Consider the following 144,179-nt stretch of genomic DNA (forward strand, 5'->3'; position numbering starts at 1 on the left):
CCTCCTCCAACAAGGCTGCACCTACTCAACAAGGCCACACTGCTAATAGTGCCACTCTCTGGGCCAAGTGTTTATTTATTTGCTTTTTTTTTTTTTTTTCTTTTTAGATAGGGTCTCTCTACATATCGCTGTCTGTTCTAGAACTCACTGTATAGACCAGACAGGCCTTGAACTCAGAAATCTACCAACCTCTGCTTTCTGAGTACTGGGATCAAAGGCATATGCCACTACACCCAACATCTACCTTAATTTTTGAGGCCAAGTTTCTCACTGAGCCTTGACCTCACTAATATTGAAAAATTAGTTGTCAATAGAGCCCTAAGGACCCTCCCACCTCAGTGCTGAGACTGAATTCTAGGTGTGTGTCACCACACCCAGCTGGGGCTCTTAGCCCAAGTTCTTAGTACTTTACCCTTTACCAGCCGAGCCATCTCCCCAGCCCAGCAGCTACACTTGTAAAAAGACACCTTAGAGAGTGGGCCAGGCTTGGGGAAATAACAACTGACAAGCTCAAAGCAAGAAAGACTCGGGCATCACCAGCACAAGTCCTTCAGACTCCATTCCCCACACCTGCTCCCACCCTCTTTTGGTACCAGCAAGGCACTGCTGCTGGGAGACAGAGGAACAAATCACAGCTGGATGCTTGTAACATCTCCCATCTGCTCTGGGGTTTAGATCAATTCTGAGACAAAGTGATGGTGATACACAATCCCATTTTCCAGAGCTTCATGTCTCATGGGAAAATGCATCATTGCAAAATCCGACCACTCAGCTTTCACAGGAGTAACCTCATGGCCATTACTGGGATTCTTGTTGGTGAGCTGTCCTGTGCCAGAGACCATTACTTTCCAAGACAGAAAACTAGGCACCATACTGATACGGGCCTGAGATTCACTGAGTGCTCACATGCAGCAGAATGGAGCTTCTGCTCAAAGGTCTTGAGTGTGTTATTGGCAAAGAAAGGCAAGTGTGGCGCACAGAGCCAGCATTTCCTTGCATTTCCCACAGCTCACAGACCCCAAGTTTCTCAAAGGAGCCTATTTTCCAGAGGCCTCTGTGCTTGGCTGATTGTAAACACAGAGAAGGTGGCATCAGGGGCTGAGGCTGAGCTTCCTAGGGCTCTGAGCTGACTCCTTTGAAAACCACTCAGCCAGAACTTGACAAATACACCCATTCCTTAGGATGACTTGTGTCCTAAGGTGAGAAGGTAAGATCCTCAATCCTAAAACTACTACTACTCACACAGACACAGACACACAGACACACAGACACACAGACACACAGACACACAGACACACACACATACACACAGAAACAGAGAGACCGAGTTGATGTTTGTACTTGGGTTTGTTTGTTTGTTTGTTTGTTTGGTGTTTTTTTTGTTTTGTTTAAGTTCTATATTGTTTGATAATTTTATACATGAATATAATCTGTTCAGATCACATCTACTCTTAACTACCTTCCCCTTACTACTCCAACCTAGCTGTCAACCGATGAATGGGTAATGAAAATGTGGTACTTATATACAATACAATTTTATTGAGCCATAAAAAAATAAAATAATAAAATTTGCAAGTAAGTGGATGGATGGAACTAGAGAAGTTATACTGACCAATGGAACACAGACCCAGAAAGACAAACACTGTGTGTTCTTTATCAAGTATAGATCCCGCCTTCAAATCCTTACATTTGTGTGTTTAACTTGGAGCACCAGTTGAGGACAAGAAATTGGAAAAGGGCTACTGCATGGAGGGGGACATTGAGGAGAGAGGATGACAAACACAGATGGAGGGGATGGGTGGGAAGGTTTAAGTGAGAAGGAGGTGGGAGAAGAGGACAGAGGAGAGTGTAGGCAAGGAATAACTAAACAAAAAAAATGTTCGAAAAAAAATCATATGGAAACTGACTATTTCATGTTTCCTGAAATAAGGTTTAATTGGAGTTATCATCGCTGAGGGACAATTCTCCCTTCCAGAAGTTGGGAGGTTGACTAACAAAAAGTCCAGGGTCGGATGTGAGATACCCATCTTCAAGGGGTCAGGGGATCCCAAATACTCCCCCCCCCCCCGCCCCCAGAATAATACAGGCTGCTAAGACAGCTCATATTCACCCATCAATATTCGATGGTGAGGCCCTACTGCCAAAGACAAACGGTTTCGTCACAGATATGAAAAGATGAAGCTGTTACTGGCCTGACACTGGACCGAATGGGAATGTCTCCCACACTGATGTGTTTAAATGCTTAAAGTGAGCTCTGGGGTGTCTTAGTCCAGCTCTGTTCCCTGTCTGTTCTCTTTCTAACTGTGCTTGCTATGTCGAAAGCTGCTTCTCACTCCCGGGGCCAGGTCTTTCCCACTGTGATCCCCTCGAAATGCAAGCCCAAAATATCCCCTTGCGGCCTTAAGTGGCTTCTTGTCCTCTGATTGGTTAGGTCAATAAGAAAAGTTACTAGCGTCCTATGCAAGCAAGGTCTTCATGTTCCCTTTTAGTGTCCCCTGCCACCCCGGGTGTTAGGAATGTTTCAGAAGCAACATTGAGGATCTCTCTGGTGTTGACAGAAACCAGACATGTTAGGAAACATCTGCAATCCCTATCTGCCTCTTCTTAGACCAGACAGTTTTTCTGGAGCTCCCTGTTTGGCCATCTCACCTGCCACTGCTATTTATCCCCAACTTTAAGCCACAAGCCCCCAACTTCTCAGGCCCTGTTGTTTCTGACAGAACTGTGTGGACACCTCTGCCTCCACCTAGAATCCTCTAAAGCATAGGGAAGCCAGAGCACTAAAACCAACCATGGAAGGCTTTGAGGAAAATGATCTTCAGGGACCCAGCTCCCAAGTTTGTTGAGTTCGGAATGTCTGTAGGGGTGGAAAGAACCACACATGCGCAGGCGTAACCTCTTCGCACAATTTTCAAGGACCTGCAATGAAAACCTTTTCACGGGCAAAGCATGAGGCGCTGCAGCTTTGTGGGTGGGATCGTGGAAAAAGCTTTGGGCTAGAGGAGGGAGATGCTTTCCCCCTTGTTTCTGCCTTAAGCAAGTTGCTTGCTTTTCTAGTTTCTATAAAAGGAGGATTTGGGTTTACCCACAATTCTTTCCGATTCAAAAATTCTATAAGCCCGTGGCTGTATTTCATCATCTGTATAATCTTCCACATAAGGACCATGTGAGGCAAGACCTTGACTCTAGGATATGACTGTGGCTCTTGCTTGCGTTCACCTTTGCTCTGTCTGCTCAAGGCATTATTAGATATCCCATAGGCTCTGTGGGTCGGGAAGGCCACCAGCCCTTGCTAGCAATGTAGTTAGTTAGAAATCCTTGTTCCTTCTTCCTGCTTATTCCTGTCTTCAGTAAGTCCCACAGCACAGGCTGGCACAGCACAGCACAGCCTGGCACATCACAGGCTGGCATAGCACAGCCTGGCACACCATGTCAAGCAAACAGGAATGGATGGGGAAGCGCAAAAGGCCTGGAAAAATCATGACCAGAAAGACTCTCTGTGGAGTTGGTGCTTTAGCTGTAAGCTTCCCGAAAGCCTGAGAGAAGGAAGCTTGGGAGATAGTCCATTAGCACCTTGGGATGGAAAAATACTCTAATACATAGACTAGAATGGCCAGAGACATGCAGCTTCTTGCTATGCAATTTCCAAAAGCCATGACTCTTTCTACTGGTGAAAGAACAAACAGCGTGCTCCTTGGCATTTCCAGAGTGTGCCTGATGGGAGAAGACATCTGGCTGATTTTTTTATTCTATCATTTCTCAGAAAGGCCTATAGTAAAGTTTAGTCAATTATTCTGTGTATCTGTCTGTGGGTATAAAGTCAGGTGACAGTGCCAGGCGGAGAGGTGTGGAAAGTAAAAAGACATGGGTGATGGTGGTGGTAGTCACTGTGGGTGGCACCATTCCCTACGTAGGTAGCCCTAGACTATATAAGTTAAATACATAATCGAGCCAGTAAACAGCATTCCTCCGTGGTCTCTGCTTTCAGTTCCTACTTCAGGCTTGTGCATTGAGTTCCTGCCATGACTTCCCTCAATGACAGACGGCATCAGGGTTTCTATCCTCAATCTTCTTTTCCCCCATTCAAATTGAAAGCTCTTTGTGTGTACCTTGCCACAGTGCGTCCTGAGTTCTAGTGGACCATGAATACTGAGAAGTGTTAACCCAGAGTCTGTGCAGGGTTCCTTAGCAAACAGGGGGCAGTCTCCAGTGGATCTTGCTCCCATAGGAAGTAAGTACAATGAGCATCATGCACATCATCTTGCATAGTACCAGGGTCCTAGGCCTGCACAGCCACACCTGGCTTTTTATGTAGAGGCTCTCTGACCTCAGGGCCCATGCTTATTCAGCAAGCTCTCTTACATACGGAGCTGTCTCCCCAGCAACTACACTGCTTATTGATTTATTAGTTTTATTTTTTATATTTGTTTACCTTATCATTTTATTTTTGCCTGCATGTATGTGTGAGTCTGGTGCCCATGGAATTCAGAAGAGGGCATCAGATTCCTTAGGGCTGGAAATACAGACTTTGAGCTATCGTGTGTGTGTGTGTGTGTGTGTGTGTGTGTGTGTGTGCGTGTGTTGGGAATAGGACCCTGATTGTCTGCAACAGCAAACAGTGCTCTTAGCTGCTAAGCCAACTCTCTGGCTCATAAGTATCTTTTAAATAACTTTTAACTGGATGTTAGTGTTTTACCTCAACCATACACAGAGTCTTATTGGTTTTCTTACAGGAGGATCAAACGTTCTAGACTTGCCTGAACTATATGGCAATGTGTTATTGAAAAAGAAAAAGAAAAAGGAAGAGGAAAAGAAAATGAAAAAGACCCTAGCTTTTCATGGTGGTGCACGCCTGTAATCCCAGCACTGGGATGGTAGAAGCAGGAGAGTTAGGCATTCAAGATCCTCATTGCCCACACAGAGAGCAAGCTGCAGACCAACCTGGACTACATACATGACAGCCCATCTCAAAACAAGATACACTTAAAGAGATGTTGCCGTCCAAACGTCTGAGACTATGCCTACATACATTTAATCGAATCCCTAGTTAAAGTGAAAAGAATAGCAAATACGAGATCTGGAATTCCTGCTGTAAAGGAAAACTGTATGTCGACTACAACCACTCCTAAACAATTAGCCTTTGGCTCTCCTGTGTTGATTAAGAAAAGGCCAATTTTAGATTCGGTTACTTAGAGGTATCTTGTCTTACAGTAAAATTCCTCGTTGGGGTGGGGGGTGGGGTTTCAGAAATGGCATCTTATTAAGCACACAGATCTAAGTCCAGCATCCATAATGCAAATTCTCTGCTCACTGTCAAGGAGATATCTTACACAGGCTTCCCTGAAGAAGGATTTGAAGGCAAGTTGTTGGGATGGCAAAGCAGCTGATACAGAAGTCATCTATGTACATAACTGGACTGATCTAGATCGGGGCACCAAGCACAAAGCAGGAGCCAGAATGTCTATAGGAAACAGAAGGGTTTGGAGGGCTTTTAGAAGTCATTTCAGTACTACATCCTTTGGCCCAGTGGTTCTTAACCTTCCTAATGTCGTGACCCTTTAAATGCAGTTTTTCAAGTTGTAGTGACCCCCAATCATAAAACTATTTCATTGCTACTTCAGAACTGTAATTTTTCTACTGTAATGAGTCATAATGTAACCATCTGATATGTGACCACCCCCAAAGGGGTCAAGACCCACAAGTTGAGAATCACTGCTCCAACCTGTGTGGGGGAGTCAGAAAAGAAGAAGAAGAACCCTGGGCGGGGAAAGAAACATAGATGCTAACAGCTAGAAGCCAGTCCTGTATTCTGTAAGGCAGTAGAGGGAAGAGCCCTACCACCCACATTCACATCTACTGCCCCCGACATGAGATATTCAAAAATAACTCCACTTACTGGATTCTGGATGTGTGCGTGGTACATTTCTGTTTATTATTCCCTTCACCAAGTTATAACAAGTCTCTGAGAAAGCTATTATTTTTAGGACTTTATAGTAAAAATGTGAGAGTGGTAACTTCTCCCAGGCCATGTACTAGTAGTGCAAAACAAAATCCATCTGTTTCCCAAGAGTCCCTTCTGGACCTTGCCCCTGTACCAAACTAGTTCTCTCTGCCCCTTGGTAAATACACAGACCACCCATCCCACACACAGCAGTGCTCACGGACAACCAATGTCTCCTTCCTGGCTCCTGGGCACCGCAGTTCTTGCCTTCCCTGTTTCTTTCGGGTTGGCATTGAAAGTGGTGCCAATTATTCAACAGTCAGTTGGCCAAATACAGGACAACTTTGTGCCTAGAAGCGAAGCTCTGAGGGCTTTTGACTGAACTTCCAAATGAACAGTGCCTGTGGCCAGGGCTCAGTGAGAATGGAGGTTTAATGAATCTGCACAGAGTCTGACTAAGGCAGGCCTGAACCATCCGAGCTTAAATGCAATTAGAAGAGGGTTGTCCCAGTGCTATGGGGCACAAAGTATGTGCTATCTGGAGTCAGAAAGGAATTTCCTGAAATAGCTGAGTTTTGCACAATGAATCCCAGCATAAATGTTTGCTAGTCTCTCCTGCATAGCCCTGTGGACCAGTGAGAGCATTGTGTTAGACCCTGAGATTATTAAATAACTTCTCTGTACTAGATTGGCAAGAAAGGGCTTTTTTTAATGAAATCACCGGGTATACTGTTGGAATTTAGACCAACCTAAAACTGAGGATGCTGCCAGTAATCTCCTATATTTACACACAAATCTGTCACAGATTTCTCTTTAGAATTTTAGTGTTTTGGGAGGGCTTGTGGGTGGGTGTGTGGAGGTTGAAGGCTAATTGGGGGTAAACCAAGGCAGAAACGTCAAACAGCTAGTCATGTTACATTGGCAATGAAAAGCAGAGCGCGATGAATGCATACTTGCTTCTTTTGCTCAGCCCATTTTCTCCACTCAAACAGTTCAGGACCCTGCCTAGGGAATGGTGCTACCCACTGTGGTCTGGGGCTTCTCACATTGATTAACTTAAATGAGACAATCCCCTACATACATCACCAGCTAATCCAGTACAGACTCTCCCTCATGAAGGCTCTCTTTCTAGGTTTGTCAAATGGACAATCAAAGCTACCATCACACAATATATCTAACTTAACAGCTCACTTTCTCAGGCTGAGAACTAGGAATGGATACGAAAGCCATTCCAGCCTTTGAGATGTAAGCAGAAGTCCTCCAGGGCTGCTGTATTCATCCCGCATCACCTGTCAGTAGGTTTAGGACAAAATAAATAGAAATCCTTTACCTTGGTTACTACTGTTGGGGTTTTGTCAATGTGTACAGAATCTTACCTAGTGCAGGTCATGTCAACAAGGGAAGAAGTTTAAGAGTCTAATGATGGATGCTCCTGAATTTACAATGAACTTGGCCCTAATGGATGTGTGGGACTTTGAAGATGCTTTCTGGATCTCACTTGCCTACATCCCTGCATGTGGTGGACATCTGGATATGGATTTTGAAACTCAGGGAAGAGAGAATATAGAGAACACTTTCCTGTTGTTTCAAGACATCTACTATGTGGCACTTTGCCATTTTAGCCCTGGAGAACACAGAAATACAGAGATCTATTTATTTTACCAAAAGGCATGTTACTTTTTCAGTTAGATTTCTAGTGTAGCCCAGCTTAGACTGGCCATGGCTAAGGTAGACCCTTGATTTCTGACCTTCTTGCTTCTTCCTCCCCCAGGACTGGGATTAAAAATGTGCTTTATCATATGTATGTATGCATGTATGTATGTATATATGTATGTGTGTATATATGTATGTATGTGTGTATGTATGTATTCATGAACAAAACCCTGAGTTTGATCCTCAACATATTGCCAATTTGACACAACAAAGAAACATCTTAGAAGAGGGAAGTCAACTGAAGGATTGCCTTCATCAGACTGGCTTTCTGGGCTTGTCTGTGAGGCATTTTCTTGATTGCTAATGATGTAGGAGCTGCAGCCCACTGTGGATGGTGACATTACTAGGCAGATGAGACTGGGCAGTATAAACAATCAGGTGGAGGATTAGCTAGTAAGAGCCCAGGAAGCAGCATTTGTCCATGGTTTTTGTGAAAGGTTTATTGCTCGGGTTTCTGCCTGGACATTTCTTGGTGAGGGACTAACTTCTGGAGGTGGGAGTGGAAGTGTGGGAAGTATCCTTTCTTTCCCAAGTTGCTTTTTGCTAAGGTATTCAAATCATCAAGGCAAAAAGTACCTAACCCAGCAGGTAAGGGCTCCACCAATGACACTAACTCTCTGGCACCAACTTATTTCCATATGATATTTGTCAAGTCATACTTGAGACTATGTATAAGCCATTTCCAGCACCAAAACTAACATTTTTTAAAAATTAAAGAACTCAAAATGTTTTTCCTTGGAAGTTTTATAGAAAGTTTTCATTTTAATAAGGTTTCTAATGACTTTTAAAACAAACAAACAAACAAAAACAAAATACAGGGTCTCTTATAATGTGGTTCTAGCTGTTCTGGAGCTCCCTATGTAGACCAGGCTGGCCTTGAATCACCTGTCTCTGCCTCCCCAGTTCACCACCACACCACACTCAGCTCTTTTTAGTGTTTTTATATGTAAATTTACAATATTAAAAATGTAAATGTTACACACATTCCCCCAACATAGGTGCCTTCAACCTGTTCAATTCTACTGCAGTGAGATATAACAGTATTATCTTTTATTCTACAAGTACTACAACTTAAAAAGTTAGGAAGTCCTGGGGGGCTGGAGAGATGGCTCCATGGTTAAGAGTATGGGCTACTCTTGCAGAGAACCTGGGTTCAATTCCCATCACCCAGATGGTAGTTCATGACCATTTATAACTTTAGTTCCAGGTGATCCAACACCTGACTCTGGTCTCTACGGACACTAACCACACACAACACATACAGACATTCAGGAAAAAACATCCATGCTCATAAGATAAAAAATTTTATATCTTAGTTACTTTTCTATTATTATGATAAGACACCATGACAAAAAAAAAAAAAAAAAAGGAAGCCAGGCGTGGTGGTGCACACCTTTAATCCCAGCACTCGGGAGGCAGAGGCAGGCAGATTTCTGAGTTCGAGGCCAGCCTGGTCTACAAAGTGAGTTCCAGGCCAGGCCAGGGCTATACAGAGAAACCCTGTCTCAAAAAACAAAAAACCAAACAACAACAAAAAAGACACATGATCATGACAAGTTACAAAAGAAGACATTTAATTTGGGCTATTGTTTGTGATGACATATACTAAAGACCAACTGAGACATCCAGTCTTGTAGACTGAGCAAATACTGGATTTTTGGACTTGCGGTTCACAGACAGACATTGTTGGATTAGCTGGACTATAACCTGTAAGTCATTACAATAAATCACCTTCATATATATATATATACACACACACATATATATACACACACATATATGAGTATCAATAAATCCCCATATATATGAGAGTATCAATAAATCCCCATATATATACATATATATATATATATATACACACACACACACACACATATATATATATATATATATATATATATGAGAAAGAGTGAGAGAGAGAGATTCATTCTATAAGTTCTGTTACTTTAGAGAATCCTAATACATGATTTCAGAAGGTCCATATTAGCTGAGCAAGGGCATTGTCTTAGTTAGAGTTCTATTGCTGTGAAGAGACACCATGACTGTGGCAACTCTTATAAAGGAAAATGTTTAATTGGGGCTGGCTTACAGTTCAGAGGTTTAGTTCATTATCATCATGGCAGGAAGCACGGCCATGTGCAGGCAGACGTGGTGCTAGAGAAGGAGCTGAGAGTTCTACATCTTGATATATAGACAGCAGAAGGAAACCGTGAGCCACACTGGGGTGTAGCTTCAGCACTTGAGACCTCGAAGTCTGTCCCCACAGTGACACAGCTCCTCCAAGAAGGCCATATCTTCTAATAGTGCCACTCCCTATGGGCGAAGTATTCAAACACATGAGTCTATGGGGAGCATTCCTACTCAAACCACCACAGGCACAGTAACAGGAACAGCAGGAATTGCACGGATCATTTCAAACCTAAAAGTTTTACATTCTCCAGCGAAGAGGTCATCTGTCACTGAGGATTGCTAAAGCAATCTCTTTGTCTTACCCTCCATAGCTAAATGAAATCATCAATGTGAACAATGAGGCTAAGGACATGACTTCATGGATTTTTTAAAATTATGTCTCATATTTATAACACCAAGCAGAGTGGTCAACAAATAAAAATCACTGACTTACACAAGACCACTGATGTGATGTAATGTGATGACCAAAAGATGACTCCACTGATAGGCTGACTTCTGTAGCTCACACTTCTGACCACACTGATAGGCTGCCTTCTGCAGCTCATACTTCTTAGCCCTCCAGTGTGGATATATATATATATGTATGTATACATATATATATGCACATTATTGCTTATATATCATATTGCACATTTCTCGTATCCTTTAGTTTGGTCACCAGTCCTCCATTCCTCTTCCCAGTATGCCTCTCAGTCTACGACAGTACAGGAGATGGGGCTTAAGCACATTGTTCTCTGCTCCTGTGGCAATATCTGTGCTCCTTAGCTCCTGCACTCCTCTTATTCCGCTACAGTCTCATGTTGACACCTGACTAGATCTTGCTTTGATCTAGGAAGGAAAGGAGGGAGAAGAGAAAATGGGGAGGATAACTTTTATTATGAAATAGATCACACCAAATTATTATTGCCAATTTATGCTTTTTACTTATTATTTCTTTCTTTACTTATTCACTTTTTGATTGATTGATATGGTCTTGCTGTGCTGCTCAGGCAGGCCTTGAACTCACACTCTCATGCCCTTTGGGATTTCAGATGTGCACACACTAAGCCCACCTCACACTTTAAAACAAACTGCTTTTAAAGTCAGGAGTGATGAGAGGTGTCTCTAATCCTAGTGCTCAGAACAGTGAAATGAGAAGACTGGACCAAGACTGAAGCCAGTCTGGGCTACAGTAGCAAGTTCCAAGCCAGCTTGAGCACTGTCTCAAAACATCAAATAGATAATTGATAAATAAAAAAATTTATTTACTTTTGATATTCCACAAAAACACTTCCAGGGCTAATAGCTTTCCCAAATGAGTTCTGATTCCTCTGCTTCTCTTTAGAAGTCTTACGCAATGGAATTTATACACGCCTCTCCAAGGGAGATACAATGGCCACTCTTGGTTGACTACATCTGGAATTAACTAAAACCCAAGCTGCTGGGCACTCCTGGTGAGGGATTTTCTTAATTAGATCATTTGAAGCAGGAAGATTCACCCTACATCTTAGCCCCACCTTCTGAAGGCAGCCCATATAATAGGACATGGAAGAAGGAAGCTTTGCCTTTTGTCCATCTACCCCCACTCTTGTTGGTGAATTTGTCTATGTTGTTACTGTGGCCAAGGTGAAATCCAGGTCTTCAGGATTCCAAGGAAGACTGAACACTAGCAGCTCTCCAGGAATCCTCCAGAACTTCAGCACCAGATTGGGACTGCAGAGACATCCAATCTCTGGGACTGAACGGCTACCAGATTCTCATCGTTTTGGTCGTGAGACAGCCACTGTTGACTAGCCAGAACTCACTCCGCAAACCCATAGGATAAGTCCCATATATGAACGTGTGAGTGCACCGAGAGTGGTGTGAACGTGCATGTGTGCGAGCATGCACGCATGTGTGTGTGTTGGTGATTGCACGTGTTCATATCCTATTCATTCTGTCATCTCTGGTCCTTCAGGGAGCGCTGATTAATACAGGAGACTTGCTCTTGACCCCACTTTTTTTCTTACTGTGCTCACGCTCCTGAAGTTTGTCCTGTGCTCTCAAAGGAAAGCTGGAACCTGCTTTCTAGCTCTCTATGGAATTCTATCGTGTGTCCCCATAATCTATTTCTCTACTTACACAGACATTCAAATTCTGTCCCGTTTGTGTTTTTACAGTCCTTTCTACTGACTTGCTCCTATTGATAGAAGCCAGGATCTCAATTTTGATAATCTGCTTAAGAAAAAAAAAAGTATTTCTTATGGTTTTAAAGAAAGATGCCTTTCCATTGCCCCCACATTCCAAGCCTCTAATAGAAGACTCTGCATATGACAGAAGTCCACCAGTGTTTTCTTTTTTGTTTTTTTTTTAAGCTACTTACCTATTTATTTATTTACTGTGTGTGTGTTGGGTATGCACATGTAGAGGTAACAGAACTGTAAGCCAGAGTCACCTGTCTCCTTACACTATGTGGAATTCTAGACTCAAGCTCTGGCCATCAGGCATGGCGGTAAGCACCAAAAAATAAATCTTTCCTTCAATGACTGAGTAACATCAGGACAGTGTGGCAATGACTGAGTAACATCAGGACAGCATGGCAATGACTGAGTAACATCAGGCAGTGTGGCAATGACTGAGTAACATCAGGACAGTATGGCAATGGCTGAGTAACATCAGGACAGTGTGGCAATGACTGAGTAACATCAGGCAGTGTGGCAATGACTGAGTAACATCAGGACAGCGTGGCAATGACTGAGTAACATCAGGACAGCGTGGCAATGACTGAGTAACATCAGGACAGTATGGCAATGGCTGAGTAACATCAGGCAGTGTGGCAATGACTGAGTAGCATCAGGACAGTGTGGCAATGACTGAGTAACATCAGGACAGCGTGGCAATGACTGATTAACATCAGGCAGTGTGGCAATGACTGAGTAACATCAGGACAGTATGGCAATGGCTGAGTAACATCAGGACAGTGTGGCAATGACTGAGTAGCATCAGGACAGTGTGGCAATGGCTGAGTAACATCAGGACAGTGTAGCAATGACTGAGTAACATCAGTACAGTGTAGCAATGACTGAGTAACATCAGTACAGTGTGGCAATGACTGAGTAACATCAGTACAGTGTAGCAATGACTGAGTAACATCAGTACAGTGTAGCAATGACTGAGTAACATCAGTACAGTGTGGCAATGACTGAGTAACATCAGTACAGTGTGGCAATGACTGAGTAACATCAGGACAGAGTGGCAATTGACTGAGTAACATCAGGACAGTGTGGCAATGGCTGAGTAACATCAGTACAGTGTGGCAATGACTGAGTAACATCAGTACAGTGTAGCAATGACTGAGTAACATCAGTACAGTGTGGCAATGACTGAGTAACATCAGTACAGTGTGGCAATGACTGAGTAACATCAGGACAGAGTGGCAATGACTGAGTAACATCAGGACAGAGTGGCAATGACTGAGTAACATCAGGACAGAGTGGCAGGTCTAGAGTAGCTGACAGCATGACAGGAATGGCTGAATCATCTGAAGGAGCCTCTTACCTTCATGCTGCTGTTCTTTTATGAAAAGTCTCAAACATACTCAGAGGTGTAATCGTTTTACTATGAGCAACATGTATACCTCACCTAGCTTCTCCCATCGTCATTTCCCTATGTAATTGCTTTAGAGGAAATTAAAACAACAATAACAACAACAACAACAATGCTTATGCCCAGGTCTGAGATTCTGCTCTACATTCCTAGGATGTGGAGGGCAATGGTGAATAGTTGATTTTTTTGTCTTTTTTTTTTTTTCTTAAACTTCTCGGGTGGTTTGTTTGATGAGCAACCAGCTTTGAAAGCCACTTAGTACTTAGTTAAAGAACTTACTGAAATCAATAAAGATGATAGATTCATTACAAGACTTGGAGTGTTTGCTGGGCAATGGTAGTGCAAGCCTTCAATCCCAGCACTTGGGAGGCAGAGGCAGGTGGATTTCTGAGTTCGAGGCCAAACTGGTCTACAGAGTGAGTTCCAGGACAGCCAAGGCTACACAGAGAAACCCTGTCTCGAAAAACCAAACAAACAAACAAGCAAACAAATGACTTGGAGTATTATTCTTTCTGAGTTAAAAAAAAAAAAAAAAAAAAAAAAAGCTCTGCTGAATGGCTAAAGCCTAAATTTTCTTAAACAACCAGCATTCCTAGGGAATGTGTCAGCTTTGTGGAAGCATGGATGGTTTTCAGAGAGATGGTGGACCAGTTCTTCAGCACTACATATCAAGCAGGGCCCAACTGTGGTCTGTTCCAACTCCTCCCTCCAAATGATCTTGTCCTTCAGACCCCATTTTATGTTCTGCTATGGGCTGAATTCTTTCTCTCAAAGGCACATGAAGTCTTAACTATCATTAATTTGGCAGAATGTACTTTTAAAGATGGGGACTTTGGAAAGGTCAAGTCAAAATGAAACCATTAGTTTATCCCTTATGGTATCCTTTTAAGAAGGACACACACAGGATGGGCGTGGTGGCACACGCCTTTAATCCTAGCACTTGGGAGGCAGAGGCAGGCGGATTTCTGAGTTTGAGGCCAGCCTGGTCTACAGAGTGAGTTCCAGGACAGCCAGGGCTACCAAGAACCCCTGTCAAAAAACCAAAAAAAAAAAGAAGAAGAAGAAGAAGAAGAAGAAGAAGGAGAAGGAGAAGGAGAAGGAGAAGGAGAAGGAGAAGGAGAAGGAGAAGGAGAAGGAGAAGGAGAAGGAGAAGGAGAAGGAGAAGGAGAAGGAGAAGAAGAAGAAGAAGAAGAAGAAGAAGAAGAAGAAGAAGAAGAAGAAGAAGAAGAAGAAGAAGAAGAAGAAGAAGAAGAAGAAAAAGAAGAAGAAGAACACACACACACACACACATCCCACTGGAGGACACAGGACCAGATACCATGCTTAGATATTCTTTTTCTTTCTGAGATAGGCTCTCTTGTATTTTGGGCTTTTCTTGAACTCTTTATGTATTAGAGGATGACCCTGAACCACTACTGATCCTCCTGCCCCTGGAATTACAAGCGTGTGTCACTAGACTCAGTTGATGCTGTACTGTAGATCAGACCGAGGCTTTGAGCACACTAGGCAAGCAAGCACCCACCACACTCTACTAAGCCACATCCCAGCCAGACTAGCTTCTTCTTGCTGAAATCACCATGGATTTTTTTTGGGGGGTGGGGGGTTGTTTGGTTGCACACTGCAGACATCTCTTCAGCTTTCTCTTCCTCAGCACTGAGGTTCCCTGGAGCCTTTGGTTTATGGCACCCCAGGATCTGCTCTGCTCCTCCCCTCCTTTCCAAGCTGTTTGTCTTGTTTTTTCCATTTCTATTCACACCACACCATTGCTTTGTCTGTTGGAAATCTTACTTCCCTTCTTTTTGTTCTTGCTGTTTAAACAATTCTCTTGATTCTTTTCAATGCATCTTTTGGTAATTCGGTTGGTCATTTCCTCTGACTCAGTGTTGTCACAAACACATTCACCTCTGAACATTCCTTATCTACCCCTTTGGTCCTCAAAGCCTTCATTCTACCCATTGGCTTAGCTGCTTGTGACTATCTTTTTCACAGGGGAGAGGCTGCTCTGAGGGTTGGGGGAAGTCACTGTAGAGTTGGGATCTGTGCATAGAGCAAGAATGCTTCCCAGAAAGCTTGTGACAACCTGTCTGATGAATCAAAGGATGGCCTCACCCAAACTGTGGCCAGTATGGTACACTTGCCAACTCTGGGCAAGAGTGGCATCTATCCTGATGTAGGAAAGTGTCCACTTTAGGAGCATGTTATTCACCTGAAAGCTTTCCAGGTGTTAAAGCATGGATGACCAAGGGATACAAGTGCTTAGGCCACAAGGGCATGTGCACGTGTGCACATGTGGATGTGTGTGTGTATAGGACAGCAACGTCTCAATTAGCCAAAATATTCAGAAAGACAGGCAGAGGTTTGATCATGCCTCTGTGTGGTCTGTTTCTATACCTGCTTCAAAAGCCTTTCTTCTCCAATGCCTTCAGTCTTCATCTGGCCCCTCCCTAGGATCTCCACTTTGGGAGTTATTCTTTCTGGGTATGTTCTAACAAACGAAGTTAACCTGTACAGCCTAGTAGCTCATCAGCCATTAACGCCCCCATGCCAGTTGCTTATCAGTCCAGACAAGACAGAGTTTAGTTGAGCTGAGCTGAGCTGGCTGGTAGCTGTCAGTCATTAACACTTCCATCCCAAATGGGTTGCCAGACTGGGTGGCCCCGAGGTTGGCTTTCTGGAAGGGATAGGACCTAAGCAATGATAGAATTCTGAAGTAGTCACTTGAGGAGAAAGGCCCCTTTGCTGGGGTCTCAGGGAACACCAAAAGTGAACTCAAAGGGAAGAGCAGGGCAGGTAGCTCTAGAAGGGGCTGTTTGTGGGTTGATCTACCCCTTCCCTAGTTTTTTCTTCCAACACCAAAGGCTTGCTTCTTCCTGTTTTGCTATGTTATTCTTGCCCATGTTCCAGTATTTGCACTGAAAACAGTTTCCCCCAATTTTAAGGTAGGAGACTCAAATGGGAACATATAGGTTTCAGTTATATGGATGATGGACTTGTGTTTTCCCCAAGGCCACAAACTCTGTGTGGCTGTGTCTTGCCTTCCACTCCCAGTGGAGATGCTTTGTTGGAAGGTCAGGAGTGTCCCTCAGTGCCCAGGCCTCTTCCAACTCCCTGTGCTGAATTCTGTATTTGGAAATTGAGCTCCAAAGAAGCCTCCAGCATCATACAAAGCACACTCGAGTGTTTGTTCTTAAGCCTTAAGCAAACCTAAAAGGAGCAAGCATCCAGAAGCGTTACAAGTGAGGGTCTTCATTTTCACACACCCCCAGAAACACCAGCTGCATTTCCCCCCCTCCCCCCGCCGCAGAATTGTTCCACCAAGCTAGTAGAGCTGACAGCTTTGTACTAGGGCCATCCAAAGGTCCCTTGGCATAGCTCTTTATTTTTCTTACCTCCTTTTTCTTTCATATTCTAGATACTTCTATTTGGAGATGTAGCTATTTCTTCTGCAGTCCACTAGCTTGCAGACGAAGAGGGAGAAGCTTAGATATCTTGTGGAGGAAGGGTTCCTCCCCACCCCCCCGTTTCTTTTTTCTTCCTTGCTCCCTTCCTTCCTTTCGGAGCCCCCATTTGACTCCTTTCTCTCCTCCTTCTTTTTCTTTCCCTCCCCCTCTCTTTCTTCCCTCTCCCACCTTTCCTTCCTTTTTCCTCTAATTTGTTTTCAGTCTCCCCTTTTCTTTTTTTTCCTTCTTCCTTCCCTCTCCCCCTTTCTTCTCTCTCTCTGTCCCCCTCTGTCTCCCTGTCTGCCTCCCTCCCTTCCCCACTCCCTTTCATTCTTTCTTTTCTTCAGTTATGACTCAGAATCCAGTGTTTGGCTAACACTCATTTTAGTAGTTCATTTTGACTAAAGCCGGTTGGCATGAAACCTATTCCTAGACCAACCTAATTCACAGGTTTGTCCAGCATTCCGAAGCTTAATTACTCAAAGCTCTTCAAGTGCAAACATTCCGGGAACTCAAATGACCCTATTAAAAATATCATCTCGTGGGGAGGGATAAATGGTAACTCCCGGGATTATTATTATTATTTAATAATTTGTGGGCTTGGGCATGTCCCCACACACACCTAATCAGTCAGCTTGAATGAAGAGCCCACAGGCTGGTTTTGGGGGCTGGGGTGTGGCTAAATGGTGGAGGTTTGCCTAACTAACATACAAAGGTTGGCCAGGTGGCTCTGCTGGAAGACCAGCTAGTGAATTCTTGATAAGTTGTCACCTTGACCCCTTCCCTTCCCTTGATCTCCTTGCCTTCCCATCTATACAAACATCTCCTTGCCTTCCCATCTATACAAACGCTATCTTCCAGCTGTATGTGAAACACAGTGTACCGAGTAGTTTAATAGATACATGCTGCTCTAACCTGAACTGGCCCTTGTAATTCAAGGGTAGAGTCCTAGCAAGACCCACCAGCACCTCCACCCCAAACCAATCACCGGAGGTTGCCTGGTACAGGAAGGCAGCGTGGGTGGGATCATTTGGGTGGTATCCCCCAAAAACCACAGTAATTGGAGGGGAAAGGAAGCAAATATCAATTATGATCCCTCAGCCAGTTTCCCAGTTTGGATTCCAAGGAGCCCCACCTTCGTGTCTTCAGAAGAAGTGGCTTCCCTGGACAGACAACAACAACAACAATAACAACAAAACAACAACAACAAAACAACAAAATCCCCACTCCCAAACCCAGTACTCAAATAGGTCTCCTATCCAAGGAACCCTCTATGATGATAAGCCCACGACCCTGCTGTGGGCCTGGAGATTATTAACTGGACCACTGATAGCCTCTCCTGGCAACGTGAGCTGGGGAAGAGTAAGGTGCTGTCTTTTTGGAAGCCCTGGGGGCGCCCCCACCTCCTTTGAAGCTGTGGAAGATGCTAAAATACACTTCCTCACTCGCTCAGCACATCCTCCTCCCCAAACCAGGGTTCTGGAACCACCGCCAAAAGGAAGGCAGCTACTCTGAGAGGGGAGCGCCGGCTGGCGACCGAAGAGGGCCCCAGGGACCCCCCGTACTGCAGCCGCGGGGGGCGCTCAGGGGGCGGCCAGAGCTCGCTAGGGCTCGCCAGGCCGGGCGCCTCCCAGGACCGCTGGGAGGGCAGCCTGTTTACCCAGGAGGGCTGCGCTGATAGCACGTTCCTCCAGTTTACTTTGCCTTCCTTGGGTTTATTGTAAAGGGGTAAAGTTTTCGGATCCGTCACGTGACCCTGACAGGTCCTGCCTATGGCGCGGCAGACCACCCACGCCGAGGGCCATGGACCTGCTTAATAGAAACAGGCTTGTAATTGTGAGTCCGCGCCGCACTCCGCCGAAAGCCTGCGGCGGCCCCGCGCGCCGGGGTTTTTACACTTTCCGTTCCTTTTGTAAAGACGGAGGAGGAGGAGAAGACGAAGACGAAGACGGGGGGTGGGGGGGGGAAAGAGAAGGCGACAGGGCAGACAAAGAGACCCGCGGCGACAGGGCCTGGGGGAGAAGAAGAGAGACAGGGAGAAGAGAGAGCCACGCAGCACCAGCCAAGGGGGGCCCCGGGAAATTAATAAAAGGAATTGATGTGAACCTCACGGTCAGCGTCCGCGCCATCGGCAGCTGCGCTCCGGCCAGGGGCTGAGGCCGGCTATGGTGAGTGCGCCGTGTCTCCGGGGACGCCCCTCGCCTAGCCCCGACCCAACGCCCGGGCTGGTGAGAAGGGCGGGCGGCAGGGTGGATGCGGCTCCGGGGTGCAGAATAGGGGACCGTGATAACAGGCTCTCCTGCAGCTCGCACGCCGGGACCCCTGCCCCCAGGCCAACTCGGCAGGGAGGAAAGCCGGCTGCGGCGCGCTGGGGGAACAGCTCCGGGGGGGATTTCCCACGGAGGGGGTCGCCTGGGATTCCATTTGCACGCTTGAAAGGGTCGCCACCTTGGCTTCCGCTCTTTGGGCCGGGTGGTGGCTACTGCCTGGCGGGCACAGGCAGCGCGGTTGATGGAAAGGCTAGTGGCGAGAATGACAGCGCCGGGGGGAGGGCAGGGGGCTGCTCAAGGGTGCGCGCGCGCGCCACAGACGCTTTTCTGGGCGCAGGGGACGCCAGCTGGAGGGGACCCACGGACCCACACACAGAGCTGGCAGCGGCATGCGCAGACACCTGGCTGAACGCAACACCTAGATTGGAGAGATGCGCCTTCTCAAAGGCGTGGACTCCTCCCTGCTGCGGTTGGTAGGGAGAAAAGAGGCCAAGGGCGCTTTGAGTTCACCGCCCGGCTTGGGTAGAGGAGAGGGGTGTGTGCTGACTCTTGCGCCTACGGAATCGGGCACTCTGGTGCCTGCCACCCATTAAAGAGGTGGGCGGGTGGAGCAATGCCCAGAGCGCTGTGTGCGGCCTCAGGGGAACCTCGAAGTGGGTCTCACTGACCCAGACCCTCATGGAATGAGTTGGTCCCAACTCAGGGACCCCCCTGTTCCCAAATACTGCTTTCGGTGACACGTGGTATGTCTGTCTTCATGTATGGAAGTCCACGTTTAAAATGCCTAGTGTGTTTCTGATGTATTTGTCACATAAGAACCACCATAAGGAGTCTTGTCGGGGAATGACACCAGAGACTTGAGTTGTCTTGGACCAGGGTGAGACGATTATCTTTCCTTTTTATCCTTCCTCTCTTGGCACTAAGCAGAAATAATGACGACCCTTACTGGGTGCCTCTAAATAGTTAATAATTGGACTACTGAGGTCTTGTGGGTGCCTCTAAATAGTTAATAATTGGACCACTGAGGTCTTGTACTACAATAGTCATTTTTCATCCTTCTGTGTGTGTTCAGATTTTTTTTTTTCTTTTTCTTGGCTCCAGTACTTCAACATGCAATTAGTTGCCTTCACAAAGCAAGACAATGCTTTTTGGTGTCATCCTTTGTTACTGTAACTTATTATTTCTGGGTGGTTCTTCAGAATACATTGTTGCCTCAGGTGCATTGTGTCCTGTGTTGTAAAACAAGGGCCCTTCCATTGTGAATGTGTGTGTTCCAGTTGTCACCCAGCTTCCTTCTACCAGGCAATAAAATGCCTTTGAATCCATGGTCTTTTAAAATTAAAATGTTGAACTAAGGTGACACCAATAGACTTTGCCATCTTAATACACCAATTCTCATTTTGAGCATTGGCCTTATTTTTAAACTCATTGTGCAAAGTGTATTTAATTTCTGGTTATAGATTTTTGTCATAATCTGACAAGCTGTTTGAACGGGAGTTAGCACCATTTGGAACTGTTTTGTGAAAAGAGACCGTTTAACAGATTTCTTTGGATTGTCTACAGATAAGGAATTTGTAAGATAAATATGGATTAAAATGCCCACCTTCCCTGTTCTGCCCCCTCCCCATACACATACCTTTTATTTTCTATAGCCTCTGCCACAGTGTATAATGCCCCATTGAGACATGTAGGCGTGATGTGTAAACCGGATTAGGAGTATGAAAGAAAGACACACAATGAGCTGGAATTGTTTTACTTCCCTTTCATTTCTCATGCCTATATCTCTAATAAATTTGCTCCAGCAGTGGGTCAAAGGGATCATGTTGCTCAGATTCTTTTTCACCCAGGACCAAAGACAGGGAAAGACAGGGAACATTGAAATGCACTGTGTGTGTGTGTGGGGGGTTTGTTTGTTTGTTTTGTTTTGTTTTTTGTTTTTTTGCCAGAGTCAGAGCAGGGTACAGATATAATAGACACAGAGAGGTATGGAAGGGAGAAATGCCTGGGATCTGAGTGTCTCAAGAACACATCTCTATCCATTAGAGTGGGACAATGTAGCAAAGGAGATATTTAGAGAAGAGGGGCGGGGACTCGGTATAGGGGTCCATACTGATCTTTCTGACAAGTTCATTGAGGGCTCTGCAGTTTGATGACATTCTTAGCAAAAGAATATCAGTAGCTTTTGGTACTGCATAAAGCTAATTCTTCAAGTATTTAAACCTGCAGAGATTGACTCAGGCATTTCTGGGACCTTCTGCAGGGCACCTCCTCTTGGCTGCCCTCCCCACCCCCCAGCTCACTGTAAGCTCCTGGGTCTGTGCTGTGGACCTCTCATTTACTCCTTTGTGGAGTTGGGAGCAGCTTCCCATTAAAGGAGATCAGAGGTAATTAGCAGCATTATTTTGACAAGTTGGCTAGGGCAGTTCCCCTTCCTTCAGCCTGGGGGGGGTGTAGTGATGTTGGGGGGGGGTTAGTAAGGACAGGAAACTGGAGGTGGAGAGACGTGAAGAGAGTCAAGCCCAGTGGTTTTACATGCTTGAGTTTCTGAATCTTTCTTTACCTCTTCCCTGAAAACTTTTTAGGCTCATTTTTTTTTTTTTTTTTTTTTTTTTTTTTGCTATCTCCTTGCACAGTCTGTATAAATCACAGGCTGCCAGTGAGCAAATAAGACATTGGTCTCTACGAAGGAAATGGGGGTAAGATGGTGGCAGATTGGCTTAAGATTTAACTCTTATCCAAGCTGCCTTAGAGTTGCCCAGGCCCTATCCTATCTCTCCTGTCCTGTATCCTGGGCTACCCATCCATATGTAGAACACTACATCCGCACCTCCACCCTCTTTGTAACATCCATACACAAAGCATCACACCCACTTCCTCTCTATATCCCCTCCTTGCAATAAGAATGCTGTAGGACTTAGTATCATATTTGCAATTCTTTGAATTTCTGAAAGGCCGCTGAACTTAATGGTGGGGGGGGGGCGGGGAATTTGTGACTAAGCCTAGTGTCAAATGGCTGGAACATCTTTACCTCTTTATGCTGCAGAAATGAGCTACGTGATAAAGGATCTTAAAGACTCTTAAAGTTCTGAGAAGTCAGTGAAAAGTTAAACCTCAACAAGTTTGGCACTAATAATTTCAAACCATTGGAACATCCTAACTCAAAGGACAGATGTTTTATCTCAAATGTCATCCTAGCACTTGGACAATCTGATGTCATTTTTGAGTTGTGTGTGGTAGGGCTATGGATATCTGAAGCACTGAACAGAGAGAAGAGGAGACAGTGAGGGAATCCAGAACATTGAAGGAATCTGTCCTGGGTCATGATGAGAAGAAAAATGACAGTTTATATTTTCTATTGAACTTCAGTTGGAAGAGTGGATGGTCACTCAGCTCTGGCTTCACAGAGACTGGCAGCTCCTGCTGGTCAAGACCCTAAGCTCTCCGTTATTCGGGGAGCCACCAGGCAGAAAGACCCTCAAAGGGACTGTATTGCCAGACACCTTAGCAGGCCTGTCTCCTCCACTCTGCCTCTCAGGTCTGTGGAATCCTTGCAGTTAGCTTGAAGTTAACAAACCCGGTGTGGCTCAGCGGTCCCCTGCACAGGGCATGCATATTAAAGCCGACAAAGCTTACAAATGTAAATAAGGGTAGATTGATTAGGAACAACATTATCGCTGGGAATGTCACACTCATATGCATCAGCAATGAGGCAAATTGGGGGCAGCCTCAGCCCTGACCACCCAAGTCGAGCAGTCTTTTTAGACTGGCTCCTCTTCCCTTTCTTAAAACGTTACAGAAACAAGGCCAATTAGATCCCCAAAGTAATTCATCTCTATGAAAAAAGCAGACCACAGGGGAAGCGGCGGGTGGGGGCTGGGGAGATTAAGATAGCGCTTGTTAGAGAGAGCCTGGGGATTGCGTCCTGAAACCTACGGGTAGAGTTTACAGGTCAGGACCATTGTCTGGGATGCTGAAAAGTTAACCTATCAAACAGCGGGCGAGGGGTCGCAGAGCGCTGCAAACCTCGGGGTTCCATGTTCAAAACGTTTAAGAATTAAGTCAAACCAAGGGAAAAGCGCCCGAGTGGAAGAGGCTTTGCATAGCTGGGCTAAAGTTTCATTCTAGAATCCAAACAGCTATACTGCAACCCAAGAAGTAAAAAGCTGGAAGAGGGAAACAGTACACGCTTAGGAGTAAAATACTGTAAGGAATTTGAAAAGACAACGTCTATAGAGCGATGCCATACACACAGCCAGCTTCAAATTAAAAGCAAAACAAAACAAAAACCAGGGTGACCTTTGAACTCGGGATATCACCCTCAACTTTGGAAAAAACAGCCCAATTTCCAAGAGCATGAAATGTGAAAGCTTAAATAATAGTAGATTACCCCCTTTCTACCTTATGTTGACAACCAACTATCTTAACAGTCCTGCTTCCACCACGTTACTCGACGTTAAGGTAGTTAGTGTCTTTCCCCTCCCCTGCATGCCTTTTCAGGATTTTTCAGTTCTTCGGAAAGTCAGTCTTTCGAAAAATCACGTGCTCCCTGGTGTTAGAAGTTTTGAATTTCCGCGCTGGCCCAACACCCAGGTCCTCTTCCTTATCCCGTGAACACCCCCAAATGCTTCTACTTGGTCTCTGTTCGCTCAGATTTAGGAACCCCACTTTAGGAACCCCACGAATTCTGCGGGTTTGGGATTCAGGATGGCAAGGCATCCTAGGGTAGCCCGGAAGGAGACGAGGCTAGAGGGGAGGCTGGGCAGCGATGAAGGACTGCAACACGATGGGGGTGGGGGAGACCTCAACCCTCCACCGCCGGCCCCAGGAGCCGTGTGCTCCGCCGGTGGCCGCGCGCCCCTGCGCGGCCCCTGTCTAACCGCAGCCGGCGCCGCTGAATGGAAGGGCCGGAACGAAGCCATTGGCCGGCAGCTGAGAGGCCGCGCGTTCATTGGGCAACGCGAGGGGGCCGGGCCGCCTTCAGGAATGTACTACGGCGTGTCCGGCACGTCTGTCCGCGGCGGTAGGGCGCGCACACTGCCCTGGGCCCAGGAAGGTTGTGCGCACTGTGATGAGGGCTGGGGCGTGCTGGCCTCGCGCGCGGACCCTGTTACCTGTGCGCCCGCATCACGAGCAGGCCGAATACAGGAACGCGCGGGCGCGGACGCGCACTAACGCGGGCGCGCGCATGGGCCTCTCGGTCCAGGTCACGTGGTGGAGTAGGCTCCGCCTTCTCCCCACTCCTCCCCCTTTCCCTCCATCTGGGTTTCTTTCTTTCCTTTTCTTTCTTTCTTTTTTTTTTTTTCTTCAATGAACACACACCGTGTGCATCTTAAAGCCACACTGCCCCATTTCACGGGTTCATTTGACTCCTCACTACTCCGGTTCCTTCTGCAGTTCAAGGCGGAAAAGAAAAATAATAGGACGTAGCAGAATCCCGTGTTTCTGGGTCTGGTGTCTACTGCGGGGAGGAGGAACTTCAAAACTTATTGGAGAATGGAATGTGCTTTCTTAAGTGTTATTTTTTTCTTAAAGAGCGTAGTTGTGTAGACAGTTTAATTTGTTGCTGGCTCCAACACTCACTCCCCTCCCCACGACGCATTTTTCTTCTTGTTGTTTGTTGTTGTGAATCCCCTGAATGTCTTGGTGACACTGGACACAATATCAGGACAAATCGTAGCGCTCTATGAACAATTTGTTTAAAATGAATTCCACATCAAAGCCTTTATTCTCTTCTACGTCACGCTATTAAATGTTACAGGGTGCGTATCGAGCTTTATTTTTTTTTTTAAAGTTTAAAACTGAATGTGATTAATTAATGAGGATCCAGACGAATTCCAAATATCAGGAAATCTCTCATTTCCATTTTTCTGGCCTGCTGAAAAGATTTGCTTTTTATATATTAAAAATTCAAATAAAATAGCAGACTTGTCTGGCTTCTCCTTATAGACGTTTTCATATTGGACTGTATTGTGTATTTGGGGGGGGGTGATAGGGGAGTGAGAGGGGTTTTTAAAAGGGGTGGCTTTTCCCAACATCCTTGCTCGCCTCTTTAACTTTCCATTTTGTTTATCTTAATACGAGGCGTTGTTCCCTGCGAGAGTCTAAGTCTTGCCTTTGGTTATAAAAGAAAAGAGGAGAAAAAAAATTGGCACACACTGGCGCACTATCCACCACCCTGTCATTATTGGTGCAGGCCTGGGAATTCAAGCCGGACCTCCCAGTATTTGCTGCAGCTTGAGGCCAAAGTGCCTCTAAAAGGGTTTTCTTTGAGGAATCTCAGAAATTGTTTAAGCGCTTAAAAAAATATTACATATCCCCCATGTCTATTGCGAGGCAAATGCTTCTGTACGTGTGAGTGTGTGCGTATGTATGTGTGTGTCTGTGTGTGTGTGCGCGCGCGCTCGCAAAAGGCGTCTTAAAAAAGAAGACACTGTTGAAAAGAAAAGAAATAAGAAAGAAAGGAGGGGGGAGCATTCCTTAATGGAAGTATTGCATGCGAGAAGGTTGGCGCTGAGCGAGCGCCCCCCCCACCCCCAAGCCTGGGATGCACACACGGGGGTTGCCTACCTGGGTGGTCTCTCTACTTTGGTGAGCTGTTGCTAAGCAGCTAATAATAGTCATGTTTGCTGAGTAATTTCTGCCCTCCAAGAGCCAATCGCGTTGCAGAAACCCAAGCCATCTGACAGCCCCGGGGGCGGGAGTTCCAGCCTTTTTCTCTTTCGCTCGCTCTTTCCCCCTCCACCCCCTCCCCTCCTCCTCCTCTTTCTCCAAATGGAGAGAGTTCTTTTTTTTCTTCTTCCATCTCATCTATTGAGTCAAGGAGCTGCTGCGGCCGCTGCCCGCTGCACACACACAGAGCGGAGTCCCCAGGTCCCGGTAGCGAAAGAAGCGCGCGGCGCGGGGGCAGAATGGTCCAGCGGGTCGGTGAGGAGAACAAGAAAGCAAAGTCCGGGACCGAGCAGCCACCGCGAACCCAGCAGCCCGAGAGCGAGCAGCCGCTTCAGAAGCCGCCACCGCCAACTCCAGCCGCAGCCGCAGCAGCACCAGCACCAGCAGCAGCAGCGGCAGCCCCGGCCCGGCATCGTTGAGACTCGCCGGGTACCGTCGCGTCGCCCGCAGCGGGCGCCGAGGGAGCCGGCGCGAGCGGCGGGGGTCTGCGCGCGCCTTCTGCCGTGAAGGGGTCGCGGCGCGGGGCGGGGACGTCTGGGGGGGACTTGGGGACCGCGAGGCGCGCCCTGGAAGCGCCGGCTCTCGCCTTCCCGCGAGCTGGATGTGGGCAGCGGCGGCCGCAAAGACCTCGGGACTCACGCGCAATGTGGCAATGGAAGGCGCAGGGTCTGAGTCCCCGGCAGCGGCCACGGCCGCAGCACCCGCAGCGCCCGCCGTGTGAGCGGCAGCAGCGGGTCTGTCACCCGGAGCCGGAGTCCCCGGCGGCCAGCAGCGTCCTCGCGAGCCGAGCGCCCAGGCGCGCCCGGAGCCCGCGGCGGCGGCGGCAACATGGCCTCGGCTGGTAACGCCGCCGGGGCCCTGGGCAGGCAGGCCGGCGGCGGGAGGCGCAGACGGACCGGGGGACCGCACCGCGCCGCGCCGGACCGGGACTATCTGCACCGGCCCAGCTACTGCGACGCCGCCTTCGCTCTGGAGCAGATTTCCAAGGTGCACTTCTGTCCCCTCCTCCCTCTTCACTTTTCCCTCTTCTTCCTCCTTGGGATCCCTGCCACACAGACACACACACACTCCTGAGAAAGCAGCAGACAAGTGAAGGTTGAAAAATTCAAACCCTCCCTCCGGACTTTGGAGGAAAGGGCTGTCTGAGGTCCGCAGGGGGTGGAGGGGTGCCTGTGTGTGTGCGTGCGTGTGTGTGGTGTGTGCGCGCGCACACGCCCTCCCTGGTGTGCCTTTTCCGGAGCTTTGGAAACCGTCCTGAGTGGACCACCTCCAGGGCGGCCGCAGTGCGGCACTGCCCTCGGCCCCAGCGCCTTTCTCCCGCGCCCCTGCCCACGGTTGCAGCCTAAAGTTCGGCGTTGCCACATTTCTTAACCTCTTTGAGGGGGAGGCGGAGTGGAGAGAGGCGGAGAGAGACAGAGGGGAGGGAGCCAAAGTAAAGGTGGTTTCCTTTTTTGGCAGCCGGTTTTGCTTTCGTTGAGCTTGAAATCTCTGCTCCCTTAAAAATTATTCTCGGGAGAGGACGTCCCCTCTCTTCCAGGTCTTGGGCCGCCTCTTCTCCCAGCCTGCCGGGGAGAGGGGCAGTTGTAAACAAGTTGCCACCTTAAATCTTCGGTACGGGTGTGCGGAACGGCCGGGTTCATTGTGTTTACGAGGCTGGCTGAAATGTGTGGAATCCGGGGAAGGCAAGCACCTAGCCTGGGGCCCGCAGGGGCCCTGGCCAGCACCCCGGGCTCCGCCGCCCGGAGAGCAGCCTGCGCCCAGCCAGGACCCCCGCCGGCGCCGGCCTGGGCCTTTTCCCTGTGCACTCGGCTATTTTAAAGAGTTCATCAGGAGGGAATGGGAGAGGAGGGAAAGATCCTTGTGGCCGCCCTCTTCCGAGCACAAATAGTGTAAGTTGTAGATGGCTGCCGCATTTCCTAACTGAGCTCCCGCGGTGTCTCCTAAGGCTGTGGAAAAGACTGTGGACCGAGCTCTGGCTGCGGGGCTCACCACGTGGACCTCGCGTACAGCCACACCAGGCCGGGGCCAGATGGACCACGGTTGCTGTAGATTGTCCCTAAGTGCGCTTGCGCCCTTCACTCGGCCTCCGGGGCACTGGAGGAGGCCTCAGGCTGGAGCAGGACTTAGGGAAGGGGGGACGTTTCCTGGGGGTTCTTTAGTGTTGGGCTTCTCGGCTAGGATCACTCAGGCCCTCCCTCCAGGTCCCCGGTACTAAACCATGGCTGCTGGTGGTGGCTTCTCTGTTAGCCTCTCTCCCCAGCACCCCAAGTCTCATTCAGGATTGGCGCTCAGGCCACGCGTGGGGGCACCCCCTGGTCCCTAGAGTACAGTTCCCACGCTGCAGTCTCACTGATTTACAACCAAGGCCTCCACGCCCCCAGGGCTCCCTCTGGATGGTCCTGGTTCAAGTCCGAGGGAGAGGCATTGCGCCGCGGGCGCCCACGCCCCACACTGCTGTCCAGAGGGGATCCCCGGGCGGTTGTGCGGGGGACAGCGATTCCCCGGCGTTCACTCCTCCCTTCTGCTTCGTCCCCAGGGGAAGGCTACTGGCCGGAAAGCGCCGCTGTGGCTGAGAGCGAAGTTTCAGAGACTCTTATTTAAACTGGGTTGTTACATTCAAAAGAACTGCGGCAAGTTTTTGGTTGTGGGTCTCCTCATATTTGGGGCCTTCGCTGTGGGATTAAAGGCAGCTAATCTCGAGACCAACGTGGAGGAGCTGTGGGTGGAAGGTAAGCGACCAGGCGCCGCTAGCGCGTCCTTCGTCTTCCTTCCTTTTACTGCGTTTGATGAAGATATTTGCCAGCATGCACCTAGAGCCTCCTTGTAGCCAACGAGAAGCCCTTGCCCGCACCAGGGGCGACTGTTTATTGTTTGCATGGCTGGCCAGCAGCCAGGCCCGCCCGACAAAGGCCGCGCTGTAATCTACTCGGGGCGCTGCGCTTTGCTAGGTGTGGTGGGAGAGAGTGGCGGGGGCGCAGAGGCCCTGCGCGGGACGGACCACTCCGCAGGGCCGTGGGGGTGGTCCCCAAAGCTCGCCACAGCTGCCTGCCTGGCTTTGGCCCGGGAGCCGCGGCCCGGGAAAGGCCTCTCTGATCCGGGCGCCTGGGCTCGGCTTCTTTACCCCCACCCCCCACCCACCCACTGTGTCTGCGGTGAAAGGAGAGGGGGGTGGAGGGCAAGGCCACCCCTCTGGCTGCAGGGAGTGTGCGCGCCCCCGGGGCGCGCAGGGGGCGGGCGCCGCGCGGGCCTGCGGAGGCGGCCGCGTGTGTGGTCCTGTTTTTGGACTGCTTTCAACTCTGGGGGAAAAAAACATTTGTCTCAAGGTACCAAGGGGAGGGGGGGTAGTTGAAAAAAATAGTAAAGCACAAACTGGAACGCATGTTTGCAAAGTAGATTAATGTTTTCTCTCGGGTGGGGGGCTTTTTAAATGGAATTATTCTTGGGGGTGGTTGCATTTGTTAGGCTTGCAAGTGTGTGTGTATTTTAAAAGAAAGCAAGTTTGATGGGAGGGGCCACGGGAGCTTCCCTCGGGGTGTGTGTGTGTGTCTTTTATCCAAGTGCCTCGATTTGGAAGGGGAGGGGTTGGGGACCTGCTTTATAAAAGGACTTGTAAATTGAAAATAGGTTTTCCATTTTCCCCCACCCCACCACCGTGGAATCTTTTCCCTCTTTGTGATTTTAGGCTTTCTTTTTTCCTTCGTTCTTTGTTAGTTTCTAAGTTATCTCTTTGAAAAGTTTCAACCCCAAATATTTGGTGCATGCCTACTGCAAGCCACCTAGGACTGAATTTTGAAACCAGAGTTAATGAGTAATTCCTTAGGTAACCAGTTTCAGGATGCTCTTGGAAACTAACCTTCCAGAATATTCTGTTACCTTAACTTTCAGTGTTTTTGCAAAACTAGTGGTGGAGTAAATGGATGTAAATGGAGTAAACTAGATGGAAAGTAACAAAATAATAATCCTAATCGTTAAGACCAGAACGCATTCCTGCCTTGAGTAGCTTGGTTAATGAATACAAGTGTCTTTTGGATTGATTCCATTAGGTAATTTACCCCACTTTGCTTCCTTGTCATTGGTAGTTCAGAGAATAGTTTTATTGAGCACTGACTATGTCCCTAGCAACAAATTTCCTTAGTATCTATAGTGTTCCTGACCCTGTGCTAGGCACTGTGATGGAGACATTGCACAGTGCCCCGTGCTTCAGACTACAGGAATTCAATGCATTTTCACTGAGTATGGGCTCCCACTTGAACTGGTTCATGAAAGTTAAATTAGGAGAAAAAAAGGCCTTAGTAGATGTCTTGAGGTAGGCAGGGGTACTGGAGAGACAGGAAGCAAGAGAGTATTGGCGGGAACAGGCCACCCCCTGCAAGGTCCTGGAAAGTTAAGTTAAACAGCAGAACGTAAGGTCCTAGGCACAGAAACTGACCAGCAAAGCTATAGAGTGGAAGTTAAGCTAATGGCTCCACATTTGGCTTTTTCCAGGCTGATGAGCACCATGGCCCTGCAACAGTTTGGTTTTTAGTAGTTGGCTATGCTGTTTCCATAGGTTTTAACAAGCTTACAGAGGTAGTAGAGTTTTCTTAACATTGTTTCAAGAATGACAAAAGACTTAGGTAGAGAGACTCACCTGCCTAAGTGGAAGATGTTCAGTAAGGAGGACACACCTGAGGCAGACACCCGCCCCCACCTCCTCCCCCTCCTGCTTTTGGCATCTTGATAGTTTGTTTGTTTGTTTTCTGCTAATACAGCTATGGAACCTAGGGCGCCACCATGCTGGGCAAATCCTCCTTCTCTGAGCTACACCCCAACTCTGGCTAGGCTTAGAGGCTTTAGCTCCCTTCTGCATTGCCATTTTAGTGTGGCTCATTGGTTCTCGGGCCTAACACTTTACCTTACAAGTCAATAAAATATCCATGACTTTATTTTTAGGACATGATCGTATATGAATGTAATAATTTCATATAACAGGTGTCTCTCTGTTCCAATGAGAATCAGATGATAACTAAGAGTGCGGCCTGCAGGTCCCTTCATGATCATTTTGCTTTCCATTGATTTAGGTCATTTAGTCTGACACTGCCTTGGCCTCATTCATTCATTCATTCATTCTTGCCTTTGCAAGGAGCAAGTTTCATAAATGTAGCTAAGCGCACCAAGGAGAGCATTTGATATGCTATCAAAGTTAGTGTTCATGTCCGCAGTCAGAACACTGCGAGCCCTTGCTTGGAGGAGTACATGTCTGATGGTTGTGGTGGTGGTCATTGAATTCAAATGAGCAGCAGGCCCAAGCTTAGGTTCCTGCTTCCTCTTTGCTTCGGTCTCTTAGATAAATTCTTTATCACTGTCATCTGTTGCAGGATGCTCTCTTCTGATTCAGGGTGTGATTCCAGGAGCACACACAGACCAGGCAAGGGGAGTCTTACATGTCCCCAGCTAAGCAACAGAAGAAAGGAAAGACTTCGGGTTTAAGGGAAAAAGGGAAGCTGGGAAACTGAGGGACAGTTTGGAAAGTTTGATATTCCTCCTGTCAGTCATTTAAAAAAAAAAAAAAAAAACAACCTGTGATGAGTTGCCTCTGTGCTTGTGTGTATGTGTCTGCACACAAGCTTACTGGGTGTGTTTTATCTTCCAAAATATTTTTAATATAGCCAGGAACATTAAGGGACCTCCTGACATCCATATCCTGGCCTTGCCTTTCCACAGTTTAACATCCTGAAGAAATGTAGCTTATGAATCCATTCATTCACCACAGGGAGAATCCATTTCGCTTGCTCCCCTCGTCACAAATACACACCATACATGCATGCATAAGTGATAACTTTTTGTTCTGTTAAGATGTTGGTATAATGATTGCCTTTCAAGAAACTGACCATTATATGTGAAGTACCACCACCCTGAGTCTTAGGATGTTTTGTTTTGTTTTGTTTTTGCACGACACAGATGTCAACAGAAGGTTACTTGTGAAGGGACAAAAAAAAAGGTTTGATAAAGACCCTGGTGTAGTTGGGCACCTACTGTCAACAAAAACCCATGGTGGCACCAGAAACATAAAAACATGAGTGGTTATTTCCAAGTGGAAGTATTTGGTCAGTGTGGGTTCTCTGTGCCCTCTCTGCACTAGGTCCTGCCTAAACTCCTGAGAAACGTTGATGACATCGGTCTGTCTGTCTGTAGACAAGTCTGTAGGCAGGTAGTTGCCAGGATGTTGGAAATCAGTGAAAGCTTCCAGGATGGCCCCAGGCTTGAGAAGGTGGAGGTGAGGCAGAAAAAGGAGGATGGGTGAAGGCTCAATAGATAATTTGTGGGTGGCCTTCAGTGTCCACTTTCCAGAGATAGGGTGAATGAAGTGAGGGGTAGGCATCTGGTAGCCCGAAGGTCTCCAGGGGTGGGTCCATGGAGAGTGGCTGGGGCCTGCAGGCTATTTCAAGATGCTGTCCTGGGTCTGTGGTTCTGGTACCCTTCCTGATACCAGAAGCACTTGCATTTGCTTCTCAGGGAACTGATTTATTTATTTACTTTTTTAAACCTTGCCTATTTTTTTTTCCCCAGTGGTGTTTCTTTTGGCAGATCGGTCCTCCTAGTCTCCTCAGTTGGTTTTTCTTTCGTATTCCACACCCCACCCCCCTCCAGCTTTCTGTCACAAGTTTGTTGTCAAGGTACTCCTGTGACAGAATCTTCATTTATCTCCCCGAGATAAAAGCTTAGGCGGCCTCTGGCCTCCTTCTCTGAAAAGGGCAACAACCTTGAAATGACTCCATATTGCCTTGGTGTTTGGTTTGTTAAGGGCTTTAAGGCAGTATCAGGGAGGAGGATGAAAATTTATTAAAGAGAAATGGAGGGTTCTACTTAAAAAAAAAAACAAAAAAACTCTTTTGATGGGCAGTCACACCCTCAGGTCTGCATGTGTGTTTTCTGCATACTTTGCACAGTTAGAACCACCATCCTTCATTTGCTCAGCCTTGGCACTCTTGCCATTTGCATCTGGATGATCCTCCACTGTCAGAGGCTATGCACCCTAGAAGGTGCACATCAGAGCCCTTGGACTCTACTAACAAGGTGCCAGCAGCAAGAATAACCTTCCCAACCTTCCCACAGTCATTGCTAGATGCTCCAGTTGAGAACCACTGAGTTGAATGATGAGTGTCTGGGTAGAAGACCTGGGCTTTGCAGGTCTAATTGGGCCTGCAAAGGGGCTACTCTTATGTGTGTCTCTGCACAGTTTGATGAACAAGAGGAGGTCATTCCAAGAGCAAATGCACACACAGGAGAGGAGCGAGCAAATTGTTGGTATTCCCTTTGTACTTAGAGAAAAATAAGTGACAATTGGAAACTATCAATTGGAAAAAAAAATAGCAGGTGGTTCAGGTATCCCACACACAAGGGCAGTTGGTGGGCTCTGAGCCTATCCCTATGTGCCCACCATTCTTGATCTCTCATAAGCCAATTTGGACCATGGACTGTTTCAGATACATCCAGCGCCGCTTGGAGCTTCCAGGAGATGACAGCTTCCAGATGTATGGGCTGCCTGGTCCGTGTGTTTAGGTTATACACCACAGCTGATGCTAAGATTAATGCTGGCTGGAGAGCTAGGGAGATTGGTCTGCCTTTCCACAATACCATGTTTATATTTCATTTGGATTTCTCCTTCAATGCTGACCTGCCTGTGACCCCTGGGTCCCCATCCTCTAGGGATGAGGTGGTACTTATTTGCTCTTGCTTAACTTCTAGCTGGAGGGTAAAGAGGGGGTTCCAAGTTCTGAAGAGAGGCTTGTGCTTGCAGAGAGGGGCTTCTTGTGGCTGCCTCCCACACAGTGAGTGCCTGAGTGTAAGCCCCTGAGACTGTGCTTTGCTCAGGAGGTGATGTGCCAGGGCTTTTAAATAAAATGATGTTTTACAATTATTTTGAAGGAAACCAGATTTTTGTGGAAGCCATTTTGCATGAAAGTCTTTCAAACTCTTGGCAACATTGTTTTGACAATTTGGGGGGGGGGGGTGGGGAGTGAGGAGATTACCTGTAAAAATCGCTATATCCCTAGTATTCTCATATTGTGCTATTGTTTCCAGTGTCTACAGGCTCTTGACAGATTGCTTCCTCTTCCCTCCTATCTTTTGTTGCCCACCCTTAACCCCCTTGCTTCTACCCACTCACTCCTAAACTGCTCAAGTTCATTTCCTCCCAAGTGGGTCAAATCTGAAAAGGTCTTCTGTCTGGTCCATTAGGAAGGAATTAGTAGATGTGTTCTTTTTGCGCAGTGGGGTGAGAGACGTTAACTGCAGAACCATCATATACTCTGGTTATGGTGGGCTCCGTGGAGCATTCTGTTAGGTTTTGATCATTAGAAGCATTGCTTTTCCTGTTGAGGATTCCTGACATTTTTACAGACTTCTAAGTAACTTCAGGGCCTATGGACATGTTTTTCCTGTGTGTGTAAAATGGGCAGAGTATATGAAGTAAGTCTTAACCCCTGTCCTTCTTGTGGCATAGGATGTTAGGGAGAATTGGGCCCTGTAGCATCCCTGAGCTGCTAAGTGAGACACAGGGTGACATCCCCCCAGGCTCCTCACTTTCGCCTTTCCCTGAGTGGAACACCCACCAGAACTAGTGGGAACGGGAACTTGGATAGAGACAGGAGAGGACTGATTTTTTTATCCAAATTTTGGCTGACCCCATAGCCTTAGATGTTTCATCCTCATGAGGTCTCTGTTGACACCCCAGAGGTCAAAGGGCCTTCTGGGGAAGCCAGTTCAGTATGGACAGGAGGAGGAAGCTCTTGGAATAGTCTCAGTGGGAACCTTTTTTTAATTTAAGCACAGATACAATTAAGATTGCCCTGTAAATAAACACAAACCCTTCCTGTTGTTTTGTTGCTGCTGCTGCTGCTGTTTCCTGCCAGCCTCTAGATTTGGGCGCCTTACAGGGGTTTCTCGCTTTCAAATCAGATTTGGATCCTTTTATATTAGGCTGATATTCCCTTTGTGTTACATAGTATTAATTTTTTTTCTGTGTATCAGCATCTAAGTAGATGTAGCAGAAAAAAAAAAAAAAGCCTTCCTAGATAGTAAATGTTGATATTGAGAGACTGCCTGAATGTTGGCAGGTGTGCAGGAGCCTATTGTCCAGAAAGTTGCATACCATCCCTTTCCCCTGGGAGGGGAGGTGTCGGGATTTAATTGGAGTTTAGAGCATAGTTGGCAAAACAGTTGCCTTGTGTTAGGGAAACCATTTCTTGGTTGACAGTCAGGTACCTGCTAATGAAAGACGACTTTGTTGGAGGGATTTAATATGAGAAGGCAGGACCTTACTTGTAATCCTGAAGTCCAGGTGTGAATTGACTTGAATAGTCCCAATGTGGATAGAGGTGGGTCCCACATGGGGGACCACATACCTGTGGGTCCCCACATAGAAGTGAGGCCAGTGAAGAAGTGGGACCCTGTGCAAATCACAATATGTGCTTTATAATCCTCTTGTTGGGATAAATGAAAAGAAGCAGCTGTAAATGTACTCTGTTTAGCAGCCGAGATGCTTTCCAGCTCTTGATGAGACATGGACAGAAGAAAGCAAAAGAAACTGGAAATGGGCTTTCAGTCAGTGTGCTTAAGGGCTTCTGGCTACTAGCTCAGGGATCCTGCCCAAAAATGCCAGATGTATTACATAGTCAAGGATTGCAATGTAAACACTGCTCTGTGCCACAAGGCAGGGTGGTCCATCTCCTACTTAAGAAAGCAGGAGACCCAGAGGAGCAGAGCAGCCCTTGGCTAGCTGACCACTGAGCACAGTGGTTCTGCTTGAGTTAGGGGCTGCACAATCAAGATTTAGAAGTCTAAAACCCAGATAAATTAACACCTTGAAAGGCAACTAACAGCCACCTGTTGATGCCATATAGAAGCAACTTGCCTCTTGAGCAGGAGGTTGGAGATGTGGCTCAGTAGTTCAGTACTTGCTAGCATTCCCAAAGCTATGAGTTCAAGTCTCACCAGTGTTCTAAAAAAAAAAAAAAGTTGAGTATGGGGGTTGGTTGGGAATGAGTAGAAAGAAAGCTATGTCCTCCAAGAAGCATCTTTAAGTTGTGGACATCATTTTTGCCATCTGCTCTTAAATTGAAAGGTGAGAGGAAGCTAGGCCAAGGGAGGCCAGTTCTCTTCCGGACCTCCTACAGTGTCAGAGAAAGCCTGCTGGGTTGGTTCATCTTGGTTTAAGCTCAAGATTTATCACAAGGCTGCTGTGATGTAGCAATGGGAGGTGGCTTAAGATACCTTGTCAGATGCATGGCTTACCAGTCTGCTGTGCTTTCTAGAGGGAAGTCAGGATACTGCAAAAGGCCAAGAGGGGAGGTAACCGGGCACCTCCAGCCCCTGTCCACTAAGGTGTGTTTTTACAGTGTGGCCGACAGTTAAAGATTGGAAGGTCTAGAGAGACCTCAGAACTTGTCCTCAGCAGTCCTCAGAAGAACCAGACTCCCGGTTAAGGGGGGTTAAAAAAAAAAAAAAAAAAAAAAAGGAACATGTTTTGTGAGTTAGGAGGAAATCGGATTTTGGCGATTGTTAAAATAACTGCTCTAATATTTTCCTGATTTAAGAAATCCATCCGTAGCATGCTCGGGAAGTGCTCCTTTAAGAAATGGTAATAGTAAAAACAGGAAATTTGAGATTACAGAAAATAGAGGCTTCTTGACTCCCTGCCTTTCCCTCCCCCATCAGACCTCACCCCCCCCCCTAGTCTTCCCCACCCCCACCTCTCCCTCCCACACTCCTCAGTTTCTTTTCTCCTTTAGTGGGAAACAAGAAACCTTCACAGAATAGAGGTAAACATCCCGCATGCCTCCTTTTAAATACTCTAAGGAAGAAAATGCCAAAATACTTGCTGCCTACGAGGTTATTTCATCTCACCTGCTTCTTGGTGTGTTCTTGAAACAGTATTAAGTTAAAAAGATGTCAAGTGTGCTTCATCATTTTTAATCTATATGTGGTCCAGGGAAAAGCATGTCTGATACCTTGTTCAATTGCAACCCTCACTTGCCAATTCGAGAGGCTCTGAATTAGGAGTAAATATCTGTTAGTTGCTCTCTCTCTAGAGATTTGGGGGATAGGATGACCCCTTTTTTTTCCTTCTTTTTTTTTCTTCTTCTTTTTTTTAAATAGGCTACAGTTTCACATGGGCTCCCCAAAGAAATCTCTCTCCCTTTTTGTTCCCCATACCAATTGATTTATCATTTTGCTTGCAAGCAGATCCAGAATGTTAGGGCAAGAACACACTCACTTTTTTCTCGTAACTTTTTTGTTGCGGGCCGAAACCAGTTGACTTGAATAAATTTTTCTGAGCCCTGAATGTAGCCAGCAACGTGGAAAAATCTTGCCATTCAGGGCCGTCTGAATGTACATTTCAGCCACACAGTAAGCTGCATTGGTAAGCACTGGACTGCTAAATACAACCATTTTTCGCAGCAGCGAGTTAGACAGGTGATTAGCATAATTAGCACGGAGCAGCTATACATATGGTAATGTTGAGTGTGTAAGTGCCAGCTGCGGAGTAAAATTTATGTCAGGGGTCGGCAGGGCTGTGCGAAAGTATTGTGTCCCAGCTGCAGGTCAGGGCCGCCAAAGCTTACCTCCTTTTCTGTCCTTGGTGAATACGCCAAACAGAAGAGAAAGACAGAAATATAACAGATAGTGCTTTGATGGAACAGCTCGGTTCTGTGCGAGAGGGACGGTCCTGTAACATTGCACACGCACGCACATGCTTGCACACACTAGCAGACATCCCATGATACTGAGTTCTCCACAAATGATATTTACCTCAAGCAGGTCTTCATAAGTGGCTATGGACACAGGTTTAGGTGGGGAGATAGACCAGCGGTCGTTTCCTGGAAGAATTTTAGGTGCTGAGCTCAGCTATAAAAGGAGCTACAAGTTGTGATTTTGTGCTTGTTTCTTCATTCCCTGCTCTACCTTCTTACCCACATTGTTTTCCTTCACCTTAAATGTGGGGAGAATTCCCTGCAGGTTGGGGTACTGCTTTCATCTTTAGGAAAAGAGGACTGCCTTAAACTTTTGAGCTTTGACCAAAGGACAAGTTTTCATTGGTGGGACTCTGCCCAAACTTGTCTGGTTAGAGGGAAAGGTGTGTGTGTGTGTATGTATGTGTATACCCTCCTGTGGGCAGTATAGCATTTCCTTTTCTATCTGTAATCACTGTTAGACCCACTAAATTTTTCATTGACAAAATAGAAAAAAAAAACCCAAAAAAAACAAACAGGTTCCTTGTTTGAAAGGACAGCCTTGAACCGGCTCACACTTTGAAATCTGTTGGGGAGTGCAGTGGGGTGTTTATACATTACCCACTCAAAGCATTTTTTTCCTCTGTTCTCCCCTCCCACACTTTTTTGGTTGGTGGCTGAAAGCAGTGGTAGTGTTGACAGAATATAGTTCACACACCACGCTGACCCGGTGATGAAACTTCCTCCTGGCACCAGGGGGTCCTTATGTCCTGGCCCCTAATCCAGCTAATCCTGACGGCAACAAAATCATGAAAGTGGCCCCCAGTGCTGCATGTGTCCCTGCACGGATGCACAGGGATGCACAGGGAAGGCCAGTGTGGGGATTCCCAGAGGCCAGGGAGTTTGCCTGCTCATGGGAAAGTGGCTAGATAGGGGCTTTCAGAGGCCTGGCTGACACACACGATGCCAGCATCACTAAGAAGGGACTTGGAGTTGGTGTCATGCCACAGCCATGGCTAGCCAGCAAATACTCGGGGGTTTGTTGCTTTCTGTTTTTATTTCATTGAGACAGAGTCTCATGCAGCTGAGGGTGGCTTTGAACTTCCTACTCACAGGAGCCACCAGGCTTATGGTTGTGTATGCTAGGTAGTCACAAGCCCCTTTTTATTATTTACTTAGGTGTTTTGTTTTGTTTTGAGACAAGTGTCACACTGTGTGCCTTGAGTGACCTGGAACTTGCTTTGTAGACCCAGGCTAGCCTTATACTTTCAGAGATTTGCCTGCCTCTGCCTCCCAAGTGCCGGTGTTTAAAGGCATGTGCCACCGTGCCAGGCAGCCCTTTTTATTTTTTTAAAATTAAGCCCTCAGACCTTAATGTAATTACTTGTGTTGGTTTCTGGTTCTACTGCCTGGAGCAGTTGGACCTCCTTCCTTAGCGTCTGCTTTTCTACAGAATGATCAGACTTGATTTGTAGTGCATTCAGGTGAGGTGGTGGTCTTCCTAGCTTGGGGCACTTCAGAGACTGGTAAGCATGCAGTAAGGAAAACAGGATGTATCTGGCTGGGCCATTTAGGAAGTCTGGAAAACACTGTAGTTTGGTTTGGGTGAGATCGCATGTTGGGTGTCCATGAAGAAGGGGCCACCAACAGCCGTAGGACTGTCTTGGGAGCTGCTGTGGGCTGCAGGCCTGGTGGCAGAGCACTGGGCTGACCTGATTGCATCCGACAGGGCCAGTGGGTTGGTCTCAGGGAGAACCATTCAGAGGAAGCAGCCCTGGTGAGGCTGGTAACAGATGGCACTGCAAGCTGCCGGTCTGTGGCGTGGGGGCAGGGCGGGGCATGGATGCCTGCCCAGTGCTCCGGTGGGTGCCTGCACATTCACGACCTGCCTTCAGCTCTCCAAGCTGTGGGTGAGTGAGTGAGTGGATATCTTTTGCTTCCAGTGTGGTTTTGTGTGGTCATCCTTTCCGGAGTGGGGGCCAGTACACTTTCATCTGTCTGGTTCTAGCATTTTTCATAAGCTCAAGATGAGAAGGAAATAAAGGGTTCCAGCCTTTTCGGTGGCATCGCCTCCCCCATAAGAGAGTGGATGGAGAGAGGGACTAGCCCTCACCCAGACTTTTCAGCCGCTTTCCTACCGAAGCTACTACTGATTCTTTTGTTTTCTTCTCCCAATTTAGACATGAATCAGTGCCAAAAGCTCTGCAGTTCTTCATTTTAGCGTATGCATCTTTTGGCCCTCTCGGTAACTAGTCACATCACTGAAAGAAGGACCTGAAGCAACTAAAGAGGGGAAGGAGAAAAAAAAAAAATCTCTGTTTGAGACTGCTAGATAATTCACAGGATTAATCGAATGTGAATGTGCCCTCGTGTGCACAGACCCCCTCTTTCCTAATTGGACTCTGAGTGGGTACTTTCAGGCTGAAAGGGTCATTTGTTTTGACTGACTGACTTTTTGGGGCTTTGTGGGGAATTAATATCTTGTACAGATGACTGCCTGTTCCCAGGGCTCTGTACTGAGGCTGTTCATTCATTGATTTGTGCAATAGCACTCTGAGTGTGTGCCATGCTCCTGGTTTGCCTCTGCCTTTTAGTCATGAAGATAAGTGGATAGGAGATGGGTCTCCCTTAAAGACATGGAATTCATGAGGAAAATACACCACCTTGTTTTAGACCTTCAGACCATCTTTCTGTAGCTCACGGGAAGCTTTCACCGAAAGCTTTCATTGTGACATCTTTTTCTTTCTTTTTTTTTTTAAAGATTTATTTATTGATTATATGTAAGTACACTGTAGCTGTCTTCAGACACTCCAGAAGAGGGAGTCAGATCACGTTACGGATGGTTGTGAACCACCATGTGGTTGCTGGGATTTGAACTCCGGACCTTCGGAAGAGCAGTCGGGTGCTCTTACCCACTGAGCCATCTCACCAGCCCCGTGACATCTTTTTCTTAGGCTGTGTGAGAGGCAGTGGCCGTCCAGCAGGGGACGTCATGGGGAGGCATCTCATGTCCAGAGTAGACTGGAAGAGCACCCCTCCAGAGGGTATGGCTTGATCGAATGCTCCACCCCAGGCTTCCCTTTGGAAAACCATGGTGGCTGGTTTGAGGAGCCAAGGATAGAGGAGCCTGACTGAGAAATTCATTGCAGAAGCAATGCTTGTACTCTTTCAAAGTACTGGTGTCAGCTTTAAATTTGTGGGGAATGAGATGGAGAACTTAAAAGAAAGAAAACTTAGGACCCTCTGGGGGGCCAGAAGGAAAAGAGAGCCATGGCCCCATGGGGCTCCATTAAAGGGTGCAGCTTCTTTCCTGACAACAAAACACTGACGGTAACATTACTGCCTTTTAAGTGAGATGGAAGCTATTTATCTACATTCCCAAAGCTTAAGCCATGGGTTTAGTACACCCTGGAATATGGAATTTGATACTTCCTGCCACCTCTGAGGTGTACACACTCCCTGCGTGAGAAGGCTGGCAGGGTAGTTGGATCAGACCAGCACTGCCTCTTATATCCTCATCAAGGCCTCCCCAAATCTCCCTCCTCCAAGGGCAGTGCTGGAAATAGGTCTGCTGCTTCGATGCTTAGTGCCTGTGTGATACACCTGCTCCATAACTGACGGAGGAACAATCAGAGAGTCTCCCTGATTTCACTCAGTTTGACTGAGCTCTGCAAGTTGCTGCCTCCTGCATCAGAACAATAGCCCCAGCTCTACAAAGTCACTAAATACCGATTTTTCTTTGCCCTTCACCACCTTATGTTCCCTCAGGACACTTGGTTTTCTTATCATTGCCTGTTCATGTCACTGGCCCTATAGCCCTCTTAGAGTGGAACAGTAGAAAGGGAAGAATGCCTAGTCCTGTCCACCAGGAATTTCTGCTCATAGCACTCACCACATGCCATACACCATATGCACCCAGAGATAGATGTTGCCTTGGTGACTTGAGTTGTTTAAACAACTGTGGTTAACATGAAATGAACAGCAGCTAACTGTTCTGAAGTTAGCCAGTCATTTTGGCAAAAAAAAACCAACCAACCAACCAACCAACAACAACAACAACTGGCTCAATTAATGCAAAGTGAAATGTTAGAAGTATCATCAAGGATCCCAGGTAGAGCTCAGCATACATTCTTGCAAGAGTTGTTCCACTTTATCAGTAGTGGTTGTGGTCTTGCATGGCTGGTACTGATTGTCACATCAATAAAATTGGTAACTGAAAGAGGGCCCATCAAGTTAAAAGAGCAGAGTAAACCCAGTGCCCAGCACTCACACATAGACTAGCTCACAACCACCTGTAACTCCAGCTCCAGGTCAGTCCTCTCTGAGTGCCCATACTCATATATATGTATAGCCCACAGGCACACCAATACCCGTGATTGGGAATAATAAATCTTTCAAAGGGAGACTCACAAATATTTGCCACTAGAGCAAAGAGAACAAAAACATGAACCCTTCAAGAAAACATGGATGTCAAGTTGCTTTTAAAACGCATTGGTTTTAACATACACCATAGGGTGGTAATAGAGCCCAAGAGTTACATGTTCCCTAGTTTGAGAATCCTTTCTGAATCCCCTATGATGGGAATTTAGTTGGAGAGAGAGTACACTGATGACCTCAGCCGTGTGACGGATGCCATGTTCTGGGTTTCTTGGTTTTTCTGAGCATTCATATTGGGTGCTGTAAATAGTGATAGACTTTTCTGCTCTAGTCTCTGGGGTCAGGGGTAGAACTTGGTCAAACTGTCTTGATTTGCATGGCTAGATCCTTGCTGTAAGAGCAGTTGTATGTTAGGGAAGGAGGGACTCCATTGCTTGATTTTTATTTTAAATTGTTGTTGTTGTTGTTGTTGTATACCACTTGGTCTGAGGTCACCCGGGTTTTAATTTTAAAAGCAAACATATGCACAGTGTGCTGGACAGGATCTAAGTCACAGAAAGCGAGGGACTGCACGGGCTTGAGGTGCAGTAACATCACCAGGAAGAATGAGAAGTTGAGCAGTGTGGGGTGGTGGTCCCTCCTGTGTGGCCTTGTACTTCTTCAGCAGGGACCTGAATAGACATTGACTGCTTAGCTTCCGGGTGCCTCTACACCCACAGATGTCAAGTTCAGTTGGCTAGTTTGGCTGGAAGTCTGTATTCTGACTCTGGCTGTCTGGGTAGTAGAGAGGGGTGCACCCTCTGTTCCAGATTGTTTCCCAGAGTTTCCCCGGTGCGGAGGCTGGAACTTGGGACTTGGTGATTGCCAGGCTGGTACTGAGCCACACACCCCCCAGTCCTGCTTTTCCATAACTTGACATTGGTGAAGCCCTTAGCCATTCCCCTTAGCATTCGTCAAGCTGTCTGCACACTTGGAATACTTTTCATGAACCCTTTGCTGCCCCCCCCCCCCCAGCCTCACCTCAGAGCTCCGTGGTGGCCTTGGCGGCTCTGTGAGATCTACACATAGGGTCCTGCCAGCTCGAGATTCTGCACTAGTTTTCCTAATGAGGGCATTGTTTGCTTTTTAGCCTGCCCCCTTGTTTATAAAATATGCCAAGAGAACCAAACACCCCACTGTTCTCAGTACTTACTTACTTTCCCAAACCAAATGTTTATGTCCTTGAATACTAAACTTGAAGAAAAAGGATTCCTCCTCGTGGGAAAGTGACAATCACTGAGTTCTTTCCCAGCTACAGCCCGAGGCCTGCTTCTCAGAAACTCCGAGCTTATCAGTGACTTTGGGAACTATTCAGACCATGGACGGCAGATCCTCTGTCCTCCGTCTTCCCAGGAAGCCTCTCAGAACAGGCAGGGGTGGCATTCTGAGCACGGTGTGCTCCCAGAATTCAGTGTACATAAGTACGCAGAAAGGAGAGCCAGAGTAAAAACAGTTTTAAAACACTGTCAACTGGACCTGGATACCAGCATGCCTAGCTTTAGCCAACTTGTAGTAGATTCAGGTTGGTCTCGGTAGGTAGCGTACCTCCTTGGCCTCAGTAGCAGGTCCAACGTCACCTAGGAGCTTGCAGACACAGGTTGCATTCCAAGTGACTCAGAACCTGACACCTGTGCTTTCTGGATGCTGACCAAGTGATTCTGATGGAACCAGGTTCCAGGGGCTGACTGCAACAGCCTTGGAGTTCCCCTGGCCCTTCTGACTTGAATCACAGTTTTTATCTGCCCACGGGTTGTGTTCTGAACACAATGACCATCTTCCTGTGGTTTTTTTCCCCCAGAGGAGTGACTTTTCCGTGTTACCTTTGCTAGACTACTTAAAACCGTAAGTTGAAGCCATCATGAAAGGTGTGCTGCAGCCCACGTTGTTTATGCAAGGAAGAGACTAACATGGTATTTTGGTCTGGTCTGCAGGGAAAAGGTGTATGGAGTTTCCACAGTCCTTTCCCCCTTAGACACATGCTGTCAGTCAGACTGTATCTGGTAGATTTGGGTGTGTGGCAGTTTACACTTAACCATTTGCAAAGCCATCGCTGCTACTAACTCAAGTTTCGTTGCTAGTTTGTTCCAAGTGAGACAACACGAGTTTGAGGTGAGTTCTGTTCTGATCGATACCTATCTGTGTTTGTCAGTTGGTGGACGAGTGAGTCGAGAATTAAATTATACCCGCCAGAAGATAGGAGAAGAGGCTATGTTTAATCCTCAACTCATGATACAGACTCCAAAAGAAGAAGGCGCTAATGTTCTGACCACAGAGGCTCTCCTGCAACACCTGGACTCAGCACTCCAGGCCAGTCGTGTGCACGTCTACATGTATAACAGGTAAGGCCCTGTGTCACCTGCACAGGTACAGCAGGTAGGCCCCTTGTTTCCATAAATAATGTTGCCTTTGGATTACTGGATTAGTTCCAGCAGTTTTCTGTTAACCTTTAGAAACCAAGGTTTCACAGATAATAATCCCCAGTGCTACCACTGAACATTTCCCCATCTTGATTTGTTTTATAGAGTTCAATAGTGAAATAGATAGTACACATTGAATATTCCTTATCCAAGGCTCTTGGGACCCGGAAGTGTCTCAAACATTTAAAATTTTATTTTAAGAGTATTTCCATGTAGGTAATAATATATTGGGGGCAAGATTAAAGACTGAAGACAGGATTGACATATGTCTCAGTATTTTAATATTTATTTTTGTGTGTAAAATGGAGTTTCATGGTATAGAATGTCCTACTTGTGGTACCACGTTGGTGTCAAAAAGTTTCAGATTCTCGCTCTTTTCAGATGTTGAGCTTTCAGATTGGAGATGTGCTCAAACTTTTTTTTTTTTTAATGTGTATGAATATTTGCCTGCATGTGTGTCTGTGTGCCACACGTGGGCAGTCTGGAACTGGAGTTAAGAGAGGGTGAGTGGCCATGTGGGTTGAGAACCAAACCCAGGTCACCTGCAAGAATGACAAGTCCTCTTAACCTCTGAGCCTTCTCTCCTGCCGCTATAATGTATTTTGAATGAGTATCTTGGTGTGGTCCACAAGTGAATATGATTCTATTGCGGGACTTCTTACCTGGGCTATATCTCATTTGCTTAAGTTTTTTCCCCCTAAATTGAATATAATGTTAACTTGGTAAATTATCTCTTACTGAACCTTTCTTTGGAGCAGTTACGTTTTGTGTAGCCTCAGTCAACAATGGGTAGGGCCAAGAGGGGGATGACAGGGACGATGAAGAGAAGAATTCAATTGGTCGCAAAGCAAATGGAGGGGTGAGCATTGAGTCTCTCTGGGATGTCTGAGTGAGGTAGATTCATAATAAGAGAGTTTTAAAACAAAATTAACATCTCTTTTTTTTTCTTAATACATCCATACTGTCTAGTACTTTAAAATAGGAGCCAAACATATACCTGGCCCATTGTTGAGTAGGGCAAGGTCAGATATTTGTAGAAAAAGGGATTGGGAAATAGTGTTCAGTGTAGAGTAACTGTCTGGTCTAGATGGGAAAGTTTGCTGTCAGAGGCCCTGTGGAGAACCTGGTCTCCCAGGGTTATTCCACACTCATATGCTAAGACCTGCCTATTCTGAAGCACTTGTCCGCTCTATGCTTCAGGACAAGATTTAAGGCTCTGTGAAGTAAACTAAGGTGGACTCAGAGTTATACATAGGCGAGAACCCTTGTGCAGTGAGCACTGGCGTATTTTAGGTGAAAAAATATGAAAACGAGAATAAATGGAGTGTTTGTCCAAGGTCAAAGATCAAGCCGGGTTTCAAATGCTGTTTTCTGGATCCATGCCCGATGAACAATCAGTGGGTATCTTTCTCAAACAAATGCAGAGATTCAGCTGCTCAGGTGGCACTGAAGACCCACTTATATTGGGGTGTGTGTATGTGTGTGTGTGTGCACATGCGAGACACATAGAGCACTTACCTGATCGGTGGGTTGATAAGTGTTGGAGGGGGAGAGATAGGTGGATGAATGAATGAATGATACCAGGGAGAGAAATACAGTCAGCACAGGTAGAAACAGACAAAGCCAGGCATGAACAGGGCCCACCCTTCATACACCAGGTACCAGGTAAGACTGGAGCCAGGGCTCTACATAAGGGTTGTTTTCACCAGCATTAGGCAAAGAAAACTTCTGATTAGCAGGAAGGTAGAGGTTTGAAAGGGCACTAATAGAAAGATGGAAAAGTCCTAGAAGAAAGTATAGGGAAGAAGATGCAAAGTATCAAAAATGCCCTTGGGAGAAGACAGGTCTCCCTGAGGAGACCAATAAAATATAACTGGTGGAGGTAGGGGGTAGTTTTTATTTTCATTCCTTCGATTTCTTTCCAAATATCCTTTTATTTTTGAGTAAAGTGTCTTTCCCTAAACACGTTGAGAAAGCCATGGGTTTGCAGAACACTCTCTGAGAGAGATACTAAAACCAAATTAATTTGTGGTCCATGCATTTAATGTCCTGTCTACTAGACAGGGATTCCTGTCTACCTGGTGGAGGTTGTTTATAACAGTAAGAGCAGGAAAGTTTGTTTCGAATATGACCAAAAATAACATAAGCTGGTAAAAAAGAGAAAAAGACAAGCCAGTACTACTCTCCCACCTGAGTCTATCCCAGCACACGCCGTACTAGCTCAAGCTCCGCCTATTTTGAATTTGTGATAATTCCACTGGATTGCTGCAGGTTGTTTAATGTGTGTGGAAAAGCAGATTAATGGTGTAAACAAGATTATTGGTAGAACACTTAAGGAAACAAGACTTCAAGTACTTCGGTAGCATTCATTTACATAAACACCCCACATCTTAATTACGATCCAGTGTTATCTATTCATTAAAGCGGGGCTTGCCGGCTTTCTCCTTGGCAAAAGCTCTGCTGGTTTTGACAGATGCTTCAGCGTGATCGAAATTACAGCCTTTTGCTAAGTCCCGTTGTTCCTGTTTTAAGCTCATTTCCTTGCAGTAAGAAGCATTTTTGTTTTAGTTTTTTTTAATTTCTCTTCACTTTCCATCCCAATAGGCAATGGAAGTTGGAACATTTGTGCTACAAATCAGGGGAACTTATCACGGAGACAGGTTACATGGATCAGGTACATGATTTTCTTGTTTGCAGAGAGGGGAAAGTGTTCAGAATTTCTGGAAACCACCCAAGCGAGCAGCGAGTGTGAGCCTAAAGCACCCCTATTGTTTTTTGCTTTGACAGATAATAGAATACCTTTACCCTTGCTTAATCATTACACCTTTGGACTGCTTCTGGGAAGGGGCAAAGCTACAGTCCGGGACAGCATACCTCCTGTAAGTGCACCCTCAGCGTCCAGCCGCCAGGCTCAGTGACAGTTTCCGGTGTGGCTTATCATTGTTTATTCTGTTTCAGTTTTGGACAACTGAAATAAAAACATTGAAATTCCATGCGCATTTTTTTGAGTGAATGGTGGGGGGGGGAGGGGATTTCAGCAGAATGTTTTTTTTTTCCTCTTTTCAGAAACAGTTCTGTAGGCATCATTAGATTTCATTCACTTTTACCAACCTATTTATATGCAAATAAAATGCAAATCATTGCACAGTCTGTACAATTTTTTAAAAACTCTTTATAAAATGCTCGTAGTTATGCAGACCAGCACTCAGACATTGAAGAAGATAATTTATTACTGGGTTCTTGTCACAAGGAAATACTTCAGCTAAGGTTCAAGATATTCCTGCAGAGAAAAATATGGACTCTACTTTGGATCATGGTAATGATGTTTAAGCGGGGAAATGCGCTGTCTATAAAGACCATGATAAGGGATGCTTCGTAGCTCAGCAGTTAGGAATTGCATACACCACACCATTTAAAGAACGATGGTTACTCGGTGTAGACTTTCTTCAGCTAATTATGCGAGAGTTAGTGCTTGGGTTATTGTTTCCGTCCTGACCCGCACATATATGCAAAAGCAATTTGCAGTGGCCATCCCCTGACCTTCAGTGTACAGTTTTAGATGGGAAATAAGGGGTTTTGTGTTTTCTGGTTGGGAGACTCTGAATAATGACTTCAGCCTGGTTAAGCAGCTACAGTACGGTTTGAACCACATAACAGGCAGCCAAAAGCCTTTCTGGTCTGTCAACAGCACAGTTTCCAAAGTGAGTGGGGGGTTGGGAGTGGCTGTGATAGTGGTAATGGTAGAGTCCCCGGGGGGCTTGCCCACCCCACTGCCAACCTGTGAGAGGGACCTCGTAAGAATGATTGTTAAAGGTAACAGATAAAATACTTGGATTGGTCACATTTAAAAAGCGGTTTTTAAGCAGGCAGGTGCTAACAATAATACTGTGATCCATTCTTTTGGTTTTTCACTTTGGATCTTGCTGTTCTGCTCAGAAGAACCCATCCCTCCCACCACCAGCTAATTTTTTTTTAAAGGTATCAAATACTATATTAGGGGATTAAGATTGTCTGTTGGTTCCATTAATTTGCAAGCCCTGCTTGCCATCCTCAGCCATGGATTCTTTTCCTGACTTAAGTTTGCCAGTGGCTTTACTGGGAAAGAACTTTTATATTTTCTCCTTTCCTTTATACTCAGACCCCAGAGTTTTGCTTTAATAAGCCTGTGTTGCGCAAATGCAGCCATGTGCCCTCCTGCCTGTCTGAGCCACATTTTTCATGGCCTCACCTCTAATTTCTTTCGCAGAGGTAAGCCTCCTTTACGGTGGACAAACTTTGACCCCTTGGAATTCCTAGAAGAGTTAAAGAAAATAAACTACCAAGTGGACAGCTGGGAGGAAATGCTGAATAAAGCCGAAGTTGGCCATGGGTACATGGACCGGCCTTGCCTCAACCCAGCCGACCCAGATTGCCCTGCCACAGCCCCTAACAAAAATTCAACCAAAGTGAGTTTCCAGAGAGCTGGGGGGTCGGGGGGGGGGGAAGAGGGGGGAAGCCTTTTCTGTTTTCACTTGCAGTTCTCTCTATGATTTTCATCCTGAAGATTTCGTTTGGTGGTGACTTTTGTTCCTTTTTAATTTGGTGTATGGAACTAAGGTTGTTCACAGAGCTGAGTTTTGCTGTAAGATTTAGCATAGCCCTCATTAGTCTTGCTATTAATGTTTTCTCTGAAACAAACAAGCCCTTAACGCACTGGATCTTAACAAGGCATGTGACCTGCCTACTAATTCCCATAATTATGCGACTGTCTTTTCATTACAGCCTCTTGATGTGGCCCTTGTTTTGAATGGTGGATGTCAAGGTTTATCCAGGAAGTATATGCATTGGCAGGAGGAGTTGATTGTGGGTGGTACCGTCAAGAATGCCACTGGAAAACTTGTCAGGTAATCCAGCAGAGTACCCCCCACTCTAGCCTGTGCCCCGTTTCTTGTACACAGGCCTTTGGACTCATGTAAATCTTAGCTAGCTGTCCAGTTCATTGAACCTTGGGGAGCAGTAGCATACCAGACCAGCTTGCAAAGAGATCTCGTGGGCAAGGTTTTTCTAGAATGGGTTTGTAGTTTTCATCAGAGCGGTAGCTATTGATGTCGAGGTTTTGGAAGGTCTGCCCTTACATAGACTAATGGGATAAGAAAATCTAGTATTAGTGTACGACGAGTTGAGGGGTAGGAGCTGATCTGTGTCACTCACCTGTTAAGAGTCAAAGACCAGGAACAGCAGGCAAGGCAAGAGTTGGCCTCTGTGCAGCCAGGATTCCAGTCAGTCAAGTGTCAGGTGTTTCGTCTGAGGTTTCTCCCTCGGGACACTGTCTCTGGGATTTCTGCACAGAGAGAGTGTGTGGCTGAACCCAGTGTATCTGGTCAAGCTATCTACTCCCCTCTCCTTCCTGTTTCATGGAATAGGAACTGAGAAAGGAAATTGCTTATTAATTTAATTTTGGGGTCTATCTGTAAAAGGTTTGTAAGGTTACACCTTTAATATGGTACATCAATCTATTAAATACAATAGCCATCCTGGTCTTGTTTGAATGAAAACATGTGCACACAGAGGAGGCAAGAAGTCTGAGGGGGAACTGGGGATACTTGCTTGGGACTTCACATTGCACACACTGCTTGGCTGCAGTGCTGACCTTCCTTCTGTCCATTCACCTTGACACAGCGCTCACGCCCTGCAAACCATGTTCCAGTTAATGACTCCCAAGCAAATGTATGAACACTTCAGGGGCTACGACTATGTCTCTCACATCAACTGGAATGAAGACAGGGCAGCCGCCATCCTGGAAGCCTGGCAGAGGACTTACGTGGAGGTGAGCCCCTGCCTAGAAATCAGGACAACTTGTAACTAAGTCCAGTCTTCCTGTCCTATTGAAACATTGTTTCCCGTTAGGTTTAGTGGGATTTTTGTTTGTTGTTTAGTCTTAATTGTGCAGCCCAAGCAGTCTCATAATTGCTGTCCTCCTGCCTCAGCCTCCTGATTGCTGGGATTACACCACTGAACTCAGCCTCCATCTTTTCAATACAGATTTTAATTCTAAGCACTGCATGAAATGCAAGCTTGATTTTCTTTATCCAGCAATTGGAAGTTTTGGGAGTGGTGTCTGAAGAGACACTCCTTCTTAGTTGGGGTTCCCTGAAACATGCCTAGTAACTATTGTAGACCTCAGAGCCCAAGCATAACAGTGCAAAAGGGGGAGGGGGAAACCCACACTGGGTGAACAAGAAAAGGTGTCTGGAAAACATTAGCAAAACAGAATCTATTCACAGCTGCAGGCCCCTTGGTCAGGTCATGTGACAGAAGGCTAGCCTTTGTTTCCCCAAGCAGTGACCTCTATGGAGCTGCCTGTGACCTTTTGAAAGTGGCCAGCAAATGAAGTGGGGGGGGGAGGTGGAATTTATAAGAATGAGTTGTTTTGGATTAAGGGAACAATCATCTGGCTGTGGAGCAAGGAGTACCTTAGAGTTACAAAGTAAAACACTCTGGGTGACCACAGACCGCCTGCCCTCCCTTGAGCACAGCAGCCCTCACTGTCAAAAGCAGGTTTCTCTTCCCTCAACCTCTGTCCACTTGAGTTACGTGGGACCTCGTGTTGATGTATCAGCAAACTGTTCGAGGCACATGGTGGTGTTCCCCAAGTCTGTGCTCTTGTTGCTTTGGCTCCCGGGAATTTAGCTTTGTCTTGTGACCACAGGTGGTTCATCAAAGTGTCGCCCCAAACTCCACTCAAAAAGTGCTTTCCTTCACCACCACGACCCTGGACGACATCCTAAAATCCTTCTCCGATGTCAGTGTCATCCGAGTGGCCAGTGGCTACCTACTGATGGTAATTCTGGGCTCCCATGGGTTGGTTTGTAATTTTACTTTGAGGTACCTGTTTTTTAACTGCCCCCAACATAAAAGTATGCCCAAGACGGCTCAGCCTTGAAGGATTTTAGAAGTGGTCCCCACCCTGTTGTGTGGTGTTCATAGTGTAAAGTTTTGTCTTTGGAGTCGATAGGTTCTGCCTTTGGATGTGGGGCCATGGGTGGGTAAAACGTTCGAATTGTTACACATTCTAATGTTTGGCTCTTGTTTTGTGTCCTCCCCTTCCCTCTCTCCGATTCCCTTTTGTCCCCTTCCCCCAATCATTCTGCTTGCAGCTTGCCTATGCCTGTTTAACCATGCTGCGCTGGGACTGCTCCAAGTCCCAGGGTGCCGTGGGGCTGGCTGGCGTCCTGTTGGTTGCGCTGTCAGTGGCTGCAGGATTGGGCCTCTGCTCCTTGATTGGCATTTCTTTTAATGCTGCGACAACTCAGGTACTTCAGGGGCCATTCGTTGCTGTCCTCTGGCCAACACACCTTTCCTGGCCTGCTGGCCCCTTCATGTCTATCTTACCTAAAGAGTTTGTAAAACCTTTTCTGTAAGGGAAAGGGGAGGGCTGGCTTTCAGTAGACCCATCTGATCTATGGGCTAAAAGCCTGGAGAGCTGGTGAAATGGGTCAGTGGGTAAAGGCACTTGCCCTACAAACCTGGTGATCTGAGTTCAGTCTTTAGAGCCCACATAAAGATAGAAAGAAAGGACTCTACAAAATTGACCTTTGACCTTTGATTTGTCATGTGGCGGCATATACACGTATATTAACAATGCTTTTTTTTTTTTTTTAATTCCAGGGATGTTCTTGGTAGATAGAGATATTTAATTAGAACAGTTTGTATCATTTACTCAAACTCTGACTCTCATACTCTAGTAGGCATTAGAATCCTTTAAAACAAAGATGACTAGGCCCAGTCTGCGAGAAGGCACAATCTTAAATTCTCAGCATTTCTCACTGCTGGTCCAGGGGGTCACTAGGAACTAGAGCTTTAGGTATGAGTTAGCTAGCTTTTCACTTTTAATTCTAAAACAAGTGCTTGTACCTGGACCTCAGAAATAGACGCTTTTGTGGATGCAGACCATCAGATAAGTAGGATATCCACCAGATTGGCATAAGCTCCCCCTTGGCATCTGTAGGGCTCTGGCCTCAACGTTTCCCTGTGAGATCTTACCTGGTCACTGCTGTCGTTGCCTGTTTCTGTAGGTTTTGCCGTTTCTTGCTCTTGGTGTTGGTGTGGACGATGTCTTCCTCCTGGCCCATGCATTCAGTGAAACAGGACAGAATAAGAGGATTCCATTTGAGGTAAAAGCAGGGGAAAGCATAATGTTTGGGAGACATCAAAGCCCACTCATTTCCTTAGCATTTGTCCTGTAGTTTTCCCACCATCTGGTCCATCCCAAGTCCAATGTCACCGTGAGAGATGCCGAGAGCCCCACTTAGGGTGCCCATGGACATGTGGGTGCCTTGGCAGAATGCTTCGTGTTCCTAGGCCATCCCTTCCCAAAGCCCACCTTTGCTTCTGTCATTTTCTTTGGCTATGCATTTGCGTTTAAATAATCATTGTCTTGAGCTTTCTGATTGGGGCAATGGTGACCATGAGGGAGGAACCCACAGGACCCAGTGTTGGGGTCAAGGTGGTTGGGACCTTTCCCTGCCTCAGGCGTGGTATATCCAAGTATTAGAAACCACTGCCATATGCTTTAAGGGGCAGCTAGGACAGACTACAGTCCTCAGCACTGTGGCTTGTCATCCCCAGGACAGGACTGGGGAGTGCCTCAAGCGCACCGGAGCCAGCGTGGCCCTCACCTCCATCAGCAATGTCACCGCCTTCTTCATGGCCGCATTGATCCCTATCCCTGCCCTGCGAGCGTTCTCCCTCCAGGTGAGTTTACCATGGGCAGATCCCTGTCTGTGGCTTGGCTGTTCAGCATCCTTGCTCTGCTCTATTAGAGTTCAGCATTTAGGTTACAAATCAGGTGCATGGCAGCAGCATTTGGGTCTTGGTGCTGCTGGGTGGGTACTCCAAGGCATGACCTTGGCACTCCTTCCTTCCAAAACAGGCTCCAAGGTTCTTTGCCTTCTTAGACCTTATTATCCAGATGCTGTTAACCTGTGGAACTGTACTGTGCAGTTTAGGTCAGTGGGGCCAAGCATACTCCTTAGTGTCCTTGTTGGCTGGCTTCTACTTCTAGACTACTCCCCTTCCAGTCACCTCATATCTCCCTTCCCTAAACAGCTCCGTCCCCACCTCAAGACCTTAGAAGACCCTACTGGTGTATGTCGATAGGGTTGTCTGAACCCTGGGCCTGGCAGTTACTGTCACTCACACTGTGTAACGGTGTTTTAGCCACTTGGCTATGTACTACAAGGGCATCTCTTGGGGATCGTGTTTGCCACTGCCTTTTCCTTTGTTGGCCTTTTGCATTCTCTCCTGTACCTTTGGTTCCTTACTCCTTAGGCTGCTTATGCAAGCTTAGAGTGCCTGCCACTCACCATGTGTAAGGGCTGTGTTGCTGGTCTTATTTCTCTACCCACTTGCTCCCAGCCATGGAGCTCTCATACCCAGGCAGTCAGCCTGAAGAGTCTGTTTCCAGGTGTGAGGGGGCAGCTGTGAGCCACATACCTAGTAGTTGTGGTAGTCCGTAGCAAGCCAGAAGTGGTCACTGTAGCAGAGGAAGCAGGCTCTCATGTAGTTGATGACACAGCAGAAGGTAATTGAATTAAGGTCAAGTCTTTAAAGCGACAGCTGAAGAGAACGTTTGTCTCCATTTTCCTTAGGGTAGGATCTACAACTGCTGCTCGAAGAAATCCCTTGAATGTGTTTGTGTGAAACTGTTGTTAAGTTTGTACTCCTCCATGCTACCTGCTCAGGTGCTAGTAAGGACTATGATCAGGAAGAAAAGGTGACAAATGATCTTGTGTTCCCATTTATACTCTTGGATACACATTTGTCACTTACGTAGAAACAATCCCTTAGGTGTTTGAACTTCGTCTCCCTGCCTGCTGTGAGCGAGGTGCAAGCCCTCCTTAACATTTAGGGTAAGTGCTGAGACTATGAGAAGAGTCTCTGTCAGTCACAAGCACCGACTCCTGAGGAGGAAAAGAGCATCAGAAAGAGGCTTATTATAAATGTTTATGAAAACAGAGATAAGAGTCGGTTAGTGAAGTCAGATCTGCTTCTGGACAGAGACCCAAGGAAATGAAAATAGCCAAGTGCTCTATAATAGGAAAAATAAGGGAAAGATACCCCTGGTCTTGGTGGTACCGCTAGCCTTTTGGGAGGCTGTTTTGCACAGGCATGTGTCTGTTGCATGCTCTTGTGTCTGCTCTTGTTCATGTGCAGCTGACTCTGGAATGGCAATGGTCCTGGAGTCCTTTAATAATGGGACCCTCTCTGTTCACGCTGTCCTTTCCACTGCCTGTCCCCTTGCTGTGCGCTCCCTGCTCTGCTCTGTCAGCTCGCACACACGTCTTCTTTCCCTCATTCTCTCTCTCCTCTCCACTTAGTACTGATGGTTCATCAAGGCAAACTCTCCTCCCTTATTGGTATCCCACGGTGTGGTCTCTGAAAGCTACGTTGAGTTTTCCCTGAGGATAGCCTTTTAGAAAATCCAGTACGCTAAGTTCTCCCAAGGTAAGCACCTTACAGAGACAAAAAATAAAAAATAAAATAAAATAAAATAAATAGTTCTTTGCATTTTGGGGTCTGTCAGAGCACCCAGAGAGATTCTGTGCTGCGATGAAACGTGTAACGTTTGGATTTTTCCTTGTGAAACTTTAGAGATTTTTTTTTTAACCCTGACTTAAATCATAGGGTTCCCACTCTCAAATATCTTTCACTGATCAGCCTTCACTGTGGTGTTAGTTCCTCAGTGAAAACCCCCAAACCAAGATCTTTACCCATTCTAATGATCAAGGGCTGCTTTTTAATTGTCACTGTCTCTCTCTTACTGTCTTTCTCTCTGTCTCTCTGTGTGTATGTGTGGGAGAGAGAGAGAGAGAGAGAGAGAGAGAATGAGAGAGAATGAGAGAGAGAGAATGAGAGAGAGAGAATGAGAATGTGTGAGTGTTATATGCTCATGTGCATATGTGCCAGAGCAGGACATCAGGTGTGAGCCTCCATTACTTTTTGACTTGAAAAAAGGGTCTTTCACTGAACCAGAGGCTTTTCAGCCACCTGGGTCAGCTGGCCAGTAAACTCCTGCTAGTTTCCTGTCTCCATCCCAGTGCTGGGATTATAGACATGGGAAGTAGCACACTGTTCAGCTTTGTATGTGGATGCTAAGAATTGGTTCTATTCAAAACGTTCCCTGGGAAGATGCAGCACACACATCTACTCACAGCACACAGGGACCCTATGACAGAGCCAAGTATAGATACCACCAAAACCCAACATGGTGAACCAATGACTTTTATTGGGTTTACTTATGGGAGTATGGGTGAGGGGGCTATTTACAGGGGCAGCAAGACTTGAAGTCATAGTTAGAACCGCATTACCAAAGCTTACACCAGTGTGCATGAAAGCTCGCAAAGGTGGGAACCTAGAGGACATTGCACAGCCTGCCCAAAGCTCAACAAGTTGGAGAGGGTTTCTGCTTCTTCCAGGCAGCTGATCTGGTCTCAAACTTTTTTGTCTGAAAGTCTTCTTTGGAGCCTGACTCTGCTGGTCAGTTTCAGGGACTTGCTGAAGCCATCTTGAGTTGTTTACTTTCCTGTTTAAAGAGCTTCCTGAAGGATACAATGTTTCAGATTTGGAAGAAACGGTTACACAACAAAAATTGAACTCAGGTCCTCAGGTTTTCAGAGTGACTGACTGCTCTTACCTACTGGGTCACCTCCCTATTCTTCCACTCCTTTCTGTTTGTGGTAGGGACATTAAAACCCAAAACCCCACAAAGAAGTAAGTAGTCTACCACCAAACTACACCCTTACCCAGTAAAAGGGTTTACGCTAGGGCCCTGCCATAGGTGCCTCAGCTGGGCCGCAGTGGATAATGGAGACAGCTTTTCTAAGTAGATTTCCCACATCCTGGTTACTGTGGGAACGCAATGGGTGCACACTGACATCTGGTCTCCCATATCTGTCCCAGAACTGAGTAGCTTGAGTCAGGATTGTCTCTCCTGTCCTGTGTCTTCCAACCATGTATCCTGTCTCTTCCTTGTTCCTCGTGGACCTGTTTTCATCTTCTAAACCCTTCTCAGGAAGCCTTTTTGGACTAGACACACTGTACACCCCAACCCACGAGCACTCTCTCTCTAAGCCACTGGGAACATCTCAGTCTGGGGTGTGAGTTGTTTGAGGCTGGAAAGGCATGTTGTCCGTGCTTCTCCAGCAGCCAGCACAGTGGGATGTGTGTCCTAGTGTTCCAGTCTCAGTGCTGGCAGGAACTTCTCACACTTACATGCTACTTCATAAGGAAGTCTTCAGAGCCCTGCATATGCATTTGAGCCATAGTTAACCTGTTCTGTGGAAATTGATGAGGTCCTTTTACAGTCACCTCAGGAAAGGGCATGTAGAAGATTTGGCTGTTTTATGGCTTTGTAGACTTAACAGGGGACTCTTTATTGAAGGGTTTCTCTCCTGGCTTGCTGTTTTACCTGGAACATAAACCCACACTTCCTTCAAAAAGCCCTTTGTGAAGTGTCTCTTGGTTGTTAACTTTCGGTACCAGTGATGGCTAGGCTTCCTCTCCTCACCCCAATCCATCTTCCTATTTTGCGAAGTTTTCTGAAGCTTTCCTTTTGAAAGCTCCACCAGGAGGTTTTGCTTTTTAAATGAATTTCGGATTATCTTGGCTATTTAACATTCTCCTTCAATTTTTCTTCTCAGAACAGGACTGCCCTTGGATGTCTTGTCGGCTTTGCCTAATAACAGCCCAATTTTGCAATTTTTACTAGGTCAGCAGGAGATTTGCCCAAGTGCTGCAGAACCTAGCCCCGTGTTTATTCTAGGTTATGGAGTGGCTTTTGAATTCGTACTTATTTATTCTACAGGCTATAATCACACACTGGAATTTCTTTCTGCTTAACTCTCCTTGACCTTGGCCCTTACTCACTAACACACCCCACACGCTGCTCCTGGGGCTATTTGGAATGTGCCTATTAAAAACCTCAAGGGACACATGTGAAATTTTATTTCAATTTTCTTAAAGGTGACACTTTGATAGATTCAATCTACTTTACATACAGATTATTCATCAGGATCGTGGGATCTCTTAGAAACATTCTAGAAGGGAAACGTTTCTTTTTGTTTGTGTGTGTGTGTGTGTGTGTGTGTGTGTGTAAAATATTCTAAGTCCTTTCTGTGCCTGGCTTTGTAGAGAGGTAGCTTGGTCAGGTCCTTACTGGTATCACTCCAATCTGTGTAACTTCTGGAGTTCTTCCATTTTAGTTACACATGGACTCTTAGTGGTAGAAGAGTCTCCTATCTGCTATCTCTGTTTCAGAATATCTTTATATGGGGTTCTGGAGAGATGGCCTAGTGGTTAGGAGCACGGCCTGCTCTTCCAGAGGACCCAGGTTCTGTTCCCAGTACCCTCATACCAGCTCACAGCTGCTTGCGATCCCAGGGATCCAACGTCCTCTTCTGGGCACTGTGTGCACGTGATGTGCGTCCTTTCAGGCAAACCCTCGTGCACATACATAATTTTTTAAAAGTGATCTTTGCTTACAAAGCTACAAGCTAGCTAGGAAGCGTGTTGACGCTGTCTGTTGTCTCTCTGCTCCAGGCTGCTGTGGTGGTGGTATTCAATTTTGCTATGGTTCTGCTCATTTTTCCTGCAATTCTCAGCATGGATTTATACAGACGTGAGGACAGAAGATTGGATATTTTCTGCTGTTTCACAAGGTACATTTCCTGGTGCCTGGGGCCTTTATTCTTTGGGTGTATAGAAATACTGTTTAGGGAGCAGTCTGTGGGCTTCTTCAAAAGGGAATGTAGCTAATAGAGTTTGGGTTAGTATGATAGGACTAGATAAAGGTTTTAGATATAGGCAGGGCTCTGGGGCACACGTAAGCTCCCACACTTTCTCCATCCCACACCTGAATATGCCCAGAATCCTCCCCTAGAGAGTCTGCTGCATGTGTTCATTTTTCTCCATGGTAAACCTGTGCTTGTTCATCAGTGAACTGTTTGGTGGGTGTTTGGAGCAGAGAAATGTCAAAAACTACCTGTTGAGAACACATTGGGGGGGGGGTGGATTTTTGTCTTTAGTTTTTTTCATTCTTTGGCATTACATTTTGAAGGGGTATATTATCGTCATTTCAGGATCAGCTAGCTATGCCTTGGATGGTTTGATCACGTCTCTGTCCAGAGCAGTTAGGTGATCCTTGCAGAGCTAAGGCAGATATCAATGGGTAGCATCAAGTCTCCAGCAGAAATGCAAGCCCTCTCTCTCTCCGTCATCTGTACTCTGGGTGATGTATGTACTACACACTATGGTGCGTTTATCTTTTATCTTTCAGCCCCTGTGTCAGCAGGGTGATTCAAGTTGAGCCACAGGCCTACACAGAGCCTCACAGTAACACTCGGTACAGCCCCCCACCCCCGTACACCAGCCACAGCTTCGCCCACGAAACCCATATCACTATGCAGTCCACCGTTCAGCTCCGCACAGAGTATGACCCTCACACGCACGTGTACTACACCACCGCCGAGCCACGCTCTGAGATCTCTGTACAGCCTGTCACCGTCACCCAGGACAACCTGAGCTGTCAGAGTCCCGAGAGCACCAGCTCCACCAGGGACCTGCTCTCCCAGTTCTCAGACTCCAGCCTCCACTGCCTCGAGCCCCCCTGCACCAAGTGGACGTTCTCTTCGTTTGCAGAGAAGCACTATGCTCCTTTCCTTCTGAAACCCAAAGCCAAGGTAACCCTCCACCGTGTGTGGCTTCCTGCCTTGAAATATATGTGAATACTTGGCATCTTTTGGATCCATCACCATGTGCATGTGTGCTACCGGACAGGTCCACCAGAGTCAGACTGCAAAGCTCAGGACCACTTTGATGAGCAGGTTCCTACAGGGAAAGGTTCCATGGAGCAGATATTAATAGGAATATAAAGAAGCTCCTTACTTTGTAAACATTTTTCTTCTTCATGCGATTATCTAAAAAGAAGATCCAGTGTGGCTTTATGTTTTTCCTTCTGAGAGACTGACTCCCTAATATGCTGTGCTCAGCCTGGGCTGATATGTAGAAGGGAGTAAAGACATCGGTCGGTACCGGTCTAGGAGGGATCAGGAATGTTCTTCTGGGTCTCATCCAGTGCTCTCCTTTATCTGTTACAGGTTGTGGTAATCCTTCTTTTCCTGGGCTTGCTGGGGGTCAGCCTTTATGGGACCACCCGAGTGAGAGACGGGCTGGACCTCACGGACATTGTTCCCCGGGAAACCAGAGAATATGACTTCATAGCTGCCCAGTTCAAGTACTTCTCTTTCTACAACATGTATATAGTCACCCAGAAAGCAGACTACCCGAATATCCAGCGCCTACTTTACGACCTTCATAAGAGTTTCAGCAATGTGAAGTATGTCATGCTGGAGGAGAACAAGCAACTTCCCCAAATGTGGCTGCACTACTTTAGAGACTGGCTTCAAGGTAGGACCGTGGCAGGCGGCCATTGCCTTGCCCATTTCTGTCGTTCTTGGGTCTTACGATTCCCTTTCTGGCACCCTGCAAAGGTGCTCGGTCATAATGGAACAGCACGAGTTTCTTATTGTTCTCTCTCTCTGTCTCTGTCTGTATCTGTCTCTCTTTGTTTCTGTTTCTCTTTGAGACAGGGTTTCTCTGTGTAGCTCTGGCTGTCCTGGAACTCACTCTGGAGACCAGGTTGGTCTCGGACTCTCAGAGATCCTCCTGCCTCTGCCTCTGCCTCTGCCTCTTGCGTGCTGCGATTAAAGGTGAGCACTACCACATCGAGCCAGTTTTTTAAGATGTAGTGTGTATGTGTGTGTGTGTGTGTTTTGCCTGCATATATGTGTTGTATGTGCATCACTTATGTGCCTGATGCCTGAGTTCAGAAAAAATATTGGACTCCTTGGAACTGGAGTTGTGGGCACTGAGAACCAAACCCAGATTCTCTGCAAGAGCAGGAAGCACTGAGAGCCTCTCCAGTCTTGTTTGATATGAAGCCCACTTCTCTGGCAACCTCCCAGCTCTGGCTTTTTGTAACTGTCTGAGCAAGAGCCTATTAACTCATTTAGGAACATACAGTAGGGGAAGACATTTCGAACCAGGGAGCCTGGATGCTTCTGTTGCTCTTTTCTTCTGGATGGCAGCTGGTTTGATGGCCAAGTGAAATTAGAGTATTTGGTGGGATCTCTGAGCTGTCTGCTAAATTACAGCCTACTGTAGCTGTGGATTTTGGGTTAGCTGTTGTGTATTTTGACCATCTTTTCAAATGTCACCCATATACTTTGGGCTCATAGCAAATTTGAGTGGAAGGTATAGAGAAGGTTTGCTCTCCCCAGGCCGCCTCCCTGTGTGTCAGCATTCAACACTAAAGTGGTGTGTGTGGTTTATCCTTCCAATTGACCATAGACACCATTGACTTCCAAAGAGCCTTATATGGACAGGCCATCCTTCCATCTGGCGATGAACTTAAAAATGCTTCGCTACAATCCTCTTATTTCACAAAGAGGCAAATCCTACCCCCTCCCCCTTCTCCATTTTATCTGTCCATTTGTGTGTGAGGGTGTGTGTGCACCATAGTATCCATATTGAAATGGACCCAAAGACAAACTAACTGTCCTCTTTCCACCATGTTGGTCCTGCCGATCAAACTCCTCTGGTTTGGTGACAAGCACCTTTTACCATCCTAGACACATCTCTAGGAAATAGTAGTCGGCAGGGGAACGCTATAAGACGGTCTGAATTTGCTTGTAACTTCACACTGACTGAATACGAATGGCGTTCAGTGGTTCCCAAAACATCTGTTCATGTTGACATGCGCAAATAACAGTAGACAATCAGGACCATTATCCACACAATTCAAGCAAAATTGCTCTTATTGGAGTACCCAAATAATTCTGACTCCAGTATTTGTTGGCTTAGATTATCCCAGTGGCTGTCTTAATTTCCCACTTAATTAGGCTTGTTTAAACACATATTTAAGTGGCCCCCTTTTTGTCTTAAGACAGCCCCTTTCCCTTTGAGTTTGCATTAGGCGATAAACAACTTGATTTGACAGGAATTGGTGTTGAGCAGTGACTAGAATTTGCCCATACCTGTGTGCCTGGTCCAACTTTGGGGGATGGTGGAGAAAGCACAACTTTACCCAGGAGATTAACTTGAATTCCCTTGACTTTTTAGTTTCTTACTCTTGGTTCACAAGGCATTGTTTTTTAAGTAGTGAATTAACAAAGAGCCAAACAGTTGAGAGAGTCTCCAGTCCCCACCCCACCCCACCCCACCCCAACTTTCTCCAAAGACATGCAAATAACTTGCCACCAATGACAAAGAAATCTGCTGTGCTGAGTGGAGGAGGGTGTTGTAGAATGCTCCCTCCAAGTGTCTTCCCTTTGGTGAGGTAGGCCAAGGTTGAGAAGGGTAAGCATATGAAGACCCAAATCATTCAGATGCATAGATATTTTTGAACTACATTGTGGCTGCTAAGCAAACAACACCCAGCCCCAGACTGTTGTGCCCATGCATGCTAAGATGGCAGGATACCTTGCAGCCCTGGGGCTGTAATGCCTTCAGGGTCCTACAGAGCACTGGTCACAGACACCAGGGCTCTAGCCTGCAGAGGCATTATTTAGACCTTCTGAGTGGTTGGTTACTTGGGTCTTTGAACATTTCTTCCAAATTCTTGTGTATGCTTTTGAAGCCTGTTAAACTTTGCCAGCTCACTGGTGTCTGTCAACACTCCAGTAGTTACTTTGATTTTTTTCTCAGTCCTAAAACATATTTAATGGCTAATACAGGCCATTTTGAAAGTCAGCCCTGGGTTAGAACCCAGGACAGCACTCTCCCTTTGAGAAATAATATCTCGAGCTCTCAGGACATCTGTGGTAAAGTTGGAGATGAAATCTAATTGCTTCATGTACAGGGGGGGTGTTCATTTTTTATTCACACTGACTTACATGAACAAAATACATTATTATTTATTTCATCTCTAGGAGCTTATATATTTGGGTAGTTTCCTTTAGCCTAGACTCAAAATAATTTTCCGTGTAAAGTGTTTCTAGTTAAAGAACTGCAGCTGAAATGTAAGGGTTTGCAGTAAACTGTCGGAATGTAAATGTCAGCCAAGGGGCAAGTGTTTGGTGTACAGCCTGTGGAAGTTCAGATTTTCAGTGGTCAGTCAGAAAATACTAAAGGGGCCCTGAAAGAACTTTACTGTTGATGACCATAGCTGGAGAGCACATTAGGGCTAGCATTGTAGGAAATTCATTCTAAGTTGGTGGCAGGGCACATGCACAGATCCCTAGGTATTGCAGAAGTCTCTGTGACTATACCTTTGCAAATATACTCTCCGTTACCTGCTTTGACACCAGATGCTGCTAAGATTCTGGTATTTTCCATGTATTTTGCAATTACTTCTAACAGCACACTGTACTTGTGAAAACCCACTCTAAGTAATACACGTGGAGTATGGCTGGCCTTAGGCTGCCTGGGCTCAAAGCTTAGCTGTGACTTGTCACCAGGCTCAGTCCTTTCATCTGTAAAATGGGAATCATGATTGGTTCTCTCAGGAGGTAAGCAGCTGAAGGCTGACTACCTAGAGCCAAGAGGACCACCTAAGTCTGAAGTAATAAAAGCTCTCCTCTCTCCTTGCTTGGAAAACAGACCAGGATTCTTGTAGGGGGTTGGGGGACTGGTTGTCCTTCTCTGTTTATTTTTTTTTTTCCAGAGTGGGAGTGGGGAAGAGCTTTGGGTCTTAAAATAACATCTGCATAGCTTAGTGCTGCCTCTCTGTGCAAACCTGTGAAAAGCTGTGGGAGAGATTGCCACCCTGGTGGTCCCTCTGCCCAGGGCCTGTGGGTGACCCAGCCTACTTCCTAAAAACAAAGCCCACTGCATAACAATGCTGGAGGGAGGCTTTTGTTAAAAAAAGGCTGCTCCAACTCTCCCCTCTCTCTATTCCCAAACACCTCACTGTGCTAAGCATTCACAGACCGTGTATTTTGTTGTTGTTGTTTAGTTTGTTTTAATTTCTGAAGTGCCCTCAGGCAAGTCCTGAAAGGGAGTAAAATGTATCTGAGTAGATGTGTGTCTGCCGCAGGGGGTCTCTTGAGCAGCTGGGACTTGGGGGGTCTACTTGGGAGGTGTCTGGTGTTCAGTGAGGCTGGGGGGGGGGGTTTGGGGAGAGTACCCCCCAGGCAGTGCTCAGCTCCAAGTCTGGGTCACCAGGGCCCTGTCTTCTCTTCCAGCATGCTTACCTCTTTACAGCTGTAGCCAAACTGTCAGGTCTGTAATGATGGTTTTGATTACAGCGGCCAAGCCCAGCTGTGTGTGGTGAGCTGGTGGGCTCGCCCATCCCCCAAGCCCAGAAGGCTCACTCTTTCCCGCCCAGGGCTTGCGGTTTGTCATCTGTTCTCACAGAGCCCCACAGAGCCTCCCTGTGTCGGCCTGTGGCTTCCTGTTCTCAAACTGATCCAAATTTCCCCTGTGAGGTATTTCCTTGTGCTTCCTCTCCTCCACACAGCCCTCCACTCAGAAGGAAGGGTAGCAGGGAGGAAGAGAACGGGAGGAGAGTGAATAGGTGCTGGCTGCGATCTTTACACGACCTGGCAGCAGATCCCACAGCTTGTATTAGCTGCACAAGTCAAACAGATGGATCGGATTGACAGAGCTGTGTTCCCTCGCCCTGGCTCCAGGGGCAGCCAAGTTGGGAGCTTGAATGTGATTTCACTGCTTGGGGTAGATTTTCTGGTCTTGGTGAGGAACTCCTGACATATCTCCCTGTGTGGCGTGAAATGGTTAATGGGTATGGTATGTGTCTTCTCCCCCTTGCTTTCTCTTGCTAAAATTAGTCAGGAAGAAGGGGGAGGAGGGGCAGGCCAACCTGGCACTTGGGAGGCAGGTGGATTTCTGTTAGTTCCAAGCTTGCCTGATCTACATAGTGAAGTCAAGGTGGTAGGCCCAGCAGAGATACATAATGAGACCTCTCTCCCCCCCTTTCCCACTCTCTCATTCAGTCTTCCTTCCTTTCTTTTCTTTCTTTTGGAGAAGACAGGGTTTCTCTATACAGCCATGGCTGTCCTGGAACTCACAGATCTGCCTGCCTCTGCTTCCTCAGTTCTGCAATTAAAGTCATGAACTGCCGTGCCCTCCTCTCCTTTTCTTCTTTTTGTGTGTTTCCTTTAAAAGCTGTGTGTGTGTGTGTGTGTGTGTGTGTGTTATGTGCCCATAGAGACCAAAAGAGAGAGTTACCTCTAGAGTTGTTGTTGCAGGCAGTTGTGTGCCCTCCAGAATGGATTCTGGGATCTGAACTTGGATCCACTGGAAGAACAGCCAGCTCTAAGCCGTCTGTCTGTCTTGTTCCTGGGCTTTCGTTCCTTAGTTTAAGTAAAGTGTGTGTGTTTTATTCTTCCCTCTGAGCATCTTTTGATTAGCACCACAGTTCATTCACTAGCAGATCAGGAGTCCTTCCTTAAGTGAGAGAAAACTGCAGACAAGTCCCCTGCCCTGCCTCCTGTCCTCAGCCTAATCCCTCTGGACCAAGGCTCTCAGGCCAGGTTTTAATGTGTTGCACATGTTTCTGTTTCTAGGACTTCAGGATGCATTTGACAGTGACTGGGAAACTGGGAGGATCATGCCAAACAATTATAAAAATGGATCAGATGACGGGGTCCTCGCTTACAAACTCCTGGTGCAGACTGGCAGCCGAGACAAGCCCATCGACATTAGTCAGGTATTCACGATGTTTCAGGACACTGAACAGTTATTACGTCTAGGCAGCTGACCCATGGAGTAGGGCTGGCAGTGTATAATCCCACCTTGTGTCCCATGAGGACCTGAAGTGATAGGAAGTGATAGGGAGAAGCTTGAACTGGCTCTGAGCTAGCCAGAAAACTTCCCTTTCCCTGCCTGTCAAGCAAGAGGAGGGGACAGACAGGTGTTGCCTCTAACAATGGGCAAAATACAGTGTTGTTAACGCTGCGGGCTTTTCCCAGTGGTGGGAAGCACCATCCCATACTGGGCTTTCAGAGTTTAACACTGAAATATGTGTTATATGAAAATACATTAGTATAGTGGTCTCAGTTATATTCGGACATGGGATGGTGGATTTGTTGGGGAGCAATCATTTGAACAGAGGTTGGGTAGGTGGGTGGCTTAGAAGATGAGCGAAGTCACTAGAGGTTGAGGATGGATTTGTTATTTAATGCTTTCTGGGGTCAGCTTGGCCTCAGCAGTAGATGCTGAGTGTAGGTGTGGGCAGCTACCTGCTCCTGAATATAGCAAACATAAGCACGCATAGAAGCATGTAACCTCCCCATGCGGCCCACTCCACAGTATGTTGAAAGCTGTTCTTTTGGATAGTATCTTGTATTCAAAGCACTTGGATTCTAGCACATCCCGTTTGGTTTCCTCAGGGGTTGCGTTTGCACCCTGGATTTGGGGTGAGTCCCAGGCCTCTTGGTAGTTTGCTCTTGGTAGTTTACTTTCCTATCCTCAGGCAGAAAACATCTCGTTAATGATCTCCTTGTCAGCCCTGCATGTTGTCCTCTCTCCTTTTTGCTGGCACTAAAGGTGACAGATTTACAAAGTTCATTGTTCAGAGTCATTGTGAAGCATGAAGTTTGATGCTTTATAGTGGCGTGCAATGAGCTGTCGGGCCTGACAAGGGTACGGCAGACCAGCCTGCCTGAGAGGATAGCAGGGACGGACTGAATTGGAGTTAGAGATCAGGGAATCTGTGGGACGCCTGTGGTGGGGTCCAGGCACTGAGGTATCATTTCCTCTCCTGGGGGAAAGAAGAGCACGCTGCATGCGTAGAGGCCAGGAGCTGTGCTATGTAATTCCAGAGACAGTCTGAGGACCTACAGTTGTTAGAGATCCCGTGGATTAATTGAATCCAGATCCCTGCAGTCTACTCCGCCTGTCTCTCCCCCACCCCCTGCCCCGCCCGGTCTCTTCCACGCTCTTTATTCCCCCACTCTTTTCTCTCTGAACTCCTGTCACTGGTGTTCGTTAAGAAAGACCAAACGTTGGAAGGAGGCCTGGGTCTAAAGTAAACAGGAAATTTTTTTGATGTATCTACCATATATATAATCCACACTGTGTCTCATAGTGTCTTTGACCCAAGCAAAGCCCACGAGACCTACTGTAGAGGGAGCAGATGTGGCCACTGAATCTGACTAAGGTGCAGAAGTAATATTCCTCAGAAGGGCCCTCCCTGGCTTTGCATCTTTGTTTTCCTGTTCTGGCAATGGTTTTTTTTTTTTGAATACACAGGTCATCAGAGGCTGTGTTAGCAAAATTTATACAGATGCTGTTTTATTTTATAGCTCCCTCCATTTACTGGGTGGTATTTCCTTCAGTGTTAACAACAGAGGTTAACTGCACACAGACGTGGATAGGGATGCTTGCCAGGTTTCCCCCCTGCCCCTCCTATAAATATGTTTTTCCAGATTGTTCATTCCCCGCCTTGGCTGCAGACAGTCTTTTTTAGCATTCAGATTTAATTGGTTCAGCCAATTCCTGGGCCATCTGCGGAACCGTGTGTTTGCTGTAAACACACTGGTGATTGCATCCCCCAATAAGTGTATTTTGAAAGACATCAAAGGTATTCTTGTGGGACTGGGGCACTGTGGAGGCATGGGTATTCTACTGTTTGTTGGAAATGTGGGTATAAAGCCTTGCTCTCCCAGCAGGAGTGTGTTTACCCCATAGCCTGCCCTGAATGACCTCTGTTCTTTCCGTTTTGTAGTTGACTAAACAGCGTCTGGTGGACGCAGATGGCATCATTAATCCGAGCGCTTTCTACATCTACCTGACCGCTTGGGTCAGCAACGACCCTGTAGCTTACGCTGCCTCCCAGGCCAACATCCGGCCTCACCGGCCAGAGTGGGTCCATGACAAAGCCGACTACATGCCAGAGACCAGGCTGAGAAGTAAGTAGCACTCCCATCCTGAGAGGCTGGGAGCTCTTAGAGGCTCCTTCAGTCACTGCCTGGAGCTCAGCAACAGCCTCATCCGTTGACACTACCCAGGGTTCAAAAGTGTAAATAGAACAATATATTTCTTTTGGTTTAAAACTCTGGGAGACAGATGAGGGTGTGTAATGGAACACAGCCCTGCGCTCTCACATTGAGAAGTGAGTGTTTCTAACCCCCTTTTGCAGCTCTAACTCCAGGCATTTCTCCTGATGCCAGCTGTTCTGTGTGAAAGCTGAAGACACCTCCACATCGAGTGTTATTTTACTATGGCCGAGTTTTATCGCTAGGGATTGTATGTTTATCTTAACTTTGTCAACTGTGGTGTTGAAGGGATTTTTGGCATGTTGGGTCATTTCTATAAGCCACCAAGCACCTGTGCTCTGTCAGAGCTGTTTAAACTGGAGAGGAAAAGTCTGTATACATCCGTGCTCTCCTCTTCCCTCCCTTCACCTCTAAGCCTGGGGTTTGAAAGGTGGCTCTGTGTGGATTTAATTTGCATTTACGTTAGAGATGTTAGTAGCAGCATATGCTTTGGATATTGGGCCAAGAGAAGACATGAGAAAGAAGACGGGTCCCTTTTGCAACCAGGGCAGGCAGCGGTCTGAACTCCCCTGTACCTAAACCCCAGAGCCTGGTGGCAAGCAGCCAAGGCTTGTCTTAATGAAAATTTATAGTTGAGATTATAATAGGGCAAATCATGTTTAGCAAGTCAACTGAATGGCCCCAAAGGGTGTGGAACACACAAGGGCAGTAACTAAATGCTTGTTGTGTGAGGATGCCTTCCCCTGTTGCTGAAGACTTAGCATTGCATTAGAGAAACAGAGAAGGTTCAAGTTGCTAGGTCACTAAAGGACAAGAAAGGGTAGCATTTTTTTTTTTTTTCTGCAAGGCATGACTCTGGGATTATTTTGGTCAAGGAGAACAGATTGATGTAGGGACAAAAAAGCATTTTCAACTTTTTAAGTCTCATGGCATTTAGACCTCACAAATGGTATTTGCTTTGGGGATAATAAAACCAAAGCATTAAGGGAAAAAAAAAAAAGCATATCATAGCAGATCATAGAGGCCTTCCTCTGCCCACCCAACTCGTACCCCCCCTCCCCACGCACCCCCCACCCCCCACCCCCGCCACTACCAAATAAAAATCAAAGGCTGAAGAGGTGGCTCAATGCGCTAACCACACAAGCATGAGGACTGGATTTGAATTTCCAGAACCCACATGAAGCTGGGTGTGGTAGCATATTGGTAACCCCAGTGCACATGGCAAAAGGAGAAAGGGGGGGTGGGGGTGGGAAATGTTCCTGGGATTCCAGAGCCAGCTAGCCTCAAATATGCAGCAGCAAACAGCAAGACACTTTTTACAGGGAGTTAGGAAAAGATTGACATCTCAGATTGTCCTCTGACCTCCACGTGTGTGCCTGAACACACGTGTGTGTGCACGCGCGCACACGCACATACACACACACACTGAGAAATTTTAAACTGACAGGGAATATTGTAAAGGCCCAGAATCATTTATTGTTTGTTCTTTTCCTGGACTTTTGAGAAGTTCTCTTCTCTCTCACACCCAGTGTCTGTCTTCACCGGAGTCCCCAGCTTACCTCACTTCTTCTCTCTCCAGTCCCAGCAGCAGAGCCCATCGAGTATGCTCAGTTCCCTTTCTACCTCAACGGCCTACGAGACACCTCAGACTTTGTGGAAGCCATAGAAAAAGTGAGAGTCATCTGTAACAACTATACGAGCCTGGGATTGTCCAGCTACCCCAATGGCTACCCCTTCCTGTTCTGGGAGCAATACATCAGCCTGCGCCACTGGCTGCTGCTATCCATCAGCGTGGTGCTGGCCTGCACGTTTCTAGTGTGCGCAGTCTTCCTCCTGAACCCCTGGACGGCCGGGATCATTGTGAGTTTATTACAAGGGTCTTTATGGAAGTCAGATTCCTTTCAACACAGCTCTTGCTGCAGCCGGGAAGTTTTGTTTATGTCTGGGCTTTTGGAGGAGGAGGGTATGGATTGCATCATCTGTAAGATATTTATTCTACTTGAGGTGGTGAGGTTCATGGGGATCCTTCTAACTCCAGAATCTGTGTCCTTCTCACACAGCATTAAAAGAAGTGCACAGGGGCCCCAGGGGCAGGAAAGGGGGCGAGCGGAGGCTTTGTAAGCAAGCTGCATAAAAGTGCTGAAAATTTAATGAGTTAAAAATAACCAAAGTATAAATAATTTTCTAATTCTAAAGTCTCATTGTGTGCCCTCATCCCAGAAAGTTCTTCTGTGTGTGATGTGGAAGCACGCATAGAGAAGTTTGTACAGAAGTTAGTGCAGGGCAGGGGAGGATGACACTTGGGCTTTGTGCTGCCAGTACTGTGGAACTCCTAGGGAAAATGGTGAACTGCCACTCACAGCCAGTTTGGGGCAACTTTTCTCCAAATCACCCTCAGATCTGAAGTGAGTCTGTGTAGAGTCTGAAATCCTGGCATTGCTTAAGCTCCGTGAACCATTGTATAGCCTTTAAAAATGCCAGAATTATAAAAACAGGTTTTGTTTCTGTGCCGAGTCTGGCAGCAGGTACATTAAAGGTAAATGTTTAGTCTGCAGACTCTTCACAGCACTTAAGCTGTGGATAGTATCCATCTTTAACTGTTTCTCCCGACCTCTGCCACCACCTACTGTCCTATCCCCATGCAGGAGAGATCATTTTCTTTTATTCCTCCATGTGGTGAGAGTGAAGGAGATTCACAATGAACACCTCTTAGATTATGAAACAGTTTTCTCCTCCTTGGCATAAAAAACTCCAAAGTCTACCTTGTAGATTTTTTTTTACCATTCCTCCACACATCCTTTTGAAAATTGAAAGGTTCTTCGAAGCCTTTGCTTAACCCTGAGGGTCTGCTCTGTCGATTCTTGTTGCTCCCCATCTCTTCAAAGCACAGAGGCCCTGGAACCTGACACATGACCTGCAGTGGCCTACCCCACTCTCCAGTCTCTTCCTTTGGTCTGTAGGCTCTCCAACCTAAGCACAACTTCTTTACCTACAAAGACCTTTACTCAACCTATCCTATCACCTTTAACAGTAAAATATACTGCAGAATGAACCCAAGGGGTTAAAGGACTTTCTGTTGCTTAAGGTTAAAAATAGCTTTGTTATGAGCCACAGTTGTCCTAGGTATTAGGACCCCTGTGTATCAGAGTCCTCCTGAGGCCCAAGCAGCATCATACTGCATGTAACTTTGCACATTCTGCTGTATACTCTGAATTATCTCTAGTAACTTCTAATACTTACTACATTGTAAGTATATGCTGTGTGGCTGATGGAATGGTAACAGGGAAAAAGCTGTACCCTATGAGAGTACAATTCCTCAGATGCCTCCAGTGTGTGGTCCCTTTATTTTTTTCCTTTTCTAGCCTAGGAATATTAGAAAAATAACTTGCAAAGATTATTTACTGAACTTGTAGATAGCTCAGCCATTAAAGTACTTGCTGCACCAAGCTGTGTGGTATTAGGTGTGGTGCAGTGAGACTGGGAGACAGAAACATGAGGGTGCCTGACCAGCTAGCCTAGCCAGTGAGCTTCAGGTCTCAATGAGAGAACCTTTCTCAACAACAAGGAGGCTGCTGAGAACAACCCCTAGGCTTGACTTCTAGAATGTGTGCATACATGTATGCGCGCACACACCCAGTACACATACACACACATCCATACACACTCATAAAACACACAGACACACGCCCATACAGATACATACACCATACAGATACACTCACACACTCACATATGCATGCCCAACATCCGTACACACAAATGCATGCATCCATGCACATACACACACACACACACACACACACACACACACACGATAAACTTTGCCCTCACAAACACTGTTTTTGACCTTTTTTTAGCATGACAATAAGTTGTCCAAATATCTTCATTCACACAGAAAATTGGAGTGTAAGGAAGTTAGTCCTTTACATAGTATTTAGGTGACAGGTACATTGTTGCCCACCTAAAACCCCCAAATGAGGCCACATCAGGACTTTGAATCTGTACTGGTTGACACTCTAGCATGCCTTGATCTGACTTACTAATTGTGTGCTCCTCCTTCAAGGTCATGGTCCTGGCTCTGATGACCGTTGAGCTCTTTGGCATGATGGGCCTCATTGGGATTAAGCTGAGTGCTGTGCCTGTGGTCATCCTGATTGCATCTGTTGGCATCGGAGTGGAGTTCACCGTCCACGTGGCTTTGGTATGGGAGGTCCTTCGGAGAAACTGGCTCACACTGACAGAGTAGAGGAATCTGGGTCTCTCGTTTCCATAAGTCACAGGGATAGCTTCAAGCACAGTTTTCCCAAGGAGGTTTCAAATGTTTCTGATGGGAGACAGGGGTGGGGTAAGAAGGACCGTGTTGCACACACTGCAGTGTATTAGAGAAGCCTGCCGCAAGGGCCTCTGCACAAAGGTGTTGGTTTGTGACTAACAGCACTCAGTTCCAAAGTTGTCACCATTGTCCCAGGACATTCTATGTGTTTAGGCAAACATCCACACTCTTAAATATAGTCATAAAGTGAGGATAAAGCAAGACCTCCCTCAGAGGCTTGGTGGGGATAGCATAATTGAGGGTGAAGTAGCTGGCAGCCACAGAAATACCCTCAGGCTTGTGAATGAAAGCTCGGGTGCACAGCCCTGAAGAGCCTGCTCTTCCACCCCAGCCCACCCAGCTCTGTGGACCTCCCAGCTTCTGCATGCATCCATGGTGGCAGAAAACGAGAAAACCAGGGATGGTTTCACCAGGATGTAGGCCCCTCTCTATATATATACTGCCTGGTTGTTGGAAGAAGTTAACTGGAAAGAGAGTCTAGAATCCAAAAGATGAGCTGGTTGTTTTACACACTGAGAAAACTACTTAAAAACCTTGTAGCATTGTGTTCTGCCGACAGATGTACTCACAGTGTTAAGTACCCAGGGCTGTTAACAGGCATTTGATAAAAGAGTATTGACTGAATAAATGATAGTGTTTGGAAGGCCCAAGTTGCGCCTGAACCAAGGGGTGTTACCATTGCCTTTCCAGCATTGTGCTTTGGGTATAGCACACTGTATGTGCATTCTGTAGCCTCTCAGAGCTGTCGCCACTCTCACCAGCTGTGGCTGTGGATGTACAGAACATGTTCTGAAGCTTTTAGTAAGATGATGAGTTAGAAACAGTATCTCAGACGTGTCCGTGTATGGGAGTTGCGCATGCGTCTGCAAGCACCCGAGTGCGATGCCTGTGGGTGGAGACTGGAAAGTAACAGATACTGTTACTGAGGCACCATTTGCCTTGGGTTTTTTTTTTTTTTTTTTTTTTTTTTTTGTACAGATTCTCTTACTGGCCTGGAGCACACTAAGTAGGTTAGGCTGACTAGATGGGCAAAGTCCAGAGATCTGCCTGTTGGGATTATAAGCCTGGACCACCATGCTTTGGGTTTTGTTCAAAATATGCATTATCATTAACTATGGCTCAGTACTATGAACAGGGCATTGTAATGAATCCAGATCCAGTGAGACCAAATAAACATTGTAGGAGCTAAGCAGTAGACTGTTGAACATAGATTTTGGGGGAAGAAAAGGCAGATGCAGTGTCTAATATCTCCACCAGAGGTGAGGCTAGAATGTAAGCTCATTGGTAGAGGGCTTGGCTAGCTAGCATAAGCTCAAAACCACCTTCTACTCCAGCTCCAGTAGATCTAAGGCCCTCTTATCTCCTGTGGGCCCCAGGCAAGCACATGGTGAACAGACGTATGCATATACATACGAGCAAAACACCTATACACACTCTTATTTTCAGAAGACCTGATAAATGATGTTTTATTGTGACATTAAAAAGTCAGTCATCCTTTTGGCTTTATTGCTATATTTTGGATGATTTTTTTTTTCCTTAATGATAGAGAAGTCTCTTTGAGATGACTCTGTCCACCTACAGAAACTTAAGACTTACTTAACTTGTAGGGTAGGGGCTGGGCTATAGGTAAGGTGGCAATGTGCTTGCCTAGTCTGCAGGATGCCCTGGGATCTATCCTCAGCACCACAGAAAACCAGGCATAGTAGTGCACACCTGTCAACGTCGGCCCTCCAGAAATAGAACAAGGAGGCTTCGGCTCAAGGTCATTCTTGTACAGTAGTGAGTTTGAGAACAGTCTAAGGGACATAAGAGAAATCAACAAAACCCAAGTATAGACACAGCTGAGCACTTTACCACACCTACAATGTGACCGTGTCAATTTTCTCCTTTGTTCAGGCCTTTCTGACAGCCATTGGGGACAAGAACCACAGGGCTATGCTCGCTCTGGAGCACATGTTCGCTCCCGTTCTGGACGGTGCTGTGTCCACTCTGCTGGGTGTACTGATGCTTGCAGGGTCCGAATTTGATTTCATTGTCAGGTAAGCAGAAATGGGAGAGGAGGCTTGATACAAAAATCGTTGTTATCTTTGTGGCTTATTCCTTTTCTGTCTGGTAGGGGGTGCATCTCAGCCTGTCTCTTATAGGCATCTTGGTCTAGCAGTCTCTTGGGTTAGAGTAGAGGCAACTCCACAGCTTGAAAGAGCATGTGTTGAGATTACAGTTGCAAACATCTACAGAGAGATGACTTTGGCTTCTGGTAATTAGTGATGATCAGCTTTAGGCCCCTCTCCTTCAGAACTGTGGAGGGAACGGAGATGTACCCCTTTGAGGTGCTAGGTATGTGTGAAGCCCATTGGGGTGCTAGGTATGCGTGAACCCTTGGATCCCATCTCCAGTATCATGTGAAGCAAGTGCAGGTGGCTTATCTCTGTAATCCCAATCCTTGGCTATATTGAATTTGAGGATAGTCAGGGATACTTAAGAGCCTGCCTTAAAGCAAGGCAGAAAGAAAACGTTGTCTACCTCCAATATGGTCACCTAGCTCTAAGTACACATAGGAAATGATACATTGTACCCAGATTTTGTGTTTGGGTCCCTTCTGAGGCTTCATAAATGCTGGATACCTGACTGCAGGGTCAAATTTAGAGACTCTAAGCTTGGCCTGTGTACTCCTCTTGGCCAGATTTTGTTCCTTTGGGTAAGATGCTGACTTTGCAAAGTAAAGGACAGTGATTTTTCATTTTGGAAACTCTTTAACCGCCCAAGAAAGAAAGAACTCTAAGGCAATGTTGGCTTCCCTGGGTGACTACTGATTAAAACCATGATCCACTGGGGAGGAAAAGCCATCGTTTTAAGATACTAGTATGTCTTTAGAATAGAAGAGGCTGTGTAGGATGCTCCATGTCTGGAGAGATGACCCAATCAGGCTGTTCTTGGTAGCATTGTTTAGTTTTGCTTTTATTGGTACTCTTTGAAACAGGATCACTCTGCGCTTCCCTGGTGGGGCTAGAACTCCTGTGCCTTCTGGCTACTCTTCAGGCTACTTTTTAGGAAAAGCACTAGTGTCTATTAAAAAGCAGGAAAGTCCAGGCCTGGTGAATTCCAGGACAGCCTACACAGAGAAACCCTGTCTCGAAAAACCAAAAACCAAAAAAAAAAAAAAAATTTAAAAAGCAGGAAAGTGTGAAGAAGACAAGAAAATACTTTTTAAGGGGTTGGGTGTTTGGGGGTTTGTTTGTTTGTTTGTTTACAAGACAGGTCTCATGTAGCCCAGGCTTGCCTCAAACTCCCATAACAGAGAACAGCTTTGAGTTGCTGGTAGTCCCTCCTCAGCCTTCTAAGTGCTAAAATTATAGGCATGTGCTACCACATCTGGCACTAATCAAGCTTTACATGTGTGTACACACAGGCTGGCCAAGTAGGGTAAGTTCACATTTTCAAATAAAAAAAAGGATTTTTAGCTAGAAGTTTTAGCTGAATGCATGGAACAAGTGAATTCAGTCCCCACGAGCAGAGGAGGAAAAAGAAAGGGTGTGAGTTCATTGACCAGCCTTGAGGCATTGCCAAGTTTCTGGCATGTCAGTCTTTCTGATAGAGGGCATGGTGGGCTCACTGAGAGTAGAGTAGGCAGAGATTGACTCCATTTCAGTGTAAACCAGAACTCCTATATAATATGCTCCCTCCTCATCTGGGGCTATTAAGGTACATATTGATGGAGGCCTTTCCAGACAGCTCCCAGGTGAGCCTGAGCATGCTAGTATTCACACAGCCTATTGGTAAGAACCACTCATTAGATTCTCATTTGCCAAATACCATTGAGATAGTTGCTCTTAGATCCTAGTTTGGGATTATTTTGTTTTAAAGTGTTGATTTGGTGTTTGTTTCTCCCACACACTCTTACACAGATACTAGCTTTGTCTTAATGGTATGAATGCCCAATGCCAAATGAGACTGAATAGGTGTCGTCTCTTGGCTCTGTCAACACAAAGGTAATGCTGGCCTCACAGGTGCCTTTTTTTGTGATTACTGGCAGGTAGCAGGAAACCCATCTCTGCTTTGTGGCTTATAGCCCGCAGGGATTGGGAGATACAGTTCTCTCCAAGCAGTTCAAAGCCAAGAGAAAGTTGGGTGTGCGGAGACCTTGCAGGTCAAGTCAGCTGAGGAGCTGGTGCACGGGTTTACAAAGGATACTAAGGAACACAACCTAACCCCTCATCCTGTCCTAGCTGGGCCTGCTCATTCCCTCCCAGAGATATCATGGTTTCTGTTTCAGGCACTTAGAAGGGCTTCCCATTTTCTAAAATAGGGTGGATCAAGTCCTCACTGGAGCTGAATAAATGAGCAGACTCTGTATACATGAAGCCGTCAGAAATCTAATTGGTCTGTTTATGTTGTAGCTAGATGGATGGGATGCAAATGTCTTAATGCCTGCCGTTGATATACGCCTCCACCAAAAGTTCCACAGTTTATGTTAGAGCAAGACATTGGCGGCTTGGGCTTTTACTAATGCAACTCAGCAGGTTTTAGTGTTTACAATAGCTGTAAGGTATTTGTATTTTTATAGGGATTCTCTCTCCTTTCATCTAATGTCAAAACATGCATAGACATGGCATTGTAGGGTAGCTGTTCAGTTTTATGATCCAGGGGACCATTAACAGATAGATATCTAGACTTCCCTCTCTCTTTCCAGGACATCCTAACCCCAGCCCCCAGCCCCCACCTTTCCATCAAAGCCCTAGAAATCATTAGTTCCAGAAAAGCATCCTTGCGTGGAGTGTGCGCCCTCCAGCTGTGCAGAGTGCTGACCAGAGGCGGGCCCTGGCTGACAGGTTTACCTTGGTATTCTTGAAGGATCCCAGACCTTTAGCCCTCAATGGTGGGAACGCAGAACTCGCTGTTCACTCTCCCTCTTCTACCATGGTGCTTCAGCCTTTATGTTTGAATTGGCTGACGCAAAACAAGAGTATTCAAAGATGCTAAATTGTTCAACAAAAGATTGGCCTGCAGAGCAGCCCTGCCATTGTGGAGCGCCCTCGCCCCGCACAATGCCCCGGCTCTCACAGAATGGGCAGCGTTTTCTTTGCAGAAAGCTGGTTCCTGTGTTCTAAAAAGGTTGCAATTGGAGCTGTTTGGTAAAACTGGAACCCAGAGAAATTCTAGGCAGAAAGTTGTGCTTAATGAAAGCCCAGGGAAAGCCTTACCTGATGCACTAGAGACTTAATTAGAGATTCTGCTGTAAGAGGCAAGGGCATTTCACAGTGGATTAGCTGCCTGCAGAAGTGGGCTGCTTTTCCTCCTGGGCCAAATTGTTTAAATTCTACGCCCTGTACTTCATTTGTTTGCTTCTGCTGGGTTCTCGAGAGGGGCCCCTCGCCCAGCATTGTATCTGTACTTTCAGGGTGCTCAGCCATTCAGCTCACATTCCATATTTCTGTGTTGGTGTAACACGTTCATAAATAACATTACAGGCAGGAGAGTTCAGCAAATTAACAATTTTTCCCCCTTCCCTTCATGAAGTAACGCTGCAGGGTGTGGAGGAATCTAGACCTCAGAGCTGTAAGGATAAAAAAAAAAGAGCAAAATCCCAAACTAATCTATGCTAAGTTTGAACGACTGTTTCGTAGTTGACTTCTTAGCCCAGCGGGTTTGTTGAGCTGAGCTCTTAGTGCAGAATAACCTTTGGGTGCCTGGGGGCATGGAATGCTCTCCTTCCTCGATGACATGTTCCCATATCCCTTTTGTCTTCCAGATACTTCTTTGCCGTCCTGGCCATTCTCACCGTCTTGGGGGTTCTCAATGGACTGGTTCTGCTGCCTGTCCTCTTATCCTTCTTTGGACCGTGTCCTGAGGTCAGTGATTGCCCCCCAATGCCACCCCGGATTGAGATATTCAGGTGTTGCCATATTAGCAGATGGTCTGCGCTTTTCCATCAACATCCATTAACAATGGCTGTTTCACTTTTCCCTTTGACTGTTTTACACCAATGGATGGGCAGCTTAGGGAGGTTTTCGACCTTAGATAACTATTTGGGCTTAACAGGACAGACAAGATAGTTAAACGATGTCTGACTTTTCTGGTATTGGAAGTTGGCACAGTGTTTTTGTGCCAGAATCGTGAGTGTCTTCCAGATAGCAGGGAGACAGGAAGTAAATACAGTTTAATGTATGGGGTTCCCCTGCGAGGTCACCGAGGCCAATAATCCTGGGCTTTGAACTTTGAAAGTGACCTGCAGGTCAACAAACGTAACATTTTTAATTGGAAACCTCCTTCAACAGGTGTCTCCAGCCAATGGCCTAAACCGACTGCCCACTCCTTCGCCTGAGCCGCCCCCAAGTGTCGTCCGGTTCGCCGTGCCTCCTGGTCACACGAACAATGGGTCTGATTCCTCTGACTCGGAGTACAGCTCTCAGACCACAGTGTCTGGCATCAGTGAGGAGCTCAGGCAATACGAGGCACAGCAGGGCACCGGAGGCCCTGCCCACCAAGTGATTGTGGAAGCCACAGAAAACCCTGTCTTTGCCCGGTCCACTGTGAGTCACCTGGGGGGTTGGCGGGGGTGGGGGTGGGGGGATTGGGGAAGATTCATTTGTCCTGTGGCAGTGGGCCAGGAGGTTCGGGGGGAGGCTCTTGTGTACTCTGAGCAGCAGATCTAGTAGACAGATGGGGTGCAAGAAAAAAGTGTACACGTCAGGTCAAATCGCAGGAAACCACCAGCACTCCATTCTTTGTAGACTGTAGGATGTGTTTCCTTTTAATCTTGTGGACTGAACCGGGGCAGTGCCAGCATTGTTACAGGGAGGCATAGTTTAGTGGTGAAGCGCTTGCCTGGAATTCCCAAAGCCCAGGGGCTCATCCCCAGCCCTACCCTTATTCAGAATGGACTCAGCTTTAACACCTTTATCTCCTTTTGCCCTCTCTCGTCCCTTCACCCTATCTGTCCTTTCAGAAGGACGTGTGAGGAGATGATGTACCAAACAGCGTAGTATTCCGCCACGAGAAGCGTTTATTCTTTTCCTCTCCTCTCTGGTACCTTTAAGTGGCCCTGGCACAAAGTTATTTTAATTACTATCTAAGACTTTCCCGTAGCTTTGTGGCTTCAGGGTCTTATTGTTGTAGATGGCTGGGGATCTATTGAAAGTACTCAGACACATCCTGAGTACATAATTCCAGAAGGTAGTGAGGAGTCCACAGGTTCCTTCCTTACCCGCACCCCCACCCTCCCAGTCAAGATGCTCCACCTTGAAGAGTTTAAGGAAGACTCCAAAACTCCTATGGCTTGCCTGAGGCCCCCACCATGTTTACAGGAAATGTGTATTCCAGTCCCAGGCTAGAGCAGCCTTCCTTGAAGGAGAGAAGGGCTGGCTAGTGAATTGTGTCCCCGTCCTCTGTCCACCTCCCCCCCCCCCCAACACACACACACACACACACACACACCCGTGACGATGCCCTGCTGAGCTGCAGTGTGAATCTGGTTCTGTTCAGCAGGAGCCTAAAAATAGGTACAAGCTCACCGACTTTGAAGTTGGTCACGGTCCTTTTGATTGATGTGGCCACTGTGTTGCTCCGAGCTTTGTACAGAGGACCCAGAAACCAGATTCCTAATAGTCAGGCAGAGATGTATTGCCTAACAGAACTATCTGTGTGGAAGTTTTTACTCTGCTCTTACAGTACATTTGCTTCTGGCCACACCTGGCTTAGGGCCGGGGACAGGTGAAAACAATGCTAATACGACCCAGAAACAGGAGTCTTATACTTCTAAAAGCTACTATTTATGGTTGCATATTTCCAAGACACCCAGGCTCTTGGCTATCCAGGACTTGGCAGTTTTGAGGCAGAGAACTTAGGCTTGGGGGCAGTTGGTTGTGAGGGTAAGTTGGGATCTATGGGCAGTGGCTATATGCCTCCAGCCAGCTGTGCAGGAGCAGGCAGGATTCACATCCTGGAGGTTTCTAAAGGAATAGGTTTTCTTTTGTGGGTGGAAGGTCACCACCATCCTACCTCCCTGTGTTAACCAATGTCTCTCCTCTGCAGGTGGTCCATCCGGACTCCAGACATCAGCCTCCCTTGAACCCTCGGCAACAGCCCCACCTGGACTCTGGCTCCTTGTCCCCTGGACGACAAGGCCAGCAGCCTCGAAGGGATCCCCCTAGAGAAGGCTTGCGGCCACCCCCCTACAGACCGCGCAGAGACGCTTTTGAAATTTCTACTGAAGGGCATTCTGGCCCTAGCAATAGGGACCGCTCAGGGCCCCGCGGGGCCCGTTCTCACAACCCTCGGAACCCAACGTCCACCGCCATGGGCAGCTCTGTGCCCAGCTACTGCCAGCCCATCACCACTGTGACGGCTTCCGCTTCTGTGACTGTCGCTGTGCATCCCCCACCTGGACCTGGGCGCAACCCCCGAGGGGGACCCTGTCCAGGCTATGAGAGCTACCCTGAGACTGATCACGGGGTGTTTGAGGATCCCCATGTGCCTTTTCATGTCAGGTGTGAGAGGAGGGACTCAAAGGTGGAGGTCATAGAGCTACAGGACGTGGAATGTGAGGAGAGGCCGTGGGGGAGCAGCTCCAACTGAGGTGTGTGCCAGAGGTATCCCCGTGGTGCTTCCAAGGGCCATCTGAGCAGTGGCCCAAACTAGACCCTGGGGGACCTTTTATTCTCAAGGCAAAGCTGATGAGGCCAAACTCATCCTTAGAGTAACAATACCGTTCTAAACTGGATCTCTTTTCTTTTGCTATTAATCCCTTAGAATGCCAGTTTAATAGTTTAACCTTGTACCTGTTTGCTGGGCACTTACAGCAGAGTTCTAACAACCATGCAGATGACTTTACAGAGTGGAAAAAAAAATGATGAAATAAGTTTAGCACCCCAGTCAGAGTTTCAGGGCTCCTAGCTGCCCACTGGGAGTAAAGAGCTGTGCTGTGTAAGGCTCACAGTTCAGTGTGATCGTGACCATAATGTGACCTCCTTTTTTGTTCTCTTTTAAAGGGTAATTAAAATCTGAAGCAAAGAGGCCAAAGATTGGAAAGCCCCGCCCCCACCTCTTTCCAGAACTGACTGCTTGAAGAGAACTGCTTGGAATTATGGGAAGGCAGTTCATTGTTACTGTAACTGATTGTATTATTTTGTGAAATATTTCTATAAATATTTAAAAGGTGTACACATGTAATATACATGGAAATGCTGTACAGTCTATTGCCTGGGGCCTCTCCACTCCTGCCCCAGAGTGGGGAGACCACAGGGGCCCTTTCCCCTGTGTACATTGGTCTCTGTGCCACAACCAAGCTTAACTTAGTTTTAAAAAAAATCTCCCAGCATATGTCGCTGCTGCTTAAATATTGTATAATTTACTTGTATAATTCTATGCAAATATTGCTTATGTAATAGGATTATTTGTAAAGGTTTCTGTTTAAATATTTTAAATTTGCATATCACAACCCTGTGGTAGGATGAATTGTTACTGTTAACTTTCGAACACGCTATGCGTGGTAATTGTTTAACGAGCAGACATGAAGAAAACAGGTTAATCCCAGTGGCTTCTCTAGGGGTAGTTTTATACGGTTCGCATGGGTGGATGTGTGTGTGTGCATATGACTTTCCAATGTACTGTATTATGGTTTGTTGTTGTTGTTGCTGATTTTTGTGGGTTTTTTTGTTGCTTTGTATGATCTTAGCTCTGGCCTAGATGAGCTGGGAAGGTCCAGGTCTTTGTCTGTTGTGATGCTGGTGGAAAGGTGACCCCAGTCACTGTCTGCCTATCTGTCATATTCTCTGAGACTATTCAAGAGAAGCCAGATTTGCTTCCTGCCTGTGCGTGGCAGCTTCTGCGGTCATGGGTAGCCCTCCAAGCACCTCTGCTTGGGTTTCAAAGAGAAGATGTTCTCACAGACATTGTATGGTGTTGCCTATTAAGGCCTCTATATAGTCAGCAGTCAGTACTGGTGGTGAAAAATTGGACAACGTTGCCGGGTCATGAGATTACCCTTTAGGCGTGTGTGGTTGTTCCTTTCTGATGATAACACATACACACAGCCTCCCACCCCCAGACCCCAGATACAGGCCCAAAAAACCTATTTCACTGAAGGTCTGTATTCGAGCCTTTGCAAATGATAGTCCCCCCCTTGCTATGACTGCCTGGTTGGAGCAGGCTAGGCTAATCGTGGTTCAGTCAACCGTGTGGGGAGAGTTTCTAAGGACTCTTTTCCACACGGTCTTTTCCTGCGCATACTTTCCTCTCTTCCCCACTGCTAGCGTCCATCCAGTGTGATGGCTGTGAAAGAGCAGGAAGACGCCACCTCGTAAAAGTATAGAGAGCTCTTTGAACCAGGTGTTAGGCTTTAGAGTTTGATTGTGTTCTCCTTCCCCAAGGTCTGGGTTTCTTTGCCTCTGGTCAGCGACTAGTAGATAGGGAAGGAAATTCCCTTATTCCTTGCAAGTAAACATCGAGGACTTGTCTCAGAGGAAGGAAGCCTAGTGCTCATGGAAGCTGTTGTGAGGAATGTACTCTGTCTGCATGCAGCTTCCCTGAATCCCTCCTATCCTTCATGGAAAAATTTAAGGAGATGGGTCCCTAGTAGTACCAATAATCTAGTGCCCTCACATCCTAAAATTTATCCCCCAAATTGTAAGGTACTAATTGGAAGTCACCTGTGACTACCGTGTGTGTTTGTGTGTGTGTGTGTGTCTGTCTGTGTGTGTCTATATATCTATGTGTGTGTGTGCGAGCCAGAGGCCCTGGCCATCCACTGCTACTGTCTTAATGCCTGTCAAGCCACTGTCTGCCTACCCAACACCAGCTCTGCTCAGATATCTTGCACCCTGAGTTGAGGAGGGAGATGTAGAATGTGGAAGCCACTTTGACTGTGGTTCTTGATTGTGTCCCTCATGCCTGAGCCTTGTGCATGTGGCAGAAGGAAGTTTGTACAGCCTCTTGGCTTCTGTGCATCATCATGAGTCCCATCAGCCAAGGCAGGAAGGACACAGAGCTGGCAGGAGACTAAAGTCAGAGTGTGTGTCTCTGTCTGTCTCTCTCATAGTTTTATTTTGTCTGTATTGTTTGTTCATTTGGATGTTTTAATTTTTAAAAGAAAAGATCTTTGCTGATATTTATAATTTTGTATCATAAGAATGTCCTCCAGAATTTGTCATGCCAGTTTATAACAAAAAGAAAAAATTGCAGGGATTTTATTTCTATTGGAAACACTTATTGCAGTTATGTTTTACTTTTGAACAGAAGTTTTATTTGTATAGAGTGCTTACTAATGTTAAATAGTTCAGAGTATATAACATTTACATTAAGGACTCATGGTAGGTTTTAGTGTAAGGAGTTTAAAGGAAATAAATATTCAAACTGGGTCTCGTCTGCCAATTTGGGTGGAAATGAGTTTGTGTCACTTCAATTACAAAGATGAAAGTATGCCATATAATTTATTTATATGAAAATTTATTTTTGTAGTGTACATAGTAGTCATCAAGTCTTTTGACAGAAGTCTATTTTTAAAGAATTTATATGTGATGAAATCCATAATGTCTGGAACTTTGCTGAGACATGGGTGTGAGGACACATTTCGTTATAAATGACAGCAAGGGAGAGAGTATGTTTAAACAGTGTTAGGAGAGTACACGTGAGCAGCGATCCATGTGATTGGAAAGTATCGGTGCGAGCATGGTGACCTAGTGCGGTTCTCAGATGAAAATGTACAAAACTCTCTAAATATTAATGTTCAAACACTGATAGAAATTCTAACATGAATAAAGATAATATAACTTGTTGGTTTGTGTGCTTGTGTCTAGAATGTTTCTTAAACTACACATACACAAGAAGTTCCAGGCCGCCTGCTCGGTTCTTCTTGCTGGCCTTACGAAAGCTGTTTTATGTGTATTTTGTGGACACTGGGGAAGTCACTTAACTTCTTTTTTTTTTTTTTTTTTTTAAAGATTTTATTTATTCATTATATGTAAGTACACTGTCGCTGTCATCAGACACTCCAGAAGAGGGCGCCAGATCTCGTTACGGATGGTTGTGAGCCACCATGTGGTTGCTGGGATTTGAACTCCGGACCTTCGGAAGAGTAGTCGGGTGCTCTTACCCACTGAGCCATCTCACCAGCCCTTAATGACTCTTCTGAGCGTTCCCTTTTCTTACCTTTCTATATAGGCACACGGGAAATGAATACAGCCAAGTTCAGGGTCACAAAGTGACCCCTGGAAAGGTCAATCAGCGGTTGGTTAGGAGTGACAGTTACTCTTACAGAGAGCCACTCAGAACTGTCACCTCATGCTCCAGGGGATCTGATGCCCTGTTCTGGCCTCTACTGCCACCTGCATACACATGCACACCCCACACACAGACACACAAAGAGACACTGACTTAAAATGGAGAAGTTTTTTTAAATACAATAACATCACCATAGCTGATGACATAGCACTAACTGACCTGGTACAGCTGATGATAGAGTGCTCACTGGCCTGCTACAAGGTGGTTTTTTTTAAAGGGCTCAGTGATGTGATTTCATCATAACCTCCTCATACATGAAGAAAACATGAGTAGAGATAACACCCATTTCTCCTGATCACCTGTTTTTGTAACTGTAAATATATGCTCCAGAAGACCTGGAGGCTCAAACCATTCTAAACGCGTGTCCTAGAGGGAGGATCAGCCAGTTGTAGCCAAGACTACCTCCTGGTTTTGTGTGGATTTGTCAGGAGACAGCCGTATCTGTCTATATGCACCGTTCGTGGCTGTCTTCATGCTATAGTGGCAGAATTGTGTGGTGTGCAATAGTGATTGACTGACCTGCAGACTGTTGAAATATTTGCTCCCTGGTCTTCAGGAAGAAGCCTGCCAGGTCCTCTTAAGGCAAGGAAGTGTTAGGCCATTGCTACTCAAGTGTGGTCCTTCAGTCAGCATGCCTTAGAAGCATGCTAGAAAACCCAGAGTCCAGTGGTACTGAGAGTCAGGGTTCTGTGGGAGAGAAACCCAGGATTGTGCTCTTAAGAGTAGGAACAATTTGTAAATTCCTCCAGGCTAATGTGGCCTTGGCACTCTGTGACTCAGGCTGAGTGGCCAGAATCTGGAAACAACAGAGCAGTCCCGACTCTGCTGTGTGGTCTTTCCACAAAAAACACATGTTCTTCTGTGGGAAAAAGTTGAGACCTGTAAACCTCACATTTGTGTCTGAGAATCCCGGCCCAGGAACTCCCTTCCCAGTGCTGTGCCCCACATAGCTGTGAGCAGGACCTCAGCAGAGGCTATGTGCCCCTGATATAATAGGCAGGGGATGAGGGACCTCTGTCTTCCCTTCCTGCTTAGAGGCTTTCCCAGCATCCAATTGGCCAACTGAGGGCAAATCCCTTGAAACCTTGGAATCCTGTGTCATCTATAAACTAAATTAGAATGAATGTTCTCTGAGGGTGATGTCTGAAGGTCAGAATGGTGGTGGAGTCACTGGGTGAGTGAGGATGGAATCAGCCACATCCCACGTGCTTTACAATGACCCTGGACCTGAGTTTGCAGCTCAGGGGTGCCTGAGATCATTGTATAGAAACCCAAGAGGCAAACTCACACCCCACAGTGAGCTCCAGCTGGGCCAGAGGGATGACTCAGTAAGAAAGGGTTTGCTGTGCAAATATGAGGACCTGAGTTCAATCCCCGGGATCCAGGTAAAGCCATATACTAGCTGTATTTGTAATCTCAATGTTGAGGGCTTGCTGGGCAGCTAGCCTAGGTAATCACTGCCCCAGCCCACTTGTTATAAAACACAAAGTGAAATGTTCCTGAGAAACCGCCCCAAAGCTTTGCAAGAGTATGCACACACACACACACACACACACACACACACACACACACACACACACACACGAGAATCAAATACTCAGTTAATTACCTCCATAATAGAGACAGTCTAGCAAAGAAAAGTTAAGGGTTACCTTTTCTTCTGATAGAACTTCTGATAGATCTGTTCTTAAGCCCTTCTGCAGTGAATGTCATAAGCAATGCTAACTTGGTTCCAAATTCAACTCAAGGAGAATGTAGACTTTCTAAATCTGAGCATGGGAAATATTACCAGCATTAATTAGAACCCGGACTGAGAGAAGCTTTTGTTGAGACATGCTTTGTCCCACAAGATAATGGTTGATCACCATCCAATTTTAAGGTTTGTTTGTTTGTTTTTCCCTATTTTGGTTTTTGGAGACAGAGTTTTTCTATGTAGCCCTGGCTGTCCTTGTGGACCCAAAGATAAAACTCAGGTTGTCAGTCTTAGCAGCAGGTACCTTTATCTGCTGAGCCATCTTGTCAGTTAGTTTATATGTCTTATAATTAATGTATAGCTAATAAATAACTTCATTTTTAATCACAGCCTGGGACAAGATTTTAATTAAACTGTGTATCAAGATCTACCATCTTTATTCAGGACCTAGGTAAATATAACCCGTCACATTCTTTTTCCTCCTCCCCCTCCTTCCCTGTCTCTTCTCTCTCCCTCCTCTCTCTTTCTCCCCCTCCCTTCCATTCTTTCCATATCAGTTATACCACAGCTACTAGAAAGCTCCAGGCCTCTGAACTCCAGGCAGCAACCATGCTTATACAAAGACGGTTGCTTTGTTTGAGTAACTGACCTCCCAAAAGAAGAAATGGAGGTTTACTTGAAATCTGAAAAGACCTTTTGCCCAGATGTTAACTGCTTTTAATGAAGGTTGTACGTGATGAGAACATATACTGTAAGCATGAGTCTGTTTTATCATTCACACAGCAGTAGTAGAGGATGTGTTGACCACCATTTTCTGCATAGGTGTACTGCCAGGAAATTAGAACTGACATCATGAACCACTCAGTTGTGTGGTTCTCCAGCATAAACTTTACAGATGATAATGTCATATTGCAATGTCAAAAATCTGAACACACCACTAAAGAGAACCACCGCTGCCAAGACACAGGGGCGGTCCTTTCCTTTTTAAGATAGAGACCTCAGCAAGAAGCCACGAATGACTGTTGGCAGAAGTCTGGGAGGTTCTGTGACACTCTGTTTTCCTGGAGAGTGTTATCTTAATTCATCTGAAGGTACCAGCATGTGATGTCAGAGTGCACAGCAAGGGCAATGAAGCCAAGCAAGTTGTTCCTGAGAGAGCTGCTGCAGGAAATGCCTCTTATCAATGACACCATCTTTACACGCAACGGACAACAGCTTGTGTTCTTTCGGGAAGCAGGGCGGGGTGTATAATAACCTGGTTTATTTGTATAAAGGGAGAAATTATGTTGATGGGGGAGGAGTCGATGAGCAAGTTCTGACTGGTGAGTTATTATATAATAACGAGGACGGTGGGAGTAAGCCTGCGTTGAGATGCCAAAGGCTCCCCTTTGCAATTATAAATGTGAATCGAAGGCAGAAGCAGGTGAACTCCTGTTGAAAGCTTCTGCAGCCAGAGGAAAAACAAGATGAGGCAGGAATGGGAGAACAATGAGAACAACAGGAGTCCCTCTGCAGCAGACCAGGAGCACCATCAGAGAGGACCAGGTCAGATGAGCAGAAAGCAAGTTGTAGGATAGCCAGGGCTGTTAGAAAACAAAAAATAAAATAAAAGAACTGGCCAATGAACTCCTTCAGGGAGTCCATGGTCTACCAGATAGGAGAAAGGGCAGCCCTTCATGGTTGAACTCTGAGGTAGGTTTGCCCATCTCATGATGGGCATTTTTGTCCTTCCTTACAGTTCCTACCTTGCATGGCATCATGGAAGGTTACCAGGAACCAAGATGTCTGATTCACAGAAATTTAAAACTGCCAGAGACCCTTGAAACTTTGTAATCTCGAGAGTCAATATGGCTTGCTAGTGCCCACAGCAATGGAGGTATTTGTTACCTCATTGTCTTCATCTTCCCCCATTTGTTTTCTGTGTTAATTTCAAAGACACAGAGGACTCACATCCACACTGATGTTAAAGTCTTGCACCTCCAGAAGCATACTTGCCACCCTGCACACCCAGCAAATGTTTGTGCTAAAGCAAAGAGCAGCACTGAGGGAAGCAATTAGCAAATCTCTGAGTTCTCCTTCTGATTACACCTAAATTCCAAAAGCTAATTGGCTAAAATGTTCTTCCGTAATTAGAAGCAATTAATACATGAAACTAGGTTTGCATTTCACGATTGAAATCTCTAACTTCATTTACTAATGGTCTCTAATGGCCTGTAATCATAAGGTACACACAATTACAGGGGGATTTTCAAAGTGTTGGAATGGAAGACTGTCCGAATTTATGAATTATTCTTCCATTGCTGAATATAGAGCCAAGGTCTACTGCAAAATGTATCATGTGTGCACATGCTTGCTCAAACGCTCTCAAAGGAGTACATTTGTGACATCTGGCCCCTTCTGGATTTCCTACTCTCCACTGTCATCCCTCAGCATCCAGGACCTCACTGACACCTAAATCCTCAGATGTTCAAGTCCCTTTTAAAGTGCGGTGTGGCATTGGCATGCAGCCTGTAGACATCCTACTGCAGACTTAAAATGATCTTTACATTACTTACTACTTTAAATCATCTTTATATGATTTATAGCACAATGTAAATGCTATGAAAAATGTTACCCTATATCAATTAGGATATAACAAAAAGGTCAAAATGTTCCATACACATATAACTTTTTTCAAATGCTTTTGACTCAAAGTTGACTCAAAATTAATTCAAAATTGAATTAACTCATGGATGTGAAACTCACAGCTGGGCTGCTCTTTCATCCCTTCCCCCTGAGAAGATTTCTCTCTGTTTTCATCACTCAGGCTAGATACTCCCAGCACCAAAGCCTACTGAAATCCATCTATAAGACAAATAAAGCCAGGGGATAGCTCAGTTCTTAAAGTGCTTGTTTTGCAAGCATAAGGACCTGCATTGGATTGCCAGACCTATGTAAAAATCTGAGCAAGATGGCACATGCTTATAATTCCAGCACTCGGGGGAGGGGGGGCTGAGGCAGGAGGATCCCTCTGACTCATTGGCCAGCCAGCTTATCCTAATCAGCAAGCAATTGGTTTTGTCACTAAAACCAAGGTGGAGAGCTCCTGAGAAGTGACACCCAAGATGGCCCTCTGGCCTCCGCATGCACATGTGCACACACACACATGCATGTGCACATACATAAAAAGATTAAGATAGTTAAGCCTGTCCCTGTGTAGCAGTGAAGGGAAAACTGACTGTTTCTTACTTGATCTGTGACAGGTCCCAGGTTATATATCTATTGAGCCCAATAAACAGGGCTCATTGGCAGAGACTCCCCATGGACCAACAGCAGAGGGAGCTGTGGAAGGAAAGAGCAAAGATGAGTGACAGGTGGATGATAGGGGTGGAAAAGGGCATCTGAGAACCAAGCATAGAGGTGAACCAGGCCTAGGGAGGAGGCATCTGCAGGTGTGAGACCTTGCTGAAATCCCCTACCACACAGCCAAGTCTTCTAATGAGATGGTATTCTAAGACAAAAATGAAAAGACAGATGAGTGAAAAGCAGAGCTCCCCTTCACGCTTCAAGACTTACTTTTATCTTTGTGTGTGTGTGTGCCCTGTGTGTGGTGCCCTTGGAGACCAGAGAGCAATACAAATCCAAGGGTACTGTGCTTTTATCTGCCTCTTAAGATTTCTATTTAAGGGCTGGTGAGATGGCTCAGTGGGTAAGAGCACTGACTGTTCTTCTGAAGGTCCTGAGTTCAAATCCCAGCAACCACGTGGTGGCTCACAATCACCAGTAATGAGATCTGACACCCTCTTCTGGTGTGTCTGAAGACAGCTACAGTGTACTTATATGTAATAATAAATAAATCTTTTTTTAAAAAAGTAAAAATTCTATTTAGCGAGCAGGGTGTGATGGTGCGAATCTTTAATCACAGTACTTGGGAGGCAGAGGCAGATAGATCTTTATGAGTTTGAGGACAGACTGGTCTACAGGACTGCCAGGGTCATGTAGGGAGACCTTGTCTCCAAAACAACAACAACAATAACAAAAAGATTTCAATTTAAAAGATGTGCCATATGCTCTTCAAAGTGGTCATGACTCCACCTTGTCTGTGTCTCCATCCATCCTATCACTACCTGTTCTTGGAAGACAGGTGTTTTGGTTAGTTTTATTTTCAACTGGACAAACCTGGGAAGAAGGAACCCCAATTGAGGAATTACCTTCATCACATGGGCTTGTTGGATACATCTATCCAGAAATTTTCTTGGTTGCTAATTGGTGTGGGGTCCAGCTTACTGTGGGAGGTACTACCTCTGGGCAGGTGGGCTTGTGTTATACAAGAAAGCAGGTGGGGCAAGCCACGAGGAGCAAGCCAGTAAGCAGTGTTTCTTCATGGCCTCTGCTTCAGTTCCTGCCCTGGGGTTCTTGCCCTGACTTCCTATGCTGACTTCCCTCAGTGATGGAAGTAATATGTAAACTGTTTCCTCTCCAGGATCCTTCTAGTCATAAGTTTACCATAGCAACAGAAAACCAACTACAATAACAGGTAAGAAAAGAAGGGTCAGTGTTGGGTCCTTGCATACTAGTAACACATACTTTGCTTGCACGTTTATCATGCAGATTCCGATAAACTGGGAGTTAGATTGTGTTAACCAGAATACACCAGCATCTTTCTGACAACCTGAATGGAAAATGGGAAGGAAATGTGGTTTAACTTTAGGAGGGTTTTCAGAGTTGAGGTCATGACAGGGTTCGCTGGAAGGATAGGGTAGCACCTGAGATCATTGCCTAGCAGAGTGGCCATCATCCATAAGTAAAATCCCAAGTGATAGGGGTTGAAAGGATGGCTCAGCAATTAAGAGCTCTGGTTGCTCTTACAGAGGACTCAGCATCAATTTCCAGCACCCATATGACAGGTCTTAGCACACACATGGTGACTCATTACAGTCTATATAATTCCAGTTCCAGAAAGTCCGATGCCTTCTTCTGACCTCCATGGGTACTAGGCATGCACACGGTGCACATGCCTATACACAGGAAAAACACATACATAAAATAAAAATAAATTCATCTTGTAGAAAGTAAATAAATGAGAAATAATAATAAAAATACCAGTGAGGGTGGGAGCAGAGGTGCTCCCATGATATTTTACTATTTCAAAAATAAACTTAAAGGGTATTGGTCGTGAATTTTATTCACATTTGCAAAATTCCTTTACAATAGCAGCTACATCTGTATTTTGTTGATTACCTAGAAGAAAAGTACACGCATGCTACAAAAATGGCAACTGCTTCCTTTTTCCTTCAATTATCGTTTTCTAAATATTTTTAAAGATTCTTTTGAGTGTATGAGTGTTTTGTCTGCAAGTATATGCACCAGAAGAGGGTATCGGGATTCTCTGGAACTAGGTGGTTGGTTTGTTTGTTTGTTTGTTTGTTTGTTTGTTTTGTTTGAGACAGGGTATCTTTGTGTAGTCTTGGCTGCCCTATAACTCTCTATGTAAACCAGGCTGGCCTTGAATTTGGAGAACTACCAATGTCTACCTCCATATACTGGGATTAATGGTATGCACCTCCACACCCAGCTTCACTATCTCTCAAGGATTCATTCACCAGGAAAGTACATAAAACCCTTCCACAAAACCCCACAGGCCTCACCTCTTAGACTTTCTATCATTTTCTAACAGCACCAAGCTTTTGGTCTATGCTGGTTAGCTTTTTCAATTAACCTGATATAAGCTATGCTCACCTGGGAATAGGGATTCTCAATTGAGAAATCATCTTCATTATGTTGCCCTATGGGTGCTGGGCCGTGGTGGCACACACCTTTAATCCCAGCACTCTGAAGGCAGAGGCAGGCAGATCTCTGTGAGTTCCAGGCCAGCCTGTTCTACAGAGCATGTTCAAGGACAACCAGGGTTTCACAGAGATACCCTCTCTCAGAAAAACACTGGCCTATGTATAAGTCTGTGAGGCATTTTTTTTTCTTTTTTTATTAATGATTGATGTAGGAGAGCCCAGCCCACTGTAGGTGGTGTCACCCCTGGGTAAGTATTCTGCGCTGAATAAGAAAGCAGGTTGAGAAAAGCCATGGAGAGCCAACTAGAAAGTAGCATACCACCATAGTCTCTGCCTCAGGCCCTACCTTAGCTCCCCTCAGTGATAGACTGTAACTGGCACATGAAATAAACCGTTTCTTCCCTCACTTGCTTTTGGTCATGGGTGTTTATCACAGAAATAGAAACCTAGCTAAGTCATGGAGGCTACTCAAAATCCACACATAACATGGGCATTATAAGAAATTATTTCAAGCTGGGCAGTAGTGGTGTGTGCCTTTAATCCCAGCACTTGGGAGGCAGAGGCAGGTGGGTTTCTGAGTTCGAGGCCAGCCTGGTCTACAGAGTTGAGTTCCAGGACAGCCAGGGCTACACAGAGAAACCCTGTCTCAAAAAAAACAAAACAAAAAGAAAAAGAAAAAAAACAGAACAAAGAAAATATTTCAAACAGTATACAAGGAGTATGAACAGGAGAAGGTATAGAGGAAAGTATATGCGTCACATATAGATGAGTAGGGAGTATTAAGGTACACTTTGTGAAGGATTTGGTATCTATGGAAGTTGTGAGCCAATGTCCCATGGAGTCCAGACTAGGACTGGGATTCTTTCTACTTCTGTCACAATGGTAGACTTTTTTAAAAGGATGTTCTGCATAGGAAGAAATAAACCTAAAACAATGAGCTGTTTCTATCCCAGGCACACAGCATGGGGGTTTAGGAAGACTGCAGACCTGCAACAACTTTGTCTTCTGAACCAGCTACATCAAAATGTTTCTGTTTAAGGAAGATAGCAGAGCAGTTATAAGAGAGTTGGCACACTTAGGAATGCTTGGAAATTCCAGATGTGTTGAAAATGCATACACCTTGGCCATAATAACAGGATGATGACCCAGCCTGACCACATGATCTTTTGCATCTTTCCTACACTTCCAGATGGGCTCAACAACTTGACAGAAGATGATCTGACTGTTTTGGGCATCTTCTGGGCAGAAACATGGGTGCAGGGACCAGGAGCCTGTGAAGGGATGACCACAGACTACTCAGTGGACAGAAAGGGTGACATATGAACCATTGCTTCCTCAGGGGGACACTCAGATTTCTAGCAAATGTCTTCAATATCAAAGTTCCAAATACATACATGCAAACTCCAAATTTATAATGCAGACACACTGCCCAGGTCATTCTAGAATAAAATTACCGCAAAACATGATGTACAACTCCAAACTTATAAGGCAGACACACTGCCTAGCTTCACTTTAGGGGAAATCACCACACCAAACCCTTGTTCAAGAGAAGTGAGAGGGGCTGGAGAGATGGCTCAGCAGTTAAGAGCACTGACTGCTCTTCCAGAGATCCTGTGTTCAAGTCCTAGCAAACACATGGTGGCTCACAACCATCTGTAATGAGATCCGATGCTCTCTTCTGGTGTGTCTGAAGACAGCAGCGGTGTACTCATATACATAAAATAAATAAATCTTTAAGAGAGAAAGAGAAGTGAGAGCCAAGGCCATAGCTGAGGAGACACAGGCCAGGATCTCATCCCCAGAACTACAAAAGAAAGGTCACCTTGCTTTGTGTGTTGGCTAAATAAGTACTGCGTACATTAGACACAGCATACATCTAAGAGAGACATGGGAATACCACATATGTGGGGATTTGTAGCAGTTTCATCACCTAGAAGATTAGGACAATTTGTGTAACTTCAGGGACTGTGTAACATTTACTGAAAAGATCATCTGTGCTTCAATCAAAAAGCAGATCACCTGGCTGGCAAGGCAGCTCAAGGTAAGGTAGAAAAAGGGGGGGGGGTTATTCTATTTAGTGGGCATCTCAGAATTTCTAGGAAGGAAGAAGAAAATGAAGAAAAAAAAAGGTGGGGGTGGGGAAGAATTAAAAAAAAAAAAAAAAAGAAGTAGGTAGAGTATTAGAGTATTATAGTCCAGTGTCTGAGGGGGAAAGAATGATCGGAAATAGAGCCAAAGGTCAGAGAGGGTATGAGGATTTTCATTATAATCACATCACTCATACAAAGAGAACTACTATTCTGTGCTGGGGTTTACAAAACTGCCCTATGTGCCGTATGTCCTGTGTTCTTCAGTTGTCATTCCCTTGTGTTACTGTTTCAGTGGTGTGTGTTTTGCGTGTATGTGGTATTTTTAAATTATTCTACTCCAAACAAACCTCTTCTCACACACAGCAGATTTCTAAGAGATTTGATGACTTCCTTCCTCTTCTTGCTTTTCTGCCCCCTGCCCCCTCCAAATTTGGTCCTTCCTTTCTTCTTCCTTCTCAAGCTGGCACATCTAAGCAGCCTTTCTCCCTTCATTTCCAGCAGCAGAGTATTGCCCTGTGGACAGCTCGGTGGAAGGTTCCTGTGTACTGCGTGGGAGATGGAGGCCTCAGAGCCCCAGATGCCGCACGAGGTCGGACTGGGCTTGCGGCTGTCGCTACAAAGGGACCGCTGCACATGGCAGGCCAGCAGATGCCAACAGACAGCTTTTGTGAGTCCTTCATGTTAATTAACTTTTGTGAGAACCTTCATGTTAATTAACTTTGCTTGGGCTTTCCCTCGACTTGAAAGCTTTGGAGTGGTTTGTTTTGTAAAATGCTTTGACTCCAGGGAGAGCAGCTTCAAGGGGGGAAAAAGTGAGAAACAAAGAAAGGGAAAATTTTTAAGTGGGCTCTGCTTACCAGGAAATTTCTTCCCTTGTCTACGTTTGTCCCCTCCCCCACCAGGGCTGACTCCACCATCAGAGAGAATTTTAATGGCCCTTTTCTTACTCTAAAATACTAAACCAGAAGCAGACCTCCACGGCAGTGGGAGCCAGCTTTGACTCGTCTAGGCAACACAGGTGCAAGTGTGTGCGCCTGCGCATGCGCATGAGAACACTCTTAAATACGAAGTATGAACAGCTTTAGGATAACTTACAGAACTCAGAGGAAAAGGAAAACCGTGCTAGAATTTCGGGGCCAGTTCTGATACTTCAAAAATGTGCCCTTTCCGACTCTTAGAAACTAGGGTGAAGTATAGGTCGGAGCTCCTGGGAACTCTTTCACGATGTTTGAACTGGTTGTTAAAAGACTCTGGATAAAAAAGAAGAATACAAAGAAAATACGGCCAAGTGGACGATCACACCAGCCACCTAGTGCTTATGGATTCTTCTGCTCTTAAACCACAGACTGGATTTTTTTTGGCCTCTTACATTTTACTGAAAAATTTTTAAATGTTTGTTAGTTGAGACAACTATCTATCTCTATCTATCCGTGGGTGTCCTGGAACTCTATAGATCAGGCTGGCCTTGAACTCAGAGATTCACTGCCTCTGCACTATCAAGCCTGCAATAATACTTATGTTGATATTTAAGATTTGTTATTTTTATGTGTATGATTGTTTTGCCTGTCTGTATGTGTGTGCAACTTGTGCATACCTCGTGCTGGAGAAGGCCAGAAGAGGGTGAGACTAGAAATTAGACAAAGTGCCTGGTAGGTATACAGGGAGAGGGGCTGTGGCTAGCTAATAAAGGTGGCAACTTTCCAAGATGACCAGCTTCTTCCTCAACCTCCTGACTTGAGACAAAAGCCTGGCAGCTTTTGTTCCCCCGACCTGAAGCCCCTATGCAGATGGGCTGGTTCAACAAGTTCAAGGCTGGATCAGAACATGTCACACAGCAGGTTTGGACCAAACAACCAACCTATATGTCTTCAAACTCACCATCTCAAATATTAGGGGAGCAAAACTGTCCTGAGGTATAAAACCTCTAGCCCTTCTGCTTCACAGAGGGTCTTCCCCTCCCTCTGCGTCTATTCCACGGGTGTTTCCTCAACCCCAGTAAACGCCTTTCTTCAACTGCTGACTCTTTGGGTGGTGATACCCTGTTGTACTTCAGATTTTTCTTGCCTTTTAATTCTTTAGCTGACAGAGAAAATGAACCTGATCAAGAACCCTAGACTGTGTCAAGGCTGTAGATACCTTGGAACTAGAGTTTCAAGCAGTCGTGAGCTGCCTTGTAGGTGCTGGGAACTAAACCCAGGTCCTCTGGAAGAGTAGCCAGTGGCCAGTGTCCTTTTTTTTTTTTAATTGGATATTTTCTTTATTTACATTTAAATTAATTTTCCCTTTCCAGGTCTTCCCTTTGGATACCCCCTATTCCATCCCTCCTCCCTCTGCCTCTATAAGGGTGCTCCCCCACCCACCCGACCACTCCCATCTTCCTACCCTTCTCCTACATTGAAGCATCAAACACCCTCAGGCCCAAGGGCCACTCCTCCCATTGACATCCAACAAGGCCATCCTCTGCCACATATGCAGCCAGAGCCATGGGTCCCTCCATTTGTATTCTTTGGTTGGTGGTCCAGTCCCCTGGAGCTCCCAGGGGTCTACAGCCAGTATTCTCAACCTAACAGGCCATCTCTCCAGCCTTATATTTCATTTTAATTATTACTTTTATATCTTACAGTTCACCAACTCATTTCCATTTCCCCTTGACCCTTTGCTCTCTAACCATCCAGAGAGTCTTCTATCAGCAGCGTCCTGGCTCTGCTTCCCCCACCCCCTTCTGTCTCCTCTCCAGTTTTGTTCTTTCTCTAATATTGGGAAGTGCTTATACGTATGTCTTATGTATACACGCTCTGCTTCTGTGCTTCCTACTGCTCAGCAGTCTCTGTGGTCATTTTGCTGATGTTTCCCCTACATCACTTCATTGGATGAAGTTCATTCTGTGCTGCATCCGACAGGTCATTAGTATTTCAAGGACTGGCTGGCTAGATGTGATGCTCTTGTCTTTGACTTCCATGAGATGGCTGCTTCACTCTCCATTTTTTTGTGGCTCTTGGAAGCCTGATATTACACTTGACTTTTTCCCCCTTCCCCTACAGGTTGAACCTAGTGTCTCATGCACACTGGTCAACTATCCTCCCTCTGAACTTCATTCCCCAGCATCATGTCTGACTTTCTTGATGGATCTTGTGCTTGGAAGTTCTGGGGGTTTCTTTCCTTTGTCTTTAAAGTCTGGAAGGTTTTACTAGGCTCTCTCTTGGAGGGCATTGTTTGCTTTCTTTCCCAGTTGTTACAATCCCACTCTGCATAAAGATTGACATTTTCCTTGATTTTCAGAAAGCCATTAGACTATAAAATGGAATATTAACTCCGTCTCCATGTCCTGTTTGCTGCTTTATATGGTAGAATTATCCTAATGTTGGACCTTCTCCATGTGGCTTCTTTTCTTGACCCTTTACGACTTTATCTCACTTGAATTTCCTTTTTTATTGAGTAATAATGATTGTATATCTTTATGGGGTACAGCATGATGCTATGTACACTTACAGATGGTGTATTAATAACTCACTGTATTGGTTGCCTATCACCTCATGTGACATGAGCATTCTCTTTGGGATACAAATATACAAAATCACCTTGTGGTGTTTTGAATAAGGATGGTCCCTCCCATAAACTCATATATTTAAATGTTTAGTCACCAGGGAGTGGCACTGTTTGTGAAGGATTGGGAGGTGTGGCCTTGTTGGAACAGATATGGCTTTGTTAGAAGTGTGCTCCTAAGGATGGGCTTTGAGGTTTCAAAAGCCCATGCTAGGCATCCAAAACAAGATAGCAATGTCGGGAATACAGTGATCTCAAGGACAAACCAGACCGTGTTGTTCTTTGGGCTTCAGAACTGGTCATGGGAAGATGTTGAAGAGTTTCGACTTGAGGGCTAGAGAAGACCTCAGATACTTTAAAAACAATCTCCAGGCTGCGTGGTATGGGTGCTAACGGTTAGGCCAGCAACAGAAATGCAGTGTTAGTGAAATCTCCTAACATAGTTTTCCTCAGCAAACTGCACATTTTTTCTTCTCTTTCTGTCTCTCTGTGACCCTGTATGAGACCAGTAAGTAGCAGCTCACTGAGTTTATCCTGACCTGAAATTTCATCCAACAACAAAAAAAGTGAGTCTGTTGCTTCTGTGGTCAGCCTCACTCAGGTTCTCAGGACAGGAACAGAATGCAGCCAGATTCCTTGTCAGAGTGGCCAAGTAACAGAACTGGGAGAGTCCCCCGTCCACCCCACCCCCACCCCCACCCCCACCCCCGCCACATCATCAAGACTCTGTTGTCCATGTTTTTCTCAGTGTTTTTTGTCTTCTAAGCTCCAACAAGAGTGTTCTGTGATGTTCTGCTTCAAGTACTCCGAGACTTTTCAAGACCAAAATCCCAAGATCTTCAACATACCTCATACAAACATTTCTGAATGCTTAAAGTCACATGGTTATATTTTTACAGCACAGCCATGTGACTCAATAACAATTTACTTTATTAATTATGTTTCTTGTTGCTATAACAATATATCCAACAAGAAGCAACTTAAGGAATGAAGGGCTTCTTTTAGTTCACAGTTTCCAAGGTCCAGGCTACCATGGTGAAGAGTTTGAAGTAGCTGGTTACATTGTATCCCTTAGTCAGGAAGCAGAGAGCTTGCCAGCGCCCGACTCACTTTCTCTTTTTTTTACTCCATTCAGGATTGTAGCCTACATTTTTGGTTGTTGTTTGTTTGTTTGTTTGTTTGTTTGTTTGTTTTGCTTTTTCAAGACAGGGTTTCTCTGTGTAGCCCTGGCTGCCCTGGAACTCATTCTGTAGACCCAGCAGGCCTCAAACTCAGAAATCTGCTTGCTTCTGCCTCCCAAGTGCTGGGATTAAAGGCTTGCATCATTACTGCCTGGCTACATTTTTGTTTTAATGATTACTTATCACATCACATCTAACAAGAGTCTCCCCACATAAATCTAGAAAATCTCTCACAGACATGCTAATAAGTTTGTTTCCATTGCGATTCCAAGTTTCATCAGATTGTCAATCAAGATTAACCATCATGAGACAACCTTTTTCAACTCAAAACTCAAACACAACACATTTATACCATTACCTTCCAGCCTGTGTCACCATGAGCTCAAGTTCGCTTCACATCCACAGTAAGTCTGTGCTGGTAGGATCCAGTGTGTGCTTGTTAGTTTTATGTGAGCTTGACACAAGCTAGAGTCATTAAAGAGGAGGGAACGGAAACTGAGAAAGATGTCTCCATAAGGTAGGGATACAGCACCAGGCCTGGTGGCGCACACCTTTAATCTCAGCACTTGGGAGGCAGAAACAGGTAGATCTCTGTGAGTTTGAGTCCACCTGGTCTACAGAGCAAGTCCAAAACTAGGGATATTATACAAAGAAATCCTGTCTCAAACAAACAAAGCAAAGCAAAAAAACAAACAAACAAAGGGTTGCAGGTAAGTCTGTAAGACATTTTCTTAATTAGTGATTAATGGGGGAAGGAACCATGTAGATCTCAGAGGTTGACTCAGTCAGCCTTGGTGGCAAGTATGTTTACCCAGCTGGGCCACCTTGATAGCTTTCTCTACTGGGAACTGGGGAAAGAGGTCATTCTCCATATATTCTGGCAGAATTCTACCCATGTGCTGATAATCTGACTGAGGCAGAAGTCAAATTCAACAGACTAAATTTTGGCAGAAGAAATAGAACATAGTGTAAAATTCAGACTGTGGCATGGTTATCCCTCACTCAATGTATTGAGGTTTGTAATGAGAACTCAACGTTGAAAGATATGAAAGTACATGCAATTTGTATAAGGAAGAAACATAAATAAAAACATTAAAAGACAAGGTGGAGAGAGTGTGTTTCACAGAGCACCTGCAGCTTTTAAAGGGATTGGCAGCTTTAAGAACAAAGCCTTATGTTTTACATCAGAAAAAAGACGAAAGTTCCAATGAGGGCAAGGCCACCCATCACAGCTGCCATCTTGTAAAAATATAAATTTGACTGGAAGGAAAGAGACTGAACTGACTACAACTGCCACCAGGGAGAATGTTTTCCCAGCTTCAGCACCGAAGGCATTGAGGAGCCATTTCAAGTGTGATCTGAGGCATCCAGGGCATCTTAAGTCAGAAGCAGAACTTGGATCATGGGCATGCTCCTGGGTTTGCAGACACCTGAAATAGGAGCATGGCAGCAAGAAGGCTTTCAAAGGGCTGGTGAGATGGCTCAGTGGGTAAGAGCACCCGACTGCTCTTCAGAAGGTCCAGAGTTCAAATCCCAGCAACCACATGGTGGCTCACAACCATCTGTAATGAGATCTGGCGCCCTCTTCTGGAGGGTCTGAAGACATCTACAGTGTACTTACATATAATAAATAAATAAATCTTTAAAAAAAAAAAAAAAAAAGAAGGCTTTCAAAGACGATTGTGTAGAAGGAGAACTCTAAATCAGAGTGGAAACTTCAGGGTATTGAAGATGCCAGCGTGGTGGGCTGTCCACTGTGAAGAACTGCAAGCATTGAGTAGAACCAGCCTTTTCCAAAGGCTGCATGTGCTGCAGATGGCAGAAAGAGGGGTGGAGCTCTTCAAGGCCACTGAAGTCCAAATGGTGCCACCTGCATGCCAGACATGGATCTGAGGGGTTGGTATGTACCCTGCTGGGCTTCAGTCTTGCTATCTATCATCTGATCTTTCCTTTCTACCCTCCTGTTAGTACCTCTTTCCAAATAGGAGTGTTTACTCTGCCCTGTTGTATACTGGAGGAATGTACAACTTAATCTGGAAAAGGGAGCTGAACAGAAGCTCCCAGCTAGGAGATTGCTTTGAGTCTCAGAAGAGGCTTTGTTCTTTTGGACACCGTTAGACCTGTTAAGACTGCGGAGACTCAGGAAGCTGAATAAATGTATTTTATCATTCTGAGCTAAACATAAGGCCTTGGAGCTGAGCATGGAGTATTATGGACTGAAGTTATATGTTTGAGTTTCAGGTTGTCAAAGGGTGAACTTGTTATGGTTAATTTCAATAGAAATTCCCAGGACATTAATGAGGAATACCTTTGGTTGTGTTTGTGAGTGCTTTTCGATAGACGATTAACTGAGTCGGCAAGACCTGCTCTGAATGTATGTGGGATCATTACTGGGCAGAGTTGTGGGATGAACAGAGAGAGGAGACAGGCACCTGAGTGCCAGCATGCTGCCTTTTCTGACTCTGAATGACCCACAGAGATGTGAGTGAGCAGCCTTCTGTGACCCTGCACAGATCTGAGTCCAATTCTATCCCTGTCTACCACAACAGACTATATCCACAGAACTTGAGACATGATAAACCTTTCATGCCTAAAAACAAAAAGGTATTCAATGTTCCTTCATGCAGTATTTGCACATGCATCCAATATTCGATAACTAGTTAATTTTACCCCAATGTGAGGATTTGTGCCCACATTTGTGTTTACCTAGATGTCTAGCATAGATCCATGAATGAATTTATCAATCTATTGTAGCTTATATATACCTCTATCTTTTGTATCTTTAGATATTTCCCTGGGACACTAAGCAATTGACTATTTTATATATTGATGCTATTCTGATAGCCAATTTATTTTATATTGTGAAGCCTCGTGAAGGAGCAACATAAAATCATAAAATCACTAATTTCAGCAAAGCACGTGCAATCTACAATGTGTAACCCTACAAGGGCTATACTCTGTGGACTCACCTATTCATCTACCCACACGTTCAGCCTATAAGTGAACATGTTGAACACAAACTTTGGGATGTCTAAGGGTTATGGATTCAGGGTCTAGTTCAGTGGTTGGATGCTTGCCTGGTATGTAGAAAGCCCCAGGGAAAGATAAGGAAGGAAGGAGAGGGAGGGGAAGAGAGGAAGCTGAGGAAGAGGGGAGGGGAAATCTGACATAGGCCCTGCTGTGAGGTAGATGGACCCCCCCAGCTCCTTGCTGCTTTACTGCCTTCGGTGTCTCAGACAATAAGCAATTGACTATTTTGCGTATTTGCTGCCGATTCTGAAGCCAATTGAGGATGTTCAGCTTTTCAATGATCTGTTTTGATCAGTCTCAAATAACAGTCATTGCTTCATAGACCTTGGAAATGATGTTAATTTTCTAGCTAACTTAACAAGGTTTTCAATAGGATTCATAAAAGAAGGCAGAACTTTGAATTCTGTTTTATTAAAGGATTTGTTTGCAGAAAGGCTGTGATATTATATATAGATTTTGTCCACAGTTACCTTCTAGTAATGGGGAAAATTAGTCCTTAAGGTAGTTTGTCTGGCATGGTGACATTCCACATGGGAATTCTGGAACGGAAGTGGGTGATATAGATGTATGCACAGAGGCAAACGTGGTTTGGGCTTGTTAACAATGTAATTTTCTTGCATAGATTTTTTTTAATAATATGATAAAGGATTTATTCAGTGAGCAGCCCACTTTGAACTAATACATGATAGTTCATCTTGTAGTTTTTCTCTGCTCATTAATATATTGACTGACATACCTTATAATTTCAAATGCCACTGTTTTGGGTTTCCTTAGTTTTCCAGGTGAAGACGAGCCAGTTCTATTCCTTAGTTTTATTGACATGGAGAGACTCTTTTCCACCTTTCAACTGAAACATCTAACATCAAGTAGCGAAGCCTGTGGTCTTCCCCGAGCTAGGTACTCAGCCCCCTGTTTAGCGTCTTCCCTTTTCTGACCCAGCGTTTGTAACTCCCTCCAGTATAGCCTGGTGCTGATTCTGCAATGAGGAGTAGTTTGCTTGTTTAAACAATAAACTGGACATCTGACTCCCTCCCAGGCACATACAGCATTGCTCCATTTTTCTGCCCTACTTGGTGCTGTGTGAAGCCTCTCTTGTTGTAGGCTGGGATGAGTTCGCATGTGACTAATGAGACTGCAGCTCTACCCAAACCTACCCTGTCTTAATCAACTGCAGCTTAAAAATCAGCACATCACAGTATCGGATCGGGTAGTCTCTCTGGTTGATTCGATGTTGTGTTGTTCCCTGAACCTTGAAGATGTGACTAGTTCGTATCCAGACTTACGACAAGTGTGGTCGACACCTGCTGCTTACTTCCTTAGATGCGACTATTAGGAAAATAAATTTTAAATCACATATGTAATTTGTCTCACACAGTATTTCTCTTTGGTGCATGTGTGTGCATGTGGATGTCAGGAGACAATGGATGGTTCTGGGTTATTAGCTCTGAGCAAACAGAATGCTGGGGTGGTACCTTGAGCCCAGTGGCTTTGGAAGACAGGGCAGTGAGCCGTATAAGATCAGTTCTGAGCACTGACATGTGATGTAGTTTGTATTATAGTGGGGTGTGCTTGGGATCTGTCAACCCTTCCTGATTCTCTCTCTCCCCCTTGGATTTGGAGCATCTACCCAGCTCCCCACCCCCATTGTCTTTTGCAAATTCATAGCATGTTTGGCTATGAAATTGCACATATACACAGGTACATAGCTGATAGTTAAGGAGTTCTTCCTTTGCCTGAATCAGACCTCAAACATCATCCATGCCTGATTTACACTGAGCCAGAAGGCTGAGAACTCATTCATATCTGTTTTAAACAGCAGTTGATACCTCAGGTGCTTGAATAAGTTCAAACATTTTAGGATGGAATTAATGTAGATAACTTATAAAGGAAAAAAAAACCATATATTTGAGGGGTCTTGACTCCTTCTGATCCCCTCTGGAGATGATGGTCTCCAACTCTCAGAGGCTGTCCTCTCCAGAAGCAACGTTTTCAACTCTCCATGTCTTGTTGACCGTAGTCACATTCAGGTCTTAGGAGACCAATCAGAGTCCACACAGCAATGAAGCCAGGGCTCCTGGTGATTTGCCTCACTAATGTCCCAGACCCTTGCTTTTCTTGGACAAGCTCTTCGGATGTATTTTTGCTTACACTGATGTAATATTTGATCTCCACATTTTGCTCACTGGCTCAAGACTCCCCATTCTCATCTGTCAGATGGGTCGGTTTGAGGCAGAAAATCATTTTAAAGCATTTTAGATCAGGTCTGGCCCATGCTTGGTAGGGGCTCTTTCCTTTCTTTAGCCTTGCTACCCACACCCCGCTCCAGGACGGAGCCCTCTCGAGGGAAGCGAAGTACCCATCAAGGCTCCCAGGAGCCAAAGGTCCTAGGAGTATGACCTGCTCTGGGGGAAAGGAGAGGATCAAGCGCCACAGCTTTTTTTCTAAGAAGCAGGGTGCAGCAGGCCCCCTGTGGGGAGAGGGCCTAGGGTCTCACCAGCCTCAGGGAAGCAGTGAATTCAGTCCCTGAACTAATCAGGAGCCAATCAGGAGAGAGCTGAAGCTGCCTCTGGTTCCCTTGGGAACTTGAGAGCTTATGGGGATGTGTTCCTTCTGCTCTCAGCTGGGAAGAAGCCGGTGGAGAATTCACCCCTCTGCACAGACAGTGTTCCCTCCCCTCCCCCACCCACCCCCCTTCGCTCTCACAGCCCACCAGTTCTGGGGCAGCCCTGGGTAGCAGTTTGGGCCTTTCTTTCTGCACACAATTGACTGGAGGGCCCAAGTCTGGGCCATTCAGACACCACATGGAAGGCTGTTTTTTGTCAGTTCTCTCACGGTTTCTAGATGCATCTTTTCCAGCAGAGGCAAAAAGCAACAGGCCTGCTGTCTCCCAGGACAGCTGCTAGGCTTCTTTCTGGGGCTGGCGTGTTCCAAAACTTTAAGGTTTTAACATTTCAAGTGTTTTTTTTTTCCCCCTGTGGGTTCCTATGGACATTGAGTTCAGGCTACCTTTTTTTTTTTTTTTCCTTCCCAACCCCCTAAGCTGAAAGGTTCGATTCTTCCATCTATCCATCAACAAATCGTATTGAATGACGGTGCTCAGTGACCCAGGATGCCACCGGAGACAAAACACACCGTACATATTTTCTGGTCTCCCTGGAAAATTAGTGCGAACACTTTCATCAGAGCAGTGGAGGAAAATGAACACAGAGCAGAGAAGATCGGCTTTGTTTTTGTTTTGTTTCCCTCGGAGGAGGTTTCGCCTCCCTCAAACAATGACGTTTATATTATCCTTTGCCTGCAAATTAAGCAGATGAGTAGAATTCCCCTGTGCATCGGGCTGGTGTTCTGCACACGTCCCAGGATGGCCACCTCTCCTCCTGGGCCATGGCAAATCTGGTCCATTTTTGCCCTGACTTGTTAAAAGTGACACTTAAAATATTTTAATTCCAATTCATGTCCCATCTGCCCCACCCCTTCCCCACCTCCCACCCTCACCCCTACCCTCACCCCCCAGCTCCGTTCAGACGTCACTCCTGTGTCTGATCTGGGAGAAAAATGGTTAGGTTGTTCTACATTTTCTCCTGTTAAATTTTCTCTTTTATGAGGAGATAGGATCTTGCCTTCTGGAAAGGAAGCCAGAGAAGAAGCGGGCACTGGGGTTCTCCCTGACACCCCTCAGTTGAACACCCCCACCCAAACCCCTGGCTTTAAGCTGAAGACAACTAATTCCCAACTTCACATCCTGCAGAATTTTGGATGAAAATGTTTGTGCACTGGGTGGTCTATGCAAAGTAGCTTCCATATGAGGCAAAGCAACCCCGCCGAAAGGGGGTCGTTCAGATGAGTTGGCTGGAAGAGGAATAATTAATGCTGAGGACTCTTGTTGAGAACACCTTGTGGAGGAATATCCTGCAGACACCTTAATAGTATCCACACATGAGCAGGGGGCCTCAACTGGAACAACACATTGAAACAACACATGGACCTCTGTTGGTATGAGTAGCAAGGTTCACAGCATGGAAAGGGCTTCTGGAATCTAGAGGGCTTTGACTTTGGATGAGCTGCTGGTGAGGCGAAGTCAGCATTTCCAGCAGAGGAGGCGCCACTTCCTCTGTTCTATCACATAGCCCACTCAGAACTTTTAGTTTTTTTTTTTTTAAGGTATTTTCCTCATTTACATTTCCAATGCTATCCCAAAAGTCCCCATACCCTCCCTCCCACTCCCCTACACACCCACTCCCACTTTTTGGCCCTGGCGTTCCCCTGTACTGGGGCATATAAAGTTTGCAAGTCCAATGGGCCTCCCTTTCCAGAGATGGCCGACTAGGCCATCTTTTGATACATATGCAGCTAGAATCACGAACTCTGGGGTACTGGTTAGTTCATATTGTTGTTGCACCTACAGGGTTGCAGATCCCTTTAGCTCCTTGGGTATTTTCTCTAGCTCCTCCATTGGGGGCCCTGTGATCCATCCAATAGCTGACTGTGAGCATCCACTTCTGTGTTTGCTAGGCCCCAGAACTTTTAGTTTTTTGTTTTGTTACAGGAAGCAAGGTTTTAAAAATCAGGGACAAGGGACAATGGAGGGCTGGAAGTCATGCAAAACACTCATCAGTAGATTCAACAGAACAGGGATTTGAGCGAGCTATGGTGCTATAGCCGTAATCTGGGAGGGTGGGGGTAAGAGCTACTCCAGTACCCAAACCAAACAGTATTCTGACTGAGGCAGAACTGGGTCATAGCTCCAGAGTCTTAGCTGATTGATGATGAGCCTTGGGCAATAAATACTGATAAAATTCATCTGCCTTGATAGGTGAGCAGGCACATGTACTTCACACACAATGCTCCGCCGGTTAAATACTCATGTTGTTGGTAGACACAGTCATAATGACGCCATCCTATGAGCACTTCTAGCGTGAGACCTGAACTTAAATTACGATGCTTCCTAAACCCCAAATGCAAAGCCTGTAGAGTAGCAACAGGACACCGAGGTGGAAAATGCCATACCGTGAAACCTGGCTTTGTGCACAATATTTAAAACACTGTGTGGCAGTCCCTGGAAGCATATAAGGTTTGTATGAAACATGAGTGAGTTTCATGCTTAGACATACATGTCTAAGCACGTCCCCAAGGTACTTGGTGATTGTGTCTGTGAATATTCTAGAATCTGAATCTCCTGTCTCAAGCAATTTAGATAAGCCTAATCAGCCGGTATTCCCACTTTCAGAAGAAAATAGCTTCTGCTCATCTGCCCCGAGGCTTTTCTTTGTGTCCAGTTGGCTGATCCCCAACCTCCTATCCAGCACTTTTTGACCTCATAGTCCAAAGGGGAATCTTGTCACCTGGCAGATGACTTTGGGTAGCTTAGGAGTGAAGATCCTTGACAAAGGATTTGCTCCATCACAAGCCTAGGATCACCCTGGTGATAAGATCACTGCATTATCCCTGTGCCAGTTGCCTGGGGCATAGAGATCCTGAGTAGATGAACTAGTTCAAAGCCCATCAGCTTCCTCCTCAGAAAAAAAGGCACCTTTCCTCTGTCAGGCAGTTCAGAGATGAATGGTACAATCAGCACACGAGAGTGTCCTTTGGAAACAAACAAGAAAGTGCTCATAATTCAGAACTTCAAAGCAGATGTTAAGATGTTTGAACATCAAAATGGTCATGGTCAAGGCTGTATTAAACATGGCCCGCATGACAGACCCACTGAGAAGACATACACAAGAAAACACAGACCGGCGTGATCATCAGTTGAGCCAAGGATCTTACCCATTTCAGCCAGAGCCTAGTACCTTTCAGAAAACCTGGAGTAACTTAGTCATCTCCCTAAGCCCCCACTGCCCAACACCCACTGGGAGCAAGGGCAGGCTCTTTACAATCCATCTAGACTGAGCAGTACTCACAGAACAAGGGAAGAAGGCAGCTGATATGTGGGTCTTTCTTCTCCCTTGACCACTATCCTTGGAGACCCCTCTGGCCTTCTCTGCTCCAGGGCCTTTTGTTCTCCCTTAGTTCTTTTCTGAATCAACTTTAGATACCTAGTAACTTCTGCTTTCTTTTCTGGCTCAGCCCCGACTCCAGACAGCTTCCAACTCCCCGTGTAGAGAGCAAATCCCACAAGGAGGTTTCATTTCTCCTGGAGATGCTCTCAGTGCTTGAAGCTGTACAGTTTAGGTCTGAACTTTGAAGTGAGGTCTAGGCATGAAGGAGAGAACAGCTGTTTGCTTAAGTGAGGCTAATGTTTGAGGAGAGTTGGGTGCCTGTATGGGAGAGATGATTCTATGAATCAGTTCAAGTATATATACCATTTCTCAGGCTGGGGATGTTACAGCAGCTGTCTGCTATAGAACTGAGCATACAGGACAGGGCCAGTACCAGGAGCAAAACTAAAACATTCAGAGTGCATTACACATTTGCAAGTAAAAACAAACAGCACCGAGGACACGTATGTTCAGCACAGAGGTATCCATGATCTCACTGTGTACTCAGACCTGAAACTGATCACCTTTGCGACCAGCAAAATGGCATGTTACCATGTTCAGTGACCTGAATTTTATCTGGAATCTACATGGTAGAAGGAGAGAAATGACTGCTGAAAATTGCCCCTTGATTTCCACATGTGCCCTGTAGCATGAGAGTGCACGTGTGCAGATACATATATGTACACGCATGTGAGCATATACCTTTCATATATGTAGTACCTTTAACACCTGAGGAACTTGAATGCTGAACTAGAGTGAAAGCCAGGTGGACGAATATCTGGGCATCTGATCAGGGTCCTCGATAAGGCACAGGGTGTCTTTCCCCTGGGTCACAAAGTTCTAGGACTGTGGTTAGGCTCCACATTTGGAGGGCTCCTTACAATACATCTAGTCAGAGCAAGGGAAGAGAGCAGCTGATATTTGGGTGTATCCTCTCCTTGTATAAATTCTCAATGCCATAAAGCTCTCTTGTTTAAGAGAACCATGTATCCCAGGCAATTACTGGGCTGTTTTCAGTGTTTCCATTTTCCTGAAGAAATTTATGAGGATCTACTCTGTGCTGCCTCTGTAGCTTCTACCAGGACCACTTAGCCTTTGGTGTATTGGTTCAGCTCTAAGCCACTCCTGTCTGTATAGGACTCCTTCTCTCCTGCAGCTGTCTTTCCTAGTCTCTGAGGTCATCTACAAAAACCCAGAATTCTCCATTCCTCTCTGGTAGTAATAGATATTCACTCGTGGGTGGAGGTGAAAACACTACAGATGTGCTTATTTTTAAAAGCCTGCTGTAAACATAAACAGGTGAAATATTACAAAATAAAACAGTCCAGAGACATTGGCATTAGCGTCGTTTCTAGATGGTCCAGGGTGTTTCACACATAACTTCAACTTCTGATGAATCATAGATGGTATAGGACTCCTGTAGGATTTATGCTCACTTAACCAAGAAACATCCCATTTAAAGATCATGGGAGGGGAAAAACACTTTTAAAATTTGCTGTATAGTGTTATACACCTCTAAGTGTAGTATTTTGGAGTTTGAAGCAGGAAAACTGTACAGGATTGAGGTCAGGTTAGGCTACATGATGAGATAGTATCTTAAGAAACAAACTTTTCACCTTCTAACGCTTAAGAAGAGCCTCTTCTATCACAAGCTAGCACATTCCATACTGTCCAATTGCGATTCAGACTGACTGTGATTGCTCACTTTTTTTTTTTAGCTTAAGGAAAGTGATTCAATGAAATTGAATGAGCCTAAGAATTAAGCAGAAAATGCAGAAGCCATTAGTAACAGCAAGCCTATTGAAAACAAAGTGTCTATACATTATTTTACTGACACTAGCTGAGAGTATCAGGTGCAGGTTGTCAAGGGAAGTTCAGCTCATAAATTGCAAGGGAACTGTATATGACCAGGTTCTGATGTATTCTATTTCTTCATTAAAATGTGCTGTCTAGGGCTGGAGAGATGGCTCAGTGGTTAGGAGTACTGACTGCTCTTTCAGAGGTCCTGAATTCAATTCCCAGCAACCACATGGTGGCTCACAACCATCTGTAATGGGATCCGATGCCCTCTTCTGGTATGTCTAAAGACAGTTACAGTATACTCATATACATAAAATAAATAATTCTTTTAAAAATGTGCTATCAATCAGATTGGAAATAAATGTCTAATTAATACCATAGGGCGCCAAAAAAAGTAACCATCATCTCTCTGAGCAGCTCCATCCCTCTCTCTCCATCCCTCCCTCATGCCACCACCCCTCCCCAACATTGTACTTCATGATCAAAAGCATTCTAGAAACTGTAAAACTCACCACACTATACAACTTCCTCTTTATAACTGCAAACCAACTAGAACTAATGTTTCTAACCACTTTCCATCCTTTCTTTCCTTGGATCCATGGGGAGGATCCCAATACAATGCAATGGAATGGAAACCATGAGGTTGTATCTTTGAGATCTGCCTCTGCAAGGCCTTGGAGGAATTTGGAAGAGTTTAGCTCCGTAGGAGCATAGGAGAGATGGAGAAGAAAGCCTCATTTGCCTACTTCAGGAACAAATGGCAGATTGGCACATGCAAGGTATTTAACGTTCTACTACTGTTACCCCAGTCTCAGCGGAGCGAGCATAGTCCATACTTTTTTGGTTAATAGGGACCTGTTGTGTCCTGATGTATCTTGAAGAGCCATGGCCCCTCAGCAGTCCCAGGCAAACTCACAGGCCGCACATGGGATTAGTTAGTGGTAACCGAGAAGGGATCAAGGGCTGGAAAAGGAACAGATACAAAATATTAGATATAGACTCAAGACTCTGAGAAATGTCTCCACCCCCCTGACATTCAGGCACCAAAACTTGTCTTTCTCTGCAGCATGGTGCCTGCTGTCCCCTGTTCTCACGAATGTTTTCCACTCTCTTCAATCAGGACTTCACACTGCCAGTCTTCCCATGGAATTTCCATTGATCTTTATGCCACCCTCTTTTTTCCTAGTCCCTCTACATATGGCTACCAGATTAGTCCCCTTAAACGCTACTTAACACATGTCTCGCTGAAGGTTGGATGGTTCCATCATGCTCACACTGGGCCTTAAGACCTCACGATAATGCCACTGGCTGCTTTGCAAGCTCATCCGCCTTTGACTTCTTCTTTGAGTCTTTTGTTTCTTTAAGGAGACTTTTGTAGCCTTTTATTTCTTCAAATATACAGAAGGTAGCCACTGTATTTTCAGTGTGTGATCTTTCTTTGGTGATGTCTTTGTGGGTCTGAGTTATCACTTGGTACTGACTCACAGTGCCTTGTTTTCTCCTGTGTTCATTGTTGTCATTATCATCATCATCATCTTCTTCTTCTTCTTCATCATCATGTTCTCTTTAATGTTATCTAGGAGCATTCTTCAAAGTTTGAATTTAAGGTAAGAAAGAATTTTAGTTTGTATCTGCTAGTTTCAAATGTTTCAGCTCTTTTTCATTTGTAACTAAGTTCTTGGCTGAATAGTAAACAAACCACACAGGTGGTGTGAATTTGGACCATGCTCCTTCAGACATGGCTTACCCAGTGGTTATGAATTCTTACAGACTCGGTCACCTCATAGTTGAAAGAAGTTATCTTAGTTACTTTTCGATTGCTGTAAAAAGGCACCATGACCAAGGCAACTAAAAAAGGAAAGCATTAAATTGGAGACTTGTTTATAGTTTCATGGGATGAGTTTATTACTATCAGAAAGCATAGCAGCAGAGAGGCCTGGTGCTGGAGAAATAGCTGAGTGCTAACATCTGATCCACAAGCACGAGGCTTTCTTCCAATGCCCGCTTGAAGTGGCAAGTTTTTGGGTAAGTCACTCATTGAAGTCTCAGAGTTATGCCAACACTTCCAATTTGATACCTCATGTTCTTTATCACTTATGTGCAGCTCTTTCCAACTGATGGTCTAGGCAAAGATTGATAAAGATCCACAGAGCAATAAACTAAACCATATAGTTCTCAGGCCTTTGGATGTGGTTTGTGTGGATGGGTGGGGTAAGGAAGATTTTGGAACCAAAGGCTTGAAAAGCTCTTGAATACTGTGAGGAGAGCTTAATGGGCCATTCCAGGGAAAGCCTGGAAGACAGAGATGCTGAAAGAAATGCAGACAGTAGAGACTCAGAGGTTCCAGAGGAGAACAAGGACTCTATTAGAAAATGGATTAGAGACCACTTGTGTGATGCTCTGATCAAAAAATTCTGGCTGCATTCCATCCACATCCCAAGAACTTGAGTGAAGTTTTAAAGAAAACCTCACTTTAAAGAAAAACAAGGCCGGGCGTGGTGGCGCATGCCTTTAATCCCAGCACTCAGGAGGCAGAGGCAGGCGGATTTCTGAGTTCGAGGCCAGCCTGGTCTACAAAGTGAGTTCCAGGACAGCCAGGACTACACAGAGAAACCCTGTCTCAAAAAAAAAAAAAAAAAAAAAAAAAAAAGAAAAAAGAAAAACAAAGGGCCATTTTTTTTCCTTTGCCAGATATTTTGAGTCAGGGTAGTCTCCAGGCAGTATCATTGTTACTGTTTGCTGGTCTACAGAGAGAAAGCATAAAACAGGAAGAAAAAGATAAGGAGTTGCCTTGGCTATGGTGTCTGTTCACAACAGTAAAACCCTAACAAGACAATACACAAATTTAAAGTTTCAGACAATCACACTTCAGATAACAAAGCATCTGTTATTTTTAAAGGAATCAGATCCACAGAAGAGAAACTGGACTCTATTCTTGGGCAATAAAAAAAAAAAAAAAGATGTTCTGAAGACAAGACCCCACCCATCATAAGCTTCAATTTCTGAAAATGCAAATTCACCTGAGAGAGCCTGAACTCAGATTGCCATAGATGTGGTCCTCATAGATGTGGCTCTCTATAGATGTGGTTCTCTGCCTATCAACAACTACCCAGGAAAGCATTTCTTTCTTCAGGGTGAGCATGAAAGGGCCAAGCACCTGTGAGCCAAGCAGGTCAGATTCCACTCGTCCACAGGTAATGGCGGAACTAGGCAGTGTTGTCCACATGGTATTTGTCTTACAGGCATGAAAGATGCAAGATTGAGGGTTCCATGGAGTCTTGCAACCCAGTTCCTGAGACTTCCTGAGACCAGACAGTATATAGCAGAATTTGATTTCTTGTAAGAAGTCCTGAGATCTCACTGTGTGAATCTATGAAAGAAAAGCCTAAGTAGAACTGGAGACTCCAGGAAGTTGGAGCATCCAGGAACATGGCACTTCCGTAAAAGAAATAGACAGGCCATGTATTGAGATGGGTAAGAGGAAAGCTGTATGTACTCCATGCAGCACAGCTTGAGGAGCAGGGCCCCTTTGGAGCCCAGATGATTGTATCACCAGCCCCAGATGCCAAACATAACGCTGCAGGGATTTGGTGTTTGCCAGGCTGGGTTTTGGTTTACATATATCTGGTCTCTCTTGCTGATATTTGCTATGTGTAATTGTATGGTAGAAGTATGGACCTTGGTTTTTTGATGCTATGCTTGCACACAGTTAAGACACTGCCTTGAAGCTGGGCAGTGGTGGCACACGCCTTTATCCCAGCACTTGGGAGGCAGAGGCAAGTGGATTTATGAGTTCAAGGCCAGCCTGGTCTACAGAGTGAGTTCCAGGACAGTCAGGGCTACACAGAGAAACCCTGTCTCGAAAAACCAAAAGAGAGAGAGAAAGAGAGAGAGAGAGAGAGAGAGAGAGAGAGAGAGAGAGAGAGAGAGAGAGAGAGAGAGAGAGAGAGAGAGAGAGAGAGAGGAGAGAGAGAGAGAGAGAGAGAGAGAGAGAGAGAGAGAGAGAGAGAGAGAGAGAGAGAGAGAGAGAGAGAGAGAGAGAGAGAGAGAGAGAGAGAGAGAGAGAGAGAGATTGCCTTGAGTCCCAGGAAAGAGTTTGCTTTTCTGTTCAGCGATGGGAAATGTTAAAGACTGAAAAATTTGTAAGATAAGGTAAATGCATTTTGCATGGTTAGATGAAAGGGAAACTTTAGGGTGCAGGGGAAGAAGGTTATGGTTTAAAATGATGCATTTTGGGTGTCAAGGTGACAAGGGGGTAGGGTTTTGATGGTTAATCTACATTGTCAACTTGATGGGATTTAGGATCCCCATGGAAACAAATCTCTATGCATCATATAGATTAAGTCTCCCCTACATGTGAGTAGAGTCTTTGTGTGGGCTGGAGTCCTTAAATGAATAACAAGGAGAGGGCAAACTTAGAGCAACAGTCCTTTGTTTCTTTCTGCCTCTGTCTGTGGATGCCACAGGACCAGTGTCTCGGGCTCCTTCCATCATGACTTCCCTGTTACAGCAGGCTGTAGCCTGGACCTGTAAGCCAGAAAGAACCTCTCCTTAATTTTTTTTTGTCATATCAACAACATAAGTAACTGTTACAATAAGGTCATGAAGAGGAATAAATAGAATCAAGAACACAAAAGAACCGGTATTTTTATGATCAGCCACTGAACTGTGTACTTTAAGTGAGGAGAGAAATGACTGAAGAGATAGTGGTTGGCTCATGTAGGGAATCAAGATGCCTAGAGAGCCCTGCCAGGGATCTATGTGGGAATGTCATGGCCATAATCTATGATCTCCCCATGAAGCTGCACCAGGAGTCTGCTGATACTGGTGCTAAGGTGTAGTGGGTTTGGGCTAATGCTGCTTATATTCTTATGTTAATTTGGGTGGTTCCCCCCTCTCCCAATTGTTTGCACAAGGATTCCCATGTCAGCACCTAAGACACTGCGGGACCCTTCCCCAAGTTGGTTCTGCTGGTAAATAAAGTTGCTGGCAGCTAATGGCTGTGCAGGGCAGACAGAGGCAGGACCTTTAGGATTCCCCAAGGAGAGACGGGGAAGAAAGGGAGATCTGCCATGCTGGGAGAAGGAGAGAAGAGATGCCATGCCTGAGGAGCATGGAGAACACAGATGCCACGTAGGAGCCAGGGGAAAGCCGCCCATGAGGGCTACACATCTGGGTCCAGGGCAGCCAAGATGGAATGTAGGATTTACTAAGTAATAACTCGGGAATATCGGAGGGAAGTGGATTAGCCATGTGGAGGTTAAGGAGTGGCCCAGCCGTTGAGCTGATTGAGACATGTCAACATATAAAGGCTGTGTGTGTGTGTGTGTGTGTGTGTGTGTGTGTGTGTATTTTAATCAGGAACCCAGAACATTGGAGCAGGCAACAAGGAATGAGCTGCCTCTGGGATCTGTTTAAGTTTGTAATTGGGTACAATTACAGACAAGCTGTCTCCCTTACTCTGTCTCTACCTTCCTTGTTGAGCATCAGACGTCCTGAAGTGCCCCATGGCCCGTTGAAGATTCTCCACCTTTCACTCACAAGGAACCCCTGTCAAACCTATGTGCAAGGAGGCAGAAGTAATATGGAGCTATGAGCCTCAGTAGTAGGCTCTGACCAAGTACCCTACACTGAAGAAGGGGGGCTGGCTGCATTCACTAGTTTTGGACCTCTGTGGTGGAACACTTCACTAGATTGACTGAGAGCACAGATTTATTTTAGATACCAGTTTTCTCCAGTAGGAAGGAATGGTCGAGCAGCTCATTCATGGTGGTGGGAGTGTGTAGGTGAGATTGTACCCATCAGGAAGCAGAGGGCATGCCAGGAACCAAAGCTATTCTAACCTTCATAGATATGCCTCTAGCGTAGTACTTCCCCTGGCTAGGACTCACTTCCTAAAAGCAACACAGCCTCCCATAATAGCACCATGTGGTGGGGAACAAAAGATAGAACGTGACCTATGGGGACCTTTCAGACTCGATGAGGGCTCAAGTGACAAAGTCATTAGGCTTTGTGGACAGACTAAAAGGGCTCAGTTTAAAAATAAAAAATGTCCAAGGGCAGGAGTGAGGAAGTTCAGAATATTTAACTGGTCTTTTTTTTTTAAGGAATGTCAGCTCCCAAAATAATTGTCCAGAATTCAACAAAGTAAAACCATCAATTTTGTTTAAATGAAATCATGACAAACTATTTTAGTAAAATAAGCTTGCCAATACAGGATTCAGAGACTTGGGAGGACCGTCTGCATATCAGCGTGATTACTTCGCTGATCAAATAGTTTTTCTTATACAACTGCAGACGCATATGGGTGAGACTTGCAGTGGGGCTCAGTGAACTAGAGATACCTACGACAGCGTGTTTACCATAGCAGGGTTTTGTTTGTTCTTGGCAGAGGGCAGCAATCTCAAGGGAATCTTGTCAAGTCTGCCTTGTCTGAACTCTTCCAAGGGGAGGTCTGAGATTCCAGAGCACACTCATCATTTTGAAATACAGGTCAGCCCAAAGATGGGATTAAGATAAGTAAATGGGTGCACTATCCACACTGGAATGCAAGTCTCTCCGGGAAGCAGTCCCGGGTAGGCTGCTATCTTATCATCTCTGTTTTTAGAATGAATTGAGCTGCCTACAAAAGAGCCTTACTGACCACCAGGGTCATGGAAGATGATGGGCTTTAAACCACAAAACATAATGACCCCCCCCTCCCCAAACCAACTCTCAAAACTCCTTTTGGCTCTGTTAGGCATAAAATCTGCAGATCTTTCCCATCAGCCTTGGCTATCTTATCTATCAACAACAAACCTCTGAAGCTGGTAAGGCCAGCGGACAGGAGCAGGAGAGCTGTGCACCGCTTTTGACAACTCTGGGGCTAGATCCTCCAATGTTGATGTTGTCAGATATACTTACTTTTTTGACTTAGTTCCTTTGCGATCTTTTCATTTGTGTGTGGTCCTCATATGAAAGCTAATCCTCTGAGCATCTGTCAGAGTTGGATGGCCCTAGGAATATTATGAAGGAGACCTCCCCTTGTACTTAGATGCCGTCACGTCTTCCAGCTTTGTTTTCCTTCCCACCCATCTTGGAGGGCCCCATATCACTGAACCACCCTTTACCACCTTCCAAGCATTCCTGTAAATCCGAGCATGGTTTTGGCACATTGCCATCCCAACCAAGCTAGAGGGATTCAAACGTAATAGAGTTGTAGATGAGTCTTTGTTCAAAATCAACTTGAGGAAAGACCAAAATAAAAATATAAGAATCCAGAAAGATGCCTTCTCTTGTGGATGTTTGATGTAGGTTAGTTCCAAACTTGTCGTACAGTGCATGATGAATTTCAAACATATGAAAGTGTTTTGTTATGCACCTTCAGTGGATCAGTGGCCGCCCTGGGTACTCGGACTAACAATAGAGATGACCTGTGCCACTGGGCAGCTCACAGCTTATGCAGAGCATGGGACCAAAGGAAAGGTTACAACACCCAACCATAGTCTCCATCGCTTGAGGTAGGAATAGACATCTGTTAGCACTTACCTCACACCGTGTTTTCCCAAGATCCTAACTCAATGTCAGCATCTATCAGGCTTTCAAAATATCAATGCAGCAATAAATGAATAAGTAAACATTCACATAAAATATTATTAAAGTGCAAGGTGAGTTAGGTCAAATCACAATTACTTGTAAGACATCCTTTGCCTTTAGCCAGTTAATTAGGTATGAAGTTGTTTAAGAAGTTGTAATTTGGGCTCCGGTTAAGGTGTAGCTAGAAGAGTGACTGGCTTTGGCTGAGCTCTCAATAAAAGTGAGTTGAATTTTAAGTGGGAGTTTGTCTGAAGTAAGAAGGCATTTGGAGTTAAATGTGGTCTAGGCAACAGCTATTCTATGTTACTGGCATTCTATAGAAACACATTAAATATTGCTTTTAATGAATGTACTGGCTGGTTTTGTATGTCAACTTGACACAAGCTGGAGTTATCACAGAGAAAGGAGCCTCCCTTGAGGAAATTCCTTCATGAGATTCAGCTGTAAGGCATTTTCTCAATTAGTGATCAAGGGTAGGAGTGCCCATTGTGGGTGGTGCCATCCCTGGGCTAGTAGTCCTGGGTTCTATAAGAAAGCAAGCTGAGCAATCCAGGGCAAGCAAGCCAGTAAGCAGCACCCCTCCATGGCTTCTGCATCAGCTCCTGCCTCCAAGTTCCTGCCCTGTGTGAGTTCCTGTCCTGACATCCTTTGGTGATTACCAGCAATGTTGAAGTGTAAGCTGAATAAACCCATTCCTCCCCAACTTGATTCTTGGTCATGATGTTTTATGCAGGAATATAAACCCAAAGAAAAATGTCAAACATAATTTAGCTCTTATTTTGTACAATTTGTAAAACTGAAGTCAAAATAGAGCACTGACCAAAATACTTAGCTGAAGACTATTCTAGGAGGACACACAGAAGAAAATATTTAAAACTGACAATTACTCAAATCATTTTTCGAGTAGAAAAACCATAATGCATCCAGAATATGGAAGAACATTCTCAAAAATCCAACAATTAGGGGGGAAACCCCATATTTTACAAGCATCAAAAGATTTGAACAGAACAAAAAATAGTATTTGGGTACTGTGGTGGTTTGAATAGGAATCGTTCTCATAGACAATACTTACGAATACCATCAGACTGTTGGTAAGTGATTACATCACGAGGGCTCTGAATTTATCAATGGATGGGTCCGTCGATGGATTCATGGTCTTAATGACATTAAGAAGAGTTGTTGGAAACCGATAAGGAACTAAGAAGGGTGGTAGGAGGTGGATCACCAGGTTTGTGCTTTTAAAGGCAACATTTTATCCTCTTTCCACTGTCTCAGTTTTCATGGCTACTATGAGGCAGCAGCTTGTTTGGGGTCTTAATAAATCTTTCCTCCTTTAAGTTTTACTTTTTCAGGTGTTTTCTCACAGAAAAGTATCAAGTGAAGTTAAAGGATCTGGAACAACTTAGACTCCGATGGAATGTAACCTTCCTAGGAAACAGTTCACAAGTATCTTAGTGGATTCAGTACATACCTAAGGCCCAGTTGAAGCTTTTAGAAATCGTGTACTGGAAATGCCTAGGGTTCACCTAAATGAAAGAAAATATTTCTAAAGAAAATGAGTCATATGCAAGCGCTTAGTAGCCTTGAACTGGACAAAACCTGACTCTGACATGGTTCTCCAGGGAAACAGAAGCAAATATACTTTTGTAGGTAAATTGGTAGGGATGTGTTTTTCTTCTCTGGAGAATCTGCCTCTCAAGTACATATATAATTGATTATTTAATAGTTCATGCTTCCTGAAGGCCTGGAAGTCTAACAGAGCCAGAGATTTGTAGGGTGAGAGATGGAGAAGAGAGGGGAAGATTCAGGTATTACCGTCCAAGGGAAAAGATAGGCATTCCCAGCTAAAGAGACAGTTTTACCCATATTCTACTTTCCGCCTATATTAGTTACTTTTGTTACTGAGATAAACCATCATGCCAAAGGCAACTTATAGAAAAATTCATTTAGGTTTATGACCTAAAGCAGCAGTTCTCAACCTGTGGGTCACAATCCCTTTGGGGATTGAATGACCTTTTCACAGGGTTTGCCTAAGGCCGTCAGAAAACACAGATACTGTATTACCAGCCATATCAGTAACAAATGACACCTCTGAAGTAGCAATAAAAATAATTTCATGGTGGGGGGTCACCACAAAATGAGGAACTGTGTTAAAGTGCTGCAACCTTGCGAAGGTCGAGAACCATTGCCCTTGAGGTCTAAGAATCCATCAAGGCAGTGTGGGAACCAGGATTACAGAGGGGATAAGGGAGGTGAAGTCAAGAACTCAGGAAACAGACTCCAGAGACCAGCATGGAGGTACAGATCTACTGTATTTCGAACCAGCCTGTGGACTGATGGGGAACTGACATAAGCTCTGTAATAGCCAATCATCCCTCTGGCACTATGGCAAGGTGCCAAGCTGCCAGCACCTGAGCGGACTTCCTTAAAGACAGGGGAAGCAGTCTGTTCCGGGCCCATTCTGAGATTCCACTCATTTGCTAGAATCCTCTATTTTTTTGTCACACGGTGTGCCAACAGACATGGGACATAGACTAAGCTCTAATAGTTTAGAGTAGTATAGAAGCCTCCATCACTGCCCACTGAGCCCCACCCAGGGGCCACAGCACCCACATGGCAAAACAAAACAAAATAAAACAAACAAAAAACCCACAGGCATGGTGGCAGGAGCTGGAAGCTGAAGGCTCATGTCTTGAACCACAGGTATGAAGCAGAAATAACTGGAAAAATGGTCTCTTAAACTTAAAGCCCTATGTAGTGACACACCTCCTCCAGCAAGTTAGCACCACCTGAATGTCCTCAAATGCTGCTATCAACAGGAGGCCAAGTGTTCAACCATCTGAGTATACGAAGGTCATTTTCATTCAAACCATCACACTATCCTTTGGGGCTCACATCAGTAAAAGTAATTCTCTATACTATGTCTTTTGATTCAAATGCTATTATCGTCTGGATTTAGTCTACAGACACACCAGAAATACTATTTTATCAGCTAAGTGACTGCACACTGACTCAGTCAAGTTGACACATAAATTTAACCATCACACAACTGCCAATCAATAAGTAAGTAAATAAGAAATGGTGGTATACAAAGGGCTGTGGTGGCACACACCTTTAATTCCAGCACTTGGGAGGGAGGAGGCAGGAGGATCTCTGTGAGTTCAAGGCCAGCTTGGTCTATAGAGCCAGTTCTAGGACAGCCAGCTCTACTTACACAAAGAACCCCTGTCTGAAAAGACACCCCCACCCTCACCCTATCCCCACCCCCACACAAAAGAAGAAGCAAGAGGAGGTAAAGGAGAGGGAGACATACCATGGAATTCCACTGAGCATAATAAAAGTATGAGGTAATTATAAGTATGTGCTACATTCAGCTGAATGTGCACGAAGCTCTAGGAAGTCTATGCTCATCTGTGGTGTTAGAACGGTACCAGTGATAACTTGGTAGTCAGGAAGGAGTCCAGGGAGGGATGAGGGAAGGATTGACAAGAGGCAGGAGGACTTTTTTTCTCTGAGGCAGAAGCCTGGCTGGTCTAGTGAGTTCCAGGACAGCCAGTGCTATGTAGAGAGACCCTGTCTCACAGACACACAGACACACACACATCCTCAAACTACAGAGTAAACAAAATGGACTCCAGGAAAGACAAAATGGATTCCAGCATAAATAAAATATGGACTTCTGAGAAAACAAAATATTAAACAAGAAAAAAAAAAAACATACTGTCTCCTGCATTTCTGTTCTAAGCTGTGCGTGAAAATGTTTCAAGGCACATTGATCTAGCTAAAGTTACTGTTCAATCAAAAATGAATGACAAATACCAAATGGAGCCTAAGATAGGAGAGAAAGAGAGGATTTGGAAGGAAATATTATTTAGGATTGAGCTACCCTAAGGACCTGAGAATAGGGAACAGACATAAGGCAAAGAACCTGAATTCAACAAACCATTCTCCCATGGTGAGAGTCAGCCCTAGGAGGCAATTGTAGAGAGTGGAAAGGTTGGATACTAACAAGCCAGAAAGGGCAGGCAGCAGGAGGCTTGGTTTAGGCAGTGAAGAGAATAGGGTAAGTTAGCCCCATCATCACTGCCTAGGAGCAGGGTCCATCAACAGAAAAACTCTGGTTTCAGAGCTTTGAACCTGAGGTCAGTGGGTAAGGTTCACCACTGAATAGTAATACATCCTTCCAGCAGGGTAACTGATGCTTTCTTTGTCTTTTGAAAGTATGAAGAGAGGTAGGTACACCTGTTCCGACTTCAGTCTTGTGGCTGATTCTTCTAGTCCCAGTGCACTTAGGAGACACCTCTCAGCAGGCACCCCAAGGCACACTGGGATATCTAAGGAGGGTGGGCAAACTCACACAGTCTCCAAACCACAAAGCTAAGTGTGCTAAGCAGTGGCACCCTGCTAAGTAAAGATGAGAAGCTACTAACAACACAGGTCCTAGAATCCTTCTCTAGTACTAGCCCAACACCAGTATGAACTACAGGAAAAATGAAAGCCCAAAAGCTGGACTGACCTTCTGCCTCTACAGATACTAAACAAGCTCCAGGCTCCAGTGATCACAAAAGCAGTTGCCCCAGCACCTTGTCTTCCTTTCACATTTGCCCTTTGTGATTCTCATTTTTTCTTTTTACTCTACTTTTAGTAATATTTATATATATATATATGTATATATATATATACATAACATATAACATATAATATCATATATCATACACACACACACATTTTGTTTCTAGAGTCAGTGTTTCTCTGTGTAGCCCTGGCTGTCCTGAAACTCACTATGGTAGACCAGGCTAGCCTCAACTCAGAGATCCACCTACTCTGCCTCTGGAGTGCTGGGATTAAAGGTGTGCACCACCACACTGGACCTTCAGCCCACTATATTTTTTAAAAAGCTTTCATGCTGTGACCATTTTATTCATTGTTTATCTAACTGTAGATTTTTCATCATTGAGCATTTTCTCTTTTTTAACCTTTTTTTAGTCTGTTTTGGTCTCTTGTGTTTATCTTTTATCATGTTTTTTACTATACTTTCAGTAATATTTTGATTCACCTTGCTGATTATTTTAAAATACAGCTTATGGATTCTTATATCTTTATTCTCTGTTGGACATTTATGTAATATCAGTTATAATTTTCTCATTATTGGGAAATATTTTCTTTTTAAATATTTGTTCCAATTGTTTGCCCTTTTCTTGTTTGTAGAATTCTCCACTCCTCTCTTCCCCCACTTTTTTCAGTCTCATTATTTTCTATTTCCCTCTTTCATTGCCTCTCCTTTTATCTCATTTACTTATTATTTCCACATTTATTCTAAATGTTTTAACTTCAGAGCATATTCTAATTAGTATTTTCATTTTCTGTTTTAGGTCACTGGTAATGTATTAGTAAGATTTGATAACTGTGTCTTTCTGATACAAGATGTTGGGGTCTTACAGTCCCTTTCAAAGACATACTTTAGTGAAATGAAGACCTCTTAAAGGTTCCACTGCCACCTCCCAGTAGCTCCACCCTGGGGACTAAGCCTCAGTCCTTTGTCAAGATTCAAGACCCAGAGTGTATTAGGAACACTTAACACCGGCAGTGGCTTACACTTCCCAGCAGAATATTCCATTTGCACAGAGCAGTTCCCACAGAGGCATTAAACTGTATCAACTTGTGATCTGCAACTCAGTGCCTGGCTGTCCACCAAGCTTGGAAGACAAGATCATTGTGTTGTTGGAAGAAAAATGGGAACATTTTAGGCAGTATGGAGATTCACAGTCACCCCTCTGTTACATGAACTCTTGAAATTTGTTTCTTTAAACATTTTTATTTGAGGAACGGGAATTTTTATTAAACTTTGGATATAGTCATATGCTACAGAGATGTGAACTATTTCAAACTCACCTTTTAAAATTAAAATCTACAATGACCCTGTGGAGCAGGTCATTACTCTTAAGAATAACTTGTGGTGTCTCCCTGCTGTAGCCCCTTACCTCTGCTTCAACCAGGAACAGTATCACTTTAGGATTACATATTGGTGAGAACATCAAGTATCAACTTAAGAAAAAGAACGGAGAACAAGGTTGTTAACAAATCTGCAAGACACCAGTCATAAACCCCACTTCTTCATGTGGGTGTCTGCTTTAACCTGTGGGTGTTTCATGAATTGAGGGGGAGAAAAATAAACAGAGACTGTTGGTGTTTCATGTTTAAATGGTAACATTGTACCTCTAAGCTACCCCAGGTGGCGGGTAGGAAAGAGGTCAATGGACCAGATGTAAAGTCTAGGTTGATGCTAACTCCCTCACTCCATTTTTAACATGGAGTGATGGCAACTCACACATAAATTATGAGCTACATTCGTTCCATATGAAGTAGGTCCAGGAAAATACACAGCAGTATTCCCATCTGAAATACATGTCTGGCCTGACCTTCTGTAATATTACTCAGTATTTTTCTTAGGATCAATAGCAATTTTTTATTTGTTTTAAAAAGACTTTTATTTCATTTTTTTACATTAAAATATTTAAAATTCATGCATGCATATAATGTGTTTATATCAAATCTTCCCCCATTTCCCTCACCTCTGATTCCTCCCCATCCCCCACCAAGCTTTTCTTTTCTTTCCCCAAATTCACCACGTGCTCTCTTTCTCTTTCCTTGTTTTGTTGTTGTTGTTATTGTTGTTTTTGTTTAGTTTAGTTTTGTTTTGTTTGTACTCACTGAGTCCATTTAGTGGTGCCTTAATGTGCACGAGTCTGGGTAGCTTCTCTAAGATCATTCCCAGGAGAAAACTGACCCCTTACTCTTCCCCAGATGCTACCAGTTGTCAACAGCTCTTTTGATTGGGGTGGGACTATATGAGCCCCTCCTCCATCCACACTGGTGTTTTGGCTGGCTGTGTAGGTTTTGTGCAGGTCTTGCTGTAAGTTCACACGTGCAATGGTGCTGTCAAACAAATATTGTTTGAATGCAAACATGTACTACTTCTGCTTTTAGAACCTTTCCACTCCCCTCTTTTCCAATGCCCTCTGAGTCTTTTGGAAAGGGGGTGTTACGTGGATGTCCTGTGTGGAGTTGAGTACTGCATAGTCCCTTATCTCTGCATGTTGATCCATTGTGTATCCCTGTATTAATCTCTACCTACTGCAAAAAGAAGCCTCTCTGATGAAGGTTACAGGGTGCACTAATCTATGTGTGTAAGGATAATAACTTATGGGACAATGTATTGCTCTGTCTGTGTAGCAGAATGGTGGTGTTAGGTTCTCCTCTATGATTTAAGCAGCTATAGACTTTTGGCCCAGTTCACGGTACCAAGCATGGGTGCCCTCTTGTACAGTAGGCCTTAGATCCAGTCAGAAAATGGTTGAACACTCCCATAACATCTGCATCCCTATCACACCACTGGGCACATTTTGCCAGGTCAGTTATTGTAACTCACAGGGTACGACCACCAGTAACTTTTCTCCCCTGGTAGAGTGCATGCATAGCATCTTCAGCACTATGAAAGCTAGCCAACAGGGATGAAACCTCCAGATTGGTACCAGCCCAACGTCTACATATTCTACCACTCATGTGTGTGGTATCTTCAAGCGATAAGGCCTTAGCATCAAGTTCTGAAGAGAAATCAAGAGCAGTGTAAATAGCCTGCAATGTTTAGGGGGATCTATGGGACTTTACTAGACAACAACTTAAAGAGACATAACCCATACCTGGCACTGGGCTTTTTACTTGCAAGTATCTGGGGAAGTATTGTCTACCCTATTAGGGTAACTCTATTTAAGTCCTGTTTGTGTGTGTGTGTGTGTGTGTGTGTGTGTGTAAACTTCAGCCATGATAGGTTTCCATACAACACATTCAAAGGTCTTCAGTGTTAATTATTTCTCCCCTTACCCCTTCTAACTCCTTACTCCATTACTCCTCTTTCCTCCTTCATACCACCTTTCCCCCATTCTTCACGGCCTCCTATGGCACCTTACTGGTTTCCTGATTCCCATCAGTACTCCAATTTAAACACACACTTTGAGCTAATACCTCAAAGGTAGCATTCACATATGAGAAAGAACAGGCAGTCAAAACCAATTTTATCTAGGACTTAAAGTAGACAGATTTCTTGCTTTGGTTCTTCAGAATTACTTAATTCCATTGTTAACTATCAAAATCTTTATCTACTCCAGTCAGTTTGGAAACAGTTCTGGCTTCTTCCAGTGCGTGCAACTGTGCTGGTCACAAATTCATTCCCTGCCCTTGTTCTTCTCACAGATGTTTTGAGTTATCGATGTACAAGAAATGAAAGGAATATAGTAAAGAACCTGACTTGCTTATCCCCCAAAGAGTTGTTCAGGCAGGATGGGTGCATTTGCCAGGGTGCAGAGATGATAGATGCCAGTCAGGAGGGTGCAGAGAGTATAGATGTCAATCAAGAGGGTGATTTCAAAGTGCTCCCCAGCACCTGTGCCTAGTTATTTGGAGGAAATGAAGTCACAGGCCCTGAAACTGCCGGAAAAAAAAAAAAAAAAACACTTTTCTATTTATCAGACTGAGCTTTAAGTGAGGCTGCTAGAGAATGCGGCCCATCAATTTCTAAGTTCAGTTCTGGGTTTTCACAGCTCTTTTGGATTCTAAGGTTGCAAGTATCTTGTTCATGTGATCGTGTTTATGTAACATTCTGTTAAACCCAGTTTGTCAGCCTGGCTAGCCTGCCAGGCATATTTCCAGAGAAAGGAGGCTAGGGCTGACTGAGGTAGGGAGGGTTGGGATATTAACAGATTCATATGACTTCAAGTAAAAAGAGAAGGGGCCGGAAAAGGTAGCCTTGCCTTGACATTTTGAAGGTACAAGGCTCTGCAGAAGGTAGGAAAGTAGGTTTGTGGTTCATTACTGGAAAAGCTTATCATGCTTATAGTCTTCAAAGTGTTTCCCTTTAAATAATTCAGGCAACAGTTACTGATTGAGTCCTGACAAAGCCAGAGACTGACCATGGTGGCAGGGAAGCAAAGATACTTCTCTTTGAGCAAAAGATAGAAAGATGTAGAACCACCTAGGAAACACTGGTGGGGGTAAAATGAGTGTACAGGAAGATTCAGAATCTCCCAGGGGACACTAGTGGGGTTCAAACGAGTAACACACATGGATCTTCAAAGAAGCTCTGGTGAGAAGTAACCAAGAGCCTGATGCAAACAGGTTAAGCAGTCCAAGTGTTCACCTGGCCCCCAAGCTCGAAGCAAGCTCATCTCAAGGGTGGACCTGTAACTGAACCCTGTATCTAGTGCTCTCTCTCTCCAGTTCTTGACTTCATCCCAAGGCTAGCTCCACTGACCCTCTGAAGATGGTGCCTCTAGATTCCAGGATTTTGTCCACATATAGTAGAAAAAAGATGGGGAGAGCAAGATGGAATGGAGGATAAAGGCACTCAGTGAACAAGTCTGATGACCTGAGTTTGGTTCCAAGGCCCCCTAAGTTTTTGTCTTACCTTCACACATGTACGTGAGCCTTACATGTACGCACACATGTATGCACATACATACATTAAAAAGGGGAAGGGAAGGAGGAGGGGAGGTAAAAGCAGAGGGAGAGGTGCCTCTCAGAAACAACTCCCCTCAACATCAGACAATTACTGTGGTGTGGCAGTGGCATGTTATTTGAACTAATCTTCAGGTTATTTTCCACCACATGGGTAGGAAAACACTTCCATTGATCAACAAATACAAGCTGGGAGGTTAAATACAAAAGCCAAGAGCTATCTGTCTCTGCTCAAGGGCAGAGTTGGTTAGAGTAAGAAAGAGAGGCCAGGGAAGATGGTATGGAAGAGTGAATAATGAAGGGTCACCAGGATGTGATCAGCCCCGAATGCCATGTTAATGTATTTGAACATTCATAGTCTCAGGAAAGGAAGAATCTGTGAAGAATCTCATCCATAGCATAATTCATACAGGCTGATCTGGTGCGTGCTATCTACGGTGTTGTAAAATAGTCAAGAGACACTCTGTGGAGAGGCTGCTCCACTTTTAGACTCCCCCAAACACTGGGGTATATAAACCTCTTTCTTTAGAAAATATGGAACTTCATGTCTTTTGTAACAGTAATAGAAAGTGAATAGAAACTTCCTATTCCCACAGGATAAATGGCCTTTAGAAGGCCTTCATAAACAAAGCTTCATTGTGATATTAAAAAGCAGTCATCCTGTTGGCTTTGTGGCTCTTTTGAGTGATTTTATTTTAAATACCACAGCAATCTATTTAAAGCTTTTTTGGGAAAGGAAACAATAATTATACTACTTACAGGATTGAGCGATACATAAAGACCTGGGTTTGATTCCAATACAATACAAACCAGGTTGGTAGTAAATGCCTGTAATTTCAGCACTCAGGAGACTGAGGCAAAAGGATCTGGAGTTTGAGGCAAGCATGAACTATTTTGTAAGTTCAAGGTCAGTTTGGGATACATGAACCTTTGTCTCAAAATACAAAAACTTTCCAAAAGAAAAAAAAAAAAAAAGAGAGAGAGAGAGAGAGAGAGAGTTGGGTAGATCTCTGTAAATTCAAGGACAGCTTGGTAGTACTGAGCTCTAGGGTTGAACAATTTCCCTTATCCTGAATTATATCACTTATAGAGTAGTAAAAAAAAAATGTTTTTGAGGAAGGGTCTAATGTATGCCAAACTGACCTGTTAACTCACTGTATAGCTAGGGTGATCTTGATGCTGGGAAGTGCTGGATTAAAGGCATGAACTTCTTTGATAGGCTTGCCCTTTGATGGTAATAGAGGAGATACTTACTGCCTTCAGATGAGAGAAGAGTCAAGCAAAACAAGACTGTGGCCCTGAAGCAATGGCTTTTCCAAGAAAGTCTTCAGAAGCAAGCCTGGGTGGAACCCAGGGCCAAGTAGGCTCTGCCAGGCAAGGGGCATCAATTCTGAATCCCTTATAGCTCATAACCCAACTCCCCCAGCCACCCCTGGTCTCAGGAGTGTTTGGTTAAAAAAAAAAAAAAAGAAAAAAAGGAAAACATTCTACACACCCAATAACCAAGAACAGAACATCTAAGCCCTGTTTAGACTCACATTTCTTTTTTAATTTTATTTTTAATTTGTTCTTTACACTCCATATTCTGTTCCCCACAACCCCCCATCCACCCCTCTGACTGCTCCACATCCCACATCTCCTCCCTACCACACTCTGTCTCCACATGGATGGGCCCACCCCCAACCCCACCTTACCTCTAAACTCCCCAGGGCCTCCAGTCTCTTCAGGGTTAGGTGCATCATCTCTGAATGAACACAGACCTGGAAGTCCTCTACTGTTTGTGTGTTGGGGGCCTCATATCAGCTGGTGTATGCTGTCTGTTTGGTGGTCCAGTGTTTGAGAGATCTCGGGGGTCCAGATTAATTGAGACTGCTGGTTCTTCTACAGGATCACCCTTCTCCTCAGCTTCTTACTTTCCTAATTCAACAACAGAGGTCAGTTGCTTCTGTCCATTGGTTGTAGACCCACATTTTTGAAGAAAAGATTTATTAATGGGCTGGTTGAGATATAGAGCCTCTTGGCATTTGGGGAAGTTGGAAATGTTTAAAGATCTAGCTTTTTTTTTTTTTTTTTCTCTTACTGCAGAGATATACTCAGCCATTCTTGGAGTTCACATTGACAACTAATAGTATAAAAAAATTTTAGTAGTCTTTCATGAAAAAGAAAAAAATTAAGCCTGCTGTCTGGGGGATGGTGAAGGGCCCAACAGTAGAGGTGCTTATTGCCAAGACAGACTGCCCGAGTTGAATCCCTGAGAGCTGCATGACAGAAGGAGGGAGAAAATTGACACCTTCAAGTTGTCCTCTGACCTTGACTTGCACAATGTCGCACACACACACTCACATACAGACATACAGATACATATACTTAGAGAGACATGCATACATAGATAGACAAACAAACATACATACAGGCACACACACAGACACACACACATAGAGAGACACACACATAGATACACAGACACACATATATAGAGACTGTCTTAGTTAGGGTTTTACTGCTGTGATCAGACACCACGACCAAGGCAACTCTTGTAAGGACAACATTCAATTGGGGCTGGCTTAAAGGTTCAGAGGTTCAGTCCATTATCATCAATGCGGAAGCATAGCAGCATCCAGGCTGGTATGGTGCAGGCAGAGCTGAGAGTTCAACATCTTCATCTGAAGGCTGCTAGTAGAATGCTGGCTTCCAGGCAGCTAGGATGAGGGTCTTAAAGTCCACTCTCACAGTGACACACCTACTCCAACAGGGCCACACCTTCTCCCTGGGCGGAGCATATACAAACCATCACACAGACACACGCAGACAGACACACTAACAAACACACAGACATACTCACACACAGACACATTCACACAGAGACACATGTACATACCACACACACACACAAACGCACAAGTAAAGATGCAATTAATTTTTTCTGAAGACTAATGTCAATTTTTACCCAAGCAATAAGATCTATTTAAACACATCCTCACTTTCTGTTTATTGTTAAATATTATAGGTAAAAGTTATGTCGGAAGGGAATATCCCTATTCACAAATCCTAAAACGAGGCTTAATTTTGAATGTTAGAAGAACAATGACCCCTTCCCCCTTTTCCGTATCAGTATGTTATACTTGATATTTATGACATACTTGTGATGGGCAAGAAGGTGCTTAAGGAAGTCCATGTTGTGACGTTGGGGACATAGCTCAGTGTTAAGTGTTTGCCCAGCATGCAGGTGGCCGCTGAGTTCTAGGCATAACAGATAATGAACATGTAGACACATCCTGATGCCTGAGCAGAGAACATGATCCTTAAAGTGACAAATAGAAGTTTGCATGCGCCACGGTTAAGGTCCTGTTATGTAATCACAGTGGTCCTTGTCAGAGTTAGAGAGAAGGGCCCACCAGCAAAGGAATGCTGGGATGCACCAAGAAATGCAGTTTCCTTTAGGCTCCTCTGAAGGAACGTATTCCTGCCAGATACTTTCATTAGTGAGAGCTCTGATGGGACTTCTGACAAACAGGACTGCCAGCCACGTTTGGATTGGTTTTAAGCCACTGGAATTTGCTATTAGGACAGTTGTAAGACACATTAAACATCATTTGCTGTTTATCTCGAGTTTTCATTTAGTTGAGGTTACCCTATGAAAACACTAAGTGGAGAACAGTGGGCTATGCCAGAAGGCACTGTGAAGAAGGGGTTCAGGGACTCCTGTATATAACTGTGGGAAAAACAATGACCTCAGGCCTCAAATGCTCAAGAGTCTGAGCAAGGGGCTAGGGCTGAATGTTCACTGTTTCCTGACAAGCTTTTGCTGATACAAGATAAAACAACCACCCAATGAGAAACTGCTTGGTTGTTATCCTTGGAGAACCCTTCTGAGAATTTTTAGTGGGTGACTAAAGTTTCAGGCAGTAATACCGTGCTCTCTCCTATGTTTTCCCATTTGTACAAACCTCTGATAAAGTTTATTTTATAAATCAGGCAGTTAGAGAATGGCAGCAAGAGCCAACAATATAATCGACTGATTACGGTGATGTCCTGTGATGACAGGGCCATGGCCGAGACGCTTGTGCTTTTTTGGCTGCCACTGAGTAAAGAGAGGATACTTCAAAATGAATGATGTGACTGTGGAGACAATGTGACATGGAGATGGTCAATCCAACGACTGACACAGCCACTGAGAGACTCATGGGCTGGCAGCACACATATGTGAATACACTGGACCAGGGAATGATGAATATTCTAGACAGGATGGAGCAGAATGTTGGGACACTCTGTCATACTACTGTGCGTGGAGACAATGCCTGGAGGGAAGAGTGCAAAGACAGGTTGGCTGGTTAGGGTTTCAGTACTGTGGAGAGATGGCAGGTTGCCGGTCCAGAGGCTAATTCTCACCTCAGGCTAGGTTCTGACCCTCCAGAACAGCCACTCCTCACCCACCTCCCATTGGAGCTAATATCTTGTAACAATAGATAAAAGCCTTTACAATCTATTGACTTAGTGGACAACTAGCTTTTACCTCCAAAATCTGAGAATGCCATCAGAGAGCACCTTTGAGCCTGCAGAAAACTTTCCCCATCTCCATGTACTTGCCCCTTGCTCTGATGCACCCACCAATATATTTTAAACTTGCTTTGATTTATGGCTTCCTTTGTTCTGGAAAACTATAAGAACTTTATGAAGCTGCATCTACATTGGAACACAGAATTTCAAGTAACCTAAATTTGTGTTCCTGGGACACCGGTCATGCAAAAATGACTCCAGAGTAAACTATCGTGTATTCTAAGATGAAAGCTGTGGACTTTGCATCAATACTACAGGAGAACGTGCACTTTAAAACTGAGAACATACTCAACTCACACGATTTCCTGCTTAATTTGTTCAGACCCCATTTGGCCATAGGTAACTAAAACCACAATATAGTCAGGGCTCTAAAGGAGTGGGGCTGATAGAATGTGTGTGTGTGTTATAGTGTGTGTTTGTGTGTGCTGAGAAGGAGATTTATTAGATTTGCTTACAGGATGTCATCCAGGTAGTCTAACAACGATTGTCTCACATCTGAGAGACTGAGAATCAGTAATTGTTTAGTCCTCGAGGATGGATGTGTCAGAAGTTCAATGGTACTGAAGTTCTGGAAGATTCCAGGAGAACTGCTTGCTTTCAGTCTATGTTGGAATCCTGAAGATGCTGGATTTAATACTGGCAGCAGTAACAGGATAGGTGAACTTGCCAGTAAGAGTGAGGGTAGACAGGCAAAAAGCAAAGATTCTTTACACCATGTCTTTATGGGCTGTCACCAGAAGGTAGGGCCCAAATCTAAAGAGAATCTTCCTGCTCCAAAAAAAAAAAAAAAAAAAAAATCAGATTAAGAAAAGTCCTCACAGGAATACAGAGCAGCTTGGTTTGTAGTCGATTCCAGATGTAGCCAAGATGACAACCGAGGTTTGTCATCACTCACAAAATGTGAAATCGGGGGCCTGGAAGATGACTCCACAGGTAAAAGGTACTTGCTGCTACACTGAGCCTGACTGCCTGAGTTTGGTCCCTGGAAACCCACATATCAGAAAGAAGTTTTTTTCTCTGACTTACACACCATGGCAGCTATGCACCCTCCTCCCCCAAATAAATAAGTGTAATTTTTAAAAAGTGAAATTACAGATGTTGGGGAAGGCACTACTGTGAGCAGCCTGGCTCCATCAAAGTGCTCCAGCCTGGAGCTTCCTTCTCTTGTTATTGAAGGCCTCACCAAGCTTCCTGTGAGAATGTCAGTTTCTATATTAGCAGCCTATCGCTGCTGTAATGCACTTATAGAGATAGTAGGTTAAAATGATACAAACTTCCCCACAATTCCGAAGGTCAGAAATCCAAGATAGGTTTCACTGGGCTAAAGTCAAAATGACTGACAGAACTGTGTGTCAGCCTTCTAGAAGTAAGTCTGCACTTGCCTTTCCAGATGTCCCTTCTCCTCGGCTTATGGACCTGTGTTTCTTTGACTTCTTCCAGTATCATGTATCCTTTGTCCCCTCTCCCCTCACCCCATCTCACAGGGACCCTGTGGTTACATTAGGGTCAACCAGATAATCCATCCCCATCCCCAAACCTTTGATTTACCAGATCTGCAAAGTCTTTTTTTCCATGGAAGGTAACTGTTTTAGAGTTTCTATTTCTTCAATGAAACACCATGACCAAAAAGTAAGTTGGAGAGAAAAGGCTTTATTTGTCTTACACTTCCATATCACTGTTCATCGTCAAAGGAAGTTGGGGCAGGAATTAAAACAGGGCAGGCACCTGGAGCATGAGCTGATGCAGAGGTCATGGAGGGGTGCTGCTTATTGGCTTGCTCCCTATGGCTTGCTCAACCTGCTTTCTTATAGAAACTTGGACCACCAGCCCAGGGAAGGCACAACCCATAATGATCTGGGCCCTCCCTCGTCAATCACTAATTAAGAAAGTGACCTACAGAGGTGTTTTCTTAGTTGAGGTTTCTTCCTTTCACATGACTTTAGCTTGTGTCAAGTTGACATAAAACTATCCAGCAAATTAAAAAAAAAAACCCACAGGATCCAGTGAGTACAGCATGTATATCTTCAGGGTGGGGTATTATTTTGCTTAAAACATCTATGTTCCTCTAGTCTTCTATTCTTCCTAACAGAACCATCATTTTGTGCAACATGACAGTAAAGCTGCTCCTTAACTTATTATGCAATTACAGCACAATAAGCCTATCACAAAAGGAAGACATCATTAAAGTAAGAAATCACTTTGAGCCACCTCACGTGCCCAACACTGTGGCATAGCCTAGTTAGCAACAGTTGGGCAAAACCACGTGACATGAAGTTTATTTATAGCTGTGATGACCATGTCCTGTGCACACATGCAATACACACTGGATGTAACATCATGCTTCTACACAGCACACAACACCAAGCCCTACACAGATGGCAGTGTGGCAGCAGAGCAGTGCTGGGTATTACCTCTTATAATCACATGGCTGACAGGAGGTGAGGCTTTTGCTCAGCTTTGCAAGGCCATATAGAGCTTGTGCTGCTAGTTCAGAAACAGCCAGTGCTCAAATTCTACAGTAAGTTGGGTTTTACTGAATATTATTTATTCTTTCCCTCATGGAAAAGTTGAAAAGTGGTTGAGTCATCCTACTTTGGGGATCATCTGTGTGCTTGGCTAAACAGTTTTTACTCATAGACTCCCTTCAAGCTGCACAAAGCCATAGTGTCTTCATTTGGGCCCAGTGGCCAATAAGATGCTGAAGCCCAGCTTACGGCATGGCTGCTTTTTTTTCCTAGTGGGAAGAAGCATGTGAGTGTCAGAGACCCCTTACCCTTTCTATCGTCTGTTCATTCAGTGTGAAAAGCAACATCCAGCTGCCCAGAAGTGCCTAAGAAAAAAACATAAGGTGGGATGACAAACACAATGTGGCCAAAAGGTATTAACACCTTCCCCCCCTTTTGTTTTTAAACCAGGTGACTTAATATCTTTATTTATTTTCTTATGTTATTTTATGTGTATGGGTATTTAAATGTGTGTTTGTACATGACAGGTGTGCCTGGTACCCACAAAAGACAGAAGAAGACACCAGACCCCTGTACTGGAATTACAGATGATTGTGAGCCACGATGTAAGTGCCAGGAATTGAACTTGGGTCTTCTAGAAGAGTAAATAGTGCTCTTAACCATCAAGCTATCTCTCTAGCTATAGAGTCTGAGATTCTTTTTTTTTTTTTTTTTTTTTTTTTTTTACTTTTTTTTTTATTACGTATTTTCCTCAATTACATTTCCAATGCTATCCCAAAAGTCCCCAATACCCCCCCCCCCCGCTCCTTCCCTACCCACCCATTCCCATTCTTTTGGCCCTGGCATTCCCCTGTATTGGGTCATATAAAGTTTGCAAGTCCAATGGGCCTCTCTTTCCAGTGATGGCCGACTAGGCCATCTTTCGATACATATGCAGCTAGAGACAAGAGCTCCGGGGTACTGGTTAGTTCATCATGTTGTTCCCCCTATAGGGTTGCAGATCCCTTTAGCTCCTTGGTTACTTTCTCTAGCTTCTCCATTGGGAGCCCTGTGATCCATCCAATAGCTGACTGTGAGCATCCACTTCTGTGTTTGGAGTCTGAGATTCTTAAGGGTGTGATAGACATGGCCTCACCTGCCACCTGCCAACCCTGCGTTGTGGGGAAAAGGAATCTTTTTAAAAGACAGGGAAGTAGGAGGGGCATGTTGGAAGGAGAGGTTAGAGGGAGCAGGATGGGAAGAGAGAGGAGTTGGATATGATGAAAATACATTATATACGTATATAAATTTGTCAAATGATAAATAAAAACATTGCATTAAAAAAAAGAAAACTTGGTCATTTGGAACCAGAACAGTCAGTTAAATATGACTGAGCCCAGCTGTAACACATCCAGGTTCTGCGAAGCATCACTAACCTGAGAACGTGAATAGACACCAGATGACGTGGGAGTTACTCTATAAACTGATTCCCTTGGCCCCTTCCAAAATTTCTTTTAGAATATATTTTATAAAAGATTATTTTATACTAATTTCTTTTGAAACTTTTTTTTGTTTGTTTGGTTTTTTTTGAGACAGGGTTTCTCTGTATTGTCCTGGCTGTCCTGGAACTCACTCTGTAGACCAGGTTGGCCTCGAACTCAGAAATCTGCCTGCCTCTGCCTCCCAAGTACTGGGATTAAAGGCGTGTGCCACCACCTCCCAGTGGAACTTTTTTTAAATAAAAGATTATTTTATGTTATGTGCATGAGTGTTCTGCCTGTATGCATGTCTGTGCACCACGTGGGTGCCTGGTACCTACCAAGGTCAAAAGATTCCCCCATCACCACACGGCCACTCTTGCCTTTTCTAGTTTCATTTTTCAAGTTGTATTCCGTGATGAATTGTACAGGACTCCCACATCATATGTATTTAATCGGAACCAAAAAATGTAAAGACATTAAGGCTGGGAGAACCAGAGATAGGAGGAAAGCCCACCCCCCCCCAAAAAAAAACTTTAATAACAAAATAACTCTTCAAAGTCTAGAAATATATCTGAAATCTGATGTGATTGGCCACCCAGATACAGGAAGGACATGTAGGAAGTGCTCAGAGCTACATCGCTCAACAGGCCTCCGAGCTCACTGTCTGTCTTCCCTGCTTGGTATTTATTACATTTACAGATTTTCATGTCTGTGATTGTGAACCTGACACTACCCCCCCCCCCCATGATTTATATCTGAAGGTGGCGAAGAAAGATGGGAGGTAAGGGCAGAGTAATAGCCTCCAGAAGAGCGTTGGGGACATAAAGGGAATGAAGACATCTTGCCCCTTTCGTATTTATTTTAAAATGGTTTAGTCTACGTCTATACATATATTTCTCTGAGAACACCATATGTGAGATTTTAAATTTGGCTTAAATGTGTATGAATCCATGGGTCTAGAGTGAAAACTCAGATGTTCAGAGCACTGGCTGCTCTTCCAGAGAACCTGAATTCAATATCTAGAACCCACATGCCAATGAGCAGCCGTCTATAACTCTGGTTCCAAGTCTCTGTAGGCATCCAAGTGTGCATATATACAGGCAAAATAGTTATACACATAAAATAAATCTTTAAAAAGGGGGGGAAGGGAGGTAAAAACATGCAGAGTGAGGATAGCCAGAGTTTCTTTAGAACACCCTCATGTTGGAGCTCAGGTCTCTAGGGAAACATGCTGCCGAGTACAAAATGCTCTTAACTGTTGAGGACACGCAACAAAACTAATCTTTCTCATCACTGAACTGCTCCTATAGGTCTTTTACTGGCATTAAATTTCTTTGTATCACAGAGAGAATATGTGTCAGGTGAACATCAAGAGCCTTGCCTGCCACCGGTTCACCCTGGAGGACTGAGGAGATGGCATTTAGAAATTCCTGAGAGGCTTGGAGGAAGGCTCTGAATAATCATTAACAGTTGTTACAGGCTAGCCCTGTACTCTGTAGTTTTCATTTTATAGCTCTGCCTTCATCTGCCACAATCACTTGCCCTTATTCCCTCCCATAATTTGAGGGTGAGGACATTAATAAGAGACAGTGACTGTTGAGTGGAACAGAGTGCTGTGAGCTTTAGATTTTGTTTACCCAGAGCTTCCTAATTCCTGAGCTCTGTAAAGAACATGAAAAGCTTCCCAAAATAAAACAAAACAGCCCAACAAACAAATAACAATAACAAAATGATCCATAAATTATTCTATTGCATCACTTCATAGGGCCTTTAATAAGTCAAATTAATTTAAACTTGTTCTTTTATTTAAGAACATAATCATATTTTAATTAATTAATTTGAGACAGTGTCTTATTGTATAACCCTGACTGGCCTGGAACTCAAGGGAATCCATCTGCCTTTTCTTCTTAAATTCTTGGATTAAAGGTGTGGCCTGAGTTGCAGTAACTGTTTTTTAGTATGGGCACTGTTGCACTAATAAATAAATACTATTTATTATTCAGAAATAAATGTTGCTGTCCTTACAGAGGCTCATGTGGAGGCTTTATTCTCAGCCATAGTAAAGCAACATATGCCTTCAAGAAGCCTACCCTTTGCTCTAGAAACAAATGGTCTATTATAGAGACCCTGAGATGCTGCCCAATGGTGTTGGTGGTTCAAGTGAAATTGGAGGAGAAAGAGAGATTGAAATCAGACCTAACGATGAACTTGGTTACATGAAAGACAGTAGTCTGACATTTCTTGGTTTTGGTTCTAGGCCTTTTTATAGATCCCCATGGACTTAGAGACACATTTTAAAGAGATAAAAGGTCCTAGGCAAAGATTGTAGGAAAAAAGTAGACCTCCTCAGGTACCAGGCACACACATAGTACACAGACATATATGCAGGAAGAACACTCATACACACAAAATAAATAAACAATCAATTTAAAGAAAAAACACACACCTTTTATTTGGGTAGAATGCTAAATAATGGCTAAAACTGATTGGCCAATCTTCAGAACAATAATCCACACGTTCATTTCCAATACGAGAGTGCTGCCTGTCAGTAGTGCTCAGAGTTTGTGCTCTCTTCCCCACAGTCCTGTACATACACTACCCTCCCCGGTTCAAGGCATCTCTAGCAATTAGTGATTGGTTGAGATTGACAGTTCTGAAAAACCCTTGGTGACAGCTGCTCTTCACACCTGGTCACAGATTCTAGAGTGTGGCCTTTAACCTCTAGCTGGAGTGCAAGAAAGCACTTTTTAAACCAGAGTTACTAAAAACAGTGGTATCACTGGGAGGATGAGGCAGGAGGTTGGCTATGAGTTCAAGGCCATCCTGAGCAATGTAGAAAGACTCGTCTAAAAAGTTTATACCATTGTTTTGTACGTTGATAAATGTATATGTATGGATATATATGAGAATATATATTTACATCTCAATAGATGTATATTTTAAACTTATGTGTGAAACAGTAAAAATAATGTTCCTTTTAAAATGTACATGTATGTGCAAGTAGTATAAAATTTCCTTAAGTTTTCCTTTCCAGAATATTCTTCCAATGCAAAAGAATACATTTGATATGCATGTACTAAAAAAGCTGTTATTGAAAACAACCCCTTTAAGTACATCTCTTGGGGACAGGGGCCGTAATATCAGTTGGCCATTCTTAGCTCTGGAGTGAGTCTGGCCAGTTTAGGTTACATGCGCCTGCATCCCCCACCCCACCCCACCCCCCGCCCCAAATCTATTGCTACATTCTGGCTTACTAAAATGATTTTATTGGTCCAGAGAAAGGGGAGTAAAAATTCACTTCAAACATGTGTCTTTCTTTGTTTTTGTTCATCAGTGCTCATTTATTTAAAAGAACAAGAAATAAAACTGGATAGTAGGATGACCCCCCAAAAGCAAGTTGAGAGTTTTTCTTGCTCCTACTAGGGCTGACGATGAAGCCTAGCTTCAAAGTCATGTCTTCTGATTTGGGAATTTTCAGAAGGAATGCTGTGATGTCTCTGTAGATTATTCTGTTACTGGTTTTACTCCTGAGTCCAGCACTTCAAAATCCTGGTGGGTGGGAAGGCTTCGGTTATGTGGAAAACCATGTTGGTGTTCTGTCTGCTGCTTCCTAATTAGGGCTTCTTTACTGCGTCATACACAATTACGCTGTTATCCAGCAACAGATCACATACCCTATCTTTCAAGCTCTAAGCACTATTAGCATCTCCCTGAAGCAAGGTGAGTCCACTATCAGGGCCAGGCATCCCCTGAGCCAGGTGTCTCCTTTAGACCAAGGATGTTTCTGAAATGTCATCTTTGGCTGAGACACCTGCCTTATACTCTGCCACCTGAACTTGTACAGAATGCTCGCTTTTTTTTTTTTTTTCTGCTTCGTAGATCACATTAGCAGAAGAAAACGTTACTGAGCAGAATCAAGTTTGCATGTGCCCTGGTTCAGACTTGGCCAGCTTCCAATTGCAATGTAGGCCAGCCTTGGCTGAAGAACTATGTGAGCATTTCTCAGAGTGTGGTTGCCCAGTCTAGCAGGCAAGCTGAAAGTCCTTTCCAGTCCATCACCAGCTACAACTTCCTAAACACCTGCCCTGAATACAGAGGACCCTTGCTTGAGTGATGTTGAGGACAGAAGCTCATTAAGTCCCTGGCCATAGCCCTGTCCCTGAATCTAGCCCATTCCCACTGAGACCCCAGTGTGATTCTGTAGGATGCATGCCATGAAAATGCTGTTCCACATGTGCCCGAAGTCCCTGAGGCTCTCATGTAGGTCTACTGCACTGTGGATTTCTGGAGTGTGCGGCATTCTTTCTGGGTATTATAAAGAGAAGCTTTTAGTGTCTCAGTGAACCATGGAGATGAATTTCCTACATTTGTGGCTGCAGTTTGGCAACTGCTTTTCTCATTCTGTCCTTCATAGCTGATCTGTAGGTCTAAGCAAGAAGTTCCTCACTGAATACATAAGATGAACAAAACTTATGGTACGGTTTTATCATAAGACTCACTTAAGAGAGTCCAAATAAACATACGCTTAAGAGGGTTGGTTAGATGGCTCAGCAAAGAGAGGCATTTACCGGTGCCAAGTCTGGTGTCCTGAGTCTGATCCCTGGGACTCACATAGTGGAAGGAGGGAGGGACTTACTCTTGCAAGTTGTCCTTAGACCTCCACATGGGCCCCACACAGTAAAATGTGATAGAAATGAAGATGTGATAAAGTATTCTTACAGGAAATTGTGTATCTAAGAGATAAGTATAAATCACTAGGTATTTGCCCAAAGTATCACACAGATAAGACAGAATCCAAAGAAAAACCAAGTCTAGCACTGTGGCCTGAGGCTGTGGTCCCAGTTATTCAGCTTGAGGCTGGAATAATTAAATCTAAGAGTTTGAGATCAGTCTGGGCAGCATAGTGAAAATCCCATCTTAAAAAAAAAAATTTTAAAAAAAGCAGTGTAAATCTACTTATGGGAAATTTTCTTAAAAGACAGAAGAGAGAAAGAAAGCGTGCAGAACCATCTCATCTGGGGGTTTGGGGGCTGCAGTTGACGCTTGGGATATCACATTTAGGAAACCGTGATGACACAGATCTGGAGGCAAAGGGAAGCCTCTGTTTTAGATGGCCACTTCCTCAAAGCTTTCCATATACTCTCAGGCAGCACATGGAGGGAGACTCAAGGCCTGGCCAGGGGTCCAGGTCTGTGGATTTATAGTTGGTTCAACCAAAGAGGTCACAAAGGCAATGCGTCAACACTACATGAGAAGGCAGGTTTTTGTTGAGTGCTCTGGCATGCTGTATCTATGTAAAGCTTAGAATTCAAAGTATCCTGCAAAGAGTAGATGCATGATTATAAACCAGCCCACTGAAATTTAGTGCAAAATGAAATAAAATAAAAGCAGAAATGGATGGTGAGGTTCAGAAATCGCGTTGAAAAGCACACAGCTTGGATTGCTTTATGTGGCAAATATGCACAGACACATACACATGAACACACCAGTAGGTGTTGTTGTTGATTTCCAGTGGAGAATGAGGCAAGTGTAAGCTGGAGAAGGAACTAGCTAATGAGATTTGCGTCTATATGGTGTCCAGATCAAGGGAAATAATCTTCTAATAGGTGCTTGCCAGTCAGTCCACATCTGGAGTTGTGATCTGCACGCCACCCTGGGGAGGCCCGGCTGGCTGAGGGTAATGGAGAACAGGCAGAGGTCAGCAATGAGGGAGGTCGAGGGATGACTGGAGGGGATGCAGAGGGAAGCAGCTAATGAGAATCTAAGTCTTTGAAAGCTGGGAGCGCCCCCTTAACAGCAGCTCAGGCTTATGTCTTCCAGGCAGAGGGCAGACCACAACAAGTTGCCAAGAGAAGATTTGAAATGAAAGAAACCCACTGCCCTGTCCTTGTCTGACTCCATAAGACAAAACAGAGACCTGCTGTAGTAACAAAGATAGAAGCGAGTCCCACAGCCCAAGCAGAAGCTGGGCTGGATTTCCAATGTGCTTGTGGAGAGCTACCAACCAAATGTGTTCCAACTGCCTGCTTAAACAATCACTGTTGGCCGAATCAGGGAAATGCTGTAAAGGCTACGAGCTTTATTAGGGCACGCATTCACATGCTGTGCATACCCTTCACTCTTTGGGAGTGTTGGATGTAGCAAGTTTTCCTGTAGCCACAATGTGCATTAACTTTTTACCAGCCCTAAAGGACTCCCAGTATCTACGGTCTCATCCGCACTCCTTACTTCAGCTTCCATAAGTATTGATTAGTTTTCTATTTCAGTCGATTTACCTTTTCAGTGACATAGTGTGTGGCCTTTTAAAAACGTATTCTTTCATGCAGTATAATGTTTCGAGGTTAATCCATGCTGTAGAGCATGCTATCAGTATTACTTTTTACACACCAGTAATAGTCCATTATATAGACATCCTGTGTGGATATTTGAGTTGCCCACATATTTTACTATTTTAAATAACGCTGCTATGGAAACTCAAATGTAAAGTTTTGTTGGACATGTGACTTTCACTGTCTTCTCCTTCTCCTCCTCTTCCTCCTCCTTCTCTTTTGATACAGAGTCCAGTTGTGTAGTCTAGTCCTTCTGCTTCAACACCCTGAATGGTTGGGATTATAGTTCCAGACACAACTAGACACAGATTTTCTTTTTCTTTTTTTTTTTTCAGATTTTCTTTTTTTTAAAGATGGTTTTATTTTTAATTACAGGTAGATATATGTGGATATGTGCGAGTCAGTGCAGGTGTCTGTCAAGACCAGAAGTGTCAGATTTTTTGTGATCTGCCTGATGTGGGTGTTGGGAATCAAACCTTGATCCTCAGGAAGAGCAGCCAGTGCTCTTAACCACTGAATCATATCTCCAGCCCCAAAGGTTTCTTTTATTTCCTTTTTTCTTTTTCTTTTTTCTTTTCTTTTTATTATATTAAGATTTACTTATTATTATACATAAGTACACTGTAGCTGACTTCAGACGCACCAGAAGAGGGCATCAGATCTCATTACAGTTGGTTGTGGGCCACCATGTGGTTGCTGGGATTTGAACTCAGGACCTTCGGAAGAGCAGTCAGCGCTCTTAACTGCTGAACCATCTCGCCAACCCCTATTTCCTTATTTTTGGGTTTAAAAAAAATTGAGAATATCATAGTAGAAGTTAAGTGGTATCACTATGTGGTTCATATGTGTACTAATGGTGAGGATCTTTGTATGTGCTTATTGGCTATTTATATAGCTTCTACAGAGAAAAATTTATTCAAATAACTTGCTAATTTTTATATTGGTTCTTTGTCTTTTTAATATTGAGTTGTAGGAGTTCTTTAAATATTTTGGCTTCAACTTTCTCATCAATTGTGTGTGCTGTAAGTATACTTTCCCCAGCTGTGGGTTGTTCTTTTGCTATCTTGATGATAGGGTTCGGTGGAAATTTTACATCTCTTTGAAGTCTAACGTGTCCACATTTTCTTCATTTGTGCTTTCCTTTAAGTTTCTATAGACTTTTAGATGTTTCACTGTTGATCTGAGGTGAGTAAATGGAGTTTATGAAACCTGTGACCTAAGTGCTAAGCTGTGGCCTTAGAGCCATTGACAGGCGGTCAGCATCTCTGCTGAGTATCTTGGCCGGCTAAGCGGAAAGTGTGTTGCTACAGATTGGCTTCAGCTTTCATATCAGTCCAAAGTCACAACTGATTCAAGGTCAGGAGGAAATCTCCACTGAAAACAATCAATCACTCATTTGAGAATTATTCCTTCTCTAAAATGTTACAGAATACAGTTATGTTCATGAACAAGCAGTTGGTGGGGAGCATGTATTGCCTGTAAAACCGTCCTCAGTGTGGTGTTACCAACCCGATTGCGTGCTCTCCCTTCAGCTCCTAGGAGTGCTGGTTAGTTAGAATTTGAAGTGAAAAAAATGTGACTTCCAAAAAAGTAATAATCTATGTTTGAAAACAAATCCTGCTCCCCCAATCAGGTAGTTCTTTTGTGATCCTGGGATTAATTTTGGGCCCTATGCACACCAGGCAAGTACCCTACTACTGAGCTGCAGCTATAACCATGAAGCACTTTTATGATTCCAAGTATATTAACAAATATTTTCTAGGTCTTAACAAAAACTTCTGAGCAATGGTAAAATCTAGGGTAAGTGGTGACCATTAAATTTGCTCAACCATGAGTTTGAAAACATGGGGTGAACAGCTACCCCATGGATTGGGTGTTAGAGGGCCAGGTCTCTGACTTTTACCCACCATTTCAGAGTATTTAAGCATCTTCAAAGACAGAAGGTTAGACGATATTTCACAGGTAAGTATGCATGGATCAGAACTTGGTTTTGTTTGATAGCTAGTGCCCTTAATTCCATAATCCCTGGGGCATTGTGTGAAAACATGCATTAAGGTTTCACAATGATTTAAACATATCTACAGGTCTTAAAGGAGTAATTCACTTTCTCTGCACAAGTAGTTTCTATCATTACTGTCACCCTTACTTTCCCTTTTACCAATGGAAATTCACATTGATCAACACTGCAGGATGTTTAGGCCTAGGGTCTCCTGCTTATAATGCCAGCACAAAGAAACTGGGGTGTCAGAGCCCAGCCTGGGGTAAATAGTGAGTTTCAAGATAGCCTCTGGTATAGAGTGAGATCCTGTCTCAAACCAAGCTAAACTCCTTAAAATTTTTTTATATTTGTAGTTTCCAAAGCTGTACCTATTTTTCTAGAAGTAATGTAATCTCTAAAGGGTATGAAATGAAATGACCCTCAAAAGAAATATGGAGTGAAAAGCAAAGCAAAGCAAAACAAACAAACAAAAAACCAAATACACTTTATTTTTATACAGATATTGTGTTGGACAGAACATAACCATTTTCTGATTACAAATGGTATACTGGCCCTTGGAACCTCATGGATGCAGTAAAATTAACAAAACATGAGAAGGAAGAGGTGACCGGAGAGCAAGAACAGCAGAAGACCAACTTTCCAAACCAGATGCTCAGCCAAGGGGGTGGGATCTGCTTTAGCCAATCAGAGGCAAAGACCTCAGAAGGCTGGAAGATTGGAAGACTGAGACATCAGAAAAGCCTGCATTGGCTCAGAAATTCAGAAGGTTGGCTTCAGAGTCATTGGAGAAGAGCCAATGGTGTGAAAAGAATGCCCCACCCCCACCCCCACCTCCACCCCAATGTATCCCCCCACTGATCTCCAACCAGTGAAACAAATCCACTCCTCCACAAGCAGAAAAGGTGAACCATATAGACCCCGACTGGGGGAAATACTTGTTCCCCTCTCAATAATATCTGTATTGGAAACTTAAATGAAAAATGGACATGGTGGCTCTTTCCGCCATCTTGGCGCCTGTGAAGGCTTTCTGGGAACAAGATTTCCTTTAAATAAATAAATGAATTAATAAATAAATAAATATTAAAAAGCAAGTTTATCTGGAAGGCTGTGGTGCAAGGCCATTTTTGCTGGGTACAAGTGAGGTCTTCGGAATCAAAGAGAGCACGCGGCTCTTCTTAAAATTGAAGGCGTTTATGCCCGAAATGAAACAGAGTTCTACTTAAGCAAGAGATGTGCTTATGTATATACAGCAAAAAACAAT

At 45.0% G+C, this 144,179-nt stretch overlaps 1 protein-coding gene and 1 pseudogene across 3 annotated transcripts; both read left to right on the plus strand.

Moving 5' to 3' along the window:
- Positions 1–18,993: 18,993 nt before the first annotated feature.
- Positions 18,994–83,424, plus strand: Ptch1 (patched 1). Of its 3 annotated transcripts, none has more exons than XM_029468245.2 (24): positions 18,994–19,016; positions 28,324–28,516; positions 44,067–44,256; positions 46,939–47,008; positions 47,122–47,213; positions 48,581–48,779; positions 49,096–49,217; positions 49,993–50,140; positions 51,023–51,154; positions 51,471–51,626; positions 52,389–52,487; positions 52,942–53,067; positions 57,913–58,031; positions 58,649–59,051; positions 59,469–59,778; positions 64,896–65,038; positions 67,058–67,241; positions 68,908–69,188; positions 71,392–71,529; positions 73,558–73,700; positions 77,411–77,510; positions 77,937–78,191; positions 79,693–80,236; positions 80,649–83,424. In XM_029468245.2, exons 1-23 carry the CDS (start codon positions 19,014–19,016, stop codon positions 80,233–80,235), a joined length of 4,149 nt encoding a protein of 1,382 aa, XP_029324105.1. In that variant the 5' UTR covers positions 18,994–19,013; the 3' UTR covers position 80,236; positions 80,649–83,424. The 3 variants fall into 3 exon arrangements, with proteins under 3 accessions (XP_029324105.1, XP_029324104.1, XP_029324106.1); XM_029468244.2 differs by lacking the exon at positions 18,994–19,016 and adding an exon at positions 25,870–26,774; XM_029468246.2 differs by lacking the exon at positions 18,994–19,016 and adding an exon at positions 27,497–27,676.
- Positions 83,425–143,482: 60,058 nt separating this feature from the next.
- LOC110307691 (large ribosomal subunit protein eL33 pseudogene) overlaps positions 143,483–144,179 on the plus strand; it is an 862-nt pseudogene continuing 165 nt past the window's right edge.

Source organism: Mus caroli, unplaced genomic scaffold (genome assembly GCF_978045245.1).
Source record: "Mus caroli unplaced genomic scaffold, Mus_caroli_1 scaffold_15, whole genome shotgun sequence".
Lineage (NCBI taxonomy): Eukaryota > Metazoa > Chordata > Mammalia > Rodentia > Muridae > Mus > Mus caroli.

Excerpts from the sequence above, each read along its gene's own strand:
- Ptch1 (XM_029468244.2), top strand. The coding sequence starts at position 26,616 with ATGGCCTCGGCTGGTAACGCCGCCGGGGCCCTGGGCAGGCAGGCCGGC. Across the intron at positions 53,068-57,912 it reads TGCGAGCGTTCTCCCTCCAG|GCTGCTGTGGTGGTGGTATT; the intron begins GTGAGTTTACCA and ends TCTCTGCTCCAG. Across the intron at positions 65,039-67,057 it reads AGCCCATCGACATTAGTCAG|TTGACTAAACAGCGTCTGGT; the intron begins GTATTCACGATG and ends TCCGTTTTGTAG.